The 142,153-nt window shown below is 53.2% G+C and overlaps 1 protein-coding gene across 3 annotated transcripts; it reads left to right on the plus strand.

Annotated features, from left to right (window-relative positions):
* The first annotated feature begins 4,005 nt into the window (after positions 1–4,005).
* On the plus strand, positions 4,006–108,909 carry AJAP1 (adherens junctions associated protein 1). 3 transcript variants are annotated; one of them, XR_008377034.1, is made up of 6 exons: positions 4,006–4,177; positions 54,633–55,426; positions 96,478–96,565; positions 98,932–99,174; positions 100,939–101,070; positions 108,338–108,909. XR_008377034.1 is itself a non-coding variant. In XM_053577341.1 (5 exons), exons 1-5 carry the CDS (start codon positions 6,291–6,293, stop codon positions 101,009–101,011), a joined length of 1,227 nt encoding a protein of 408 aa, XP_053433316.1. In that variant the 5' UTR covers positions 5,484–6,290; the 3' UTR covers positions 101,012–101,071. The 3 variants fall into 3 exon arrangements, 1 of the variants encoding a protein (XP_053433316.1); XR_008377035.1 differs by lacking the exon at positions 4,006–4,177 and adding an exon at positions 6,126–6,319; XM_053577341.1 differs by lacking the exons at positions 4,006–4,177; positions 108,338–108,909 and adding an exon at positions 5,484–6,319 and having other exon boundaries at positions 100,939–101,071.
* The last annotated feature ends 33,244 nt before the right edge of the window (positions 108,910–142,153 follow it).

Here is a 142,153-nt window from a genome sequence, read left to right on the forward strand (position 1 = left end):
AAGTCACTGTCAGAGGAGGTGGTTTTCCACTTAATTACCCTCTAGATCGGCAGTGATCAGCCCACACTCCACCAGAGCCGCTAATTAGGACAGACAGGCCTCATGATCTTTGGCCCAGAAGGGACCACAAAGTGGGTGGGTGCTTTTTGGTGTGTTAGGAACAGCTCCCTCAGCAGATCCTGAACTCCAAGAGAATTTTAAAAGAGGATGACGGTGACGATGGTGATGGTCTTTAATTGATGGATAATATAACAGCTGTACACATTTTGGGGGTGCACGTGGTATTCTGATACATGTTCACAAAGTGTAATGCTAAGGTGATCGGGACATCCTCACACATGTACTTTTCTTCTGTGTTAGAGACATTCTGATCCTTCTCTTCTGGCTATTTTGAAAAATACAATAAACTATTCCCCTACCAGAGCTTATTCCTTCCAACCCGTCTCCAGCTGTATTTTTTTTTTTTTTTTGCCTGTCAGCCAACTTCTTGGTGATTCTTACGGAGTGATCCTCCCTGGACAGAAGCACAGCTCCCAGAGCTGCTCCCTGGGCATCTGGAAGTGAGAGGGGAGCTGATCGCCCCACAGATCGATTGTTCGAGACAGGCGTCACCTCTGCGCTGTCAGCCTCCATCAGGTGCCTGCCCTGCATGGGTGTGGAGGTCACCTCACCATCCTCCAGCTTTGAGGTTGGAGGATCTGTGTTGGGGTTTGGAAGTCGAGGAAGGTTTGCAAACTCAACCCGCTTAACAGACACAAGCATCTTCCTCCTCACAAATTCTGGCATCATGGAGTAGGGCTCAGTGAAAACAAGACAGACATTACCTTTCCAAGTGGTTGGTACTGGTGAGTACAGGAGATGAGCAACTGTTTACAGTGTCCCCCAAGAGTGCCTTCCTCAACCACTGGCACCAGTGTGGCCATGTGACTTGCTCCACTAATGAAATGTGACATCTGCTCCTTCCCATGGAAGCTGCCAGGACTCCTTGTCCTGTCCTATGTGACAGTGATGTTCCAGGTAGGAGTGGTACCTTCAGGTTGGGTGGCAGGACAAAGATCAGCAGGGCTGATCCCGGCTATTCATGTTCCCACCAGGGGATAAGAGATCCTCCTGGGCCGAGTTAAGCCCCTGGGCCCTGGGGTTGTGTGTTGGTGAAACTTAAGCCTGTCTGAGACAGCTGATGCAGTTTAGGAGTGGATTTGGAAGAGACATCAATAGCCTGGGCTCCACGCTGGTGTCCAGTCAGCCCTGCCTTCCCGGCCTAGAGCTGATGGTCTCCACCCCCTGGAGGACCTCCTACCCTGTGCACCCTGTGCCCCACTGGGGAAGCTTCACGATGAACCCCACTGGCTGGTGCCTTCTCCACAGCCTCAGGGCTCAATCAACAAGATGAGCACCTGCTCATCCCCCTGAGCCAAGTCAACCCTTCCTTTGAGTGCCAGTGACAGACTCATCCACCTGTTTCCTTCCTGTCTCCAATTGCCCCCTCCCTTTTTAATGTCCTGATAATGTTTCCCAGCCCCATAAGAACCCTACAAAGGTAGGCATCCTCTCTTGCCCACTTCCCAGGGCCCAGAGCCTTCTGGAAAATGAGGAATGAGGGGGATTTTCCTTAAGTCTCTTCCCTAGTTAGTTGTCATGTCCCAGTCCCTCTTCCCAGCTTGTCTAGCCACAGCCATCCTCCCTAGGCTGCTGACAGTGGAGACGGGCCTTCCACCACTCCCCAACATTCCTGCAGCCAGAGCCAGGCACAATGGAGGTTTGGTGGAAGTGGAACAGGACTGCAACCCAAGACAGAAACCTGGGATGTTGGTCCAGCTCACAGGGATTTTGTGATTTTAAATGGAAGGGAAAATGCTGATTAAAATTATGATTTAGAGAAGGCCAAAGGACTCAACTGGGCACCGTGGGCCTCTCCCCTCAGAGCTCCAGCCTAGGTATGACTTCCCAAATGCATGTGCCCACTCTGGTACCCTCCCCTCTTCTCCCTAACTTCATGTCCCAAACCTCCCAATTCAACCCCAGCAGTGCCAAGAAACTATTTTCAAATTGTGCAATGCAATCTCTCTTTCTCTCTGTTCTTCCACATCTAAGTAGAAGAGGCAAATCTATCAACAGAGGATTGCTGAGGCAAGTTCTTCTCCCACCTGGGCCAGGTCAGATCCTCAGGTGTAGCCTTCCATCTGCATAGGGAGTTTGTCACCCGCTCAGGGCAAGCCAAGGGGCCACCATTCCTCTCTGGGGTACACTGTCCATTTTAACAGGCAGCTGAGACCCAGCGTCTTCTCTTGCAGACTGGCCCTGGGCTGCAGTATGATTGCCCTGTGAGTCATGCCGTGGGTGGCAGGCACAGCTTCTCCCACCTGACTCTGCAGCAGACCTCTGTCCCTGCATTTGGCTGGGTGCACAGCTGTGTGTGGCCTCTCCCAGGGAGCCACTCCACAGCCTCCAGCCAGACCCTCCCCTGAGAAGGGGAAGTGACTTTGAATCAGAGTACCCCACCCCCATCGTGTGCCATGTAAAAGTTTTACTGGGTGGGGGGAGATGCCAGGGCAGGGGAGTGTGAGTGCTTTCAAGAAACTTATCATAATTTTAATCAGCATTTTCCCTTCCATTTAAAATCACAAACTTGGCTACTTAATCAAATGTCATGGTTAAGACACATTTACCTCCTTGGGAGAGAAATGAACAATGGCAGCTCAATTTGGCTTTGGATGGATTTTAAAAATAGTGGAGTCTGTGAAGGCCATTAGATAAATGGCCTAGGAGAGCTTCAAAGAGGGCCTCCTGCAGAGCGCTGCCCAGCCTTTGTTGGGAAACTAGAGAGAGGGACCAGGTGAGGACGCTGCAAGGCCAGGTGCCTCTGGTGGTTCCAGGGGGCTGGGGTTTTCCTAGTGGGGACAGGGGCCAGAATTGGCAAGAGGACCAGCCTGTACCACGGTAGGTGTATCTGAAAAGTTCCTTTTATATACACTGAACCTGCTGTGTGTGTCTTGGGGGTGACACATGCCTGCCCTCCCAGTCCCCAAGGGGAAACAATGACAGACCAGAAGTATGAGCACCATCAAAGTATAGAAACCAGTTACCCAAATGGCAAAAGATGAAGTTGTGAGTTTATTGTTTCATGGTCCGTAAAAAATGACAATGATGTCTTTCTTCAAGAGATAAAATGAAAACAAATGAAATAAGAATGGATGGTCTCCTTGGAGAGAGTTGGGCTTGAGTCACCCCAGAAAGAAAAGAAATCAGAGTACTATAATTCCCAGCCTGGGTGGGGACAGAGGGGTCCTCTCCTTTCAAAGACTGAGGGGCATGGAGGGGAGGGGTCTTCAGGCTCTGATGTCCCCTGCAGACTTCGCCTCTTGTTCCCACCACAGTTTTCAGAAAACACTTCCACCTACTGTCTTCTTAGCATAGGGACCCCTAGGACAGGTGAATAAAATCCAAGGGCTCTTTAAACTTGGATGGGGAAACATTGGCACCTTCCTTTTTGCTAACCCTAAGAGGAACTCAGCATTTCCCTTCATTACAAATGCAGGTTAAGAGGACACAGCGGAAGGAGGGCACAGGCCTGGGTTCCAGGTATCTCAAAATATTCTTGCTGCGCATCTGGACGTGAAAAGTGTGGCAGTCTGGGACCTGCGATGGCTTGCTTAGCACATGACTACAGTGCGCGTACAGGACTCTTCGATAATGCATTTGCTAATAATCCCGGTAGTCTATGCACTTGAAAACGTCCTGAGAGGGGTCAGCCGGTTTCCACAAGGCTGCGGAAGGGGTTCCTGGAGGAGAAGGCGTCAGAGCTGGCCAGGTCACCTGCGCCGCCTCCCGCGGGCAGAGCAGGCCCTCCCCGGCAGCGCTCCCACCTCGGCCCGCTAGGTGGCAGCAGCGCGGACCTTCCCCGCCGGCGGCCCTGGGCCCGGCTGCGGTTCCCGGAACCAGACCTCGCGGTCGGCTCTTGGCGGGCTTAGCCCCTCGCACCCCCAGGGGGAGGGCTCTGGCCAGGCGGGCAAAGTGCTGACTCACCCTGCTGCCCCTCTGGAGCCCTGACCGGCCGTGACAGGTCCACTGTGATCACTCCTCGAAAACCACTCCGCGTGGGAGGAACTATGAGACCCATCTCTCAGATGAAAAGACCGAGGGTCAGAGCGGTTAGCACGGCCAGGACCTCGCCTGGGTAGGCAGCGGCCCGTGGTCGGCCCACATCATGGCAGCCATCTCTGCCTCTGGCGGAGCAGGTGTCTCCGCGCTCCCGTCTGGGCACGGTGGGACTCCACGGCCGGCTCTTCCGGGACGTCCACACACCACCTGGGAGGACAGGCCAGCCGGGGGGCCACCTGGCTGTGCCCCGCCCCCAAGGTGCCGCTCACTGGGACCCCTCACTGCGCTCCCCTGGGCTGGGGTGACTCCAGCTGACCTGGGGAAGCACCAGTGCAGGGCAGAGCCTGGGAGTGGCTTCTCCCTCTGCCCCTCCTGTTTTTACCCCCGAGGGCGGCCACAGCCTGATTCCCAAGGCCCCGAGTTTGCGTTCCCTCAGCCACGTGGAGGCTGAGAGCGGGGCTTTGTCTGGGTTTCTGCGGAGTCCTGCTGTCCTGAGGTTCTGACTGTGCCCTGTTCCCAGTGAAAGGGGTCCCCAGGCTAGGAACCCTTTACTAGGCTCCTTTACTCACTGTCTGGCAAATGTAGCCTAAGCGGGGTCGCAGAGAGGCAGGCCGCGCGCGGGGAGGGGGCGGGGAGAGTCTGGGAGGCCCAGGTTCCCTGGAACTTTCTAGTGACTCCTCCGGAGCAAGGGCCTGTCCAAGCAGCAGCTGGGGCTGGGCGAGGAGGGCCGCTGGACGCGCAGCCCTGCATTGTCGGGTAACTCGGACACGGGGTGGGCCGTGTTGGGGGGCAGAAGCGCCGAAGCTCAGGCTGAGAACGCAGCCACCTCTCTTCTCCCTGCCACGGCCCGGGGCAGGTGCCCACGCAGCGCGCAGAGCAGGCGTCCCCACAGACGACCTCGGAGAGACGCGCCGCTCCGCCGGGCGGAAACTTTCTGCGTGGCCTCTGCTTCACGCGGCCCGCCCCAGACCTTTCTCGGGAACGTCACCTCCCCAAACCCTCTGGCCCGGCGCACCCGTAACCGGGTCTAAACCTCGGCCTGCTTCGCAAGCCAGCCGGTTTCCCTGGCAACACCATCCGGCGGCTCTCCGCGGTCCAATCGGAGCTTGCGGCCTCTCTAGTGCCTTTCGCAAGGTGGGGACCGGGATGAGGCCAGGGATGAGGAAGGGGCCGACAGAGTCCCACCAGCGGTGTCGCCCAGGCCACGCACAGTCTCCCGCGGCGAGCCGGGCCGCGGAGAGGTGGGGCAGCCAGCGGGAGCCAGGGCTGGGCTAGGGGCTCGGGCTCCCGTTCGAGGGGCGGGGAAGGCGGGTGACGTGAGCCGGGCCAGGCGGGCGGAGTTGGGACCGGTTGGGGAGGCGGGGGCGAGCGCGCGGAGAGGCAGACGCGAGGAGGGAGGCGGCTGAGCAGCGCGGGCGGCTTTGCGGCGGGCGCGGTGGGCGCGGGCGGCGGGGCCCCGGGATCCCCGCGCGCCTCCTCGGCGCGGCGCCGTCGCCGCGCGTCCCCACGCCCCGCGCTCCACGGTGCCCTCGCCCCACGCGCCTCCCGTGCCCGCCTCCCGCCAGCCTCCTGGTCGCAGCCGTCTGCGGAGCGAGCGCTCAGACGGAGCCCCCGGGCAACTTGAGCGGCGCAGATCGGCGGTAGAGTCCACTGACCCGGAGCGCAACGAAGGGACTAGTATCAGCTCGCGTCGCGGTCGCCCAGAGCCCCGGGCAGCGCCGCCCCCTCGGCGCGGAGCTTCGGCTGGGGGCAAGAACCGCGCGCCGCTAGACGCGCACCGTGAGCGGCGGCGCTGCCGGCCTCTCTCCTCGCTGCCCCGGAGGGCGAAGCCCCGGCTCCTCAGACCCTCACTGCGCGGCGACAGCGCCGGAATACGCCCCGCCTCGCCGCCGCGTTCGCTGTGTCGCCTCCGGAGGAGGCCGCGAGCCCCGCGCCCCGGCCGGAGGATGTGCGCCCCCGCGGGCCGCCCCGCCTGAGCCATGCTCCCCAACGGCGGCGGCGCGCCGGCCGGCATGGAGCCCCGCGCGGCCGCGCTCTGACTCGCTGTGCGCCCCGCGGCCGGCGGGCGGCGGGCGGCGGCGGACCGAGAGCCGGAGACCGGCGCCGCGGGACGGAAGCGAGCGGGCGCGGGCGCCGCGCAGATGGCCGGGGCCAGCCAGGTCTGAGGCCCCGCTCCCCGAAACGTGACCATGCGGATTCAACAGCTTTTAGGACTCAGGTGAGCAACCCGGCCGGTGCCGTTGCGTGTGGGTGAGTGGGCGCCAGGCTGCGCTGAAGTGGCGCTTTCCTCCGTGTGGCAAATAAAGGGACCCCGCCTCACTTCCCGCGGGCGGCCAGTCGGGTGCTCCGGGAGCCCGGAGCGCAGAGCTCTGCAGCCCCTCAGGGAACGGCCGGTTCTTCCCGGCTCGGCGCGTCTGAGGTCCGAGCAGCGGCGCCCGCCCCAGAAACCGAGGCAATGGGGCAGCTCCGGGCGCCAGCAGCGCAGTGTCCTGGCAGGTCGCCCCGGCGCGCCTCCTCCCCGGGGCCCGGAGCGAGGCATGGGCGGCTGGGCGCGGCGGGCGCGGGGGCCGGGGCTGCAGGGGAAAGCTAAAGCTCCCGGCTCCCAGCTAGAGCCGTGCAGACGGAGTTAGAGGAAACCAGAGCCAAACAGTCACTCCGCCTGCCCTTCCTCTTTCTCGGGGACCCCAGGCTCCCAGCTGCCGATCCAGCTGTTTGCGGGTGACCTCCGGGTCGGCGGGCCAACACAGCTGGCGGACAGCTGGGGCTGGAGAGCTGGGGCTCTGGGGGAGCGCCGCCAGGCACCCCCAGCAGGCACACGCGCACACACACACATGCACGCGCGCGCGCACACACGCGGGCGCGCCCTGGGGCTTGTCTGTGTCGCGAACTTCAGGGCCAGCGGGAACAGGGATTCGAGCCCGGAACCCGTGGTGGGGGTTTCCAGAAAGACCCTCTGGGCAAAATTCGCGTGGGCTTCTCCAGCCCCTTCCTCGGGTAGCCCAGGGCCAACCAGAGCAGAGTTCTTTTTTGAGGGATAGGTTGCCTTAGAGCCGTCGCCCTCCTGCCAGGGGTCTCCGCGGAGCTGATACGTTTGGGTCCCGGGTTAGAACCGAGGGCCGAGAGGACGTAGGTGGGAGGTAGAGAAAGCGGCGTGCGGTTCTCGAGTTTGACCACTGGGATGCACTGCGCGCCCGCGCTGGGGAGCCAGAGGCGCTGGTAGTTGCTGGAGCAAGCTGCCTTCGCCGCCTCCTCCCCGGGATACAGCGTGGGGTGGGGGGGAGGCGAAAGGAGGATGAAGTACGCGTGTCCTGATTTTGAGAAATCAGGCAGGGACAGGGAACGCTAAGTGTTTTCTGGCTACCTTTGAGTTATGAGCTGATACCGCACCCAGGGGCGAATACCGCTTAGCACATCCAGGGGAAATTTTCAAAGGTTGTTCTTGGCAGTTCTTCCCCACTGGTCTGTCTGGTTTGCGCTGGGAAGAGGTTAATCATGGAGCTGGCTGTGTGGGGCGTGGGTATTGGCTGGGCTTGCCTCGATGTGCTGGCTTGGGCTAGATCAGGTTTGGGCTTCGGCCCTTCTGGGATGTAGGCAGCCTGGAGTGCAGACAGCCTTGCTGGGATGACAGGAATCCAGGTTCCCTGGCCACCGCTTTGCCTTGGACTGTCCCATCTCACAAGACCTTCATGGCCTGTGAATGACCACATGGGTCCCCACCCCGGGCAGCCTCTCGCCTTGTCCTCCCAGATGCCTCCTGAGCTGCCATCTGCCCCTTGATTCCTGATGGCAACTTATTTAAACAGACTTTTTTTTTAATTGCTAAGTTGCTAGATTAAAAGATTAGAGCATTTTGATAAAGGGAAAGGAGAGCAAATGTCATGGAAAGAAACCTCTCTTTTGGTTCAAAATTCACTAAAATAGTTCCTCTAAAATATCCTTCAGTAAAATCTTGGCATTCTTCTTTAAGAGATGGTTCTGTTGGTGATTTTGAAGATTGACCTTTTGTTTTCTCCCCTGGATGTTAGCAGAGGAGATTTTTCTGTGTGTGTTTAAGGACCAGCTGTCATCCATTTAGGAAGAGCTCTGTCTGTCAGGGCTGTCTCCCAGGAGAAAGAGGACTGTGCCCAGAGGGTCTGAGCGGTTTTGATTCACAAGGGGCAGGTGGGGACTGAAAGCCTGGGTTTGCTTGCTCAAGATCTGGAAATGCACCTTTCCCTTCAAGAGGGTCCTCACCTGTGCTTGTAGGCACTCCCGGATGAGCACAAGGCATCTTGCTGCCAGGCTCATAGCCTGGTCTGGACAGGTAGACACTCAGCCTCCAGCCCAGGTAGCAGAAGGCTGCCAGCCCCTGCTCAGCTAGGGAAGAGGCTCAGTGTCGCAGGAGGGAGGGGCTGCTTAGCTCTGGATCTGGAGACAAAGTCTTGGCTTGGTTATTTGCTGTTATATTGCAATCGAGTCGTCATTTTAAGAAGGAGAAACAGATTGAGTTTTATTAGCTGCTTTTATGTCTTTTCTGGTGGTAGTTCTATCAAAGCTCCAAAGAGACTTTCCATCAGCTCTGAGAAAGGTGGCCCTTGAAGGAGACCCAGGACCTTGCCGGGCTGTGTCCAAGCTCACCCTCCGCTTGCCAAGCCTCTGCCTGAGTTGAGTTTGGCCGTTTCGTATGAGTTGCCTCTGAGGCTGGGGGCCGTAGCTGGCTCCCAGTCTGAGAGCCTCCATCCAAGGCGTTTGCTAGGCAGCCCTCAGGACTGCTACGCCATCCCTTGCGTTCCGCCATAGGCCCTGTACCTTGGGTCATTCCATCTGCTTCCCACTCTAAGGTTCCTCTCTCCCTCTGTTAGGGAGGCCCTGGCTGTGCGTGAGAACATAATTCATAGCTTCCCAAGCTCTCTTGTGTGCGTTGAGCCGTGTCTGGGCCTCATGGCAGGGCTCTATGGGGTTGGCTGCCACCGTCCCCACTGCGAATTCCCCTAGCAGCTGGGGCTGTGAAGCTGAGCTGAGTGGCTGAAGTCAAAGGCTCTATCCATAGACACTGCTCTCCCCTGAATCCCAGCTCCTGCCGGTTTCCAGCTGCTGCTGCTAAATTGATTGCAACTGGAGCCCATCTAGTGTCAGCGGCCCTGGTACTCATCAGGGAAATAATGTGGAATAAATCACGAATTTAAGAGGCAGCTCAAATCTTTGGACAACACTGGTCCATCCTGCTGAGTTCCTGCTCACCCCACCTTGGGGATCTGTGTCTGAGCAGAGGAGGGGGTAGCAGGCTCCTCCCAGTCTGGTCCTGCTGTTAGTTCATTTTAAACACCTGCTGCCTCCTCTTCTGTGCATTGGAGTGGGGAGCAGGGCACAGCAGCCCAGGGACTGGGAGAGCTCCACGCCTCCCTGAGCATCTGTCTCTGGGTCTCTGGAGATAGAATAGCTTGCTGCCCCCAGCACACGCACTTCATCTTCCCAGCAGGGTGGCTGGAGGGAGGGCTGTCCTCCATCCCAGCCTCATCCTCCCCAGCGCCTCTGACCCAGCGCAAAAAGGCGTCTGGCAAGTGTGGTTCCGTGTGCACCCTGGCCCTGCATTTCCCTGGGCTTTTTGTGGGAGAACCATGGAGTATGGGTAGTGTGACCCTGGGTCATGACAAAGTGGGTAAACACAAAACTTGACACGACCCACAAAGAGCTGAGTCTGCCAGAGCCCAGGAGCCCCTCTCTGGGGTTATGTAAGAGTCATCTGTCTCAAATATGTACTTGCCAAGTTTTCTTCAAAGGGTTACAAGTCAGTAGAGACCAAACTGATGTAAAGATTAGCTGGGAAAGCCAAATATATCCTTGATCTAGATTTTATGTTTGAAGTGTGGCTTGAGAGGGTTTCTCCTGCCTGATGCTATCCAGGCCCAAGGAGGAGGCTGGGCCAGGGGCTTTCTGGAGCTAGAGCAAACAATAGGTGTGTGGGGTCACCACTCTTCCTTCCTCCACGACCCCCTTCCAGGAATTCAAAGGGGCTGGTGAGTCACGAGGCCGCGGAGTGGGGAGTGGTGGTTACATAACTCAGATTAACTCTCAGTTAATCTGCCTTGAAGAGCGAGTCAGGCAGGAGTGTGTCCATGCCAGAGCTCTGGGGGCCTTTGGGGCTGCCCCTGGGTTCCCCTAGCCTATCAGCCTCAGGGCTGGGATGCAAGCTGGTGCCAGGAGGGCTCACTGCCCCGGGGCCCTCACTGGGGCTCCTCTCTGTCCCCAGCAGTTAGCAACTGAGAGTGGCATCTTCCGTGCTGGGTCCCTGAGGCCCTTTCCGGAGGTGGTGAGGACTGTCTCCTGCTGCTGTCTGTGGCAGCGCAGCAGCTGTCCGATCATGTCCCAGCAGACTCCAGACCAGGCCGGGTGCAGGGAGGCTGTGCTGAGCTCCTGCCAAGGGACCTGGGGTGGGGGTGGGGATGGTGAGAGGCCAGAGACCCACTGTGTGTCTGTGAAGTCTTCAGAGTGGATAAATATCTCTACCGTGACCACAAGAGACCCAGGGTGAAGGCCGGTGTGTCTGAAGTCACCAGCTCTCGTTCTAGCTCTGAGGTTCTATTTGCAAGGGACAATTTCTTAGTGCTGGGCCATGGGGGACCATGTGGGTGGACCTTGGGCCTGCACCTGCGTTTGCACCCATGTGCATTCAGGAAGCAGGTGCTACTTATTTCTTTATCCACCTCCCTTGCCCCAAACAACAAAGGTGGTGGCAGCAATGCTGGGTTCACCGGGGCTGCAGGCCACATGCCTCAGCCTTCCTGGATCTCCCTGACTATTCTTGCTGTGTCTGCTCACCTGACTTCTTCTGGGCATTGCCCTTTCTCCCAGGTGCCTACCCAAGGGAAGCTGGCATGGCTGGGCCTGGCCCTCTCTGCCTTCCCGCCTCTGCCAGCCCCCCAGTGGGCAGTTAGCTGGGAAGCGCCAGCCCTGCCCACCCCGGGAGTGGTATTACACTGCTCCTTAGCCCTGTGTGCCTGCAACTTCAGGGTTGCTGGGAAGGGGGAGCAGCTGCAACATGTATCTGGTCTGGCAACTCAGGGGTGTGCTGGTCAGGAGGGTTCTGGGATGTGTCTACAGGTCCTGTCTCACACTGGAGAAGAGCCTTTGGTCATAGAGTCCCTACGGGCAGGGATCATCTCCCGTTCTTCACCCCTTCTTGAAAGTGTCTGGTACATAGCAGCTGTTCAGGAAACATCGGTAGATGAATAAACCCATCTGTAAGGCACAGTGTCCCCTTTTTTTTATGGAGTCTCACCTTTGTGCCTGCTCCTCTGTAATTCCACCCTGAGTTCCTGGAAATGATTTCTGGCCTTAGGCTTAGGCCTGGTCCTTCCTCAAGCTTGCTTCCTGGTGCATACAGTTCCACTATTAGAGATGCATTCCTTTGACTAGGAGATTTTTTTTTTTTCTTTTTTTGCAGTTTTTGGCCGGGGCTAAGTTTGAACCCACCACCTCTGGTATATGGGGCCAGCACCCTACTCCTTTGAGCCACAGGTGCCACCCTGACTAGAGGATTTTTTTCACAATTAGAATGCAGAAGAGCATAGGAAAGACTATCTCAGTGATCTCTTTTAGTCATTATCAGTTCCCTGTGAGAAAGAGTCCGAGACCTTTTTACTGGCAGGAAGGGGGGGTGCAGCTGGAAGGAGAATGAAGGTGGCCTGGGTCTGGCAGTGGGATGGCATGGGAAAGTGCCACCAGCAGCTCGAGGGCAGGGGAGGCTCCGGGGCTCAGGTCTCCTCTTGTTCTCAGCTTTCTCAGGACCTAGAACAGTTTATTTACCTACTAGGGAATAGTTAATTGGAAATAGGTTCGGTTCATCTGAAAGAGAAATTTCTGGTCAGTATACAAGTCCCAGGTGGGAGAGGATCCTCATGAGAGTTGACAGTTACTCTAACAAGCTGTGACAAGCATATTCCTCTGCTCCCACCCAGATGTGAGCTCCGGAACTGGTACTGCGCTTGGATGGCAGCTTTCAATGTCCTTTATGACGTGTGAACAAGCCTGGATCTCTGTTTTCATTCATCTCTCAGTTCCTGGGCACCCAAGCAGGGGACAGACCTGTGAGCAGATGCTGTGGCGGACCCAGAAATGAGGAGGCTTCTGGCCTCAAAGTCTTCACAGTCTAAGAATTGGGGGCAGGGGAGGTATGCTCAGAGATAAAAATGCTCTTCTTAGGGTGGTGACCAGCACTGTCCATCAGAAAGAGAAGAAACAAGCCACGTTTGTTTTTTTAAAATTTCAGTAGCCACATATTTAAAAAAAGATAAAATTAATTTTAATTATATATTTAGTTTAACTCAATGTGTCCAAAATATTATCATTTCTATAACCAATATAAAATGGTCTTCAATGAATATTGCTTTTACATTATTTCTATACTAAGTCTTTGAAATCAGATGTGTAATTTATTCTAAGAGCACATCTCAGTTGGGACTAGTCCGATTTCTGAGTGCTCAGTTGCCCTTTGGAACTAGTGGCTGTATGTGGGACATTTGCTTGGTTTGAACATTTCCTATTAGAAAGTTGGAGGTGAGAAAAGTAATTTCCTGAGAGCTGGTCATGCTCTTGACCAGCATCTACCTTTAGAACCTCACTGCTGCTTTCTTGGTATATACAGGCTCTGAGCAGAGCTGGCCTGCCCAGCAGCCCTCCTTATTCAACAAGTGACATTTGCTAGGCACCAGCTCTGTGCTTGGGTGGTGCCACTGTCAGAGGTAGGATAGAGATGGGTTAGTAGCTGCTGCCTTCTGACACCTGTGGTCTGGAGAGGGGGGCGCCTATGCAAACTAGGCATTTGCACCCACGGGGCACCTCTCCCACCAGTTCGTAATGGAATGCATTGGGCAGGATAGAAGTCTGGTCACTTGTAACAGAGGACAGAGAGGTGGGGTCAGCTGATGAAGTGGTAAGACCAGCGAGTTAAACAGTACTTTTGATTGCTAAACTGGAAAATCAAAGCAGGGGGCGGGGGAGGGAATCATGCAATCCCATCACTTGATGCAAAAAATTCATTTGATAAAATTTAACATCTATTTGAGACAGAAACTCAGTAAAATAGCAACAGAGGGGCACTTTCTCAATTGGATGAAAAACATCAATACAACCAATATTAATATTAATGGTGAGAAACTGGTTGCTTTTCTCTTGAGATCAGGAACAAGAAAAAGAAGTTCACTGTTACCATAGTGGTGACACTTCCAGCCAGTACAATATGAGTAGAAAAGGAGAAAGTGTACAAAAAGAAAGAAAGATAACTGTCCCTATTTGCAGATGATACGATTATCTACATGGAATATACCACGGAATCTACAAAAGAAACCCCAAAACTCCTAGAACTTACAAGCAACTTCACAAGGTCACGGAAGATGATAAAGAAGTACGAATATCACTTGTATTTCTATCTGCTAGCAACAGCCATGCAGACACAGATGTTAAAAATGTAATACTACGTAACAGTTGCTAAAGAAAAAAAAAATTAGCTGTGAAAAATGCTATTTTGATGACCACTTTGCTGAGAATTATATAATATTGATGAACTACATCAAAGATGATACGAATAAATGGGGAGACATGCCATGTTCATGGATTGGGAGGTTCATCTCCCTTTTTGAGAAGATTGGGAGTTCTTCTCAAATTGATGTAGAAGTTTAATACAACGCACATGAAACCAGCAAGCGTTTAGTGCATATTCTAAAATTTATATGTGCTGGGAAAGGCTTATATGTACTAGAACAGCTAACTGTGAGATTTGCTTTGTAGCTACAGTAACCAAGATTGTATAGTATGAGTAGAGGACTAGAAAAATGAATGAAACAGAATAGATAATTCAGAAACAAATCTCCACAAATATGCCCAACTGATTTTTGACAACTGCAAAATCCAGTGGAAGAAAGATAGATTTCTCCTCAAACGGTGTTAGGGGAACAAGACATCCAGAGCCAAAGATAAAAAGAAAAAAGTAAAAAAAAAAACAAAAACGAAAGCTCTCAACTTAAGCCCCACACATTATTAAAAAATTAACTCAGAATGGGCAAAGAGATTTTAGACTTTACACCAAAAGCACGATCCACATTAGGAAAAGTTAATAAATTGAACCTCGTCAAAATTTAAAAATATTCTCCCTGAAAACCTCTCTTAAGAAGTTGAGAAAGCAAGTTACAGAGCGGGAGATAATATTTACAAACCACACATCTGATCAAAGATTGATATTTACAATAAATAAAGAACTCTCATCAATCAACAGTAAAAAAAATAGACAATTCAATAAGAAATAGGTAGAAGGCGTGAAAGGACATTTCACCAAAGAGGCTATTTAGATGGCAAAAAGCACAGGGAAGGATAGTCAATATCATTGCCCATTAGAGAAATGCAAATTACAACTTCAATGAGGTGTTACTAGCCCATCAGAGTGGCTAAATTAAAAAAAAAAAAAGCTGACAGCCCCAAACGCTGGCACAGAGCTGGAGAAACTGGATCAGTCCTGCCCTGCTGGTGGGAAGGTGCTCCAAAAAGCAGTTTAGCTCTTAAACATACATGCAACTCGTGTACAGTTGAACATTTCACTTCTTAGCGTTTATGCCTGAGAAATTAAGACCTTCTTTCACACAAAACCTTATTTGCCCACGTAAATGTTGATAGCAGCTTTGTTTACGATAGCCCCAAAGTGGAAACAATGTGGGCATCCTTTGGTAGGTGACTGTGGCACATCTGTACCAGGGGATAGTCCTCAGCAGTAAAAAAGTATCAATGCTCCCAAGAACCTGTGTGAATCTCCAGGGAATTATGTGAAGTGACAAAAAGCCAGTTGCAAAAATTTACATACTATATGATGGTTGCACAGCGTTGAAACGACAAGATTACAGAAATGGGAAACAGGTAGCCAGGGAAACAGAGAGGTTGGGAGACAGCAGGGAAAAAGAGGGTGTGACCAGAGAGAGGCCATGTGTGGGGTCTCTGTGGGGACAGGGTGTTTTCTGTCTTGACAGTATCTGTGGCTGTGTCCTGGTTACGTCCTTGTACTGTATTTTTACAAGATGTTACCTCTGGGGGAGCTGGGTAAGGGTAAACAGGGTCTCTCTGTATTACAGCTTAAAATGCACATGAGTTACAGTTAAAAAAGCGCTATTAAGAAAACTAATATCCTCCACTCATCTGTCGGAGACGCACACCTGCTTATTTGGGGTGTGTGCGTATTTAGCTTCTTTGGGGGATGTGTTTGTATTTAATGGTAGTCACAGGTGAGTTGGGCGTGGTAAAAGGGGTAAAACACTACTTTATGAAACTTGCTGCGTTGTTTCTCTGCCACAATTTTTAGAATGCAAAATTCAACAGCCCACAAACATGCCTGTTGCTAAAGCCAAGAGACCCATCCTCAGTGACAGTAGTAAGTGACCCGGTGCATAATTACTGGATAAGAAGATCTGTCCAGATCCTCCCACGTAAATTAGGTCACCTCTGAAAATAGAGCAACCTTTTTGGGGTCAGCCCCACTTTCCTACCCTGGCTCGTAAGGTGGCTTCAGGACCCCGCTCTGAGGAGTGTCAATCTAACACAGACACAGTTGGTTTCTTGTTTCTAGGTCAGGGAAGCAGGAGCCTCAGGTTGGTGAAGGCAGACGTGAGTTTGTGGCTTTGCTGTTACCACTTGATTTCCGTCTTTATGATAGACCTGTGTATGGGGCGCTCTGTCACTGGTCCTCGGATGACATTGGGTGGCACAGTGGGAAGCTCCTGAGATCTCACAACCTACATCTGTTATTACTTTTCTGTCCTTCCACATCCGGTCAGCACACGTGGGAACTAACACCCCTTCTAGGCCTTTCTCTAGCCCGGGCGTTGTACTAGGTGATCCAGCCAGACTAAACAATCCACCCAGTCTACATTGTCTTGGGGATTTCTGCTCCTGTTTTCCACAAGAGGAAGGAAGCTCAGAGAGATTAAGTAATTTGCCCAAGGTCACACAGGCAGCCCATGAAAGAGCTGGGATTTGAACCTGGGATCCCAGGGCTCCAGGATCCACACTGCCCTTTCCAGCATCCCCTGTAGCTTTTGTGTTTTATGTAAAATCTACTTCCCTCTCCTCCATTAGATTATATGTTGCTCTTTGGGGAAAAACAAAACAAAATAAAAAAATATATGTATTTATAAAACCAAGAAGGGCCCAGCTGCTGTGATGTCAAGTCAGCATTATTGATTTAAGTCCTGTGTTCAGCTGACTCTGAAATCACACGTCTCTCTGGCACCCACGATTTTAAGTAAAAGGTTTGTGGTCAAAACAAGAGAGCATTTTGTAGCAAAGAATTAATGAAATGTTATGGGGAGATGGAAACCTATCTGTGACACAGATACCGCTATTCAATCTGTTTAATAATTAAAAATAAATATGTCACCTTCTCCAAGGAGGCCTCGTTTGAGAGCTCTTATGGAAATTAAACTGTGGAAATCAATGAATGATCACATTGGGAACAGTGAGTTTAGCATAAGAAAATCTGGGTAAAAAGGGATCGCCCTCCACGTCTCTATTCGAGTGTGTATTTTTTTTTTGAGTACAGTTTGCGTACTGTAACATCCACCGTTTTACATTTACAATTCAGTGAATTTCAGTCGATCGACCACATTGGGCAGCCATCGCCACGGTCCAGGTTTAGCCAGTTTCCCTACCCTGGACTTCCCTGTTTACTGTTAGCCCCATTCTTCTCCCCAGCCCTGAAGGTTTCATGTCCGGGCGGTCTCTCTAGTCTGGTTCCCTTCTCCTGTTGTCATGTTTCTGGATGTCATCTGCCCTGTGCATGCCGCTCCCCCTGTTTTCATTCCGGAGTAGCACCCTGAGTTTGGGGCACTTTGCCCATCCACTCACTTGTTGATGTGCCAGTGCTACCGAGCACATCTGTAAGCAAGGCTCTGTGTGGACGTGGGTGTCCTGTCTCTGCTTTAGGGTCCCGGGGGCCCATCGTGTGGTGTTAGGTGGATGGGAAGCACACAGAGCCCCGTGCCCCATGCTCCTGCTCCGACTCTGGGCTTACTCCTTCCCCTTGTTCTGAAGGGAAGAGCCCCCTGCACCTGTGTTTATCTGTCCATTTCTTGTGCAGTCATCTTGGAGAGAGAAAGAGAACATTCCATCCCGTCTTGGTGCAGAGTTGCTGCAAGGAGGACGTTTGACTTTTAAGCAGGACTCTTGTCTAGTCAGATGCTGGAAGGGGAGGGGATTGGCAGGTGTTTTCTCAAAGGACCCAAACTTCTCCCCCCGCATGTGGGTAGCATGGGCCTCGAGGTCCACAGGGCCTTGTGGGTGTCTCCCATTTGGAGCACCTCCTAGTAGGGCTGTAGGGCACACTTTTAGATGACAGAGGCTGTGCTGGGGTCGCAGCTTGGACAGAGCTCGTGGACAGCATCCTGGGGAGTACAGGCTGGAACGATCACTTCCTGAATGAACGTCACACATCCTGGGCCTGCTGGGGAGGACAGTGGGGGTGGACGACCCTTGATGACACAGGCCCGCCCATGCTGTTAGGCCTGTGAGTCAGGCCTGCCTGGGACCGGCCCGCTGATTCCTTCTGTATAGACTAGAGGACTGAGTGTGTCCACCAGCTTTGCCTCCAGGTGCCAGGGACCTCTGGACATACCCTGACCTCCTGCTGGGTCAGGAACAGCCTTAGGGGAGAGCATTAATTCTGGAGATGGGGCTGGTCTGGTCCAACCTGCTCCTGAGTCCTGGGCCCGATCTTTGGGCGACACACTCCACTTGGCTCCAGTTTGCTTCTGTTGGAGCATCTGAGTAATGAAGTTCACCTTTGACGGCAAGTTCCTGAACCGCGCCCCAGACGGACTGCAGCCCTGACGGAGAGTGACATCCCTCCGTGGATCTAATTTCCCAAACAGTCACAAAGAGCCATCCTAAGTAGGGAGGAAAAAATTACCCCTGGGCAGCAGGCTGTGCCCTTCCTAGGCATACAATGACATTTTTAAAAAATGATATATATATTTTTTTATTTAAAAAAGAGCTGGCCACCAGGCTAGGTCATTCCACTGTGTATATTTACAAGGAGGCTTCGCAAACCACGAGGCCAGCCTCTGCCTGACGGCCTGTTCCAGTGCCGAGGAAGGAGGGTGTCGAAATGAAAGAAAATGCCATGAAGGCTATGTTAACCGGTTCGGTGAAAATATTTCAGGCTGTATATGGAACCAGCACATTGTACCTCATGATTGCATTATCGTACACAGCTATGATTTAATACAAAAAAATTAAAAAAAAAAAAAACCCACAGGGAGCCAGCTTTCCATCACTGCCTCAACCCCCCTCTCCTTTTTCAAGAGAAAATTCAAGACTGCACCCAGATGCTGAGAAGAGCCCTGCTTCCTGCCAGGGACATGGTGGCTTTCAGATGCAAGGATTCTTTAGGGAGCCAATTATGCAAGACAAGAGTAAGCATGTTTATTTTTATGACACTGCATTTCAAAATCCAAGAAAATGTTGATGGAATGGCCCCGTTAGGCACCCGTGTCCCCCCTGGATGCCATGGCCTTACACCTCACAGGTGTCCGGGGAGCATTCTGTGGACTTTTGATTAAGCCCTGACGCTGGGCTAATTCACTGCCCGTTACTACCCCGGAGGGTCTCTGCACTCGTGGCTCCAGCTTCCTCCTCTCCTCAGCATTTTTCAGGCTAATTTGATTTCTCTTCTCAGCAGCCTGGTGCTCCTGGAGAACCTGAGAGCTGTTGAGCTCGCTGGACTGGTGTCTGTTCCTCAGGTTCTCAGCCTCAGTGTCCCAAGGGAGGTCAGGGCTGTGGTTTTGTAGCACTGGCCACCTGGGTGATCCCCTGAGGGTTGGTTGTCCCTGGGCAACAGCCAGGCTGCCTGGAAGGCAAGGCAGCAGCCCGGTCTGTCTCCAGATAGGCTGGTGTATGCCTGACATCCTGAGGCGTTCGTCCAGTAGACACGGGTGAGTGCCCACTGTGCACTGGGCGCTGTGCCGGGCATGGGCATGAAGGGATTCCTCTCCTCGTCTTTCTGGGGCTCCTCATGGAGGGCAGCAGAGGTGTAAACAGAAGGGCAAGAACCAAGAGGAAGCGGCAGGGAATGCTACCTGAAGAAACGGCGGTGGCTTCCTGGAGCCGGCAGCACCTGTCCCCAGCCTCAGAGGACCAGTGGAAGGAAGCCGGTGGGCCCCAGAAGGAGGGGACATCCAGGGAGTGGAGCAGGGTGGCTGGGACTCCTCCAGCCCAACCACTGGAGCAGTGCAGGTGTGACAAAGGGCAGAGGGGGATTTGGGGGTCAGCCCCCAGGAGGCAGCCCTGCACAGCTGGACAGGGAGAGACAGGACAGGCCAGCAGGGGACCAGGACTCCGGCTTCTACCCTGGAAGTGGGGGCCACAGGAGGACCAGGGGAGGTTCTACTCCCTCTGTCTGTGTGTGCAGGTGGGGAGAAGAAGACAGACCCTGGGGAGTTGGAGGGGTGGGCAGGGGCCAGTGAGAGTTGAGAGCAGTAGACCCGAGGAGCCTGTGGGGCCAGCCTGGGCATCCTGGCTGGGTGAGTGGTCGAGTGTAAGCAGGACCTGGGGGAGGGGGGTGGGCGAGGGAGGAAGAATAGCACTGTGGGGCTGTGGCCTTAGGAAGGGCCCAGAGGACATCCTGGGGGAAGATAGCCGGCCGAAGACCCTTCCTCTGCCTTGAAAGCCCTTTCCCCACTCCAGGACTTCACCATCTTAGAGAATCAGACCCTACTCAGGTGTGCCCCGCCCAAGCTGTGTGTCTGGATTTTGTTAAGAGTCCCCACTGCCAAGATGCAAAGTGATAAGGCAGCAGTGACCAGTCAACATGGGAATTCCAGGTAGGAAAGGGACGACATTTAGGGTAACGGAGTCCTCCCCCAAATTGTCATCAGGATGGTGGCTTTCTTTGTCCCTGTGTGGGGCCAAACCTTGTGTAGTTGCAGGGCTGAGAGTCCTCTTCTTAGAGGGTGTAGAAAGAGAAATGCCGTGTGTATGTGTAAAAGTGCACACACCTGTTGAGGGGGGTGTGGCTGTGGGTGGCTCTCGGTGGGGATGAGGATGTGAGGCATCAGTAGACTTGAACATGACCAATTAATACACCTGCCCTTTTCATCCATCAGCTGCCAACCAGTCCAAAAACTTTAATTATCACAATCTCTCAGCAGTCCTTCAAGGTCAGGAAGTACCATTAGCCTTATTTCACAGATGGGCAAACTGAGGCAGAGCAGGGTTAAGCGATTTCTTTAACACCCTACAAAGTCAGCGGAGTGGCTCCCGAGGCCTCCAAAAGGATCTCATCCCATCTCAGGTGCTGCCAGCCACTGTCCAGCTCATTTCTGGGAGGGACGAAAGCTGGGGACAATAAGGACTGACTCAGCTCTGGCTCTGCACTGCTGGGGAGGTTAGACATGTGCAGGACTGGCCAGGCTTTCTTGTGGGGCCTGCCTGCCTTTTATCACCCCTCACTTACTGGTGTTTACAGTGAGAGACTGAAGTACATGGCATCTTGGCAGTAATGCAAAGGGTGGGCTTCACTCTACCCTGCATAATCTCCCCACTCCTTCCCTTGTTTTAATACCCCTCTTATGTAAGAATTCTGGTGCTCTTAAAGAGTCACAAGTAGGTAGAATTTATATCAGTAGCCAGAGGGCATGTTTGAATTTCACAGGAGGGACACAGACTCAGCCAACAGGAGGGACCCAGATTTAGACAATAAGAGGACTCAGACTCAGCCAACAGGAGGGACCCAGACTCAGCCAACAGGAGTGACCCAGACTCAGCCAACAAGAGGGACTCAGACTCAACCAACAGGAGTGACCCAGACTCAGCCAACAAGAGGGACTCAGACTCAACCAACAGGAGTGACCCAGACTCAGCCAACAAGAGGGACTCAGACTCAACCAACAGGAGGGACCCACACTCAGCCAACAGGAGGGATCCAGATTCAGACAACAGCAGGGAGCCAGATTTAGACAATAGGAGGGACCCAGACTCAACCAACAGGAGGGACTCAGACTCAGCCAACAGCAGGGAGCCAGACTCAGCCAACAAGAGGGACTCAGACTCAACTAACAGGAGTGACCCAGACTTAGCCAACAGGAGGGACCCACACTCAGCCAACAGGAGGGATCCAGATTCAGACAACAGCAGGGAACCAGCTTTAGACAATAGGAGGGACCCAGACTCAGCCAACAAGAGGGACTCAGACTCAACCAACAGGAGTGACCCAGACTCAGCCAACAAGAGGGACTTAGACTCAACCAACAGGAGTGACCCAGACTCAGCCAACAAGAGGGACTCAGACTCAACCAACAGGAGTGACCCAGACTTAGCCAACAGGAGGGACCCAGACTCAACCAACAGGAGGGACTCAGACTCAGCCAACAGGAGGGAGCCAGACTCAGCTAACAAGAGGGACTCAGACTTATTGAACATTTATTTTTTTATTTTTCAAATTGAAGTGAAATTCAGTGGCATTTAGTATATTCACATGTTGTGTAACCATCACCACTCTTTCATTCTAGGACCTTCCTGTCACCCTGACAGGAAACTCCGTATCTTTTTAGCAGTCACTCCCAGCCCCCGGCATCCACTTATCCACTTTCTGTCTCTGTGGTTTGACCTGTTTGCCCATTTCATATAAATGGGATCATACACTACATGACCTTCTGTGTCTGAAGTTGCGATGTTTCCCACGGCGTGATGTTCTCTGAGGTTCATCTCCACTGTAGGGTGGATCAGTACATCGTGTGTAGCTGAACAGTGTTGTTTCTACCTGTGTTTGGTGTGAATGTGTGGGTGAGAATGTGCATCTTTTCCTGTTCCTGTGTTAGATTCTCTGGGGTCCATGCTGGGGCTCCAGGGTACTGTGGCCCTGGGTGTTCTCCCAGTCTCTGGGTGGGGCACTACAACACTTCTGTGATCAGCGATCACCTTTCAATAAAGGGATTCTTCTGAGAAGTTTAGCTTCAGTTGAAGGGCTGCCCTTGGGTATCGGGAGGGACCCAGACTAGGCTACCTATAGAGACCTATGTGCACATGAACTTGTGGCTGCAGCTTCCTCATCTGAAAGATGGGGATGTCACTCAAGCCCGCACAGGATGGCGAGTGCCTGGTGTCCGTCCGCAGACACCTGCTCCATGACAGAGCTGACAGGGGCCCCTGTCCAGTCATAGGGAGGGCCGAGCCTCACCACGCCCTGTGCCTATGCCGTGTCAGTTTCAGGCTGGAAGCAGCTGTTCTGTCCGAGCTCCTCACACATTCCCAGGGAGGAGGCTCGGTGGGAAGCAGCACTTTTTAGCAGCTCTGCACCAAAGAGGAATTATGAGCCATTCTGAGAGTGGAGTAAAGCAATTGCCCCTGGGAGGAATCTTATTCTCCGTGACTTTTCCTTTCCTCCTTCCTGGACCTCAGAGCTGAGCCATGCAGTCTATTGAAAACACCTAAGCTGACATTGATCCTTTCAGCATGACACCAGCTGGGACCCACAGTAACAAGGAACTCATGACCCAACTGTGTACTATGGACTCAGAGCTCCCCTGGTGACGACCTTGCTTGTGAGCCCGTCACTTTCCATTTGAGAGCAGCATACTTGTTGGCATGGACGTGCACTGCCCATTCTGCGGCTTGCTCCCTGGAAACCACCAGTCCTGCCCAGCACCCAGGCTGTCGGCAGGGATGGGGGACAGCTCTCCCTGCCAGCCTCACTGAGCTGCAGCTCGCCACTCCAAGAACCCACTAGATAACATGTTCATGAAATGTATGAAAGCAAGAGCAAACTCAAACTGACTAGAACACCGGTTTTATTTGGTGGTTGTTGAATGTTCCAGAATGTTGCAGAATGTTCTGGAGCTTTCCACAATGTTCTGGAGCGTTCCAGAATGTTCTTCATGCTCCCTTCTGGAGAAGAGGAAAAACAAATGATGACAAACTAAATATTGGGGATTTCAGTTTTGGGAAAGTACCTTCTAAGGGACGTCCTGGCATGCAAATCATGTGTTCAGTATCCTGTCCTTTGTCATTGCTACATAAAGACGGTGGTAATAGGAAGGAAGGCAACTGTCCCTTTAGTGTTTGCTTTACACTTTCCCGTACGTTTGTTTCCATCATCCAACTCTTTGGGTGATTTTGTTTGTATTATAAAAGAAACTGTGGCCTAAAGTACAATGAAATTGTAGCACTGATGATAATGTTGACCTTATGATGACATGTTCACACTCATGGGTGCTAATCGTCATGAGGCTGTTATGATGTAATGCCCACAGCGGGTAAGTTACCTTCCTGGGTCCTCATGCCCACCCAGAGCCGTGGGAGCTGTGGTCGGTCCCTTCACGGGTGTGGGAGCCACAGGCCCACCACCAGGATGTGGAGAAATGGCCCCACCGGGTCTGGCACACCCCTCCAGTTCTGTGAGCCCGGCACATCCCCATTCATCAAAAAATTTTGGCATGATGATATGGAAACCTCGTTAGCCTTGCTTCTAATCTAAAAGATATTGGCCCATTATTTTCTCTTCTTTTTTAAATCCAGAGACTGCGCAAAATTGAATCCCTGGGTAACCAGAAAATGTAATAATGGGAACAAGGCATTTCACAAGGAAGCTGGTCAGAGCCGGCTCTTATTGTGGTCTAAGCGGGGACTTGAGACACAGACCTCCCCACCTGCGCTTAGGTGCCCAGGTGAGAATGGACTTTGGAAAGGGTGTGCTGTGATGCAGCTATTCCTCCGCCTTCAGCTGGGCCCTGCAAACCCTCACCCCCCATCCCTGAGCTCCTGTAGACCTTCATCCCTGTCCCTGGGCTCCTGTCAGCCTGGTCACTCCTGAGACTTGGGGAGCTGCTGGGGGATCATGTTGTGACTTGTGTGCTTAATTTGAGCAGCTGAGTGTCTCCCTGGGGTGTGAATTATTGGGGGGAATTACTGTGCTATGCCCAGGGTTGTGCTGGATGGAAGGTGTGGTCAGGGGTCACTCAGGCTGCCCACAGGGGACTTCACTGCCATCAAGTGTCCCTGAGGTCACTGGACCCCAGATCCCTGCAGCATAAAGGAGCTGTAGTCACGTCAGACAAAATGAAATGACCCTGCGTCCAGGAGCCTGGAAGGGCCACAGATGGGTTATGGGCCCAGCCTGACCACACACCTACATCTTGGCAGCAGGACACTGCTGGGACGTTTGCACACATTTCTGCACAGGCTTTGCCAACGTGCCATTGGGTAGTTTCTATTTATGTTCAAGACCCTGTATTTTGCCTCAAGATAGATGGGAAAGTTCTTGGCCTGGGGACCCCAGGTCACACTGTCCAACGTGTACTCCTCTGGAGGCCCAGGGCAGCCGTTGAGTGAGGACTGGGATCCATGGTGGAGGCGTGTCCACTGCAAATGCCCGCTCTGTCCAAACTCTCTCCAGGGAATGGGCCGGTGTGAAGTGCACCTCTGGCGTCCCCCTGTGGGTGTGTCCCTGTTTTGTGCAAGATGTGGTGACAGCCGAGCAAACAGGCAGCTGAGTCACCATCCCATTCTGGCTTCTGGTCTCGGGAGCTGACAGACTGGGCCCAGTCCCAGCCTGCCTCGAATTTGGCCAATGAATAAGAGAGTTCAACAACAGTGTTTGGGACATGTGACTCTTCCTGTCCAGCCTGGCCTGGGCTTCATTGGAGTTCTGGGTTCCCGGAAGGCGCCGCTCCTGAGCCGGGATCTCTGTGGAATGAATGGAACCATGTCACTCCCAGACCGACTGCCAGGTAAAGACACAGGTTGCTCAGTTGTGTTTCAGCTTCAGATAAACTATTTTTTAGTATTGGTGCGTTCCAAGTTTTGTGTGGAATGCTACTTTAAAAAAAGGAAAAACCTGTTGTCTGAAATGCAAATGTAACGGAGCATCCTGTATTTTTATATGCTAAATCTGGCCAAGAGGGCAGGACAGTGGGCAGGCACGGCTTCAGCTAAGACTTGTACCTGGTCTCCAGGTCAGGGGCTGGCACAGCACAGCCTGTGGCTGCCTGACTTTGTGAGTGAAGCTTAACGGGCACAAACGTGCCTTCGTCCCCATGTCACACGCAAGGCTGCTGTTGCCGGGCCGTGGCGCAGACTGCCTGGCCTGCAAAACCTCAAACGTTTGCTATCTGGGCCTTTTCAGAAACAGGTTGCTGACCCTGCTGTGGGTTCGGAGGTCAACACAAAAGCAGATGTGCAGGGAGTTTGGGGCTAAAGTCAGATACGAGGGGACTTTATGATTGGAAGCCAGCTGGGTACCAGGAGGGCTTGGCCAGGCCCTCAGCCATGGCTAGGTGAGGCTCTGGGCTGCTGGTCCCCTGGACCTCCTGTCCTGGGCTGAGCATTGCACGGGGTCCCAGGCACCCTCCCCGCCCATGTTTTGGGATCCCTCATAGAAAGTTCCAGGGGACGGCAGCCTCGTTTCGTCTGTGCGCCCTTTCTGTCTTGCTACTTCCCTCTGCTCTCCCTTTTTGACATTCAGCGTTTTCAAACAGACTCTCACAGGGTGTGAGTCACGTGGCTGTGTGGGTGAGGAGGAGTCAGTTATTTCAGGCGCTAGCTCCTCCGGCTTCCCGCAGGCTTGAGAGCACTGTCCCTGTGCCGTGACACTCGGGGGTCGGGGTCCAGAGCGGCACCTGTGCCTCCCCGGCTCCCCAGGCCAGTGATGGGAGTGTTCACGTGCTCAAGTAGAGGGAGCCGTCCTTAGGGCCACTCTCAGTCTGCTGCCAGCCGGAGCCTTTGGGGATCCTGGGACCACTCCCACTTCTAACACCAGCTACAGTGTCTGGGGGTCCCAGGACACTCTCAGTCTCAATAATTCCCTACAGGGACTTGCAGAGCTCACTGAAAACTGTTACACTAACGGCCGTAATGGTTTGTCCAGAGACGGGCATAGGTTCAAGTCAGCCGAGGGAAGAGACTTGGGAGCTTTAGTCGCCCCGTCCCTGTGCAGTCAGGACTCCTTACCTTCCTGGACACAGGGTGGCAGTGCACAGGGAAGCCCCCTGGCCTCGGTGTGTTTATTAGGGCCTTTCTGATAGACCTGGTTGAGGGTCCACGTGGCCAGACTCAGTATCCAGCCTCTTGGGAGGGGGAGCAGAAGCTGTGTGACCCTTAGCCTCCATGCTAAATCATGTTGCCCCATTGCCCTGTGCCAAGGCCCCCGTGCAGACAGGTGTTCTTATCAAGCAGGACATGCCAAGGGCCTAGAGATGCCCTGCAGTGGCTGAAGACAGAGGCCTGGCTTCTCTGGGGGCAAAGTTAGATTTCTTACAACACGACACAGCTTACACCAGGGAACAGGTGCCTTGCATAACCTTATAGCTGATAGCAGTGTCGCCCAAGCCCCGAAGGCCTTGTGGGCAGGAGAGAAGACAGTATGTGTTTTCTCTGTCCACCAGCAAGATGTTGTGGAGCAAACTGTGGAGTGCTGCACAGAGTCAGCGTGTGGCCTGCTGTCATTTCCCACAGGGCTGACACCTGCCTGCATCCCAGAGGAAGCGTGTCCCGTGGGCTCCCAGCTCCTGCAGGGACAGCCTCTCCCGTGGGTTGCCTGCTGCTCGCTCCCTAATTCCTCCTCCTCCTCCTCAGCTCCTGAATGCTGCCTGTGCTTCAGGAGAGGTCCCTGGTCTAACTCAGTGCCGCCGAGGCTGGTAGGCCTTGCCCCCTGGGGTGTTGGGGGGCCTGGGTATTAGTCACGCGCCTCTGCTCTCCCCATCTTCCATGCACTTGCTCTGTCTTTATTTTTTTTTTAAACCATTTCCCAAAAAAGATGATTTGTGTGAAGGGAGTGAAAATTGAGTTTATTTACGACAAATCAGTAGAATCCAAACTTTGGCAAAGAAATCCAGAAGAGGCCGCTGGCATCTGAAACACGTCTAGTGCGTCATCACTGGGCGTGAAGCTTCCTGTCCAGCTGGCTCGAGGACACTCTGGCCCTCGCTCCTGGCCTCCTGGGGGCCCGGATGCCAACGTCGCTGCCGTCCCTCCTCAGAAACAGTAAAACCAGTGCTGGCTGAGGGACTCTGGGAGTCAGCTTTCAAATCACATGAGATAAAGTAGAAAGCCGGTTCCTTGGGAAATCTGGTCCCCAAAGTAATGCCACAATGAGTCATGGGCAGGCGTGTGGCAGACGGAGGATTGTCAGGTGCCCAACTCGTCTGTTTCCCAGGCTTTGGGGACGGCACATCCTTCACACACGTCTTCCATACCGGCATCTGCACCAGCACAAAATAGCAACTGGAGGTTTGCAGCTGCTGGATGCCAGGATCAGTGGTGTGTTGCTGAATTTCCCAAGAGTAGGATGGATAAGTGCAATTCTGTTGGCTCCAGAAGTTCAAGGGTGTACGGCTCACCTCTTGGGGGTAGGACACAATTATAAGAGGAACCTAACAAATGCAGACTTTGAAACTATTTCTTTGTACTCTCAAATTAATGTGAAAATAAAAAATATAATAAGAAAAACAATTCAGGAGCTGGACAGTGGCTTTTCTCTCCTCTTCCCAGAGAGCATTCCACCCCTCTCTCGGCCCACTCTGTAATAGCAAGCAGAGGACAGAGAAGGGATTAAGACGAGAAGGAGGGATTAAAAAAAAAAACCTCTCACATCTGAAACCAAGGCCTGGGGGAGAAACTCTCTTAAAAGTCAGCCGTGGATATTAATACGGGGTATAAGATAGACCAGCTAATGCTCAACATAAAAAATGACAGGGCATTCCAGAAAAACAAAACATGGTGTGTGTTCAGGTCACTAGGGGTCCACAGCTAAATATACCCCATAAGTGATGAAAGTGATACACTTCTCTGCCCATTATGGTCCTGGAACCAATTACTGGTTCCATTCAGAATGCCAATCTGTTACTTTTTGTAGGACATGGATGTGCTAGGGGCAGTAGAGGTCGCATTCTTTGCATAAGTTGCACATTTTCTTGGTGGCTTGGTGAGCATGCATCAGCTCTGGTGCAGGTGGGGGGTGGTTTAATACACCTCCCCTCACAGTAGGGACAGTCCTGCCAGCAAGTCTGTAATGGGCCATCCTTTTCTCCAGTACTAGGGTCCATGTTGAATTACTAGGTCCCTTAAGAATCTTTCATGTACCCCGAAATTCTTTTTGGTACCGTGGAGGAAGAATGAATGTGTGTGAGCACTTAGCATGGTGCTGGTTAGAAGTGAGCAGGTGAAACTGTGTCACACACATCAGCGAGTCTGGCCCAGGATTGTGCAAGATGTGTTTGTTACCTATTGCTACCTAACCTACGATCACAACACATATTAGTTACCTCCCACATCTCTGGGTCAGGAGTCTGGCCATGCTTCATTGGGCCCTGTGCCAAGTTGCAAACAAGATGTTGGCCGGGGCTGTGGTCTCCTCAGAAGCTCGACTGTGGAAGAGTGTGCTGTGGTTTCTTGAAGGCTGCCTGGCAGGAGGCCTCCGTTAGCCCTTCATTTCTTGTTGACCATTTGCTTCTCACCCTGTGGCCCTCTCCAGATGGTAGCATAGCAAGGCAGCTTGATTCTTCAAAGCCCGCAAGGGAGAGAGAGAGTCCCCTAGCAAGATGGGTGTGACAGTCTTATGTACCACGGAAGTGATGTCATCCCTGTGCTGTTTCTTATTGGTTAGAAGTGAGTTGGAGGTCCTACTCCACTCAAGGATATAGACCATGTAAAGCTGAAAGGCAAGTGGCGGGGATCCCAGGGACCTCGTGAGAGTTCTTCCACAGCTGTGGTCATTTGCTTCATCTGGAAGATTCCAAATGGTCACTCACACTTACTGATTCAGGACCTGGGCCAGGTAGGCCTTACTTGAAACACCTCAGGTAATCCTCATACCTTCTCATACGTATATAATCAATGGGTTTCCTCCTGTCCTAACCCACATTTTATAGCTCAGAAAACCAGAGAGGTTCAGTAACTTGTCCTAGGTCACAGAGCTTGTACTATAGAAGCTCTGTAAGTGACCAGCCAAGGGACTGTCACAAACTGGTCAACACACAGAGTTGGTCAACCTCAGGATCTAGGCCCGCTGTACTGGTACACACATGTGGTACCTGTCCAGTCTATAAAAATGAGGTTAGCTTAAGGCGGTGGTCAGTGTAGGGAGCTGGTCAGCTGTGGGGCTCTACTGTATTGACAGCATGGCACTCCCTTAGCTGTTTCTTCTAGGCAAGCTGCTGACTGAGACCTGGCCCCTGGGAGACAGCTCCCTGGCATGCACCTTCAGCTCCCTCAAACCATGAAGAAAACCACTACATTGAAGGCAGCAGTCCCACGCTTAGCGCCCTGCTGCCCAGCATCACACTTGCTTCCAGTGGCTGCACCTCCACCTGACCCGCTGTGTGGTCTTCCTGTTGGCTTGCGTCCTGTCTGTCTCCTTTTCCCAGAGCCTGGGCCCTAGCAGGGCAGTGTGCTGTGTCCCCAGTTTCTAGAGCAAATAACCACAGATAGCAGGCATTCAGCAAATATCTGACCGATGAGGGCCCCAGGCCATGAGTGACTCAGGACCACGGGCTTTCTTTATTATCCCTGCTGCTGCCCTATAAACCATGGAGTTTAAAACAGCAGAAATCTATTGTCTCCTAGTTCTGGAAGTCTCAAACCCACATGCCCGCGGGGCTGTGTTCCCTTCGCAGTCTGCAGGGGAGAACCCTTCCTCTCCCTGTCCAGCTTCTGGTGGCTGCCGGCGCTCCTTGATGACCCTGGGCTTGCAGCCACATCACCCTAATCTCTGCCTCCGTCTTCCCATGCCCATCTCCCGTCTGCGAGTATCTGTGTGTCCTCTCCTCTTAGAAAGACACCAGCTACGTTAGGCTTCTGCAGAGAAACAGAGCCAGCAAGATGTGTGCACATAAAGGGACTGACCAAGAATGAGCTCACCACGTGATCACAGAGGCTGTGAAGCCAGCAACCCAGAAACCCAGGAGAGCTGACAGTGGAAGTTCGAGCCTGTAGGCTCGAGAGTCAGGAGAGCAAACAGTCTAGTTCTAGTCCAAAAGCCTCTGGCAAGCTCAAGATTCAGGAAGAGCCAACATTCCCATTTGTGTCCGAAGCAGGAAAAGTACCAGTGTCCCTGCTGCGTGCAGAGAGCGTGCCCTCTTCCTGGGTCTCGCTCCTCGGGCCTTCAGCTGATTGGACGAGGCCCCCCCATTGATGAGGGCCCCCCTCACTGGGGAGGGCTGCCTACTGATCTGAATATTGACCTCAGCCAGGCACATCCTCATAGACATACTGTTAGAGTAAGTTTTAGAGTAAGTTTGGCTAAGGGTCTGGGCACCCCTACCCAAGTTCATGTTCATGTAAAATTAGCTCTCACACTGGTCGTTGGATTCAGGGTCCACCACCCCTCAGCATGGTCTCACCATAAGCATGTTTCAAAGACCTTTTTTCCCTTAAGTTCATAGTCTGAGGTTCCAGGTGGACAGGAGTTGTGGGGGTCACTGTTCCACCCAGTTCACCCTCCTGTGGTAGACAGGCTGGGAAGACAAGAGGTCATGAGTCAGCTGGGCCCTCCACCCTGGTTGTGATCAGTGCCTGCCTCAGTGGAGGTGAGCGAGTGACCATCACGGAGGTCCTGGCACCTCTCTCTGGCCTCCATCTGGACCACCATTGTCCCTTTCTCTCCCTTATGAAGCCAACCTTGAGTCTGCTGCAAATGTTGGGTGTAGATGACGACTTGTATGAAGTGAATGAATGGTTATATTTTCATGTGCACTGGAGATTTTATATATAAACTTACAAAGTTTGTTTCCATCCTAGTAAGAACAGTGAAGTTCAATGTCATGGTGCTGGTCAGGAGTTGTGACCCCATCACCAGCATCTTTCTGGCTGTGGTTTTATATGGACTTTGGGCTGACATAGAGGAGAAATGAAACTTTTCTTCCAGGATTACATTTTAGTGTCTTATAACCTGTACGAAATATGAGCTAAATAATAGGTTTTTGGCATCTGAATTCAGGCGGATTTGGAAATATAGCAAAGATAAACTTCTGAGCAAGTTCTGTTTGAAATGGAGTGTTCTCTAGCACCCGTTATTGGTTTAAAATCCTGGGGGGAAGAGTTAAATAAATCAAAGAGACAGGTGCAGTTTTTAGATTAAACAGCCAAACTCATACAAAATCCCTTTGTCTAGACTGGACAAATAGCAAGTGTTATTTCAGACAGTTGATGAAATGCCTCACTGTTAACCCACAGCCTGCTAAATGCCCGCAGTGTTTGGTAAAGCCCGTGTTTTCAGCAGCACGGACAGCGAGCAAAATTGCCACAGACTGCAAGGGAAAGGAATGTCAACTGGGCCACACTGCTGGCGTCCCCCTCCGCCAGCCCCAGGCGAAGAGAAGGAGGCTGGCTGGCTGCCTGCCAGAGTGAGGCGGGGCCCTGGCCACACCCGCCCCAGGACAGGCCTCTGGGAAGACCAGAGGCAGCCAGGCGCTCTGGGGGATGGCCCAGGGCGGCCCCGTGAGTCTGGCCTGCAGACAGGTGAATTCTGCTCACCACCCCGACAGGTCTGGCTGAGGCAGAGTGTGCAGGCCTACCGGGCAGAGTAGTTTCCTTTTCAGGCACTGGACAACATGAGGCCTCTCTAGAAATGGGGCATCCTGGATGTGCACATTCCGTTCTCTGTCTGTCTGCTGTAAGGGACAAGCAGGCTGCATGCAGGAAGCCACACGTCTGACCCGAGCGGGGCACAGTGGCTGGCTCTGTGATCTCTGCAGTGTGCTGGTGTTCTCTGCCTCAGTCCCTCCACCTCAGATTGAGGGAATGACAGTGGCCTCTGCCTTTCTCAGGCTTGCTCGTTCCAGGCGCTGCTTTGAGTACTAGTCAATCCTCACGGCAACCCTGTGACGGTCCTCATTTTGTAGATGGGGAAACTGAGGCAAAGAGATGGTAAGGAATTGGTGAGGCCACAAAGCTTGGCAGTGCAAGGGCTGGGATCAATTAGGGAGTCACCTCAGAGCCCACTGATGATACCGTAGTCTCTCCGAGCTGAGATGCCGTGGACTGGCTACACGTCCCAGTTTCCCAGCTCCAGAGGTGGTAAACGTGCTTGTGGCGTGCATGTTAGAGTCTGTGACACACAGGTGCTCGCTATGATTGTAGGTCTGTGTGCTCCCGGAGGAGCTTGTCCATCAGTGGTGCATGCTTGTTGCTACTGCGGTTGCTGAGATAGTATCTCCCTGCTCAGAAACCTGAGATGCCTTGTCCACACCCCAGCTGTGCTTGCCACCATCTGGCTTTCACCTTCCTCCATGTGTGTCCCTTCCCACAGCCCATCCTAGGCCCCACTCTTCCTGTGACTCACTCCTCCAGGCAGCCAGAGTCTCCACCATCCCTTGGTTTTCCGGACCCTGTCTGAGCTCTGTGGACTTGCATAGAGTTTTCACAACTGGTAGCCTCCAACCCAAGACTACATTGTATGTTTCCTGTATCCTCCCCCAACTCCCAAAGGTACCCAGAGCCATGCTGAGCCCTTCATGGGGTTTTAGACATGAGGAAGATGGTGGTGATGGTGGTGATGATGGTGATGATGATAGTGATAGTAACGACAATGGGGGTGGTAGATGGTGATGGTGACAGTAGTGGTGATGGTGATAACGGTGAGGGTGGTGATGGTGATGATGGTAATAATGGTGATGGTGTGGATGATGATGATGACAATGATGGTGACATCATGGTAGATGGTGATGTGATAATGGTGATGATGATGGTGATAGTAATGATGATGATGATGGTGGTAGATGGTAATGGTGACAGTAGTGGTAATAACAGTGAGGGTGGTGATGGTGATGATGGTAATAATGGTGATGGTGGTAATGATAGTGATGATGTAGATAATGATGATGGTAGATGGTGATATGATGATGGAGATGGTGGCAGATGGTGGCAGTGATAATGGTGATGGTAATGATGGTGCTGATGTGGTGGACATGGTGATAGTGATGATGGTGATGATGATGGACATGGTGATAGTGCTGTGATGATGGTGATGATGGTGATGATGATGGACATGGTGATAGTGCTGTGATGATGGTGATGCTGATAATGATGAACATGGTGGTAGTGATAATGGTGATGATGATGGTGGACATGGTTATAGTAATGATGGTGATGATGATGGACATGGTGATAGTGATGTGATGATGGTGATGATGGTGACAATGGTGGCAGTGATAATGGTGATGGTAATGATGGTGATGATGATGGTGGACATAGTGATAGTGATGATTGTGATGATGATGGACATGGTGATAGTGCTGTGATGATGGTGATAATGATGGACATGGTGATAGTGATGATGGTGATGATGGTGATAGCATTGATGATAGTGGTAGATCAGTGGTTCTCAACATTGGGTCACGACCCCTTTGGGGGTTGAATGACCCTTTCACAGGGGTCTCCTAAGACCATTGGAAAACAACACATATTTTTGAAAAATACATGTTTTTGCACACATGAAGTAGTAAAGAAAATAATTTTACGGTTGGGGGTTACCACAACATGAGGAACTATATTAAAGGGTCGTGGCATTAGGAAGGTTGAAAACCACTGGTGATAGATGATGATAGAGATGATAGTGATGATGGTGATGATAGTGATGATGGTGATGGTGGAGATGATGGTGATGGTAGTGATGATAGTGATGATGGTGATGGTGGTGATGGTGGAGATGATGGTGATGGTGGTGATAGTGGTGATGATAGTGATGATGGTGATGGTGGTGATGATAGTGATGATGGAGATGGTGGTGTAGTGATGATGGAGATGATGATGATGGTGACAGTGATGATGATGGCAGATGATGATGGTGATGATGGTGGAGATGATGGTGATGGTGATGGTGGTGATGATGGTGATGGTGGTGATGATAGTGATGATGGAGATGATGGTGATGGTGGTGATGATGGTGATAGTGATGATGGAGATGATGGAGATGATGGTGATGGTGGTGATGATAGTGATGATGGAGATGGTGGTGTAGTGATGACGGAGATGATGATGATGGTGACAGTGATGATGATGGCAGATGATGGTGGTGATGATGGCAGATGGTGGTAGTGATAATGGTGATGGTAATGATGGTGATGATGGAAATAATGGTGATGGGGATGACGATGACGGTGGTGGGGTGATGGTGATGATGATGGACATGGTGATAGTGCTGTGATGATGGTGATAATGATGGACATGGTGATAGTGATGATGGTGATGATGGTGATGATGGTGATGGTGGTGATGATAGTGATGATGGAGATGATGGTGATGATGGAAATAATGGGGATGGGGATGACGATGACGGTGGTGGGGTGATGGTGATGATGATGGTAGATGGTGACGTGATAATGGTGGTGATGGTGATGATGGAGATGATGATGGTGACAGTGATGATGATGATGGCAGATGGTGATGTGAAAATGGTTTTGGTGGTGATGATGGCGGATAGTGGTAGTGATAATGGTAAATGGTGATGATGGCGGTGGTACATGGTGATGGTGATGATGATGGTGATGATTTCATAAGGAGTAAGGCTGCATTGTTTCCATCTCTCTTGTGCCTGCCTAGGTCCTTGGTGCTTCCTCTGCCCCCAGGACTCCAGTTACACCATGTGTAGGCTCCAGCTATGCCATTTGCCAGAGACCTAGTGGTAAGAGTCAGGTGGTAGGGTTCAAATTTGGACTGGTACCTGCTATGTGATCTTGGGTGCATTACTCACCCTCTCTGTGCCTCACTCCCTCACTTGTAGATTGGGGTTAATATTCTGGGGCATCTGTCATTTTGTGGTACAGGAGGATGAAGTTAATTCACATCACAGTGTCCCTTACTTGCATAGAGTGTGGCATCACCATGCCCCGAAGTCCTGTTAAAATGCAGCTTCCTGGGCCTGCCCAACTGTTCCTGACCCAGTGGTCTGGCTGGAGCCTGATCACATGTGTTTCTTAGCAATTTCCAGATGATGCTGGTGCTGCAGGCTGGGGGACCCCACTCTGGCGAGGAGGCCATTGAGGTCCATTTTAGAAAGTGCTGCTTCCCATGCCAGCCATCTGAAGCCCTGCTTTCCCTGGCCTCTCTTGCAAATATCCTGTACTCAGAGCTTGGAGTATCTCTGTGGGACTCCCTTGTGTGCCAGCTTCAGAGTGGGGCGAGGCGCAGGGGCAAGGGGTGGCCACCACTGTCCTCACGGAGGCCGGGGCTGCACACCCGGCAGGTGCAGTGTGAGAAGGTCTAGAGGGCTAGATGAGCAGGGGCTGGGGGCACCAGGAGGGGCGGGCATGAGGAGGAGGCTTCCCAGGCAGGATCCAGTGAGTGGGTGTCTGTCAGAGATAGACAGGGCAGGGGCGAGAGGGAGAAATGAAGAATGGAGAGGGAGGGGAAGAGGAAGGCCCAGGGAGAAGCCTGTGAGAGGCCTGGAGAGCAAGGCCTGTGGGTCCCAGAGGGCTAAGTGCATCCAGGTCCCCCGTGGGTTCCAGTGCATTTAGCTCTGTGCCTGTCTACAAGGACAGAGGTTGAGAAAGTGGTGCCGCCGTCTGCACACACAGGTCTGGGGTTGCATCTCCAGCTATTTGGGTGGGGAGGCAACTGTTAACGAGCTACCCTGTTTCCCCGAAAATAAGACAGTGTCTTATTTTAAGGTGTGCTCCCAAAGATGCGCTAGGTCTTATTTTCAGGGGACGCCTTATCTTTCCTGTAAGTAGGTCTTATTTTCGGAGGATGTCTTATTTTCGGGGAAATGGGGTAGTAATTCTTCTCAGTGGAAACCATTCTCCTCCCATTTGCTCTTGGCTCAGGTTTACGAGTTCTCAGGGCTGCTGGAGGAGTGGGCAGTGAGGGTCCCCTGTGCCCAGGTCTGGGGGCCGCACATCCACCTTGATGAGCATCTGCCTTCCGAGTTGTCAGTGTGATAAGCTGCAGCAGGCAAGAGACCCAACCTGGGGCCTTTGGCTCCACAGCCAGCCTGGCTGCCTTGTGGGGTGGGGGCTAAGGGAAGGGAGCACCCTGTGCGCATTCCTGGGTAGAATCCTGGGAGGAGATTTTTGCAAACACCTCTGGATCCTCACCTTCCTCCAAATACAGCTATATCTTAACAATTCAAAACATCCAAGAATCTCCCCATTTCACACGTGGGAATGCTGAGGCACAGAGGTACCCACTGGTCCAAGGGATGCTTGTAAATGCCCACCAGATACTATCGGATCTCCATTCAGTGGGATCATGCAATCTGTTAAACTCCCTCCCCTCCCTCTGCACTCAGCCCTTCTCTACCAGAGTTGTCCAAGAGGCCCGTGGATATCTTCCTTGGACAGCCGGGCCCATAGGCAGCCTTACAGAGTGGATCCCAAGCCACTGTCTTCTGCCCTTTGTGCTTGTAAGACATCATGGTAAGAGGAAAAGACAGAGCAGCAAAGCCCCGCCTGCAGCTGGCGTCCCCCTCTTGGCAGGGCTTCTCCCAGGATCCGACGGCAGCCCCTCTGATCCAACCAGCGTCGGGTGTCAGTATGACAGCAGCCTTCCTGGGCACCAAAGGCACAGTGTCGTTAGCATGATTGCGTCCAGAAGCAGGAGCTGTGAAATGCTCCAAGTCCATAAATCATGGAAAACAAGGACGTAACCTTGATTCTTTCTGCACCATCAATACATTACCTAATTCAATCATAAAATGGAAGAGCGATTCCATTTGTATAATTCTGTATGAGAAATCAGCAGATCTTTGCATTTTAAATGCTGCCTGCATAGCTTCCCTACGGGGATGAGCACAGCCTCCCTTTGATGGAACAAGTGCCGAGCGGAAAGGATATAAACAAGCTCCCCGTGTCACTACCTTCCCTAGGACGCTTATTTAGGGGGTCCTTTAATGCCTCGCTGCAATGGTTTATTTGCAAATGGTCTGCAAGCTGCTAACAATTTGTATTTCACAATTTGTTGGAGCCTGGTGGCAGCCTCAGCCCCACAAAATGACACTGACAGATCACCCAGCTCCATGTCTCGGCTTCTAGCTGCAGGAGCTCCTTCCTGGGACTGGGGACCAAGAGCCACTCCAGGATCGCTGCCCCAGGCCCAGGCAGCAGATTGACAAGCTTCGTGGAGCCAGCTCCCTGCAGCATCCTAGTGTGTACCGTGGGGTTCTCCTGTCACCTCCCTGGTATACACCCCACCATGGAGGCAGGTGTATCTGTGGCCCAAGATCAGATGAGCCATCTGGTTATCCTGAGACTGCAGGGCTGAAGGTCTGTTTGCTAGGTCATCGCAGCCCTTTGCCAGGGTTGGGGATGGCAGGAAGTGTCAGGTGACAGGCAGAGGGGCATGGGCAGCCACTGAATGCACATCAGACTTGAACGGACTCCCTTTCTTGGGAGATCACCTCCTATCTTCTCTGGCAGCCTCGATGGAGGGCTTGTTCTTCCCCTCCGGGGTCATCACATGTCTTTCACCTGCCCCAGGCAGGAGGCCATTGACAGTAGGGAGTTGCTGAATGGATAGAGTGACTTGGCCTCATCCTGACCCCATCCTTGATTCCTGTAGGGTGTCCCCTAGTCAGGGACTCAATGCTCAGTGATCACTACTGTGTTAGGTTCCAGGGGTGCCCAAACAGGTTGCCGCCGATGGGGAGGCTTAAAACAACAGAAGCTGCCGGGCTCAGTGGCTCACGCCTGTAATCCTAGCACTCAAGGAGGATGAGGGGGGTGTATTGTTTGAGCTCAGGAGTTCAAGACCAGCTTGAGCCAGAGCAAGACCCCATCTCTAAAAAATTAGCTGGGCGTTTTGGTGGGCACCTGTAGTCTCAGCTACTTGGGAGGTCGAGGCAAGAGGATTGTTTGATCCCAAGAGTTTGAGGTTGCTGTGATGCCACGGCACTCTACCAAGGGCGACAGAGTGAGACTCTGTATCAAAAAACAAACAAACAAAACAAAACAAGAAAACCACAGAAGCTCATTCTCTCCTGGCCTGGGTGCTGGAGTCCAAAATGAAGGTGGGCAGAGCTGGACCTCATCCTAGGCCCTTCCACTGATTACCTGGCCTTCCTTCGCTCCAGCTGGAGCTGGGTTCAAGTTCTCTTTCTTGCCTAAAGCTCGGCAGCTGAGCCCTCTAATTTCTTTGTGCTCCCAGAATAACACCTCACACTCCCAGGTCTTTGCCTCAATCAGCAAATCAAATGATAAACCTCAGTCTTTGTGGATAAGTCACCAGTGCTGAGGAGCAGATAAGCCCACGCCAGGCCTCCCTGGAGCCTTTCTTAGCTCGAGGCCTGAGTTGGGAATTTATTTTCTCACTGCTATTGTGCTGATCTCAACGTGCTGGAATAAAAAAGGAGAGCGGCTTCCATGCTCCTGTGCGGGTCTGTTTGCTAGGTCATTGCAGCCCTTTGCCTGGGGGTCCTTTCTGGCTTTCTGCAATATTTGAGCTGCTCTTCCTGGCTGCTGAGACGCCCACTGTTGGCTCTGGGGCAAGGGTGAGGTGGGCCCACCGTCCTCCTGTCCCTTCCAGTCTGCAGAAATCACAGTCCTCCATGATACGGCCTTGGTCCTCCAACTGTCTGCCTTGTATTAGCCCTGCTTTTAGGGTGTCAGCCTGTGAGGAAAAGGGAGGTCCCCACTTCTGCAGAGGGGTCAGAGCAGACGGAATGTGCCAGCTGTGGCCAGCAGCCTTTCTACCCACTCTCTACCCCAACTGACTGGGGCTGCCACGGTCCGCTGCTGAGCACAGCCAATCCCCTGTGAGGACAAGCCTCCCCAGAATGATGGAGATGGAACCAGGAGCATTTTGGGGAGCCTTGGACCATCTCTCATGACTATCTGCTGCCTCATTGGAGACTCTGAGACACTTTCCATCAGCTGAATCTGCCACTGGCCCAGCATGAGATCAACCCTGGATGGGGGAGCCTGGGGGGCCTGGGGGGTCATCTTGGGCCTCAAACACCTGGGATCTGATAGAGAAGGCAAAGGTCAAATGCCACAGAGGAGGCAGAGGGTGTTCAGAGTTCTAGGGGATACCAGTGGAAGTCTCTGCCCTCTGGGAGCTGTGGCTTCTTCAGGGAAACATAACATCTGGAACACGATGGCGCTGGCCACCTCTGTGACCTGCTGAACTGAGTTACGGGGCACAGGATGTGGGGAGCAGGGCTTGTGCTCCATCCTGGGTCATCCCCCAGAGTGCAGGGGCTCATTCATTCCCTCATTCATTTGTTCATTCATTTGTTCGCTCTTTCGTCCATTGGGCGTCTGTATGTGGGGTGCTGCAGATGCTGAGACCTGAGCCTTGGTGGGGACCACAGCACACCCCACATGGTTCAGGGAGAAGCTGCAGTGCCAAATGGCAGCTGATGAGTGTCTGTGTCCCGCGAGAACCTTTCTCTGGGTCCCAACTTGTCCTGGGGTAATAGGATGGCCCCCCGAGGATGTGTGCCTGGGTATAAGGGTTGAGGAGAAATTGGGCTGGGCTGGACAAGGTTCTACAGGTGGCCAGGCGAGGCAGGGGCCTTGGGAGCTCCCCATAGTCTCAGGAGTGGGGACGCCAGGTTAGGAGGTGGGTGGCATGCGGCCAGCACTTTCCCGAGGCATGGAGTGTGGCTGTGTACTCACAAAGGCCACACATGTGCAGCGGAGGGCTCTGCCCTCTGACCTTGTATTCCACTGGCTGGTGACACTTGGGCTGTGCCAGCCCCCCCAGGGCCTCACCTGGACATTCTGGGCACTTATGGTCACAGACTAATCTGTCTGCCCACCTGAGGGCAGTTCTGTGCCTTCTGGAATAAGGATCCAGCACAGAGCAGCCTGTGAATATGTGTCAGCACATGGCCAGTGCCGTCGTGTTCCAGATGTTATGTTTCCCTGAAGAAGCCATAGCTCCCAGAGGGCAGAGACTTCCACTGTGATCCCCTGGAACTCTGAACACCCTCTGCCTTCTCTGGTGGCATTTGACCTTTGCCTTCTGTATCAGATCCCAGGGGTTTGAGGCCCAAGATAACTCCCTGGAACCCTCATGCTGCCCTAACCAGGGTTGACCTCACACTGGGCCAGTGGCGGGGGAGGGTGGAGGGGGAGAGAGAGAGAGAAGAGAGATCTTTGGTGAAATGCGTCCCATGAGAAACTTACTAAACATTCCTGATGGACATTCCACGTGGTCTTATTTAGTGGAAATGCACAGGTGCAGCTTCTCACTTAAAAACAAACAAGTGATTAACTTGAAAACAATTCTGGAAAAGAAAGGACCCTTACTGTTTTCCTTGCTATGGAGATTACCTGCACACTAGAATCATCGTTACCAACTCACGAAGGTTCCTCAGTACATCATTCCCCTTCTACAGATGGGGAAACTGAGGCCCAGAGGCACCTGGTGAGCTGTGCAGCCCTGGCCCCTCAGAGAGGCACCCTGTCAGTGCCACTGATGGGAACAAAGGTTCTCATGCAGGTGCCCAGGCCCCGGAGCCTGAGTGTCACATCTGTGGGTGGGAGGGGCCCTGGCAGGACAGCTGCACTCTCCACTGACTGTTCCCGAGCTCTTGTGGAGGGAGCGGGCCGTCCAGAACAGTCTCTAACAGTAAAGACTGGGAGGGAGAAACACACTGACATCCTTGCCCCAAAAGAGGTTTCAGACACAATTACCGATAAATCAGAGTGACGCGCCTGGTATGAATTCAGCTGATTAAGGCGGTTAAATTGTTTCTCCCTTGCCAAAGGGTTGCCCGATTAACAACTGAACAAGCAATTTGTTGCACCTAAAATACCTATTTTCTGATTTATTGGCGAGGAGAGTGGAGCCTCGCACAGCCCACCTGCGAGCAGCAGAGGGCTAGAACACAGGGCCCTGGAAAGTAGGAGGTGGGTGGTGTCCCTGGCAGGACTGCCGCCCACCAGAGGGGTATAAGGCCTCTGTGCCAGTGGCCTGGGGGATGGGCACCTGGCACTCCCTCCTCCACTCTGGGCTGGCAGTGGTGGCAGGTGAAGCTGGGATGGGGTGGAGAATGGGAATGAGACCTGGAAGACTCAGGCTTGGTTCAGCTCCTCAGGTAAGGTTGTCTGGGCCGGTCACTGGGTTTGAACAAGGTTCCCTCAACCCAAAACATGGATTGAGGGCTGACAGCTGCATGCAGCAGGAGCAGGAAGTGAGTGTGCTTCCCCAGCTGCAGAGTGCTCAGCAGCAGGACAGCCGTGCTCACGTGAGCTCCTGAAAAGACCCTAGAGAGGCCGTGAAAGCCCGGCTGGTGCAGAGCAGCCCTGTTGCCTGGTGCGCACCTGCTGTGGGCAAGTGAGCTGGAGGAGACAGGTTGGGAGGAGGTGTGCCCTCCTGCTTTCCTTCCAACGAGGAAAGGGGTCCCTATCCCTCAGTCAGGCTGCCTGTCCTGGGGCAGTGTCCAGATTTCTCTGTTGCACCAAGTTGTGACCTACAACCTCCCTTGGTCCTGGCATGTGTCAGAGCTTGGTAGGCACCCGACTGACTGATGGACGCATTTCCCCACCCTGACAGAGAGAGATAAGGCGGAGCCCTTCCTGCAGGAGCAGAGTTAAGGGTGTGACCGCACCACTGCCCAGGGCTGGGAGAGGCTCCCCACGTCCCTTACAAGGTCAAAGGGGTGCACCCAGTGTGACGGAGGGTTCTGAGGCACAGGGTCCCTATAGCCACTTCATTGTCCCAGGGACCCCTCCCTCAGCAGGGCCATGCATACCTCCCATCACCCAGTGCTCTTGGGTGCTGAGGTGGGTCTGCAGTGCCGACCTCTGAGGTGTCAGGAACCTTCCGAGCTTCAGTAACTTGTGTGACCTCTTGTTTAAGGTTGAGAGTCCTGGGGACAGCCACTGGTAGACCCCAGAGGGACATCTTCTCTTCCTCACGGAACCACAACCAGGAGCTATCCCTGGTGGAGCTGGCAGTGGCACAGGGGAGGGTGACACCAGGGCCACTTTCTCTCTCCCCTCTGAGCCTGGCGGCTATGGACCACCATGCTCATCCAGGAGAAACTCAGCGCCACCCTCTCAGTGGACATCTGCTGGTCCTGGTCCTGGATATAGGTGGGCATTATTTCATTGAATCCTCATTAGAATTCCAGGAAACAGGCACATTAGTGCCCATTTTATAGATGGGGACACTGCGAGCTTGAACAGCCACCCCAGGCTTCAGGGTCTGGCCACAGGAAGCTATGAAACTTTCCTGTTTTCTCAGCACACAAAGTCCTAGTGTTAGCTCGACATGGTGACTCAAGGTAGTCACCAAAGTATTTGGAAAGAGCAAGTAAGTTTTAGCAAGAAAAGAAAGTTTATTGACGGCCTGCATGGCAAGCTGGGCCCCGTCCTAATGACTTCAGGTGCCCTGGAAAACACGGTTTGGGGTTTTGTACATGACTTTGAGGAGTATCACCTGCTTCTTGGAAGTCTCCCAGGGTTTTAGTTCACTCTGTTCTCAAAACAATCCACCTGCAAGGTCTTCAGTAGCCCCATTCCTATAACAGCCCAGGTCGGCCTTACCCAGACCAATCTAAAGTAGCCCAGCTGTGTCATCATCCATCCTGCTCGTAGCCAGATAACTGTCCAGCCCTGGGACCAGCTCTGGTGGAAGAAAAGCCTCCACTGGGCCACTGATTCTTGAGAAGGGCGTGTCTTGCTTATGTCCACATGAGCAGGGACCTGTGGGCTATAGTCTGTTCTCCCACAGCCCAGACTGTTGGTCTGCACTGGGCCCTTGGCCAGGGTCTGGCTCCTGCATCTCCTGTGCTGGACTTTGCTTCGCAGAGGGCCAGGCATATCTGTCACGACACTAGCCTGAAGCTGGGCCTTGAGGCCTGATGCCTGGGATTGGGAGAGCCTGAAGGCAAGGGTCACCTCAGTAGAGGTCGTGGTGTGACTCACAGTGAGGAGTGGCTGTGCTCCTGGACATGTGCTACACCCCAGGCCAGACCCCACTCCTGTGTGGGAATGTACACCCGGGGCCTCGAGCGTCCGGCTGCCTTAGCCCAGTCCTCCCTATCCTGGTCTCTAGGACCAGGCTGGCTGCAGCTGGGCTGGGGTCAGGTGGGGCCTGCTGACCATGTCCTCTGAGTCACCTCTGGGCAGCACAGTCCTCGCCAGCTGTGGACAAGCCTCCCTGCACTGCCGGCAAACAGCAGGGCAGTGCTTGTAGGGGGATAGGCCCTTCTGGCCACTTGCCACTGCTGGCCCTGGGAGGGCTGGGTCCACAGCACGTGGCAGGGGACTGATGGGCCTGGAGGAAGCTCTGGACAGGTACAGGGGGTCTGGTTCGATGTTGTATAAACCCAGACGCCAGCGGAGGAGCCCAGTTAACTGCAGCCCAGGAGACCAGGCACTAAGGTGGATGTGTCCTCGGGTGTCATGGGCTGAAACAGAACCTCGGGGAGACAGGAGGCTGACTCTGAGGTCTGATGTCGCTTATGGAAAGACAGTGAGCAACAGTTCTCCATTCTTTAGTTCTGGGGGGCTCACCGGTGACCTCACTGCCATTTGTGCCTGGGGGGAGAACTTTCTAAATGATCATCACCTTAAACCCTCTCTTGAGCTCCCCTTAGACCAGCAGGTGACCCGTAGCAGCTCCTGGCGACAACCAGCTGCACCCTACATGTGTATTCTGGGTGCGGGTGGGACGGGCCAACCCTGCTGGGAAGGAGCTCAGGCTGCCCCGGGAGCAGCACTTCTCTGAGTCGCAGCTGCTGCCTGGATGCTCCAGAGCTTCCTGGAAATGCGATTAGCATCCCAGACACTCCAGCAAGAATTCTTGTGACACCTCCTTCCCAGGAGCAGCTCAGGAGCTGATGATCTCATCAGGAGAGTGAGAAATTCCAGCCCCAGGGAGCTCCCGCCCCTGGGCCACAGCTCTGCCCATGCTCCCCTGGGAAGAAACTCCCCAGCCCACAGCATCTTGTCCCCATGCCAGCCACCAGCCGGCTTCATGCCAAGCTGTGTGTGCCCTGGACACTCCAGTCGGACACCCAGGAGACAGCACGTGCCTGAGGGAGGTGGCCAGGGTGGGGGGCCTGCACAGCTGGGCCCTGGAGGGGACTTCAGGAGGACTGGGAAGGGTGCAGCTGGGGACCAGTGTGTGCACATGTGTACATCCGTGTCTCCACGTGTGATGTGTGCACATCCATGTGTTTGTCTCCACGTGTGACGTGTTCCTATAGCTGGAGACGAGATGGACCCACCACCCATGTGCCATGTGGGGCCGTCCAGCTGGTCCCCCCTCATGGTTGCCTTTGTTCTCTGTCCCCCATTGTGGACTTGGGGGGCCCAGGGACATGCTGCCCTGAGAGGCCCTGGGCACTGTGCTCATCCCGAGGAGCCCTGGGCTCCCTGCAGAGGCCTTGTCTGCACTCAGGCGTAAAGGACAGGTGTGGAGAAGGCTGGCTGAGGACTTCGGGGCTCATGGTTGGGTGAGGACAGGCCCACCATCTCCCTCCAGCCCTGCCAGAAATCTGATGCTGCCAGACTCAGAGGGACCTTCCAGGTCACCAGCCCTGTCCCCACTCACAGAGGGCTGCGGGGCCCCACCCTCGTCACCTGTTCTCTGTGTGATGGTCAGACCCACCAGCCCCTCTGGTTCCTTCAGCGTCTTAGACGCTCATGCCTGGCCATGGCGTGGCCCATACACTCCAGATTCCATCCCTCTCACCCCTGTGTGCCCCTGAGAAGTGCAGTGTTTTAGCCTCATTGAGCTTCTCTGGGCAGTTATCCCAGGAAGGAAGCTCTCCACACCCATTTGTCCTTAGGGCTGGTCTGAGGGCATCTCTGGAGGTCAGAGGAGCTGCCTGGGCAGCTTTGCAGAGAGCTCAGGCATCTCAATCCCTGGATGCTGCCCTGTACCCATCCCTGGCATTGTGGGGGTGGGCACAGCTGTTGTGGGCAGAGTCCGGAACCTTCTTCTCCTTCCTAAGGAACGTGGCTGGGTGTCCCGTCACCCTCACATGCACCCAGCACCAGTGACAGGTCTGGGCCAGGCCTGTGGTCACTGGGTGCCGTGTGGTGCTGGGCCCCAGGCAGGACCCCCTACCCGAGCCCTGACATTTTCCTGCCCGTCTCCACTGCTGGCCCCAGGGCTCCCGCACCCCTGCCCCCGTCAGTTCTGTTTTTGCCTCTGCAAATCCCGGAAACCCACGGAACAGCCACGGAGGTGTTCCGAGAGGCCTCTCCATCCTCCTTGGTTGGCTTAAAAAGGGCCTGGCGTGCGCACAGCGTTTCGTAAATACCAACACAACAATCACAGCAAAACCAAAATAGATGTTTCCTGTGAAGACAGAGGGACCGCGCTGAGTGCTTGGGAAGCCGGCCGTAACCTGACATTTGTTTCTCTCCGTCCCCTATCTGGGACAATGAGCTCTATCGCTGCCACCCGGAAGCCATCATGGTGAGACAGGGACGCGCTCGTGGAGGGACGCGTATTGGCCAATGTGTGAGGGGCCGTGCTGGGACGCGGCCTTCTAGGACGAGCTTCTCCCTCCAGTTGAATATCCACCTCTCTAAGCGTCAGCCTCTCGCCTGTGTTTCTAAGAGACTTCCTTCCAGAGAAAGGCACAGCTACTATTTTTGTGTTTTTCCCTCTTCTGTAAGGAGAGTAAATGCCAGCTCTTCTCAGGGTTGCCGTGAGAACGGCCTGCTACAGTAGCTGCGGCATGCTCAGCGCCGTCCACGCGGGGGTTATTTTAGCTTCCTGCTGCCTTTGCTCTCCACGCGCTGTCCCCTCCAGCGTGGCGGCCCAGCCTTAAATGCGCATCGTGCGATGGCTCTCGAGCCTTTGTGTGATGGTGGGGAGCTTTCCCCTGGTGCCTTCCTGGACTGGCCGCCCTGGCCGAGGGCCTTCGAGCTCCCGAAGGGGCCATGTCACGTGGCATCAGGGCTGCTGCGATAGCACTTGAGTGTCCGTTACTGTCAAAGGGTGGCCTGTCCCTGGGCCTCCCTGTGTGCTCTCCCGTCCCTCCACCCTGATCTGTGTCTACTGCTAGCAACACACAAAAAGCGGGATTAAACCAGTCTGAGCGAGGAGCCTGCTGCTGCCCAGCCTCGCGCCCAGAGGCCCTGCGGGGGGTCTGTGTGGGGCCCGGGCCGCCTTCTTGCCACCCACCCGCTTCTCAGGTGACGCCTGGATGCACAGGGTCCACCTGGCTCTTCCAGGCCCTCTGTGTTTTCTTGATCCCACCAACAGGCAGGGCCTGAGGGTCCAGTCAGTCCCCCTTTGCCACATCTGTTCTTCTGCTTAGAGGGACAGACTCTGAGTGTGGGCCAGAGCTGGGGGCCTGTCTGGGACCTCTGTCCCTACCTCCAGGCGAAGTGTCCGAGGCAGCCCCTGTACCAGAATGGCAGGCCGGCTGTTGCTCCGGGTGCCACCCTGAGAGAGCACAGACATCCTGTGGGCTGTGGGAGGGATGGCACTGGACCTTAGGGACTGGAGAGCGCTGGTGGGCAGCTGCTTCAGGAGAGCCTGCGCCCTACCCAGTCCTGTGGGATGGCACCGGGAGCCCAGCTGGAGACAGAGCTCTGGGCGTCCCTGTCCTGCCCACCCACTGCTTGTCACCACTTCACTCCTCCGGAATGCTTGCGGGCATGTTGCCTGGGCAACCAGAACGCCAGCGCTGTTGCTACCCTTCAGTCTCCTCCAAGTACCTGTGAAGGCTGCGAAGCGCCAGCCCCAGCCGGAGTTGCCACAGACTCCTGCGTCAGGGCTCTGGAAAGGGTGGGCCCGTGGGCTTGCCTGACAGTGGGAGTGGAGAGGAAGGTCCTGGGTGACCCTGGGAGTGCTCACAAGGAGCCAGGCGTAAGGCATGCCCCTTGCAGTCCCCAGAACGCCACTACCCTGTGGGTGCCTGTGCTCATGCAGTTTTACAGGCAGGGAAACTGAGGCACAGAGCAGCAAGAGGAGTGTCTGCACCATAGGGTCCAACTGAGGCCCAGAGCAGTGAGGGGAGGGGAGTGTCTGCACTATAGGGTTCACCAAAATCCCTGCCCTCTGGCACCAACCTAGGATGGTGACAAATCAAATTTATCTCCAGACTTTGCTAAATATCCTGGGGGTTGACAAAATGATCCCCACAGGAGAACCTGAGGGCCCTGAATGGCCCGCAGCACCCCAGGAGGCCCATGTGAGGACCTTCTGTAAGAAGGTGTGAAGTGACTCTCTGGGGCTGCTGTGCCTCCGAGTGCCACATGGTTGGGGGCAGCACTGGGGGTACAGTGCCCGCCCCAGCCAACGCACCCCAGCTCCAGAAATTTTTGTTTTGAGCTAGTGTTTCTAATATATCCCTGGTCCCAGAGGTATAAGACTGTTAGGGCCTTATTCTTGAGCATGAAGGTCTTAGCTTTTCCTGGTCCCAGGCTCAGGATCCAGATCTGTGGCCAGCTTGCTATGACCCGGGCCGGGCCGCTCTGCACGTGGGTCTCGCTTGCATTTGGGGTGTTTGGGGGTGTTATCCCTGCTTACTAATCTGTAGCCTGCAGGATTCTGACCTGCAAATCACCAGGACGCTCTTGGAAAGGGGTGGCCCATTGCTTTTCCAGCAGGGTTGACCAGGGAACCCATCTGTGAGACTTCTTAAGCTGAGGGTCCCAAGCACTGTGGGGTTAAGGGATACATTTTGGAATGGCTGGACCAGACTGAGGTGACTCCAGCAGGGGCATACTGTGACTCCCAGGGACACCGGCTGAGGGAAGTGAGATGTCACAGCAAGTGCTCCCTCCCTGCAGGGGTCATGGAGCAGGGACAAGGTGCTTTGGCTGGTGAAAGGAGCTTCTGCTTGTCCTGGGATCATCCTAGGACTACCCCAGACTCCCAGCCACCTGCTGGAGCTGGGGGAAGCTTCCTGGGCAGTGATCTCAGAGCAGAGATCAGCCCTGCCATTCTGGGGAGGGGACAGGAAGCAACCTGGGCTTCTGGGCAGATGCCCTGCTCTGGGAGAGGAGTAGCCAGACTCTGAGGAGGTGGGACTCTGAACATCATCCTACGGTTCTGGAGGGTTCTGTCCAGCCCACCTGAGTCATCCTGGTCCTGCTACCTCCCTGTGAGTCAGATGTCACATGCGTGTCTGCCGTGCATGGCCTTGTAGGCAACCTGGAACTCCTGTCCTGAAAGGGAGGGACGTTTTCGATCATACTAAATCAAGAGGTAGAGCTCAGAGTGGCCCTGACGTGACGTCACCAGGACATCAGGCTGGGAATGCCGTTAAAGCGAGTCTCAGTGCAAGGTGTTGTGATTAGGGAAATCGCGCAGCGAGGGTTTTCCCAGAGGCAGGTGGGTGTTCCTTCCTGAGTCAAGGCTGGGGGCCGAGCCTGGGTGACGGCCGTGTCCCCTGGGTAGGCGAGGGTGGGTCTCTGCCCTGACACCTGCAGGACACCTTCTTGGTGGTGATCCCAGGTGACGGGTGAGCCGGCTCCTGCCTGGGGAGCAGGGTCTTGTGGGGAGAGAAAAGGTCACAGTGGGTCTTCTCTGGGCTGTGTGTTCTCTCTCAAGGGCAGAAGTGCCCGGGAACTTGGAGCAAAGTGGGATCAGAGGAGAATTGGGGGGGTTATTAGCTCATTTCCACACCAGGCACCGAGATTGTCCTTCCTAATTAAGGTTACGCTTGTCATCTTGGTGGTATGCAACATTTTATCAGGTGGAGGTCAGGATGGTGAGGAAGGGGCCTGATGTGTTTGATTCACCCCAAGTCAGTGTCGGGTGGCTGCCAGCATGCACATGGAAGGCGGGGTACCAGCTCTGTCGGACTCCAAGTCTGTGCCCTTTGGTCTCTTGTCTTTGCAAAGAGCGGAGTGTGCTGCCTCGTTTCAGGGGGAGCTGGGCTGAACGGGCTGGGCACAGATCTCCAGGGAGCCCAGGCCTCTGCCTGTGAGGATGAGCCTGCAGCCTCGGGCCCTTCTAGGTGGGCAGGGGACTCAGGCCTCCCCCCACCCCCACCCCAGCTCCCTGTGTGTTTCCCAAAGCCCAGGAGTATTTGGAAATCGAAGGTAGGTTTTGAAGGAAGGAAAAATAGTGCCCTTATTCCCATCGGCCTCCTGACACTAGCCCATTCATCTCGCCCTCCTTCTCTCGCTGTCAAACGGGGTGTTTTGAAGATTTAGAAATGGGGTGCCCCCTCCCATGAATGTACTTTGTGCTGAGTGATCTGCTCCTGAAGATGAATGCCTGGAAAAGGGCAAGGACACCCTTTCCCATGAAGACACCCAGCCAGCAGCCTCCCCCAGCTGACCAACGTCACATCGACAGCCATGAGTCGTGTTGAGTACAGGTGCCCTGGGCACAGGATGCCGAGAAGGGTATGTCTCCTCTGGGGTTTTCCTCCCAAACACACAAGCCCAGTCTCATCATGAGAAAAAGATCAGATGTATCCCCAAAGTGGAGTGTCCCCTGCCCAGTCAGAACCATCAAGGACAGTCTGGGAAACGGTCACAGCTAGAGGAGACTCAGGAGACATAAGGGCCAGGTGTCTTGTGTCCAGGACGGTGTCCTGGCCCTGAAGAAGGGTGTTAGGTGAACGCAAAGGGAATCCCAGTGAGTTGTGTAGTGTCATGAGGCGTGACAGGGATGCCCTGTCTGTGTCAGGCATACCCAGGTGAGGTGAGGTTTGGGGAAACTGGGGAAAGTGTACCCAGAGCTCTCTAAGCTCTCTGGCAGTTGGGGGGTAAATCTTAAGCTATTCTATAGCACAGTTGATTGATGCACACCAGCAGAAGTGGGGCAGGAGTCAGGAGGCATCTGGACACAAGGTCAGGTAGGGCTAGGGGTGGCAGACTCAGCAGAGGCTTCTCTGGGGAACCCTGAGACCCCAGTGAGGTGACATCCACCTCGGGGCCAGGGAACTTCCACAAAAAAAGATGGACTCACAAAAAGCCAACTGCACAGCTGTGTCCTAGAACAAGCCTGCTTCCTTGGAATGATTTCTAGCTGTGCTGTGTGAATTATTGATCACAGAAGCACAGGTTTCCTTAGACAGGGAGGAGGGGACCTCAGGGCCCACCTGCTCTCACTGGCTCATACAGATGATGGGAAGCTGAGTTTGAAGAGAGGGCACTGCAGAGCCTGTGCACAGCTCACACCTCCGTGGCAGCATCATTCCCCAGGTCCCCGGAGCCGAGGACTGATGGGATCAGGAGCAGGAGTGGGGAGTGGGGTGGGTCTGTGGCAGGACTGGGGTGCACTGGCCACCTGTTGCACAGCACTGAGGTCCGTCCCACCCTGAAGACTCTGGGGTGGTCCCTGAGTTGCACCATCTGGGGCTCGGGCCCTCCTGCTTCTCACTGTCCCCGTGTCCCAGCAAGGCAGACGTCACCGCACACTCCCAGCTCAGGGAAGGTGCAACTTTGGGTAGAAGAGACGTCTTTGTTCCCTTAATTGACAGTGATTTTCTTCTGTGAAGAAAATATACAGAAGGTAGCGAATTGAATCTCAATTCACTGAATCTTATTAAATTGTTCTTGGGGAAAAAAAAAGATTTCAATAAAAATTTAAACGGAAGAGAAGCAAGAAAGCTGCAAACTGAAAACTAAAGTGAGAAGGAGCCGGGGACCCTGTTTGGAAGCTGTTGGTTTGGGGGTGGCTGAGGGAGCTTCTTCCTCTCACGGTTCCAGGCTGGAGGCCACTCCAAAGGAGCCGTCTCTGGCCTGTCCTCACAGGCCATGGACAAGAGTCACCAGGTGCTCAGACGAGGCCTGGGCGTTGTTCCCACTGAGACCCGGTGAGGATGGAGTGGACGCACCTGCAGCTCGGAGGGGGTGGCTCTGGCTTCCTGTGTCTGCCAGGACCAGGGTGCAGGATCAGGGCATCATGCCGTGCACCCCACGCACCCTTGCCCCTATCCCTTTCCCCAGCATGTTCCTTTTTTTAAAATCGAGATACATTTTACATTCCTTAAAATGCACCTCTGCAATGTGTGGATTGGTGGGGTTGAGTGTGCTCACTGGGTTGTACAGATAGTGCAACTCTGTGAAGAGACTCCATGGCCTGCAAGCAGCTCCCTGTGACCCTAGAACCCTCCCGCAGCCCCTGGAAGCCACTCATCCTCCTACTCTGGGTATTTCATGGAAATGAGCTCAGACAGTACCCAGCCTGAAGCACCAGCTGCTGCTGCTCCACGATGTTCTCGAGGCGCCCCACAGCATGGAGCAGCCCTTCTTTTCTTTTTGAGGATAAATGGTCTTTCCTTGTATGTTGCACACATCTCCTCGGTCCCTTCATCAGCTGAGAAGCACTTGGGCTGTTTCCTCTTTGGGCAAGTCACACACAGGTTTTGTGCAGACAGATGTTTACACCTAAGAGCAGGATGACCCTGTGTTCAAGCTTCTGAGGAACTGTCAAACGTCTTCCGTTCTGCCTCCCCACCCAAAGTGCTCCAGAGTCCCATCTCCTGCGTCTTCGCCAACACGTGGCATTGTCTGCGTTTTTGTTCATAGCTCTCCTTTTGTGATGCAGGCAGTATGTTTGGGGGCCTGAAGATAGAGTTTGGGGGGATCTAGTGCCCTCTGCCCTCCCCATGGCCTAGCCTGCTGGTGTGTGTTACACAACAAGTCCTGATGGCACATGTTGTCCTGTGGGGGGATGGGGGTCACCTGCCATCTGGGAACAGCTCACGGTGCCACAGATGCCTCCCTGGGGTGACCTCTTACTCCTGAGATGAGGGCAGGCCTAGGGACCCTAGCCTTGTGCTGAACAGAGCCAGCAAGGAGAATGTCCCTGAATTCAGAGCTGGCCCCAGGGGTGAGGTGAGAGGTCCTTAGTTGCTACTCATGGGGCCCTCGGAGAAGTAGCCAAATCCTTCCTGTGCCAAGAAGTAGCCTCTCACCAAGAAGTCCCCAAGCGCGTCTCAGGACCACGGAGGTCAGGTGGCTCGCACAGGCTGGCTGAGGCCCTGTGGCAGGCCACAGAATCCTTCCCAGCCTCCCCATGCGAGGGGCTCTCTCTGCCCCCACCCGGGCTGTGCTGGCTGGCGGGGGCGCCGATCTCCTTTCTGCCCTATTTTCTTCTCTGAACAAATTAATCACTTTAAAAAGAAGAAAGTGGACTTGAAGAGGAAACAAAGCAACTTCTCCTGCTCTCTTGCAATTGGTCGGGTTTTCTGCATAACAGCTGGGTGTCTCAGAAATGAGGGGGTTTCCATAGTAACCAATTACAGCCATGATTGGTGAAAAATCACAGGAATATCCTGTGTGTGAAGTTATGCTGGGGAGGCAGGCGCAGGCTTAGGTGCTGTGATTTTAATTTCCTGGGGCAATATTTCTCCAAGTGCTAAGCGCAGGAGGTTGGCTTGTCATGGCTTTTGATTCACTCTGCCTGGTGGGGTGGGGTGGGAGCCTGGTGGGACCTGGTGGGGCCTGGAGGGGCCTAGTGGGGACTGCTGGGGCCTGGTGGCACCAGGTTGTACCTCGTGGGACTTGCTGGGGCCTGGTGAGACGTGGTGTGACCTGGCAGGGCCTAGTGGGGACTGCTGGGGCCTGGTGGTACCTGCTGAGGCTTGCTGGGGTCTGGAGAGGCCCTGCACCTTGTCTGGGAAGCATCTCTTCCCCTGGGGCCAGCCTTCTGCCCAGGTGTGCAGGAAGAGGGAGAAGCAGAGTCTCTCACTGGGTCCCCACCTTCCCTGGGCCACCTGCAGCACACCTTGGTGTGTGGGGAGCTTCACACTGACCTAACTTCCTCCACGTGGGGACCATGGCCCTGCTGCTTACCCGAGCTCGGCTGCTCGTGTGGAGAAATCGCGCACCGGCAGAGGCACTGCGGAAGCACCAGCGTGATGAGCAGTTCCTTATTTCTGCAGCAAAGCACTTTCATTCTGATTAAAGAACTGGGCCTTTTTATTTGCAGATTGGTCCTTTTTGGTAAAAAGTGCTCATTAACAAGAGTTTCTCTCTCAGTGTCCTGAGACCAAGGGACCATCTTGTTCCCAAGCATCCATGAGAGTTGGCCCCAGCCACGTGCATTTCTGGCTAAAGGCAGAGGGGTGTGCACGTGGGATGCGCACACTGACACACTTACATAGAGACTTTCACACGGGGACCCACATGCCCACAGATACCCTGATACACATGGACACACAGCTGCATTCACTGACTGGTGCTGGACACACTCCCACCTGCCCCGTGTATACCAGACACACACAGGCACAGCGGGGCTGTTCACAGACTGCCTCTCACAGTCACATGTACACACCGGTATACCCTGGCACACACACCTGCACACGTTAGCTCACACATACACTGACACGCACATGCAGGCTTGTGCACATTCCCATTCACACATGATGACGCACACCCACTGGTTCACTCCTTTTTACAGTCGCATGATGCATTATAGAGAAAAACCACCCAACTTGCTTTCCGGGCCAGGTTTGAGCAGCTTTGCAGGCTGGCGGCTCTGCACACTCAGCACCCTCCTCACCCATCATAGTCATTAAAGTTTTTGGATTCATTTTAACTTTCAGACGTGAGGTTGGTGGTGCAAACTGACTTTGAGTGACACCGATAATCAGGCCTCAATTATCTGAGCTTGGGGGAATGGGAACGTGGGCCGCGTCTTCCCAGCCCTCCCATGTGGCTCCCGTTGTGCTCCGGGTTCTCACGTGACAGAGCAGTGCCCACTGGTCTGGAGATGACGCCAGGCCCAGGGACAGCACAGCCCCGTGGGACTGGGGTAGCTTTGTGCCCCCTCAGCCCCGCTGTGCGTGCCACCCTGCTGTGTGTACTGCCCCACCTCCCTCCCCAGTCCTGCAGGCTTGCTCCTTCTCCAGCCTTCCCAGGAGGTGGCAGAGGAGGCTTCAGAGAGAACCTGCCCAGAGGGTACACTGGGAAAACACAGTCATCACCAGAACAAACACTTGGGCAACTTTGGCATCTGTAAACTTCTAGCTTACCCAGAGCAGAGCTCATTTCCCCAGAGGAGGCTAGAAATAAGTCGTTTCCCCACATACAGCATTTAAAGCCACACGTCTGCTTTGGCACCCATGCACTCAGCCGGTGGCCAGGGGGAGGAACGCTGGCAGTGTTTGTGCCATGAATCTGTGTAGGACAGGAGTAGGTGCCCAGAAGGTGCTCCCAGCTGGTGCCCCAGGTGTCATCTCACAAAGAGGGTCTGAGGCCTCTGTCCCAGACCTCAGGAGAGTGGACATGGAGGAAAGTGGGCTTGGCACCGAAGGCCAGGTCTGAGCCTGCCATCATCTCCACTAGAGAGCTCCTGGGGTCTGCACTGTATTAGGATGGGGCACAGGCAGGTCTCCTAAAGTCATGTTGTCAAAGCTAGCCCTCGGGGTTTGTGAGACTCAGTGTCCATCCCATGGTATGGGCCGCTGGGTCACCAACCAGCTCTGTGTGGGGCCTGTTCCCTAGCACTGGATGCCAGCCCCCCACCCCCTACACACACACACACACACACACACACACACACACACACGGCCTCCAGATGCTGATGGGAAAGCTGCACGTGAGTCAGCCCACAGGAGCAGCGGGGGTGGGTGTGCGGTTCCCCTTTTGCAGCCAGCTGGAGCTCTTTCTGCCAGTGTCCTTGGGCCTGGTGTTGGGCGGGGGTGGGAGGAGGATGTCCTGGGCCTAGCCCCGCCTCCCTCTGACCATCTTCTCTCCTCCCTGCAGCTCCATGTCCACCCCCTGGCCGGGCTGCGCCCTCAGAAGCCACGCTTGGATACTTATAGCCATGTTTCAGCTCGCAGTGGATCTGCCCACCTGCGAGTCCCTGGGCCCCGGCCCCGAGTTCCGGCTCCTGCCACGCCCATCGCCTCGGCCGCCCCGGTTGTGGAGTTTTAAAAGTGGACAGCCAGCACGGGCCCCAGTCCCCGTGTGGAGCCCCCGGCCGCCCCGCGTGGAGCGGGTGCATGGACAGATGCAGACGGCCAGAGCCAAGTGGGCCCACAGGCCCAGGGACCAGGCAGCTGCGCTCGCTCCTAAAGGGGGGCTCTCCAGGTCCCCAGCTGCAGCCAAATCCAGCCCTTCCCTTGCCTCCCCCTCCTCATCCTCGCCCTCCATGGTGACTGGCGGGGCCACGGAACAGCAGGCCTTCCTGAGGAGGGGGAGGAGGCACCTGCAGGGGGACAGCCTCAACGGCTTTGAGTTCAGAGGCGGCCGGCCCACCACAGAGGCTGAGTTCATCGCCTGGGGACCCACGGGGGATGAGGAGGGCCTGGAGTCCAACACATTTCCGGGCATTTATGGCCCCACCACGGTCTCCATCTTACAAACACGGAAGACAACATTGGCCGCCACCACCACCACCACGGCCACCCCCACAACACTGCAGACTAAGGGGTTCACCGAGTCCCTGGACCCCCGGAAAAGGATCCCAGTCGGGGTTAGCACAACGGAGCCCTCCACCAGTCCCGGCAGCAATGGGAAAGACACCAGACCCCCACGGATCCTGGGAGAGACCTCAGGTACGGCCTACTCTCATCTGGTTGGAGTTTGCTTGTGGCCGGGCTGGGGCCCTGGCTCAGGGGCAGTGTGAGCAGGTCCAGGGGAGATGCTGCATATGGAAACTTGGGGAGGAATGGGGGTGCCGTGTGTGCAAGAACTCGCACACGCACGTGCTGGGTGCCGGAAAATACAGGTTGTACACAGGGGGAGGGCGGATATGAGGAGGGAGGCCTTTCCTTGGTGTCCGCCTAGATTAGGATGCCGTATCCACCATGACTCTGTTGAAGGCCAGGCGAACCCCACCAGTCACAGAGCCACATATTCCAGAGCTGTAGAATTTCACCGCCAGGGTGGCCCAACGTGATGGCAATAAGGGGCCATGAGGCGTCTTCAGAGGGGAGAGGAGGGCCCTGCCAGCTTGACCTTGGCTCAGGATTAGCAATGGCCCTAAATATCAGGAAAGACCGAGGCCCAGTGAAGAAAGGAACTTCCCATGGTGTTAACTAAAGCTTCGAAAATGACGACTCAGGAGCGGAGGTCCCTTCCCTGGGGCCGGGTGAGGAGGGTGTTTGAAGGACACAGTCTTCCGCTGCTGTTACAGCTCCTTGGCTTTGACATATCTCCTTGTGTGTGGATTTGTTTAGCTTTTTTCTCCTGTACCTTGTCCTCCAACTGTTTCAAATGGAGTATCCCCTGGGGACCTCCCAATCCCTGCTCTGGTCACCTGCACTGGTGTGGGCCAGGCTTCATGGTGGGGGAGGTGGTGAGCTCAGAGCCCCAGACCCCAGCCGTTCTCACCCACCCCACCCTCCTCTGCCTCTACCAGACCACGGCCTGATGCCCCAGGGTGACCCAGAAGTTCACAACTCAGATCTGTCTGTGCATATGCACCTCCGAGACAAACAGCAACATCTGCTAACTTTGTAAAACAGGATGCAAATTCCAGGGCATCAGCACAAAAGGGGCAGCATGCTATTGCCTCCTCACGGCCAGCCTGCTTTTCCCTCCCTCAAGGGTATGGACCCCAGGGACCCCACACATGCCTCTTTGGGCTGGAGGGGAAGGAATGGAACTGCCCTTCAGAGGTCGTCTGCAGCCCAGTTGGCGCGGCTTCCCTGTCCTTGTGTCCTGACTGGTGCTGTGTCCTGGCCATGGTTCCCTCTCACCTTGGACAGGCAGGTGGTGCTGAGTAGCTGGACAGGTATTTGTGGGCTAGGTGGCTTTTGTCCTTCACAGAGTAGCTGGTGACCTACTTTCTTCCTTCACCTGGACAGGAGGACCTGCAGTTTTTATTCTGAGCTCCTCTTCCCTGGAGAGCAGCAGCATGTCTATGAAAGCACAACCGAGCTTCACGCCAAGGCTGGCGGGGGGCTAGGAGCCTGGGCGTGCCTGCGCAGCCTCCCTGTAGCCTCCTTTGGGGATCTGCAGACCCTCAGGCCGCAGTTCACCCTTCCCTGTCCTGAGAGCAGCATTCATTTTTATCTCAATAAATCTGCAAGCCTTCATCCTGTGCACTCACTTAACTGTCACCTTCTCAGCGTACGTCACTTACTATATAGACATGGATGAGGACACAAGTTCCCATTTATTCCAAATTACATTTGTTATTACTAAAGCAGAACGCCTGGACGGCATTATCAGGCTTAGCAAATTAATTCACAGTACATTGAATGTCGCTAATCCAACTCGACAGATGCTTATCTTGGAAAAGATTTATGGTTCTTCCTAATATAATCTGGTGCTAGATTAATCTGTTTAGCAAAACAAATTTAAAAGGAAGAATATGTGTATGTATTTCTTCGGATGCAAAGAAGTGTTCGTTCTAGAAAGGGATGCTGGACTGCAGGCCGGGAAGAAAGACAGCTCCCGGCTGCCCTCATCAGGGCTGCCCGCTGTCCTCCGGCTCCAGGCCAAGGTGGAGGGAAGAGAGGAAATTATGAGAGGACCCCCTCTCACAGGCTTCATCAGCGCCTCGCTGGTACCAGTGATGGATGTTAATTACCCAAGCAGAAGGAGTTCAAGTTAGACTCTGGGAAGAACTTGTTAGTGCTATAGGAGGGCCGTCGTTCGCTTAGGCTCCAGAGGCACCCCGTATATCTCCTTCTCCGGTGCTCCTAGATGGAGGAGTCAATGGATAGGAAAACTGAGCTGGGTGGAAAAGGTGGTGGGGCAGAGCTCTGGACTCCCCTGAAACCCCTTGCCTCAGCAATCATCAGATGGAACCTGGGCCCCCAACTCTTTGTGGCGTGTGACTGCTACTCACATTTTGCAGACACTTAAAGCAGCAAGAGTAGTCTTGGGGATCCCAGAGCTGCAGTTGGGGGAGCCATGCACGGCTGCAGTGCATAGCACCTGCCTCAAGGCTGAAGCCCCCGCTGAGAATCTGGGCTCTGCTGCAGGTTGCTGTGTGACCGCAGGGGAGGCAGCTCTCCTCTCCTGCTTTCCTTTTCTTCACCAGAAAAATTAAAGCTTAGAACTATTTTCCTGGAACAGTTGCTGTGAGGATTCAGTGGATCAACACTGAGCATAAAACAATGTGCCCTATGGAGGACCTAAGAGTCCTCCATACACAGCAGCTGTTTTATACCCAGCACAAGTGGCTCTGAAGAAAGGGCTGCCAGTCTCAAAGGCAGAACTGGCCACCAAGGGCCTGGGAGTCACTTCTGCTCAGACACACCCAGCTTCGCTCACTCACGGCTGGGGCCACCCCAGAATTTGGAACTGGAGCTTTAGGAAGTGATACAAAGCATTCATTAAGTCAGTTCTGCTGTCCAAAAAGAGATCCTTGGAATTGTATTTTGGGATGTGTGGGTTTTATTTTGGGTGCTGTAGAGAAATGTTTAGAAGGGACATGTTACATTTTGCTGCTTGTCTGTAGCACAGACATTGATGGGCATGGAAAGGGCAGATGTCCGGTGATTGGGGGCACTTTGAGATTTCACTGGAACTAGTGTTACATGGAATAGCTGCTAGAGCGGTCACAGGGCCCTCCGCCAGGAATCATCCTCCAGGTGAAGTAATTGGAAAATCTCTCCAAGTTGTTGGGGAATGGTTCAGAGTCCCACTACTTGCCTGCACATTCCTGGCTTCAGCTCGTAAGAGCTGTGTAAACTTAGCCAACTTGCTTGTCATCTCCGTGCTCAGAAGGAATGGTAGAGTTGACTATATCACAGTGTTGTAAAGATGGAAAGGAGACTTGATACCTGGCGTGTGGTGGTCTCTCGGTATGTGCGTGATGGTGATGGTGGTGTTGGTGAAGATGATGGTGACAGTGGTTATGATGTGATGAGGTTGATGGAGATGATGATGATGATGATACGATGGTGATGGTGATAATGATGGTGGATTTGGTGATGATGGTATGTTGGTGATTGTGATGGTGGTTATGATGGTGATGGCGCTGAGGATGTGCCATCACACATCCTCAGCGCCATGATGATGATGTGATGGTGATGGTGATGGTGTGGGTGATGCTGGTGAAGATGATGGTGACAGTGGTTATGATGTGATGAGGTTGATGGAGATGATGACGACGATGATGATACGATGGTGATGGTGATGGTGGTGATGGTGGTGGTGATAATGATGGTGGATTTGGTGATGATGGTATGTTGGTGATTATGGTGGTGGTTATGATGGTGATGGCACTGAGGGTGATCCAGATGATATGATATGATGGTGGCAATGGTGGATTTGGTGATGATGGTATGTTGGTGACTGTGATGGGGTTATGATGGTGGTTATGATAGTGATGAAGTGATGATGAAGATAGTGTGGTGATGGAATTAGAGTGACGGAGGTGATGAGGATGTCAGTGATGATGGTGAATTTGGTGGTGAGGGAGACTATGATTATGGTGCAGACAACGACAATAATGATGGCTAACATTGTGCTAGTTTGCTGTCACCAGCTTTATTGCTCCAGTGAGGGGTCATTTGATGAGGTCCTGTGCCTTATGCTTGACCTCAGTGCTCTGCAGAGGTGTGGATGGTACTAGCCAAGAACCTCTTGGGATGGAAAATCACCTGGCACAGGTTCACGGAGGAGTTGAGATTTAGCCTCAGAGGGGAGCAGGCAGAAGGTGATGGTCAGAAGTTTTCTTGAGGTTGGGAGTAGAGGGCTCCCTACTGTGAGGCTCTGAGATCCTCCCTACTGCAAGACTGACAGCCTTCTTGTCGGTCAGATTCTGAATCTGCAATCAAAGAGTCTCCTGGGAGCGAAACAAAAAGTCATTGCTTGAGCTTTTATCTTAAAACTTATAAAGCAAATGTGGGTTCGAGCTAACTGAGTTAGGTTACTGAATATGCCCACTGCGGGAACGCCTAGGGTGTGGGTGTATAGCACACAGAGCTTGGTAAGTGGCTCCCGAGCCTCATGTCTATAGACCCTGCCAGCTGGCACCTGGCCCTGAGACGCCCCAGCAATCTCCCTAGCTGTGTGTTCCCATCACTCAGAAGGTGCAACACCCAGGAGGGGCCCTAACACCCAGCAGGTCTCCACCACCATTCAAGGCTTCTTCCCGTTCAGTCAGTCACGTATTTGACCATTCAGCAGCTCAAAGATGAGATGGCTCAGATGTCATCCAAGTCCTGCCTGGAAATTTTTACATCAGAATTCACTCATGCATTTCCAAGGCTGATTTCCAGGTTGCTCCGTCCTTGTCACCATGGGGGGAGGCCTTCGGTATCCTTTAGGTATTTCCCTCTGTGAGCACAAGGGACAAGCTGGCGTCATTTTCTCTGCACTATGATGGTCAGCTGACCTAAGCCGTAGCGCCGGCCAGCCAACCTCAGTGGCATGTCTCACAATGATGAAATATTTTCTACATACCAGAATCAGAGTGGAAGGAAATTAGAAGCAGACGTAACCAGGAGAGACACGTTCCTTTCCCTTCTGCTTAAAGCCGAGATGGTGGTTTAAATGCTGAGCCCCTTTTAATTAAGTTGCTGGGTGTTTGCTACCAGGGAAGTGAATGTGTCTTTAATTTAAAGATATCTGAAGCAAATGACTCACGAACTTCAAAAGTTTTGAGTGGCTTAATTGGGATAAAAGCATCAAAGCACAAATGAGAATCTGAGGCTCTGTGAAACATCCTAAGCTTTGTAGATGGTGAGGCTGGCCTGTAGGGTCTTCACTGAGACTTTCTGAGCAGAGATGCAGGCAATCCTGCCTGCTGTGGTTTTCAGTGGTGACCTGGGCCTCGCCTTTCCACAGCTCTCTGGACCCGTGCACCCTTTCAGATATCTCCCTTTATTTCTGCTGAGCAAAGTTGTGTTCACACCAAATGCATAAAATGAGTCTGACTCATTAACGTCTAGCCTCCAATTCTGGTGATGCCTCCATTGCAGGCTTCCTTGTGTTTGCCTTTCCTGGGCGTCTTGCTTCCCACACTGTGCTAGGTGTCTCTAGCTTCCTTGTTCCCCCGGGCCCCATTCTTCTTCTAAGAGCACTTTAGGGCTGGGGAAGGTTCTTCGCTCCTATAGAACCTTGTATCTATCCTAAGGCACTTTCGACCTGGGATCTGCTGAGCTCAGCTTCCCAGGCCCAGGAGAGCTGCCGCTGCTGTCCTGGGGGAGTTTGCACAGGAGGAGGCTACAGTGGACCCCCCCCACACACACACACAAAAAAAAAACCCATCTTCTTTAAGGAGACGGTGAGGTCATAGACTATTCATGTATCAAGGAGTTTCATGAAACATGCCCCATCAAATGTATCTTCCCCAGCATCACACATTTCACAACACCAGACTGATCACAGACTTGTTTGATACGTGATGGATTGAATTTATCGTTTTCATCCACTCACAGGGGAATGATTCTGGTGTTGAGATTAAATATTAGAACACCATTTTTAGAATTTTTATTTGACTGTATTAAGAGGACCAGTTTTAGAATTTCTGGTCCTCTTCTTGGTCAATTCTTCAATGCACCATCAACTCTGTACTTAATTTACATAAAACAAACATCACATCGGGGTGGGGGAAAAGCAGCTGGAGGTGGTGGCCCCTCCCGTCTTTTCAAAGAGTTTAAAATCCTGTATGGGAAAGGGAGACAGATAAGAACACACAACATCCTTGTGCAGGAGAGAAATGACAGGTAAGGAGGAAATGTCATCATAGCCTGGTCAGTCACCTGATTATTACTGTTGCAGCAAGGATTCGAGAGAGGAGGGGGCTGGCACAGGTGAAAAAAGCGAGGTGGGTTTCTTGAAGCCGAGTCCTGACAGATCCAAGGGCATGGGAGAAATGGCAGAGGGGATGGCCTGGGTGGGCAGGATCCCCCAGACTCCATGTCCACTGATGGAGCAGACGTTGGATAAGACCACAGCTGAGGCACCTCCTCCAGCTCCGAATTGCCCTGAGAACAGGCGAGCCCTGGGGTCCTTCTGCCGGTAGCTGTAACAATGGCTGTGGGAGGTTTGTCCCTTTCAGGAGGACAGGGCAGTGAACCCTGAGATGTGTATACAGACAGGTGTGTATGGGGCAGGTGGCCGCAGGCTGGACTTTAGAGTCCCCACTTTGGGCTGACGTGTCACCTTTCCTCCTGGTTGAACCCTCTTCCCACCCCCTGCCCAGGAGTGGTCTGCATTATGATGTTTGGCTTAAAAGGGTCCCAGGTGAGCAAACCTGGCAGAAACAGCTTCTTCCTCACCTTTGGAGCAGCTGACATCCAGGCAATGCTTGAGGGCTTCTCAGCTGGTCACTTGTGTCCAGTTCTGGAGACTCAGCTGATTTCGGGGCAGATAGACATGCGACACCTTGGCCCTGTTCAGTGACTATTAGTCAGTGTGACAACCAATTGTGTCCCCCACGGTGCTGGATGCCCCCAGCCTCCTGCACATTTCTGGTCCAGTCCTAGACATCCCCAGGGGACCTTCCAACCATAAGCCCTGCCCTGTGCCCTGACAGGCATCCTGGGTACCCACAGCCTTCATGTGTGTGTCAGTGCCCTGGGGCTGTTGTTAACAAATCACTACAATCTAGGTGGCTGGAAACAAGGTAAATTTATTCTTTTACTGTACTGGAGACCAGAAGTCTGGACTTGTGGTATGAGCAGGGCCACACCCCTCTGCAGGGCATATCTCCTGCCTCTTCTGCAGCTGCAGGCCTGCTGTGACTTGTGGCCACATCTCTCCCATCCAGTCTTCTATCATCATGTGGCCTCCTCCCCACTTCTCTGCGTTTGTCTCATAAGGACACCTGACATTGGGTTTGGGACACACCTGAGAAGCTCAGGATGACCTCATACAGAGGCCCTCTATCCTATCCACAGGTTCTGGGGCTAAAATGTAGACATTCATTTTGAGGGCCCCACTCAGCCACTGCAGTCAGAAGGGCCATCGTTGTTCTGGCTGGACAACCCTTGCTGGCGTTGGGAGGCCCAGGGTTTTCTCTTCTAAAAGATGGGATCCTCCTCCACCCTACCCAGACCCTAGGTGAGCAGAAGGAAGGCCTGGGGTCCCAACTTCCCAACTTCCCAGGCCCCCAAGGATAGAGCTGATTGAGGCTCAGGGAGGGCCTGGGGCTTTGGAAAATGGATCTTCCCTTTATGCTCACTGCAGAGCAGGTCAAGTGTCACCAACAGATCAAGATGCTTGACCTCTCAGCAGCTTTTGTCCCCACAAACACTGTCACTCATTTCCTAATTCATTCACTGAGTACCTGCTGTGTTCTGCACACAGCAGAGAACGTCGGGACACACAGGCCCCCGCCCCGGGCACCTCCCTCCAGGGCCAGTCAGGTCCTGACAGTGGGAGGAGCACCGGCAGGGTGAGGTTTGTGGAGCGTGTGGTCAACATGATGGTGTCCCCGCATGCTCAGGGGACGGACTTGGTATAATAGCTCCCTGGGAAATCCCTGGCTGCTTTGGGAAGATGTTGCAGGAGAGTCAGCAGGCGGTGGGCCGGATGGGAGGTGGCAGCTCCTGCAGACACCAGCGCATGTGGATCGTCTCTCTTTTGAAGGGAGCGCTGATAGGACTTACAGAGGAACCAGATGTGGGAATGAGGGAGACAGAACCGTCTAGAAGGCCTCCTGAGGTTTTGGTCTGAGCACCTCTTGCCTCTGATTGAGTTGGGAAAGCTTGGTGGCTGCAGACTGGCAAGGACAGGCAGTGGTGGCCTTTTGTATGACACTGAAGCTGCCGCATCAGCTATGCAAGGGGGGATGTATACTGGGGCTCCTTCGGCTTCTGAATCTGCAACTTGAGGGCTGGTCCAGCTGCCCGGCATAGGGTCCTGAAGGTCATGGAGTCAGTGGAGACAAGCTGGACAGTGTGGACAGGGTGAGAGTTGGACTAAGGGACAGATGAGGGCAGCAGGGAGAGGTGCCAGGAGGGGACAGGAGGGCGGCATGGGAGCCTGAAGGAGAAAGCCCGTTGGGGTTGTGTCCCCACCTCAGAGCTCTTGGGGGCAGGGAGAGGAGATCACTTTGGTCAGGTTACAGGGGACCAGAGCCTTGGTAAGACAGCATGCTGCAGGGTGGATGGAAGGAGGTGGGAGGTGGGGGTGGGCTGGGGATGTGGTGTGTGACCCCAATACTTTGAGGGCCTTCGCTCTGTAGGGTCTGGGGAGGAGGAACCTGCAGGCAGAGAGCGCTGGGGAGGGTGAGCATTTGGACTGCTGTGTCTCATTTGGCCATGTTTGTTAGCGAGTGAGCACTGGGGCATGTCTGCCTGCCAGTGAGAGTGACCCAGCAGAGCATGGGAGGGCGGAGGGTGGGGATGTTGTGGAAGCCGAGTCCTTGAGAAGAGGAGACGTGGCCCTGGCACCTGCACGGCCAGCATGGCAAGTGGAGCTTGTCGTAGAGCGGGCAGGAGTCCTCCCTGGGTGGCCTGGCTGCGGGGGTCCGTCTCACCCCAGGGGAGTGCCTGCCCTCTTCACTGGGAGGCTCCGCAGTGGCTGGAGAGACAGTCCTTGTGAGTGGCACAGACGAGGCCCCACCTGGCTGAGCAGCCTTCCTGGACAGGGTGGGCAAGGAGCTCACAGCCATGGGTACCCACTGGGAATTGTCTGAGCGCTGGGCTGATGGGTCTGGCTCTGGGGTTTGGAGGTGTAGTTGGGCAAGGGTGAAGTGGGGGCGGTGAGGGCAAGGGGTGATGCACCTGAGCAAGGTCTGGCTGGAGAGGGCGGGGTGGCCAGGGGAGGCCAGAGCCTTTTATGGGTGCTAGCAAGTGTGGAGGTCTTCTGGGGGAGGGATGCTGGTGTGGGAAGAGCAGAGGAGCAGGTGGGCCGGGGCTGGCAGGGAGTCAGCTGCCCCCTTGGTGGGCGGGGGCTGGCAGGGAGTCAGCGGCCCCCTTACGTTCCAGAGGTGCTGTCAGAGGATGACTGAGCGTCCCCGACGTGCAAGCTTCTGCCCCCTTGTGTCCTCTCCAGTCTTGGCAACATCCGCAGCCCCACCTGTGGTCCCTTACCTGGTCACGAGCTCAGGCTTCTCACCTGGTCATGGAAGGGGTCAGTGGAACTGTTACATGCACCTGGGATCCTGTCCCCTCACCTGCCTTGGTCAAAGCCAGTCATGGGAAAACCAGCTGGTGTCCAGGTGCTGTTTGCTGCCTTGGGTCCAGCACAATAGGCCTTCCTCCTCTTTTTCCTGCGGCTCTAGTCCTTGCCAGGACTTCCTCACTTTCATGGTCTCTTGTGCCCCATGCCTAGGACTGACCCTGCCCCTGGCAGACAGGTAGGCCTGAGTAGGAAATGGAGGGGACAGTTGCTCAGTCTTGGAGGCCCAGACATTATGAGGAATGCACCATATGTTGGCCTGCATGGGGTACGGGTGACGTGGGGTGGGCCTGGGGGTTGGGGGACATTCAGGGCATGTGGACTCCAGATCCAGCAGGGAACATAAGCCTTCAAACAGCAGCCAGTGCCTATCCTCAGTAAGATGGCAAGAACCCCCTGGCCAGTGAGACTTGCACATGGACAGAGATTACACAGGGCTATGTCCTCGAGGACTTGGGAGATGCTGAGCCTCACACAGTTAACAAGACACCAGGCCAGTGACAGTCTCAGCTTCCTGTAACAGCTCAGCAGGTGTTGAGGTCCTGTTAGTGCCTCCAGGCCATTGTAAGGAAATGGCCCCAGCCAGGCTCAGCCACATAGGCTGCCACTTAATGGGGACTGAACTTCCATTGGGTTAACGTCCCTAGCCGGGAGCAAGGGGAAGTGGGGAGGGCTCACGTTCCCAAGATCTCGTGATGATCCCTGCCCCACCGTCCTCCTGCCTGTGACTCCAGTAATCAGTTCTTCCCATGAGCAGTTTAGCCCGAGGGCCTCTCCTGGCCTTTCGCCATCTTTAGGGACATTTTAAATCCCCTTCTGTCCCCTGGGCAGAGAGGCAGCTGACAGGCTCCAGAGCCTGGCAGCTGGGAAGGAAGGAGGGAGAGGAGTCCGTCCCCCTGGGTCCCTCGGGAGTATCCCATGCTCCTTCCTCACTTCCACTCTCTGCCCTTGGAAGCCCCCACGGCTGGCCCCCAGGTGGCTGGTCTCCAACACCTGTCAGTTATGACGCCTGGCCTCATATTGTAAGAAATGCTTAGATGTCTGGGCTGCCAGCCCACTCCCTCGCCAGTACCAATAATAGCAATTGTCACCTGTGTGCTTGGCACTTTCCAGGGGTATCACTCAGCCTGGAAATTCTTGAGGGGCATCAACAAAACTCCCACTCCCAGATCCTACACCTGCTCTGCCCTTGCTCCGAGCACCATGCCTGGCCCACAGCCAGCTCCGCACCCATTTTCCGAACGGTTTTAAAAAGGCAATTTCTGAGCTTAGAGAGAACTACAGGGAATGGGTTCCTAGGCACTGAAATGTCATGCGAATCTCTAGATCTTTAGGTGAAAGAAAAAGGAAATGAAAAGGATCCAGGGCGATAACAGTCTGGTCTGTCACAAGTGCTGACACCCAGGCTGTGCAAGCTGTTCTCCCATGAGCCTCCTCCACTCTGGACACAAAGCAGGGTGGTCCGCCCAGAGCCCATGCTCCACTCTGGACTTCCCGTAGTTGCTTCCAGAGCGAGCTGGCGCAGCTCCCAGTGCCCCATAGGCCCAAGGGAGTGGGAGTGCTGGGGCCAGCCCTCCAGCCAGGCTCAGGAGGCAGTGCAGACCGCGCCCTGCAGTAGGGACCTTGACCCGGACAGGAAGAAGTCTTCTGTCTGCGGTGTCCTGGGACCTCCTGCCCAGAAGGCAAGAAAGAGTCACAGTGAAGCTGAGCCTGCACCAACTTCTCTAAGAGAAGGGAGGGACAGCCAGCTGGGTGTGCTGAGGGGAGACGGGTGGAGCTGGGGACCTCTCAGGTCCTTGGTGAGGAAGCCCCATGGCTTCTTTCACGCCTTCAGGGATGCCCTGTGCTGCTCCCTGACCTGTGCAACGTGGACACAGGTCCCTAGTGCCTGACAGTGGCCTGGGTGCTGGGCAGATGCTGAGGTGGCCCCGAGATGCCCACCTGGGAGCTCACGCCTCTGTGAAATCTCCCACCTAGAGTACGGGTGGGGCCTTGCCCTGCCCCCAGCCTGAAGGGCAGGGCAGAGGTGATAAACTGTCCTCTCTCTCTGAGTTATTTAAGACTTCGTCCTGCTGCCCTGAGGATCTGTGTGGCAGGAGCTGCAGCCTGGAGGAACTAGGACAGCCCCTACAATGAGCCAAGCATGCAGCCCTCCAGCCAGAGGGAAGTCCATTCACCCATCTTCTGGGATATGCTTGGAAGCAGGCCCTGCCCCCAGAGAGCTTCCAAATGACTGCACAGCAGTTCAAAACAGGGGTCCTTGTCCCCTGCACACCTCATGGGACCCTGAACAGAGGACCCAGCTAGGCTGGACTGCTGACCTGCAGAGACTGAGACCCCACACGGGCAGTGAGGGGAACACTGCGCCTGTGGGGGTTTGTTCCTCAGTATAGAAACATGACCTGAAACGTGAGGGTTTGCATAAACACACATAAATGGGGGCCCAGGTGAAGGGTTCAGGCGTGGCCACCCTTAGCTGACTGGTGATGCTGCCTTTGCCAGCTCACAGAGGAGCCCCGGGCCCCTCATGGACCCTGGCTGGGCACCAGGCCCCTCTCAGGGCACTCGAGGTGGTTTCCTCTGACCTCCTGCTCCTCAGCCCCATCCTAGGGGGTCAGAGTGATGCTCACACACGATGGAGCACCCCCACGTGTTCTCCACGGCCACACGGCCACAGAGTGGGGGTGTTGCAGGAAAAATGGTGAATTAAAACAGACATTTACACCAACAATATAGAGAAAGGAACTTCTAATTGCCAGTCCCAGCAACACCCCTTCCCAGCACCTGCCCTAACCCTGAGCAGGACTGTGAGCGGCTGTTACATCCTGCGTTTGCATCACCCTGGGACCTGGCCTGTCTGTGGGGTGAGCTGTGGGTTGGGGTCAGTCTCTCAGTAATCCCGCAGTGCTCTCAGAGGAGAGGCAGGATGCTGGACTCCTGGGCACAGCTGCGGAGCCTCCCTCTGCATGGAAAGGACATTTTGCATGTTGCTAGAAACTTCTATCTTGGGCTGCAGATAGCGGGGCCTCACCTCCTCAGACAGTAGCCGTGTTGGCTTGTCTGGTGGCCAAGTGTCCGTTCCACCTTGGGCCTGGGACCCCTCTGGCTCCGACTGGCCACACTGCCCGTGGCTCTCTGTCACCGAGCCCCCACTGGAGCCATTGTCCTGTTGCCCCAGACAGGTGAGCTCTCGCGGTGTCCACCAGTCCTCACCCCTCCCAAAGACCCCACGTCCGTCCATCTCCCAGTTAGCCCCTGGGGCGCTGTGGGGCCTACAGATCCCGAGGACGCTGCTCCTTCCCACCCTGGCTGGCTCAGAGCCAATTCTTCTGTTACATCCTGGGGAAAAAAATCATTGAAATGAATTATACATCAACACCAAGAGACGGATCATTAATTAATAAACTCAGCCATCGCCACTTCCCACACCATAAACGGCAGCTACAGTGAATGAATAAGCAGGCCGGCCTCGTGGCCCCTTCTTGTGGTCAGCACAGGTCAGAGTGAGGGAGACATAGGCCTGAGTGACTGCGGGCGGCCCTCCTCACCCCCTCGTGCTGACTGGGGCTGCAACCAGCCTTGGGGCCAAGAGCCACTGTCCTGGAGGCTCCCATGCTTGGCCCCTTCCTGACAAGCTGCGTTTTTCTGTCCCTGGGCTCACAGCTGAACCCACAGGATGACCTGCTTGAGCCCCCCCAGCGTCCAACTTAGTACCAGTTAATCATCAAAGCACGTGGGCTGAGGTGTGGGCAGGGCTGGCTTCTTCTGCGGCTTGAGGGAGGGTCTTCCCAGTGTCTCTAGCCTCCAGGACTGCAGGTCTTCCTGGGCTTTTAGATGCTGTCTCTTTCCTGTGTCGCCACATCTGTGGGTGTCTGTGCCCAAAGGACACTCACTATATTGGGTTAGGGCCCCACCCTTATGATTTCATTTATCCTGATTGCCTCTGTAAAGACCCTATTTCCAAATAAGGTGCCATTCACAAGTGCTGGTTCAGACTTCAACGTCTTTGGGGGGGACAGAGTTCAGCGCATAAAACTACCCTCCTGGCTTGGCATGGTGGCTGATACCTGTAATCCCAGTTCTTGGGGAGGCCAAGATATGAGGATTGCTTGAGCCCAGGAGTTTAAGACTAGTCTGGGTAATAGTGAGACCCTGTCTATGCTAAAAATAGAAAAAACTAGCCAGACATGGGGCATGTACCTGTATTCCCAGCTACTCAGGAGGCTGAGGCAGGGCGGATTGCTTGAGCCCAGGAGTTTGAGATTTCTGTGAGCTGTGATGATGCTGCTGTGTTCTAGTGCAGGTGACTGAGCAAGGCCTTGTCTCAAAAAAATAAATAAATAAATCTTCCCCTTTTCACTCCATTGCTAAGCAAAATATAGTTCCTCTCAGAGCTATGATCCCCCCACACCAAATAGCTGCAGGAAAGCAAAGCTTGGAGGAGCGGGTGAGAGGTTTGCAGAGGGCAGGGGGCTCCACAGTGGAGATGGGCAGTGCCTGTGATCCTGGCAGATTCTACACTTACAAACGAGGAACTTTCCAGAGTAGTCCTTGACTGCGAGTGGATTATTTAGCATCCTGTTGGAGGAGGCGATGGGAGCAGACACGCTTGCTGCTGCCTTTGCAGCAGAGGTGTCTCATAAACGTACACTAGATTGTTAACTTTGGCTTCTGGGGAAAAAATAGCGCAGGAGACACCGGGATGGAATTCCAGGCAGAGTGGCTCAGCGCAGCTGTTCCAGAAGCCAGGATTCATCCGCAGCTTACCCAGCCCGGGGCCTGGAGAAGCTGGTGCTGGAAAATCGCCCACCTTCCTCTCGATCTCTCTCAGTTTTACAAATTTTCAAGAAAAGCAGAAACACGCACCACTGCTTCTGCCGAACTTCTCATCGGTGCCGACTGGTTCTTGGAAGACGTGCAGTGTCTTCTGTTAACTTGGGTATTGGGGCCCACGGTGGGGCTGCCCCCTGTACACCTGGCAAAGCCTCTGAGGCTGCGTTTCAGGCCAGAGGCCCAAGGAAAGGACATATGGGCCCTAGGAGGAAAACACCGTGTCTGTCCTTCAGTGCTGAGCCATACCTGCTTGACCAAGGTAGCCACACGTCCCTCCCCAACACAGGGACGCAGGAAGAGCAGACCCTGTCCTCCTCACACCTGGTGTTCACACATTCTCATCCCCTACTGGGCTGGATCAAACTCTGCCTGCAGCCTTCCTTTCTTCCTAATCTTGAAATAAGTTGCTGCTCCCTGGGGTACCTCCTCTTTAGCCACTCACACGCTCAACTCTCAAGCTGAGAAGGAGACGGCAGATGCTTTCACCACAAGAACATTCAGTGTTCTCTGTTTTGTTTTTGTTCTTTGAAACTGACATTTGCTCAGACTCCTACAAGATGTTGTTGTCACCGGGCAGAGCCACAGCCCCTCTCTCTTTGTGTATAAGTGCCCCCAAAGAAAGGCCTGAGATGTCACACCTGACACGTGGGTAGGTAAAGGGGCCTGGGGGAAGAATGCCAATCCCATCCTGTCAGGGCTCCTAAAACATCTAGAGGAGGTGGGAGAAGCAGGTAGTTTTAGGGTCTGTGGCCCCAGAGCTTAGCTGGTAATGTGCAGAGGCACCCACAGAGCCAGCTAGTCCTAAAGCAGGGTGCTTTCTGAGGGAGCTCTGGGAGAGCCCCAGGCTCCCAGCCGGCTTCAGACAAGGACTGGAGATGCCCACAGCAATTTCTGGAGAATAGTCAGAACCATGCTTGGCTCCTCCCCGCCCCTTCCCCTGGTTTCTGAGGTGCTCAGGTGGGCCTGAGAGGCTGGGGGCACCACCAGCACTCATCAGAGAGGGGTCTGTGGGTGCCAGCAGCTCTCCTCCCACACAGCCATTCCCTAAGTCCCTCCTCCCAACCCATGACAGCCTGAGGGACAGAGGGGGAAGGGCGTGAACCTGCCCCTCCCACATGGCGGCTGCGAGCCTCCTATAGGAGAGGCTGTGGGATGTGCTCTCAGGAGGGGCGAACCTGAGAAGGGAGCGGCCAGTGGCTCTGACATGGTGGTTCTGGGGACCCTGACCCCATTATCCACATGACACCTTTCACTGCTGGGCTGTTGTTTGGGACCCCCTGGGCAAAGTTGCACCTGTGCGGGGTCACTGCAGAGGGGCACTGCAGAGGGGCACTGCAGAGCTCTCTTCCTAGATTACCTGCCCTGCCATTCCAGCCCTCAGTCCTCCTCCCCGGCACAGCCCCAGGCTGCTCCCTGAGCCCCAGGACCCAGGAAACAATTTATGACTTCGCTGAGGCCCTCAGAGTAGGTGTCCTGCTTGGTCACTGCCAATAAGAGTGTTCCCGGTCTTGGGGCCACGTTGCACACCCAAGGCCACTGGGGGACAGCTTAGCAGGAGCACAGGAGTGAGGGGATGGGGGGAGCCTCCAGCCCTCCTGTGAAACCCACTGCTGCATGCCGGTGGCCCCTGTGTTATGGGGCGGCCCTGCCCTCCAGGCCAGGCTAGAACTCCTGGTGGGTTACAGTCAGCTCTGAGGTCTGAAGCTTTCCCCAGGCGTGCCCAGGACATCCTTGCAGAACCTGGACTCCAAGCTGTGGGCTCTTCTGGTCCAAATTCCCCACAGATGGATGAGAATAGGATTTCTGGACTCTTCTCTGCCCAGTGGGGAATTTCACAATCTGTTTGCATTGAGAAAAATTAAGAGGCTGTTAAACACTTATTTTCACCTCAAGAATCTTTGTGGGATTTCCGGCCCCCACCCCTGTGGCAGCCCCCACCCCAGTTTCCCTTCAAGTCTTAGGTTTGTGGCCGGGGAGGCAGCAGAGCCCCACCGGGTTTGGCTAAGGGATGTCACTGGTCTCTTTCAATCAATGCTCCCGCAGTCCTCCTGCATTGTCAGAGGTGACTTAGGGGAGCTTGGGTCTGTGTATGTCCAAGGCCTTAGCTGCCACCATTTCCAAATCCCGGGTCTGGAACCCAATGGAGAAAGGAGGTTACCCAGGAGGAGGAGTGAGAAAATCCCATCTGCTGTTCATTTCCTCATTCATTTCTTCCACCGGCCAAACTATGCCGCGTGCCCAGCACTGAGCTGGGAGCTGTGGCCTCGGCAAGCAGCAGGGCAGGCTCCGGCCTGTCCTCAGGAAGCACGCCGTCTGGGGGCCAACATCCAGACCCACCACTGTCTTCCTGCGCCTGAGCCCCCTCGTCCAGGTTCCGGAAGAGTACGGATGGAAACTGGATCCATGGGAGCCCCAGCTGGCCTGTGCCGCGAGGATTCGGTCCATCCTGACCCATCCCTGACATGGTCCGGAAGGATCCGCCCCACTCTCCAGTCCCTTGTGGGGCAGGGGCAGGGGAAGGCCACTGTAACTTGTGCTATTTCCCAGAGACCAGAGAGAGAAATCTGGTGTTGTGATCGGCCCACACGCCGTCGTCTGTGTCAGCGCCAGAAATAGAATGAGAAGATTCTTGTTCTGATTTCTGTGCTCATAATTCTAGGGCAAGATGCCCTTATGAGATGTGGATCAAAGGAGAAGGGGGCGGGGGAGCTGAAAGGAGCGGTTCACGCAAGGTGTGCACGTCGGGAGCAGGGCCCTTGCCGAGGTGCCAATTAGCGGCTTTTATAAGCAATCACGTCCGAGTATTGACTTGGCTCAGCCCAGGAAAAGTGAGAGCAATTTGCAAAAGGCCCCTTTCAATCATGACAATTAAAATCCAAATCCAGACCTGCAAATGCCCTGAGCCCGTGCTCTTAATCTAGTGGGGGAAGAAAGACACCTGCTCCAGGCGGCAACTTCTCAGATGAGAGCAACACATCCGCGGAGCCCAGGAATGCGAAGGGCTGGTCCTGTCCTGACCCCTGCCTAGTAGTGACAATTAGCGCTGTGTCCTTGCCGTGAGCCTGGATCTAAGAGCTGACATGAATTAAATCTCGGAGGACACGCAGGAGACTCATCTGGGAAGTAGGCACTCCTTGGATTCTAAATCGGTGGAGACAGAAGGCCCAGAGAGGTTGAGTGATTTGCCGAGGCCACATAGCCAGACTGGCTGGAGTCAGGATTCAAACCTGGACTCCAGGGATGCCCCGTGATGCCATTGGACTCACTGGCCTTCAATTCTCTCAACAACCTTTTAGGGGATATAGTTATTTTAAAAGTTGTTTTACAAATGAGGAGAGGAAAGCATCTTCTGCTTCTGAGGCCCCAGACGTGGCTTTTCCTCTTCTCCAAGTCCTCTGGCACCATCTGGCCTCTGTCCAGATTCCAATATTTTTTCTCGACTCGCTGGTCTGCCGTCTGCTAGCTTGCTGTCTGAGCTGCCTGGGAACCCAGCTAGCCCGCAGCTCATCTTCACCTGCCTTCGCCTGCGTGGTCTGCAAGGGTGGAGCTCTGTGTGTTTGGCGACCCCGGAGATGTTCCTGGGGGGTCTCCCCTTGACCTAGGCAACTACCACAGGGCAGCAGTAGCAGGAACATAGCCTTACAACAGTGGTTCTCAACCTTCCTAATGCCGCGGCCCTTTAATACAGTTGGGTCGTGACCCACAGGTTGAGAACCCCTGCCTTACACGGTTCTCCAGCGAAGAGGCAAGAAAGCATTTTGGGTTCAAATCGCTTCAGACCTGGCATCAGCGTGCCCTTCCTCCATGGAGGGGCCATGGGAGTGAAGCCTTTTGGCATTCCAGCCACGGCTGTGTGGGAGGAAGGGGGGTCATGCCGGGAGACTGCCTGTTGGGAGGTGACAACAACCTAGAGGCCTGGAGTTTGGACTCTGCAGGCTGAATGTGGCACCTACCAAACCTTGCAGGTAGCTCCCACAGCACTGAGCAGGCAGGTTTATTCCGTTAAAGGCATTGGCCGAGGAGCTTAGGGAAACCTGGAAAGATCACAGAGACCATAGAGCAGCAGGCACATCTGGGTCTCTGGCACAGAGGGCTCCCCTCCCAAAGTTCCCACTGCCCTGTGGGCACCTCTGCCTGGTATGATGCTCCAGCCCCTCCCTGTCCCTGTGCCCTGAAGCCCCAGTCTTGCCCCAGTGCTCATCCAAGACTTAGGCCCTCAGGCTGGCACCGTGTCTGCGGTTCCCTCTTCTGAGGACAGGAGGTGGCGTGCTGTGGGTCTGGTGTCTGGTTGGAGCTCGAGCTCCTTTGCTTTGTCATCGTGGCTGCCTGGCTCAGCGCCAGGGCTGGCTCCTTGGGGCCCCGACGGTCACAGGGAGAGGTGCAGAGCTCAGAAGACCAGGTTTGGCTCCACGTTCCTTAAGTCCGCAGACCAGCTCCACTGCTGGCCATAGGGCCAAGTCTCTTTGCCTCTGAGCTCCCACATTCCTCATCTGTTAAATGGGGGTAATAAAAAAGCCTACCTTCCAGAGTTGTTAGAACAAAAGGGTTAATGCTTGTAGAGTGCTCAGACATGCCTGGCACGTGGTAAGAGCCATAAAGATATCTGTGGGTACATTTACAAACATAGTTTTCACATAACCATCACATCAGTTTTTCAACAATTCTGACATTGCCTCTCCCCTGCTCAAGAAACATCAGTGTGACTCCCCACTGCCCACCCATAAAAGCTCAAGCTCCCTAGCTGGGTTTCTGTGTGCTCACCTTTGTACATGGACTCCCAGGGGCCCCTCACCTGCTCTGGGGTCAGCCCTCCCCATTCCCAGGTCCTCAGCCCTGCCCCCCACGCCTCCCTTCACCCCATACCCACCCACCCTGCTCCAAGGCACAGGCCTCAAATTCTTCCCCTCCCACAAATCTTCCTTGAACTCTATGTGCCCAGAAAGTGGTCTCTTTCCTGAAATGCTCCTAATGCCTTCCTGACTGTACCGTGAAATATGACACAAAGTGAGGCCCTGACTCCCCGATGACCTGCCAGCTCCCCCAGGCCAGAGCCTTGATTGCTCTTTTGCTCCCATCTCCCCATGTGGTGTTCAGCAGAGTGACCTGCACACCTGGGGAATTCAGTGAAGGTTTAGCAGATAAGTAAATGAAAATAAAAACATGAAGAAGCCTTGTAGCTCAGGCCCCGTTAGCTGGGAGCATTGCAGAGCCCCCTGTATGTTTATTGCACAGTGTGGGTGGAGAGAGAGCTTCCTACCTGGATATGCGGCCCTGGTGCCAGGACGCTGCAGCGGAAGGAGGCCTGTGGGATCTTCCAAGCCAGGGCCTTACTGAACCTGGGAGGAAGGCTGAGATGACCCAGAGCAATTCCCCAACATATCAGAGTTGGCAGGTGTGCACGGGGTAAAGGGGAATATTATTCATGTTTGCAGCATTCAGAGCAAAGGGGATGGTCTGAGTTGGGCCCATCCTGTAGCTTATAATTGCAGTGGTTGGGTAGACGCCCCTGGGCTGTGAAGGCTGTCACCAGAGCTCTGCTAGGGACATCGTGTGTGGGGGAGACTGGGATGCCCTGCAGGCTGGCTGGCTCTGCCAAGGACCCTGGCTGGCCCTGCTCACCAGCTGCCTCCAAGCCTCACTGTCTTCATGGAACTGGTGCAGTACTGACCACCTGACCAGTGGGAGGAGGGGGTGGGCACGTTATTTTCTCTTTATGGGGCTCTTGTGAGCAAGAAGGCTGTCAGTTTTGGTATTTCCTGGAAGAGGATCTGGATGCGTGCAAATGTGAGCAGCAGGGAGGACCTCTAAAGTCAGTGGTGTCACTTCCTCAGGGCCATGTGCAGTGAGGACCAGGGTGCCAGGGTCCTGGCACCTAAGGCCTATTTTCATGGGTTTCAGCGTAACTAGAGAAATGCCAGCTGCCTGAGTGTGTCCAGGGGCCACAACAGGCCGGTCACGCCCCTGAGGAATGATGAACTTGGGTGGTGGTGCCCTGTAGCCCCTGGAGGTACCTGGAACTTGGTTGTATAAGGACTGGATCAACTTCAACCACATGCAAGGGGCCTGTCTGGGGGAAACAAACTCACAGCTTTGATTTTTCCTGGTACTGACTACAGATTTCACTCATTTTAAATGTTCTTTCCTTGGTAATGTATCAGAAGACAGAGCCTGGGGCCCTCCCTCGGCCACTCAACTGCCAGCCATGTCCTAGGCCCCTGCTCTTTTGGGGCTGGCAGGCCAACAAGGGTGATTATCTGGAAATTCGCTCAAATAAACACTAATTGCCAACTGTGGTGAGCAAACCTAGTTCAGGAGACTGTTCCCAAGAGGAATGGTGATTGGGAAGTTTCTATGTTCGAGGGCACTCTCTGGAAAAGGGTGATTAGGAGTTGGCTGGCCAGCAGTTGAAGGGGCAACAGACCAGGCAGCAGGAAGGCCAGTCAGGAAGGGCTGTAGGTGCAAGGTCTGAGCACACTGGCAGGTGGGCGTGGTGGCAGTTAGCGCAGAGCAGTGGGTGAGAGAGAAGGGAGGCAGGTGGAGGCTTAGGCAGGCCTGGCAAGTTTGCAGACATGAGGGGCACCCCCTGGAGGGTTCCAGCAGCAAGCTCTGAGCTCTGTTCTCCAAGCTTCTCGCTGCCTGCTGGATTTAGGGAGAGGAAGGGGGAGGGCAGTAGGGAGACCTGGAGGGGTCCTGGTCTCCAGAGACAGGAAGGAGGGAAGAGTGTGGGCAGGGCACTCGGGACAGGAAGGTGAGGGAGCGTGGATCTGTCCTGAAGGGAGGCCCCCAGGGAAGGAGAGGAAGACAGAGTGACAAGCAGATTTGGGGCCCCGGCTTAGGGCGCATGATGCTTGTTACTTACCTAGGTGGAGAGGGGTGTGTGTGTGGGGGACACATCTCGGGCTGGGATGACAAGTTCCTGAGGAGAACTCAAAAGTGGGGGAGGGAGGGCTGTCTCTTCTCCTCTCTCCCAGCGAATGTCCATGGGCCCTGGCTGGGACTCTCAGTCCCTGGAGTGAATGGAGCAGAGAACTGGCCGAGGTGCTGGACAAAATGCCTTTTCCGTGTCCTTGGGTCCTTACTTCTGTTGAGGTTTGCAGAGCTGTCTTCACACAGGCAGCTCCCTTCTGCGGACAGCAAGGGCCCAACGACAGGCCTGGAAACCCCCTGCCGAAGCCCAGGGTTGGAAACACAGGTGGGATGCAACCTCCACGCACACCCCCCATGTTAACCGCCAGGCTCCGTGTGGCCTTCTGAGCTTTCTGGGGAAGTAAGTCAAAAAGTTAATTTGATTTGGAACAGATTCTTAAATCAGTTCCCAGGAGGCAGGGATCAATTTGCATTTCATCTTTTCTTACTTAGTCATCTTGGCTGGTATTTCACATGAGTTGTTGGTGTTTTTCATGTTCTTGCTGCACAGAAATGCCCCTCGGAGCACATTTTTAAAAGAAGCGGGGAGGAGGCGGCAGGTTCTGCTTTAGGTTGTTTTTTTTTTGTTTGTTTTTCTTTTTCTGCTTTCTGTATTTGAGATTTCTGCTGCTTGGCATGGTTGTGGTCAAGGAGCCGTCACCTCAGATGCTGGGTCGTGTGCTCCACTCTCTCTGCTTCTCCACCAAATAGAGTCCAGGGTCCTTCTTGTACCCTTGGTATCAGTGTCTGCTGAGGGGTAGGGACCCCCAGGCCCACTGGCTGTCTCCTGGGAGGGCCTCCAATGTAGCTCCCAGCTCCTGCCTCTTCTCCTCTCAAAGTCAGAAGGATCACACAGGAGTCTGCCCCAAAGAATGAAAATCAGGCTCTCCAGGAGAAGTCTGCACACCCGTGTTCACGGCAGCACCATTCGCGGTAACCAGAGCTCCCTGCAGCCTGGGTGCTCACCTGTGCCTGAATGGACAAACAAAACATAGTGTGTGCACACAGCCTTCCTGAAGGCAGCTCGGACAAATGCCACAGCCTACATGAACCTCCGGGACGTAATGCTCAGTGAAATCGGCCAATTTCACAAAGACGGATGCTGTCTGATTCCACTTGTATGAAGTCCCCAGGGTCGTCCAACTCAGAGCCTGCCAGGGGCTTGAGCGGGGGAGGGGAAGTTAGTGCCTTGGGGAGACAGAGCTTGGGGATGATGGAGATGGCGGGGGCTGCCTTACACCATGAGTGTACGTACTGGGTCTGGATTGTTCACTCCAAGGGGGTCAAAATGGCAAATTGGATCATACGTGTATCACTGGAGAGAGCCGCTGGCAGGGTGGGGTCCAGGCCTTCAACTTCAGGAGGCACAAACCAGAGAAACTCCCTGGAGGTCCCGACAGAAAGGGGCTGTCAGACGGCATGACTGCAAAGTCTCTGGCCAAAGGCGTGGTCACCAGTGGCCATTCGAGGAGGACATGAGGGCAGGGCAGGGCCGGCGGGGACTGTGCAGATAGGAAGCAGAGTGGAGGGCAGGTCTCTCACAGACACAGAAGGCCAGCTGGCAGGGGCCCAGAGGTGACGTAGAACAGCAGAAGTGTGTTCTCTCCGGTTCTGCAGGCTGAAAGTCCTATGGGGGGTCAGGAGGGCTGCTCCCTCTGCAGGTCTGGGGAGGCTCCTTCTTGCCTCTTACAGCTTCTGGCAGCTGCTGGAGCTTCTTGGCTTGTGGCCATGTTCCCCCCCACCCCCCATAGTGGCCTCTGTCTTCACACGACATCTATTTGTCTTATAAAGATGCGGCCATTGGATTTAGGGCCTGTCATATCCCAGTGTGACATAATTGCCATACATCTCTCAAGACTCTCTTCCAAAGAAAGTCATATTCTGAGGTTCTGGGCAGACATGAATTTAGGGGGAGGACACTTTTCAACCCAATGAGACGTCAATGCAAATCTGTGGTTTTAAAAGTGAGTCCCCATAAATACATTTCCTTGCTCCCTAATTAAGAGCCCCTGGGCTCAGCAACTTTCCAGCACTGATGATTGCACACAACACTCAGGCCTTGGTTTCCAGAATTTTCTATTAAAGGAATCAGGACTGTTTGGATAAGTGGGTGATTCCAGGACTGAGTGGGGCAGGGAAGACTCCAGGAATGTCTTGTTGCTTCAGAAGATAAGGAAGAGCTGGAGGAGTGATGGACAGCTGTCAAAAGACCCAGAGGCCAGCTGGAAGGGCTCCCGCAGGCTGGATCTCAGACAATTGATGGTAGAAAATAAAAAATGATGGTATAACCCATGGAATAAAGGAGTGATCCTGAGTGAATAAGGAAATTCTCCTTTACAGTAGAATGCCAACTAATTAATACGTGTTGAACGAGTGATGGAATTAGAGCAGCTGAAACCATCATAGTAGTAATTAATTCAGGGAAGAAACATCAATGAATTGTAAAGGGTGGGGCATCTGGGGTGGGGCATGGGACTTTTCATCTTCAATTATCTCCCACAAAATACTGGTTACCACAAAATGGAGAAGTGGCTTTTCAGAGGAGGCCCTTGGTGGACACATCTGTGCCTAGGGGTCCAAGCCAGGGTCACACAGACCTCCTGCAGCACCTGACGTGAGTCCCTGGGTACATGGCTCTGCTTCCTGACTTCCCTCCTCAAGTTCATGACCTGATCTATCCATGAGGAGGCGTCGGTCAAATCAAAGTTGAGGGACAGTCTATAAAATGACTGGTTTGTTGCTTTCAGAAGTGCCAAGGTCATGAGGTTCTGGGAAGGACTGGGAGATCACCCCCCATGGAGTGGCTCCTGTATGCCTGGTGGTACCTGGAGCTGATGATTTTGCCACAAAAAGCAAGCTCGGGGCTACTGAGGAGAGTGGGGAGGGGTTCTGGGGAAGGATCCTTGGGCCTCCTTGTCCTGTCCCTGCCCCTTTTCTCAAAGCTTAAACTCATTTGAAACTGCAGAGTAAACAAATTAAACAAGTCCACATAACAATCATGGGCTTTCTCACTTCCTCCCTTAGGTTGCTCCCTACAGGTGCACACACACACACATGCACACCCACATGCACACTCACATACATGCACACCCAGATACACACACTCACGCTCATACACGAACACATGCACACCCTCACACACATGTACACACACACACATGCATACCCCCCACATGCTCACTCACGCCCACACACACATGCACACCCACGCACACATACACACTCATGCCCATACACGCACACATGCACACACACCCCCACACACACCCACAGGCACACCCACCCACATATGTATACACATGCACACCCACGCCCCCACACACACATGCTCACTCATGCCCACACACACATACACCACACCAACGCACACACATACACACGTGCACATCCACAGCCACCCTCGTGCACAGCAGAAAATGCCTTGGCTCCAAGCAGAGAATAGGACTCAGTAAGGACTCCCACCCCCCAGTCAGTAAACGCAGAGTAGAACTTCCCTTCCTCAGAAGCCCTGGTATTCAGAGGTCGTGCTCACCAAGGAATAGGTGTCACGGGGATGTCTTTTGAGGACCATGTCCTGTGGGAAGATGTGTGGCAAAGGTGGGAGAGTGACAAGGACACCTGAGCCCCCACTGGGCCTGATGTCCGTGTCCAGTGTCCTGAGAAGGAAGACGCAGGTGCGCGCTGGCACGTTCAGGAAGCGCCTCTCGGGTCCCCTGTCCCCTTCAGACCCTGCATGGGTCCATAGCTGCTCGCAGGTGTGACCCGGATCCTGGAACTTGCCCTGTGGTGGCTGCAGTGACATCCACGTCCCACCAGCAGCTTCTGTGCAAGGCTCTTGTTAAAGCTGGAACGTGTTCCCTGCGGGGGCCCCACATGCCATCTTGGCTTCTTACTGTCAAGTTGTGGGAACTTGGTTGGGTCCCGAGGTCGCAAAAGTCAAGATCTGAGTGCCAGGCTCTGCACGGATGGGGACCTTTGAGGGAAGACCATGAAAGGGACAGAGAAGAGGCCATGGGGAGCATCTTGGGGGTGCAGATGACCAGACAGAAGGGGCTGGAGATGCAGAGAAGCCCTGAACATGAGCTTCATAGGGAAGGCAGGTATCACCTGTGCCTGCAGCCTGGCGTGACTGTCGTCCAGGTGTGTGTGGGTGTGCACATGTGTAAGCGTATGTGTGTGGGCATTTGTGCTCATTCACTCACCCAGCAGCCTGCCAGCAAGGACATGCTGGGACTGTACCAGGTGCTGACAGTCCCATGGGTGGATGGTTTCCTAATTTCTGCCCCCCACCTCCCCTGAGTGTATCTTTTACGTTTTGACCTAAACCTGTAAGTGCTCTGTGCAGCTAGGACAGCTCTGCAAAGTGAAGGTCAGGTCTGCTCAACCCTGTCAATGATAGACTTTGCCCAGAGCCGTTCCTGACTTATCTCCCAAACCCACTGGGAAGTACCTGGCCTCCCAGCTTCAGCGATGCTCGTGTGCCAGCTCCATTTCAATGACAATTATAGGCCAGGGTGTGCCTAGACTGCAGGATTGGGGGGGTAAAGCCATGGGTGTTTGTGTTTGGGGATAGTGGTAATGGGTATGAACAGGGCTGGGGGGAGTTGTTAAAGGGGTCTCAGAAGACAGTGGGACAACACACACTGGCCTCAAGCACCACGGCCTCCAGGGACTTGAGTGTGGAGATCACACTGGGCTTGGAAGGTCTGAGTGACTTTGTCCAGCGCAGCAGAGCCAGGTCTGAGTGGAGGGACCCCCTGGCCCCCTAGTGCTGACACCCCACTTCTTGTTTGGTGTGTGCTAGCCCCTGCTGCTCTGGAGCCCTGCTTGGAAGCCTTCCACTTGCACAATGCTCCATGATTTTTAAAGGACTCTCATGGAGTTTTCATTCTGGCAGATGAGTGGCCTGAGAACGTAAGTGATTTGTCCAAGGTCAATGAATCCATCAGCGGAGCATTTATTGAACTCTATTAGAGAGTGTGTTGCTGAGCACTGTGGGGAGAGGCCCTGGAGAGGAGGGCGCGGCGTGGCTGCAGACACACACATGTGCACACACACCTCACACCAAGCCGTGCTCACACAGCACACGGCACATGTGCTCATCATGAACGCCACTGTGCACACACATGTGCCCACACGCAGTGCCACTGTGCACACACATGCGTGCCCACACGCAGTGCCACTGTGCACACACACGTGTGCCCATACGCAGGCATGAACTCCAGCATGCACACACACCATGGACACACAGAGACAAAGGCCAGAAGTAGGCCAAGCCCAATGGTGACGGCTGCCCTGGGTGGTGTCACCATCAGGTGAGCCAGGAAAGGGCACAAAGGAGACCCCCATGTGGGTTGTGGGGCCTTGGACGAGAGGCAGACCTGCTGGGGCCTGGGTGCTGGGCGGGATGGCTCTGGAGGGGGCCGAGAGCCCAGACCCCACCTGCTCCTCCCCACTCCGGGGCCTGTGGTGGTGGCCCCTCATGGAGGAAAGGAGCCCTGGACCAGTTCCTCTGGAGGAAAGACGAGCCACAGACACAGGGGGAGGTGCCCCTGCGGAAGGCCAAGAGCTAATGAGAACAGGGAGGGAGGACCAGGGGAACACGAAGCCCAGGTGTCTGGAGTGTCCCCTCCACCACCAGTGTAGCCAAAAATGCAGAGGGATGCAGGGGCCCGGACGCCTGGTGTGCCGGGGGCTGTGGGTTTGGAGGGTTTGGAGGGTGTTCTGGGAAGGGTGTGTGTTTGTGTCCTGAAGTGCGTGTTCTTGAGTGTGTTCACTTGGTGTGTAGGTCTGTGTGCATGCCCACGTGTGAGTGAGGGTGCATGTGTGTAGGTGTGTGTGTGTGCGTGTGTAGGTCTGTGTGTGTGCCTGTGTGTGCATATTTGTGTGTCTGTGTGGTGTGTGTGTTTGTGTGTATTTGGTTTTGTGTTCACACATGCTAGTGTTCGTGTGCCTGTGTGTCTCTGTGTGTGTATGTTAATGAGCGTGTGTCCGTCCGCATCCATGTGTCCATGTGTGCATGTGCGTGTGTATGTGTGAGTTTGTGTCCTTGTGTGTCAGCAGGGAGTGCACATGTTCCCAGGGGGTTGATGGAGGTGTGAACACACTTCTTACCATCCAGGCAGGAAGTGCCTGGCTGCCTCACTGCCCTGGAGACCTATGTGCTAAAAAAGGAACACATCAAGAGGTGACTGTGGGGCCCTGCAGCCCTCCTTGTCACTCGCATAGCTCCTTTGAAAATGGTGTCCCAGCAAGAAATGAAAGGCACACAGGCGGCCACGGCCTTTGCAGACAGAACTATCCTCCCTGCCAGGCCAGGAAGAGCGGTTTCCCCAGAGGAGGGCTGGAGCTGGGAGTGCTGGGGCAGACAGCAGCAAGGCTCAGAACTCCCCAGTGAAAGCCCTTCGTCCTATATCACTGTTAGAGGACGTGGCTGTCACCTCTGGAAGAATACCAGGTGGCCGGACTTGGTCTGATTGGAGTAGAGAGAAAGGGATTTGACCTTGAGAGGGAGGGAGGAGGGATGGGGGAGGGAGCAGGGGAAGGGGGAAGGAGAAAGAAGGAGGGAGGGGAGGGAGGGGAGGAGGGCGGAAGGTAGGTGCTCCCGCCTCCTGCAGCACTGCTAACTGACCCAGGCAGGAATGAGGTCAGCCTCTGCTGACCACCAGGGTAGGACCCGAGACTCTAATCTGTTGGGTGACCTCTTTGGAAGGTCACACAGCTGGTAGTGACCAGGCCGCAACCTGAGCCATCCGGGCGGCTCCACAGCCCGTGCCTCCTGACCCTCGGTGCCTCCTGTGCCAGTGGTCACCTATAGAGCCACCTGGACAGGTGCTTCTTCTCCAGACCACCCAAGCCCACCCCATACCACCATCTTCCTAGACCTGGCAAGCCTTTTGTGACTGGAGAAGGACCCAGCATTGGCCGCTGGACAGGCTCGTTCAGCATAGACTCTGCTGACCGCATCCATTTCTGCTCAGTTCCAGGAATAGATGGTGACAATGCTGCCATCAGTGCTACTTGGTGGTCCTGATGCCGCAGGCACTGTGGGACTGTGGGACCTTCAGCAGAGGGACGGCAGGAAGGGCAGGGAGGTGCCCAGGACCAGGGGAGAGGCCCTCACCCCCTCATCCAGGGCTCACGCCAGGTCGCGTTCCCCTGCCTCCAGCCAGGGCCCACAGTGTGGGCACGGCCCGCCCTCAGCGCTGTGTGCATCTGTGTGCGTCCTGACTGGGTGACCCAGCCGATGTCTCTAAACAGCAGAGAGGCCTGGTGGCTAGACTGGATGACGGTATTTTGTCTAGGAGGACAGAACGCACAAGCTTGAAAACACAAGCTGAGGGAGAAAGCATTTCTGCTCCCTGTAGTGCGTTTCTACTTGGGATATGGTAAGAATGGGCCACATCCTCCTGCCCACCCCACAGCCTCTTGTGGTGGGCACCCCCTGTCTGGCTGGCTGGTGTTGGTGGTGCCCACAGAGAGACAGGGGTGAGTAAGTGGGACAAGGGGCTGCAGGGTGTGGGGCTCAGGTGGATGGAGGGAGCTGCATCACAGACACAGGGAAGCTGTCAAGTCACCGCCAGCCGTGATGGGACAGAAGGGAGAGAGGGAGATGGAGGAAAGAAAAGGTGAAGCAGAGGAGAAGAGGCCGGGAGAGGGAGGAAAAAGAGCATGGGAAGGAGGGGAGATGCTGGTGGCTTCCACAGAGATGGAGAGACAGGAAGGAACAGGTTTGTTTTTGCAATTTGGAGCTGAGAATCACGGCAGAGGGGATGCCCAGCAGACGAGAGTGTATGGGGGGTGAGGACTATGACAGCGTACCTGAGTGAGGGGTCTTGGCTGTTGCAGCACCAGGAGCTGATGAGGTTGCCCAGGTAGACTGAGCCCCATATTCCCCATGTCATGGAGCTGTGTGGATGGAGGGCTCTTCTGGGCACAGGGCGGGTGCCGAATGAAGGGCATTCCGTGCGTGTGTTGTGGAGTATACACTAGGTCAGCAGGAGGAGGCCAAGCCCAGCTGCCCGCCCGCATGCAGCTCTGGCCTCCTTCCTTCTCTGGCTTCTCAGCACCACCATCTGCCACACCCGGGCCTGGGACCTTCTTGCTTCTTCTCAGCGTCTCTTCTGCTACTAAGAAACAACCCCAACCTCCCACACCCGTCTCTACTCCCAAGTCCTGTTGCCTGAATAATTTATTCTTCCAGGGAGACTTTGCTTCTTGAAAGGCAACTAACTATAAAACCAGGACTCAAACGGTGGTGCTACATAGGATTCAAGGCATGAGGCAAAGGCAGGGTCCTCTGGGGAAAGGGATGCCTTCCTTGTAGAGCCCCCAAAACGTATCCCCTTCTGCTCAGGCCTCATCACACTCCAGACTTCCTGCCACCCCTGACCTGGGGGCTCCTTGGTTGCAGGCCTTTGCTCCCTTACCACGTTCCTCTCCCTGTCAATGCTGTCCCTGCCTCCAAAGATGCCAGCCAGAGCTTGTCACAGAATCTTACACATCACTGCTGCTGGAAGGGCCCTTGTGCACTAACCAGCCTGATTTTTTCGAGTTTCTTTGTAGATAAATCTTGCATCCCCGATATGTAAAACAGCACTGAATGGCGAGAGAGCAGGTCCCCTAGGTTCCTAGGTCCCCTTGGATTCTGCTCCAGCTTTTGGAAGTTACAACCTTAAAGCTCAAGAGAACCCTGTGAGGGCTACTAACAGAGAGGCCTGGTCCCGGGTACGCAGATGAGGAAACCAGCACCTACAAAGAAAGTGAGAGTTGCCCAAGGCTGATTGCACAGGGATTAGCAGGAATAGACTCCATTTTCTTCAAATGTATTTATATGTATTATTCACATATAAATATTTTAAATATTTTTAAAATTTAAAAAATTTTCATATACGTTATTTACATATAAAATGTTAGTATTTATGTATGTCCCAGTTCTATCTTGAAATTCTCCATCTTATAATCCATTTTCTTTAATATATTAATCCCTATTATTTTAAAGTTGGCATCTGATCATTCCAGTATTTGTGATTCTGTGAGACTCTTTCTTTTGTCTTTCATTTTTTTCCTTTTGGTTTTTGTTCATCTGGTCCTGACCCTGGGTGTGCCTGGTAATCTCTTGTTGCATGCTGGGTGTGTGTATGAAAAGCTATAGAGATCACCCCAGGCCCTAAATCAGAGTTTGCTAAACTCCCCATGGACCAAATCCTGGCCTGTTTTCTGTGTTTGTAAAACCCAGGAGCTAAGACTAGTTTCTTACTTGTTTAAATGGTTGGAAAAAAATCAAAAGGGTAATGCTTCATAAGTCATGAAAACGGTTTGAAATTCCGATTCCAGCGTCTGTGAGCAAAGTCTTATTGGCACAGGCAAAGGCAGGGCTGAACAGCTGTCACAGAAACCTGGCGTTCTGCCTGACCTAAGCCACCACCTGTCTGGCCCTTTGCAGAAGTTTGCCGGCTCCTGCTAGAGGTTGCTACTTCCCACAGAGAGGAATCTCTTTGCTCTGACAAGTGGCTCGGTTGCCGTCACAGGGCTGCGAAGGCAGGTTTCTACCTTTCTGGGTGGCCTATCCTCTCCTGAAGGTTTCAGAATCTATTCAACCCCCTAGTCCATGAGTGTCTCTGGAGCTCCAAGTAGGTGACACTTTGGGGAGGAGAAGACGTGTTTTCTGTATTCTAAACTCACAGGGAACCCTCAGCTTCTCGTCTCCCAGACTGAATTTAAACGTAGATTGTTTCTGCCTGTTTTCCATGATAGAGGCAATTGCATGCTCTGAAAGGCCTTCTAGGAAATTGGGGTAGGATGCTCCTGGGCCCTGAGAGCAGAGCAAAGCGCTTTCCTGTCTGCTTTCTTTTTGCAACGCAAGCTGCCCTTGGGCCTCCCACCCTCAGCCCTCCCCCCTGCACTCCCCTCACTGCGGGCTGGGGCCTGCAGTCCTGTAGGCAGTCCACAGCCACCACTGGCTGGGCCTTTCTCCTCCCGACTGGCTGGAAGATCGTGGGGAGGACGCAGGCAGCCCAGCCTTGTCTGGACATGGCCTTGTCCATGGCTGGCCCACCAACCAGGTGTCTGTCTGGGGGGATGTGGGGACATAGTGACTCTCATCAGGCCTCTCACTGCAGGCCACCAAGCCACGAAAGGACAGCTGGCACCTCCACTCCTGTCTGGTGGGAGTGGAGGTGCCAGCTGTCCTTCTGTGACACTGGGAATGGGTGGCGTTTCTGGGGTCTTCTGAATGCAACTGTTCACCTGCTCGTTTCCCATGGGGTGGTTGTTGATGTCATAAGGACAGCAGCTGTTATTGAATTTAATGATCTCTCCCCACCAGGCAGCTTTAAAAAGTCCTCAGGGCACCCCTGTGGGAAGCATAGGGGCTGTCTTGTTTCCCCTTCTCTCACCCAGGATGTGTTGCTGCTGCCCTGAGCTCAGAGATCTTAAGGAAATACCAGCTAACCCGTCCCTCCTAGGCTCCATCAGCAGTGTCTGATGGAAGGCTGTGTGGTCACGTGTCTCTTTGGCTTTGTTGGTGAGCTCCAGGCCTTGTTCCAGCGAGGTGAGACTGGACACTACCCCCTCACTGGGCCTGAACCTACAGGTGTGACTCTGGGGATGACATTCCTTAAAGTGTGGCAAGGAAGACTTTGTTCAAGGCCATCCTGGCAGGTGTAACGACCACCATGCTAAGGTTGGGGAGAGATGGGGCTAAGCTCTGAGCACAGCACGGCAAGGAGAGATTTATAGCCTGGGAGCAGGGTCGGGGATGGTGGGTGGAAAATGATTTAGAGGGAATGTCTGGAGTGAGGAGGGTCCTGGCTGAAGCTACCTAGCAGGACTCTTGCTGGGGAGAGACCAGACACCACCTGTAGAAGGATGGAGGAGGAGGAACCCAATGAGACGGTACCAAAGGTGATCAGACGTCGGGGGCAGTGTTCTCACTCAACTGACTGAGCAGGTTCTTTGCTAAAAGTGAACTTTATCAAGATGTGCACAGATGGACCTCTGGGAAGGTTCAGGGACTGGCTCAGGTTTGGCCAAACAGAATCTTTGTCACTAATGGAGTCCAGTGCACATCAGTTAGCAAGTGTCTTTCAGCTTGGAAATAGAAGTGGGGCTCTATTTCTCGCCCTGGGGCCATAAGCCAGAAGAGGCCAGCTGCGGTTAGGGGCTCGGCTCTGCTGAAAGCAGCTTGGGTAGGGCAGGAGGGGTGACTGTCATGAACGTCTCCACAGAGTCACTGTCTGGAGCCAGGACCAGCTCTCAGGGCCATGTTTGTGATGGGCACATGGCACAGCCAGACCCAGACCACCGCTGACTTAAACATGAATGTGGAGCCTGTCCATGCCAAGACTCAGCCACAAGTCCCCCAGTCCGGCCTTGTTTCCAAGTTGAGCTGTCTCTCCACCTCGCATGCCCATAGGACAGCCATGAGCAGACCCTGAGACAGGGAGGGTGCCAGGGGCTCAAGCACTTAGACCCCGTGGGATCAGAGTGCGGGTGTCCACTTGCTGGGGATATGCCCCATGAAATATACCCTCTGAAGGAGGTTTGTCCCTGCCGGCTTCTGAGACCTGTGCTGCCCAGTCCCCAGGAGGGAACTGAGCTTCGTGCACAGAAGGCCCCAATCTGATGTGAGCACAGACCTTGTGCTCGTCTGATTCCCAGAGCACCGGGAAGGTTCTTTGGTGAGGAGCTTTGGGCTGCCACAGCCTTCCCTGCCCCGTCTCTCTGTCACAAGGCCAACCCCCGTGCCCTGGAGCCTAACTTCCCTGTAGCAAGGGCCAGACAAAGTGGCTGCTACATGAGTCATAGTCTGGAGAGGTGATGATGGAGTCCAGCTGAGGCCAGAGGGCTTCATGATACCTGGAGGCCAGTCCACCTGCCATCTGTCTTTCTGGACATCCTTTCTTCCTCACCTAGTGCATCAGTTAGCTTCAGCCCCCCAAATGCCACAAACAAGGCCATATGACAATGTGAGATTATTGTGGGGGGTTTGCTCATACATCCGGGACTGCCATCTGCCTGCTGATCTGGGCTGGCTTCAATTGGGATGTGCAGCTGTCCACGCCAGCCCTCCTGGCGTGTTTAGCACAACCAGCCCCAGTGCTGCTATGCTCCCACCATTGGCCTAGTCCTGAGACAACTGCACGGTGTCAGGACGCAAGTGCAGCTGGGGGGCACCAGTTGAGACTCGGGGCCACCATGATGGCGCATCATGCTGGGAGTCCCTCTTGTCATCAGAGCTCTGCCCAGATGCGCTCACATGTGTATCTCTGTGACTATCTGTGTCCACCTGCTCAGCCCCAGTCCTGCAGCCTCAGGTCTAGCCCAGTGCTTGCACTTAGTAGGTCCTCAGTAAACAGCCCTCGAATGAGTACAAAGCACTTTTCCATCTAGCAGGGACCTTCTGGAGACAGGACATGCCACTACTGTATCATGTCTCCTCAAGGAACGGTGTGGAGAAGACGGAAAAGTATCGGGGTGGCATCTGACACAGCGTGGGGACACTGCAGGACATATCCTCACCCACCTCACAGGCTCAGTGGAAGGCTCTGAGCCTGTGCCACACTGCTTCTTGTGACAGTGCAGCCCCTAGGGTGGTCTGGGAGCAGAGGAGGCACTCCCACGAACACCCGTTGTGACTACGGGAGCAAGGGGCAGCTTACACACCAGGGCAGGTTCCCAGCCAGGCTTTCGTGCATTGCCTGCTAACTCTAGAGCAATCCTAGGGTGGGTAGCTCAGAGCTCAGGCCAGGACGTACAAACCAGCTCTAATCTTGGTTGGGTTCGTTACTATATTGATCAGCCTGCCTGTGACAGTTTCCGTGACCACTGACAGGTGCAGGACCTGTCTGCTGGCACCGTGTCGCCTTCCCCTCTGCTGCTGGGAGGCGCCTGAGAATCCTTGCTCCTTCCTTCTGTGCTGACTGTGAAGGGCATGCTTGGACCTGCTCCTCAGATGGGGCCGCTGGGTTGGCGTCCGTCCCAGAACAGGCCTATTTCCTGAGTTCTGTGGGTCCCCTACGGAATTACTAGACCTGAGGGGTGGTCTTGGGGACCCCTGAATTGCACTGTGCAACTCCGAGAAAATCCCTTAACCTCCCTCTGGACTTGGGGAGCCTCTTTGCACCCACCTCGTGGGGTTGTAGTGAGCTGTGCATGGACTTATCCACTTAGATCAAGACCTGGTAGGTCTTTGTGGGAAAGAGATGGCTTCTTTGTGATGGAGTTGGCATCTGAGGCCGGTGTTACCATCACCTGTTAGACTCACCCCTGCAAGACAGACATCCCTGTGTCCAGGGATCACGGGCCTTTGCTTGCATAAGGCAGGCACCTGGAACCTCAGCCTTGGGAAATGAGCTCCTATAAGTACAGAAATGTCAAATTTATGCCTTGGCAAATTTCAGGACCATTGTTCCTGCTTTTATTCAAGTGTACCAGCAAAATGCACCCCATGTTCCCCTTGTATACTGGAAAAGAAGGCCCTTGATGAGTTTGTTTCTGCCATGGACAATGGCCTGTGTTTGATTCGGCTTCATCTAATAAGACCTCGTTCAGACCCAGAGATGGATTACCAACTTCCACATCAATCTTCAGGGCCTGATCTTATTACAAACCACCACAAATATAACCATAAAAACCTTATTGATTGATGCAGAGCTTGGTAATCCATCTGTCCCCATCCATTATTCTGGGGATAATTTTTCATTATCTGGATGGCGGCTGATTCCTAGCACATTAGTATACAGTGGCAATTACCAGGAGCAGAAAGAGCCCCTAAATTAGAGGAACAATAACACCTGTCGGGAAAAGGAAGCAAGAATTCCCACACAGCACGCTTCTGAGCTCTGGGACCATGTCTGAATTGTAAAGATTCTGAAGATGGGATTCAGTATTGACCTTGGAAGTGGAGAGGAGAAAGTTGTTTTTTTTTCTTTCTTGGGGGCATAGAGTATGTGTTCCCTCTAGGTGACATGATTGTCAAGCCAGTCACAGCCCACCTGCCAGCTGGCCTGGAGACTGTTGAAGGATCGCCTTGCCCAGGGTCAGAAGAGTGTATGGGACAGATGTTCCTGCTTACGTTATTCAGCAGCCACCAGAGGCTTGACCAGAGGGACTGTTATCTAGGGTGTGGGGAAGGAGAGAAGTTGGGGGGATGTACTCCTGATAACAGTGTCATTTGCATGGTTTGGGGGGAGTCCTATCCAGAGACAGACAGGGTCTGGTCCCTCTCCTCCCAGTGATTCCATGACCATAACAGTCCCGTCCTCACAGACACAGCTTCTTTTCAACATGGAGAGAACTGAGATAGATACGTGGCTGAAATATTTCTAAGGGAGTCAGTTGGCAAATTTCTCCTTGAGCTTTTATTTCCGCAAGCCAGGAATTCCTATTTAATTGGCTTCCTGAGGGGAGCCCTCAAGAAGGATTGGGTGTATGAGGGGAGGCTCACGCAAAGTGGTCCATTCTCAAGATGTGGAAAAACCCTGCAGGGCGAGGCCACCTGTGGCTGGTGGTGTGGCCAGAGATAATCAAGGATCTGCTGGTCTCCTTGAAATTACCTGGACAGGGGCAGGAGCATCCCAGCTGCTGGTGAGCCTTTGATGACGGAGAGGGAAGCTTCTCATCTGTCAGAATAAAGGTAGCAGTTTGCGTCCCAGCTTTTAACTAGTCATTCAAAATAGATACCTACACTTACTCATTTATAAGCTGAGCTACCTTTGACAACTCTCCTAAGTCAGGAGTCTGCAAACTGCTCCATGGGCCAAACGTGGTTGCTGTTTTTGTAAATAAAATGCTGTTAGAACCCAACCCGTGCCCACGTGTCTGCATATGGCCTGTGGTTGCCTCTGTGCTGCAGTGACAGAGGCTGTGACAGTAACTGTGCTGCCTGTAAAGCCTGAATTATTCACTCTCTGGTCCTTTAAAAAACGTGGCCTACCTGGAATCCACATGCATATTTAAGGGACTCACACAGGTGAGGAAACTACTTCTTGGCATTTGGGGAGAAAGGGATGACAGGACAGAGGCAGAACTTTGTACACATTGTCCTATTCTTCTAAGAAAGGGACCTTCCAAAGAGAGGAATTGATGACACATCTTTATGGATTTTCCATATGTCAACTAGCTTCTTACAAATCCTATTTGGACCTCATGTCAAAAAGTCCAGTATTTGTTCAACCATCAGGACTGTGTGGTCTGTAGGTTTCTGCCTCATGACACAGTGAGGCCAGCGGGCCAGGCTTTGAAGCACAAGACTATTTGCTTTGCAAGAAAAGTATATAAAGGTAGTGAAATGTTCATCTCTACCCAATGTAATACCAGAATATGGCTACAGATGTGCTGGAATCGGGTTTCATCACTTGATTTTTTTCAGAAACTCCAGAGCAGAGAACCGCTTTCTGTCCTGGCTCTCCCAGGTGACCAGGAAAATGTCATTTCACTTCTCTAGCACTGGGCCCCTGGCCAGTCAGGCAAGTGCAAAAACTGTGGGGTGGGGACAGATTTAATTGATCTAGGTGCATAGACTTAGCAAGGTGTCTGTGTACAGGCATCCTTCAAGAAAGCATAGAGCTGCATTATGGTTGCATATCTGCCCAGGTCTTAGCTGATGATTAACTACATACAAAATGCTTCAAATTTTAATTTGGAAAGTCTGATGAAGAAAATTCACAGCGACGTCAGAAGGGCCTCCGGAACGAGGCAGACATAGGAAAGACAATACGACCTTGGCTCCTGTTCCCCTGGTTTCTTGTTTTTAATTTCTCAGCTGTAAGTCTAATAACATGTCACACACAGCAATGTAGGGGGCGGTGTAAAGATGCTGCTGTGGCCTCCTCCTCGGGGTGCTCAGAGACTCGCAAGGACCTCAGATAAAGGGTTGTTCCTCAGCTCTTGGCATCATTAGTAAGGGTGTCCCTGGAGACAGCAGTTCTCCCCTCGGGGCCTCAGTTTCTTTGATCCATCAGAAAAGGAGAGATAATGTTTCCCATCCCCCCTGTGAGTGTGGATGGATGAGAATTGACCACATAAGACATAACTGGTCATAGAACTCCTCCTCTTTAAGGACTTCGGCTGCCCTGAAGATTCATACTAGTAGGAAAATTATGTTAGTAATTATGTTAGTTATGAGCTGCCTCTGGCCCTGTAGAGTCTTGAGGCAGATGATCTACTCTTATAAGGGCACTGCCCCCCTAGTAGGGCTTGGCCTCTTGGGTTGAACCCTTTCTCACCATTCCCTGCTGTCTCTCTCCTGCTCTCTCTGCTCTTTATGTTACCCGTCTCATAGGTATTGAGTTCTCCAGCCTTGGCCTGGAAGATGGCAGGTGCAGTCCAAGAAACAAATATCTAGTCCTCACCATGGGGGTTGGCATGTGACTGGCCAAGAGTGAGCTGAGAAGGTTCTGGTGTAGGTCTGGAACACGGCCCAAGGGCCCTGACCTGGAAGAGTGGTGGGGTGTAAGCACTTGCCTCTGTGATTGGAGAAGCTGTCCCCTCCCAAGAATGTAGAAGGGGGAGGATCCAGTGTCTGCACAGAAGGAGGAAGGAAGGGATACCATTAGGTCAAAGCCAAGATAGCAGTTAATCGAGTCTGAGCTCACAATAATATGACTGCTTAGTATGGGCTACAGGGCCAGCAGATTCCTTGTAATCCAAGGAATTTACACAAACTCAACCAGATAGTTTCCCCTTTATAATTGGTAATGGCAGTATCTCTCTCTGAGAGTTTTTGCCAGGAATAAATTGGATAATAATACACATGACAATTGCTGCCACTTGTTGAATGTATCTGTGATAATCACCACCATAATTACCATCATCATTAACACCACCACCATCATCACCACCACCATTAACATCACCACCCTCATCATCATCATCACTATCATCACCATCACCACCACCGTCAGCATCACCATCACTCTTATCACCATCATCATTACCATCACCACCAACACTATCACTGCCATCACCACTGTCACCACCACCATTATCATCATCACCACTATCACCATCTTCATCACCGTCACCACCATTGTCACCATCACCATCACTCCTATCACCATCATCATTACCATCACTATCACTACCATCACCACCATCATCACTATCATCACCACTATTATCACCATCATCACCATCACCACCATTGTCACCATTACCATCTTCATCACCGTCACCACCATTGTCACCATCACCATCACTCCTATCACCATCATCATTACCATCACTATCACTACCATCACCACCATCACCACTATCATCACCACTATTATCACCATCATCACCATCACCACCATTGTCACCATTACCATCATCATCACCATCATCACCATCACCACCATCACTATCACTACCATCATCACCATCACCACCATCGTCAGCATCACCATCACTCTTATCACCATCATCATTACCATCACCACCAACACTATCACTACCATCACCACCATCACCACTATCATCACCATCACCATCATCACCATCACCACCATTGTCACCATTACCATCATCATCACCATCACCACTATCACTATCACTACCATCATCACCACTATCACCATCATCATCACCATCACCATCATCACCACCATCACCATCACCACTATCATTATCATCACCATCACTACTAGCTCATACCTATCACCACCATCACTATCACTACCATTACCATCATCACCATCATCCTTGCCACCATTATCACTACCACTATCTGCCATCATCATCATCACCACCACCAATCACCATCACCACCATCACCTTCATCCTCACCACAACCATCATCACCATCAGCAGCAGGAGCCTCCTTATTCCTGGAAGCAGACACAGGATGAGCACATCCTCTTGACTGGGCTGGGGGGAGGAGTGTGTCAGTGGAGAACAAGAGGAGACTGAATTGGTAAACAACCTCCATGGCTGTCTATCCTTTTCAGCCCTTCCTCTGGCCGCCCAACCTGAGTTGGTCCCAGGGAACTTGGTACATAGACAGAGATTACTGCGGCCAGTGGGCACTCCGCCGTTGGTGGGATTGATTGTGGGCCTGTGGCTACCTTAGCTTTGAACCCCACTGGCAGACCAACGTAGCAGTCCTGGAGAAGGGAAACTCGCCCCAACGTTTGTGGCAGATGCCACCACGTGCATGTGTGAGGTCATTTACCAGAACTAGCAGCGAAGGCGGCAATTTTATAAAACAGCCCCCAGAGCAGTTGTTCCCTGTAGGCAGGCACCACAGCTGATCTGGTCACCACTGGCACTGTGGGCACACAGTAGGTGACAACAAATATTCTCAAATCAGTAGACCAAGGAGGGATGAACAGGGTCCCACTGTTGCCCTGGTCATTCTTACCTTGTGGGTTCATGAGGGGACCTTCTCATGATGAACAACAGTTGCCCCCGAAGAGGGGGACATTGGGAGACAAAGCTGGTCTTCTGGTGGCACCAACTGTTACTCATTTATTAACAATTTCCCCATGAGGATCATATTCAGCAGAGAGGTAACATCTGTTTGTGAGACTGTGTCCTTGGGAGACAGCCAGAAAAATCTTAACAGTCTGAAACCTGCCATGCTGAAAAAGGCACATTTGGTGTTCTCAACCCAGCAGCCTGCCAGGTTGGTCAGGTGTGATGGGTGGGCCTCTGTGGAGTAGACACTAAGATCTGAGACCCAGGAAGACGGGACAGTTGCTTAGACCACATCCAGTAAAAAACCTGGGGAGATGGGATTTCAGTAGCATGAGCCACTGCCACCTGCAGGCCCAGCTCCCTCACTCCCCTTATCCCCTGGCACCCCAAGGGCTCTCCCTGACAGGCCCCCCGGACCTTCTGGGGGGCCCTGATTGGCCAGTGCAGTCACCCAGGGACTGTCCTTACTATCCCTGCCCAGGGAAGGATGAGACAGATGTGTAGTCAGGAGGAACCTCAGCCTGTGGGGAGCCTGCCTTCCCCCTCCTGCCCCACATCTGCAGTTGGTGGCAGATATGGCAGGAGGGATGGGGACAGAGGGAGGGGATGTGAGAGGATTCCGTGCAGAGGGGCTTGCAGGCAGCATGTGGCCTGGGCTCCGGCTGTCCCTCTTTGACTCGGCCAGTCCTCCAGTCCCCGCTGTGCTGATTCCAGTGCCCCAGCCCCACTTAGAGAGTGGGTGGGGCAGCAAGGCCAGGTGCACTCTCCTTGGGGAGCACCTGCCTGTGGTCCTAAATCTTTCATTCCTGGAATCATCTCAGGCAGTGAGCTGCTTAGAGAGGACCCTGGCAAGAGGGCAGAGCCCCAGCGATTGAGTGCCCAGAGCCTACGAGGGTGTCCCTATGTGTGTCCCCTCCCCACCTTCTGCAGTACGTCCATCCTGGCTCACCCCAGGGCAGGCCAGACTCACAGGCCAGCACCATTGGCAGTGCTCACAGCTCCAGAATCAAGGAGCAGAACTCGCCCAGGGTAAAAGAGAGAAAGGGCAGATGACATGTCCTCAGGAAATGTCTCAGCCAAAGCTTACCTGTCACCAGGTAAAGGCTGTGCGTGAAGGGCTCAGTAGGTGCAAGAAAGGACACAGAGGCCCATGGGCCACTTCACGCCTCGAGGATGGGGAGGACAGTGGGAAGCAGAGAGGGAGGCCAGAGCTAGAGCCTCCTTCCTGGCCCCCAGGTGAGAACAGCTCTGTACCACGGCACCCACCATCCCACTGGCCCTGCGTCGGGAAGGAGAGACCTGAGTACCCACTGTGCTGTCCTGAGGATGGGCCCTGGGCCCTGGTTTCCACAGCCCGGCCAGGGGGCTTCCCTTTCCTGGTGCCCTTGTCCCCCGAGCCTGGTCTCACCCGTGCCCTCCCCACTCTCTCCTCCAGGTCTGGCTGTCCATCAGATCATCACCATCACCGTCTCGCTCATCATGGTCATAGCTGCTCTCATCACAACTCTTGTCTTAAAAAATTGGTAAGGCTCCGACCCTTCTGGCCTGGAAATGGGGGTCTTCTATGGGAGTATCTGGGGAGGTGCATGTGGAAAGGCCCCCACTTTCCAAACCCAGCTTGCTCTGCTGGCTCCCACCCTGGCGGTGTGACCACCGCAGGCTTCTTCTGGCTTTCCACACTGGCCCCTGAGCACTGGCCTGTCACTGCGTGGCTGGACTATGGCTGCGTGTGGTCCGTTTCCGAATCCTTCTCAGGGCCTGAGTATGCCTGTGGACATTGGCTGCCGAGGGACCAATCCCCACTTCTCATTTCCTCAGGACCTTTCTGGGAGAGGTAGGGCATCACCCCCTGGCCAGCAGCCTGGCTGGCTGGAATCCCGCACCCACCCCTCCCTGTCTGGATGACGGGTTTCTGGGCTGGCTCCGTTTGTTCCCTCCCTTCCTCCTCTCCGAGCTGCTCTGTTTGCTGAACTAGGTTACTGCTTTGCTGCGGGCAGCCTTTGCCTGTTTCCTCCTGGAAGTTGGCCTACTTTGAGGCTGGCCTTGCTGGGTGTGCACACCTGATGCCCCCCTGAGACAATCAGGGACTGCCGGGTGACCCTGCTGCTCAAAAGCACCTCAGAGACCTCACCTGCCTGCAGCCTCTCTGCCAGCAACTGTGTCTCCTTTTAGCATCAAAGCTCAAACTCCCTGGTAGAGTAAAAGACCCCAAAATCTCCTTGCCAGCTGCAGACAGTAACGGGAAATCAGACAGGGCTGATGGTGGAAATGGCATTAGAGCCTCAGGATAACCAGGAGCCACATGAAGACAGACGAGATGGCAGGGCTCTGGGGACAGTGGCGGCAGGACCTGGTGGCAGGCCGTGGGCAGGTGGGGGCAGCAAACACACATACCACCCACCCCTCCTGACCTGCAAAGCAAGGCCTTCAGCCCCCCTCTGATGGCCAGCAGACTGGACCTGAGGGGTCTCTGGGGAACGGTCATGAGTAGAACAGGGAGCTTATGGCAGGGGTTCTTAAGCAGGGACTGGCAAAAGGGGCTCCAGACCCCTGGACCCTGGCACAGATCCCACCACCCTTCTCCCAGAGCAGACAGCAGACTCCACACCCATTCTGTAACAGATGGCACAAACATCATCTTGCTTTTTTCATACTTCTGAGTTTGTGCAAACCTTCAAAGAGCCCCTGAGGAGAGCTGCCCTGGGGGATGGGCACCTGGGTTCCAGGAATCTGACCCTCCCCTGCAGAAGCCTTTTCCGCAGGGCTGGCCCTCCTGTTGTTGTTTTTTTTTTTTTTTTTTTTTTGTAGAGACAGAGTCTCACTGTACCGCCCTCAGATAGAGTGCCCTGGCATTGCACGGCTCACAGCAACCTCTAACTCTTGGGCTTACGCGATTTTCTTGCCTCAGCCTCCCGAGCAGCTGGGACCACAGGCGCCCGCCACAACGCCCGGCTATTTTTTTGTTGCAGTTTGGCCGGGGCTGGGTTTGAACCCACCACCCTCGGCATATGGGGCCGGTGCCCTCCCCACTGAACCACAGGCGCCTCCTGTTGCTTTGTCCACTTCTTCATCTCCGCTTCTGGGTTGAGGCTCACTTTCCCTGGAAAGCCAAGGCAGGGGTATCCTGGGTACACAAGAAACCCCTCCTCCACATTGCCTCTGAGGTCAAAGGAAATGGGTGGGCATAGGTGGGTGTGGGGAAAATGGTACCCTGTCTAGGGGACATGCCACCCTTCAGAAGTGGCTTTGGGGCTCCTTGACTTTGTCCTTCATCAAATCCTTGAACTGGCGAGGGTGGTAGCTCTATGGTCAGCCTGCGTGGCCTCTGGAAGCCCCCGTGGTCCAGAGGATCTGGAGAATAGAGCAGGGACTGGGGAGCAGGCAGGCTGAACCCCAGGAAGACCTTAAAGGTCTCATTTCCAGCTCAGCTCATTCACCCACATGGTGTAGAGGACAAAGGCTTCCCAACTCTTCACCTCACCCCCAAAATCATTGCCTACGTGCTCTATTCTAGAAGAAAAGGGACAGGTCACCCCAACTGCACCGAAAGGCTTCCACACCCTCTAGGTCCCTCCAGCCTCACGTGCCTGGAGCGGTTCTCAAGCCATTGGGGTGTTCATGGGGAAACCGAGTCAGCACCACTGTCAGTCAAACCAGGCCCCAGCTCTGACTTCAGGGATCTCCACCCTCCCCTCCTGGAGGGTTCTCCCTCCTGTAATGGCCACTTTTGAAATTTAAATTTTATTTTTTTTAAGAGTTGATTGCTTGAGTGTGGTTGATCTTTCTAAAGAGACCGGGAATTACCATTTGATATTAGGCGATGCAGCCAGGGCTTTGCGCGTGGGTCCTGGTCCCCGCCCGCCCCCAGGCCAGCCCTTCTCTCTTCCAGCTGTGCCCAGAGCGGGAACACACGTCGGAATAGCCACCAGCGGAAGACCAACCAGCAGGAAGAGAGCTGCCAGAACCTAACGGACTTCACCTCGGCCCGCGTGGCCAGCAGCCTGGACATCTTCACGGCCTACAACGAGACCCTCCAGTGCTCACACGAGTGTGTCAGGGCATCTGTCCCTGTGTACACCGATGAGACACTGCACCCAGCAGGGGAGTACAAATCCACGTTCAATGGAAACCGGTAAGCTCTGGCTCCGGGAGACCCTGCAGCCAGGAAGCTCCTGGCTGTCCAATGTCCAAACCCCGGGCCCGGGTGTGGCTGAGCACTGGCTGGTGGTCAGTTTAAGTCATTCCTCAGATTTTTTTTGAGGGGCTGCAGATGCAGGCATCTGGTTCAGCACAGCAAGAGGGATGAGCTGGACAGCAGACACTTCTTTGTGAGAGGCTGCGGCGTCCAGGGCCCACACCTGGGCAGCGGATGGATACATGTTCCCCAGCCCTTGCTACCTCACCCTGTGCACCATGCCCAGTCCAAAGCCTTCTGAATATTGCCAGGTTGTAACTGTCAGGATCTATGAGCACCAAATCTTGCAAAAATAGCAAACACTCCCTAAACCTCTGGACCAGACTTTCTGGTGAAATATTTTCTAATTATTCATGTGTAATCCTCAAAAAAGACGCACCCTCTACAATCATCCCAAGGATGTTTAAGGAACTTTGACTCAGCTTTGGAGCTTTGTCTGGAATTAAATTAAAATATCAGTAAGATTTATTTTTTTTCTTTTTATGCGAGCATACATACATTCTGGCATCATTTTGTAAATTAAAAAATAAAAAATCCAACAACTTGAAAATCTTAGGAAGAAATGAGTGGGTTGGTAGCAGCAGGATTAGCAGCCAGGGGACAAAGTCTCCCAACCAGGGTTGCTCTCAAAAGGGGTGGGTGGTTGCTTCTGCTTGGTTTGCTGATTTGTTCAGGGACAGGGAAGTCTGTGACCCTGGCAGGGAACGGCTGCCAGGCCGGGGCTGGCTGTAGTGTTCCTAACTGCCCTATCCCTGTCCTTGTCCTGTGGGCTGCCCACTAGGGACCTCCTCACCGCTGTTTGCGCCTCCACGTCACATGCTGCTGTATTCAGCCTCAGAAGCTGTCTTCTTCCCTTCCAGGGGGCACGTCAGAGCATGCAAGGCTCAGAGCTGCCCCTCTAAACAGCTTTGGTTCAATACTCAGACATTTGGGGAGATCACTGTTGGCACCCCAAGGCCAAGTTCATGAAGAATTGGTGGAAGGGTTTTGAAACCCTGGCGTTGAGTGTGTGCTATGTGTTGGGATGTGTTTGGCCCTGGGGGGACGGAGGGGGCCGTGGGCCAGCCCTTGGTGTCGTGTTTTTTTTTTTGTTTCGTTCCACTCTCCATGTCTGTGTTGAGAGGAGGGTCCTGTCCCAGCCCAGAGTGGGCACAGTGATGTTCTCACGCCCTGGCAGGGAAGCCTCTCTGGACTGAGTTCTCGCCTCTTAGGACTGTTTGTCCTAAAGTAACACATTGTTGGATTTCCCTGGCCCTGAGAAGCAGTATTATTGTCTTCAGGGTGACAAACTATGGGGGAGACACTTTAGGAGCCGGGTCCCATCCTTTCTGCCACATGCAATAAAGCACATCACACCTCTGCTGTCAGAGGCAGGGACCCCAGGCTCTGTGTGCATCCTGCAAATTTAAAAACTAAAATCTGGAGACAGCACAACCTTGGGGCTTTCTGTCTCCACTCCTGAGTCCCTCCCACCATGCCGGGGGCCCCTCAGGTCTACGTCCTTCAAAGCCCTCCAGGGTAAGAGGGAGCATTAATGTAGGAAGCCCTCTCCTCAGACACAGAGAATGGAATCCCTTCCTGCCAAAGCCCAGTGGGCCCGTGTCTGGTACGGCCTCTCTGGGGGTCCTGTCCGCAGTGGGCCCGCCTAGCCCACCCGTGTGTCAGTGTCTGCCCACAGAAGCCCATTCTCTCCCGCTGTAGGCCGTCCTCCTCCGATCGGCATCTCATTCCCGTGGCCTTTGTGTCTGAGAAATGGTTTGAAATCTCCTGCTGACTGGCCGAAGCCTTTTTTACCTCCTGGGGGCAGGGCAGACGCCGCGTGTCTGTTTCACGGTGCGTATGTCAGTTTCCCGCTTCCCTCCGCGCCTTCCCTCCACTCTACCTTGGGATCACTGGTGGGTGGCAGCCAGAGGGCCAGCTCTGGATTTCCCAATGTCATTTGTTACAAATGCTCCCCACATCCCCACAGAGAAGAGCAGCAAACAGCGGGAGCCTGAGCCCCGATTCACATCATGACTGTCATCCTCAGCACCTTCCGTCCCTCAGGAAAGCCCAGGCAGGCGTGGCCTGAGTGGCAGGGAACACCTTTCTGCAGTGCTGGCTCTTATCTCCCAGGGCAGGAAGGGGAGGGGGCAGTTCAGTAGGCAGGAATCACACCTCCAACGAGTGTCTGTACATCGGGCGAGGGTGCAAAGCAGAATTAAAACACAACTTTGAAATATACAAATAAGAGATAAGGGAAAAAATGATGAAGAAAGAAAGTGAGGAGTTGAGACATCTACTAATTTGAAGCCAGGAACTGGTACCAAAACAGGATGAATTTTCCACACTCTGCTGGGTAGGAACATTCGGTTTGCTTTCGGTGATATTAACTTGAATGCAGACGTGAAATTGCTTTCTCTGTGCTAAGACGCCTTCACACTCAGGCTGCTGGGTGTCCTCCCCCCTTCGCTTGCTCCACACCTTCCATACACACAGTCCGTACGTGCAGCCCGAGGCTTCCTGTCCACGCACATAGTCCATACGTGCAGCCCGAGGCTTCCTGTCCACGCACACAGTCCGTACGTGCAGCCCGAGGCTTCCTCTCCACACACACAGTCCACACGTGCAGCCCGAGGCTTCCTCTCCATGCACACAGTCCACACGTGCAGCCCGAGGCTTCCTGTCCACGCACACAGTCCATACGTGCACCCTGAGGCTTCCTCTCCACACACACAGTCCACACGGGCAGCCCGAGGCTTCCTCTCCATGCACACAGTCCACACGTATAGCCCGAGGCTTCCTCTCCATGCACACAGTCCACACGTGCAGCCCGAGGCTTCCTCTCCACGCACACAGTCCACACGTGGAGCCCCAGGCTTCCTGTCCACGCACACAGTCCACACGTGCAGCCCGAGGCTTCCTGTCCACGCACACAGTCCATACGTGCACCCTGAGGCTTCCTCTCCGCACACACAGTCCACACGTGCAGCCCGAGGCTTCCTCTCCACGCACACAGTCCACACGTGCAGCCCGAGGCTTCCTGTCCACGCACACAATCCACACGTGGAGCCCGAGGCTTCCTGTCCACGCACACAGTCCATACGTGCACCCTGAGGCTTCCTCTCCACACACACAGTCCACACGTGCAGCCCGAGGCTTCCTGTCCACGCACACAGTCCATACGTGCACCCTGAGGCTTCCTCTCCGCACACACAGTCCACACGTGCAGCCCGAGGCTTCCTCTCCACGCACACAGTCTGTATGTGCAGCCCGAGGCTTCCTGTCCACGCACACAGTCCACACGTGGAGCCCGAGGCTTCCTGTCCACGCACACAGTCCATACGTGCACCCTGAGGCTTCCTCTCCACACACACAGTCCACACGTGCAGCCCGAGGCTTCCTCTCCACACACACAGTCCACACGTGCAGCCCAAGACTCTCTTTCTGTTTTCCTTTTCTAGTTGATGGGCTTTCTAAGGATCCTCATGGACAGAGTGAGGCTTTCATGTCCCCAGATATTCCTTCTAAAAATGACATCAGATCCCTTCTGTTAGTGGGGAACTCTATTTCTAGGATGGGATATTGATACTTTAAAATATTTTTTTCTCTTTGCTCACCTGCCACTGTGGGGCACTGAGTGGGGTCAAGGGCCTGGCAGTGGACGCTCTGGGGGACTCCAGCTGCTGCACTTAGCTGGTGGCCCGACAGCCGCTGCAGTCAGGAGGGATGGATCCGTCAGTTCCTAGTCCTAGCACTAATGAATCGCATGTTTGCTCCAAATCAAATCTCTAGCCCTTACTCCCTGTCCCAAGCCAACATGTTCCGCCAACTGGCAAGAAAATGTAATTAGATCAGAAGGGGGAAGCAGCAGCCCTGAGAAGGCCTGTGCTGAGACTGTGTGGGCAAGGCAGGTAGGATACCCGCCGTCCCCTGCCATTCAAGGGGGGTGTGCCAGGAATAGCGCATCCCTCAGAAGCAGTTGCCTTTGTCTGCCTTCAAAGGGGCTTACCTCACTGAGACTCAGACGGACCCCTAATTGGAGTCCAACCAAGCTAGCAGGACCCTGGTGGTAGCCAGCCTCTCTGTTACCATTTAAAAATTCACTAAAGCCTAATTTATTGGCACTTGAGGTGCTGGGTCTGCACGCCGAATATTCCCTATTCTCTGCCTCCAATAGTCATGGGCCCACAGGGGCAGAGGGGTCACCTAGAGGGGACAGTTCCCTATGAGAATGTTCACTGGAACTCTGCCCTGGTTCAGTCCTTCTGGCAATCCAGTTTATAAGTAGGGAAACTGAGGCACTAACCCAGCCGTCTAGAGGTCTAAGCCCAGGGAGACCTCTCTTTCTCATTGAAGGAGGGAGCCACAGTATTAACTTTAAAAAAAATAAAATAAAATTGGGAACAAAAGTATGTTTACTTACTCCTCTGCTCTAGAAAACCTTGCTAGCTCATCAGCCTGGGTCTGGCCTTCCTGAAGCCCCCCCCCCCCAAAACATCCCCACAGTCACTCCCAGGTAAGGGAGAGAGATGTGGGTGCTCCAGGAGGCCCTAGGTGGACCCCAGGAGCTCTTTCACCTGTGTTTGGAATGTTTCTGTGTCTCGAGGACTGATCCCTCACTGTGAATCTCAGGTAGGTAATTTGGGGAGTCCAGAAGAGCCTTCCAGACGTGCTGTGAGTCAGCCACACCCAGCCACGGAGTCTGTTGACCACTCCTGGCTGTATCCTCAGTACACTCGGACCAGGAGGGCTATGCAGACAGCCTTGTTAGTCCTTGGATAAATGCTTAAAGATTCTGTGGCTGTGTGGACAGACCATTTATCACTAACTGGGGTGAAAGCGTTCGGATTCTAAGTATCCCTCAATTCTTGCAATTAACGCCTGGACATAAGCATGGAGCAGAGAATAGCCAGAAAGCTCTCTCAGATTTACTAGGGCACTTATTGTCCCTTAAATAAATACCAATTAATACTAAAACATTTAATTAAGGTTTAAGAGCCAGTGGAGATATTTATCTCTCGCATAGCTGTTAAGCCTCTCCAAATGCATTTTTAATGGTGATATAGCAGTTTGGTATCACACCCCTGTCTTCTCACTCTAACCTATGTGCACGCTTGGGACCCGCTGTGGCCGAGCCTGCTTTCCACCAGTAGGTTGCCCGCGATGCCCGCTGCGGCTCCCAGGCAGACATGTATCCGGCTTCCTCGGATCCAGCCTCTATGAGCAATGCCAGCCCATTCCTGCCTGATACAGCCTCTGAGGTGGAGCTGGATTGCTCTGGACAGAGACAAAATGAATCCAGCCTTCCTCTGCCCCCAAGGAAGGGGAGCTGGTGGACAGGCCAGCCTGGGTCCCTGGGCTAACTCCCTGCCATTTTTCATGTACCAGGTAAACTTCAGAGAAAGCTCATTAATGTTCAGCTCTTTCCATTTGACAAGGCCACTTCATTCCGAACAGAGCTCGAGCAGTCACAAAAGCTCTTGAATCCAAAGAAAGTGAGAAATCAATCACCAGGTATTATTTTCAAAAACACACTGGAGACATAACTTATAAAAAAAAAAATAAGAAATGCACCGGAGTCCTCCCACTTTTTCTCTTAAAAAAATACATGAATAGAATATCAAACTTTCGTTACTGGAAGGAACACATTTTTCAAAGCAACATCCAGACCATTCTGGAAACTGCTTTCTAAGCTGAGAACCGGCCCCAGGGAAATTGGGGGTGGGAGGAAATGGCCATTTCAGGTTGTGGAGAAAGTAGCCCCCAGGGAGGCCTGGCAATGGTCTGTTTGTTCTCTTTGTTTAGCAAAAGCAGACACTGACCCTTAAACCCAGTGACCTGGGGAATGTTTGCAACCTGGTGGGGCCGGACCAGGCTGAGAATCCCTTTCCAGGCAGCAGAGGGCGGAATTTATCCCGGATCTGGATCTGGAAGCAACTTAGGCACACAGCCTGAGTGGACACTGCCTTCAGCTGTGTGGTTCTCCAGACAGGGTCCCTGGGCCGGCCTGGGGTCCTTCCCAGCTGGCTTGGGCCCCTCAGTCTCTCTCCGGGCTGAGCGGCTCATGTGCTGAGTCTCTGGAACTGAGAAACCCAAGGACTCCCTACGTACTTAAGTTGGAGCAGCAGAATTTCAGCTGGAACTCAGGAACACGCCTGGAAGGTGAGTGTAGTCAGCCTTTGAGCCCTGCCCTGGGCCTGGTATTAAGACACCATCCCACCCTTTGCAGTGGCTCGGAGCTGTTCTACAAATGCCTATCAGGTGCAAGGTTGGAAGCATTTCTCTCTCCCTTCCTCTTCTGCTCATCCTGGGACCCTGAGTCAAAATGGAAGTCTGAAGACCTGGAGAGGATCCTCCCCTCGTGGCGCGGGCTGCCTGGTGCTGGGGGCTCTGGCTGCAGCCCCCATATATCCTTCTCCAAGTTGCCTTCCTCTCCACATCACCTGCAGGCAGTGCCCAGGGCCATCTCAGGCTGTGGAGGGTCAGTCTCGGGAACGGAAATGAGCTGATTCCTGCCCACACTGCTTCTCTGAGCTTCACACAACATCGATTTCCCACTGAGCAGGAAGCTGAGCAAACAGAAAGGAACCTGGCAGGGGACCCGCTCCCAGGGAGATGTCCTACCAGCCAGTGATGCGTCTCACACACATTCAGATAAAGCTCCTTGCAGACTGCCCTGCACCCAAAGAGGACCAGGCAGCGCACTCTCAAGGATAGAGGTGACAGAGCACCATCGTCCAGTCAAGGTGCCATCTGAGGAGGCCTCCCAGGGATGAGACCTTTCTAGCTGAAACCAGAAGGATGTGCGGTTGGAGATTTGCAGTCTGAGGTCGGAGAGCCACCTGGAAAACAGAGAGGGAGAGGGAAGAGTGAGAAGGGCAGAGGCAGAACACAACTGCGGGTGGATCCACTGAGCCAGTGCGGGAAACTCGGAAGCCTTTCCAATGGGAAGGTGGCAGGAAAAGTCCACCTGGGGACATCTGCGGGACAGTGGCCGGCCAAGGAAAGGGGCCTTGCTTCCCATATTAAGGTCAAGACCAAGGATGGGGAAGCAGTTCACACAGGAAACCTTTCTCATCTGGGCAGGTGTCTGACATGTGGCCCAGCCCTGGATGATTGGCATGAAAGATGGCTCTGTTGATAACCAGTAACCAAGAAAATAGAACAGCAGCTTATAGCAGGGACTGTCCCAGGCCACCAAGCCCAGCCTTTAGTGACCCCACATCTTTAATCTCTTTAAATTTTTTTAAAATGGGAAAAATATATATCGCATAAAATTTACATTTTAATACCTTTTAAGTGCACAGTTCAGCGGCATGAAGGGCAGTCTCACTGCTGTGTGGTCCGTCACCACCACCATCTTCACATCACTTATATCTTTCCAGAGGGAAGCTCTGTCCCCATCAACACTAATCCCCCTCCCCCACAAGCCCTGCTGACCCCCATTCTACTTCCTGTCCCTGTGAATTTGATGACTCTGGAGACCTTGTATAAGTGGAATCATAGTATGTCTCTCCACATTTTTTAACTTTCAAAAACTTAAAGTGAAGATGGATAAGCTGTATCTCCCTGCTAAATTGCTTCACTTTTAAAGCCTCCCCCAAATCCTGGAAATGTGGAGGAGGCCGGTGGAGCGGACACAGCTGGAGTAGGGCTACCAAGAGTGCTCCCACCCCAGTCTGGGAGCGTGTCCTGTTTGATTACGCGGGATGACACCTGTGCCCACCACAGGGGAGTGCACGCACCACTGTAGGCTCCATGGAGCTGCCCACACAGGTGTCATTTGGAGAGAGTCAGCAAGGTGAGGTCATGCTCTGTCATGCAGACTTGGGGGGACCAGCACCCTCACCTCCAGTCCTGGTTGGACAGGCTGTGACAGGCCGAGGCTCTGGGAGGGGACACGAAGCCCAGTGTTGTACAGGAGACACCATCCCAGGGCTGTAGCCTCATTGTCCCCGCCCAGGACACATCCTGCACCAGGGTCTTCCATCCCTCTGTCTCAGCCACAGTCAACACAGCCACTGTGGTGGCTTAGTTGATTCTGGAGGGGGAATGCAGTACCTGGACAGTGGCCCTGGGCCTAGGGAGCCACTGGACAGCCTTGCGTATGTCTTAGCTGCTGACACTCACAGGCTCCATGCAGAGGACCTGATCCCAGGTCTCCAGAGGTGGGCACAGGAATCTGACTTTGAGAAACGCCCTGACAGTGGGGCTGTGGAGCCGTTCTGGCCTCCTGCTGTGCCCGAGCTGGTGAGGATTACAGACCTGTCCGGTGCTGTTCCCAGCTTCATCCTGGGATCATGGGGCTGCCCTCACCCTCTGCTTTGTACGGTCTGTCTGGACAGGATGCAGTGGTGATGCTCTTTCTATTTGTTGAGAGTTCTGACTGCCTGTAGTCATGGGCCGCAGCTGGGAGCTGGGAGTGACAGCAGCCCTCCCTGCCCCTGACTCACCCACCTGGCTGAATTGTGCTGAGTTCAAGTTTACCTTGGTATACCTGAGCCCAAGAGGACTGTTGCTGTCTGACTCTCCGGTGAGCACACACCTGCTGGGTGGTCTCTTGAGCCTTCTATTTCAGGCCTGCTGAGGGTGGAGCTGTAGCCAGCTAACCTGACCTCCTGGAAGGTCACCTTTCTTCTCTGTTCAGCAAGGTCACCTGTTGGGACGACCCAGGAGGTGTTTTTCCTGATATAGCTGAGGCCTGTCTGCAGGGAGCCGCTAGCTGAGCGGGGGACAGAAACAGTTCAGGAGCGGAGCAGGCCCAGCTGCCCTCCGTGGGTGGGAGGCTGGACAGGGAGTGAGCAGTGGGTGGCCACACTCAGGCCAGCTGACCAGCATCTGTGTTGATGGAGCAGGTGGTCCCAGCTGCCCCTTGGGAAACACAGACCACGGCAGACCACGCTGATTCACACCAGGTTCACATCACTGGGATCCCCAGCATCGGTCCAGTTCCTCCCCAGTGAGGCCTTCCTTGGGTGTGAGTTACTGGAGCAGCAGAGCTGGGGGCCTGGGGAGCTCTGTGCAGGGGCTCGGCTAGACCGTGAGCCCCCACAGACTCACCCTGTGCTGAGCCTGCACCATTTAATCTTTAATCTCTTCCTGTTTTCTTTCCACACAGGATTCCGTGGGTGAACCTGTAAAAACAAACAAAACACAACAATACAAAACCTAAAACTAAGATATCTAAGGGGGAGGGTCCCCGACCTGCCACTTCTGTTTGCCGGCGGGAAACTCACAGAGCAGGACGCTCGAGGCCAAATATATTTTTGTAAAAATGCTCACGCCTATGGGTGACTGCCTTCTCCCGGAGTTTTCTTTGGAGAACAAAAAGAAGACATGCAAGAAAGAAACTGGGGTCAGAGAGAAAAGGCCGCCAAGCTACAAGGACAGGAGGAAGCACCCGAAACCGAGGATTTGTCCTATGATTCTGAACCTGTGCCAATAATACCATTATGTGCCACGTACTGACCCGAAGGCTCGGCGGCCACGCCGAAGCCCAGAGAGTCACTCGTAGAAAATCTTACAGAAAACCGGGGTGGGAACCTCTTCCGATAGAGTCGCTATTTCTGGTTACTATACATATATAAATATATAAATACACACAGACACACACACACACACTTTTTTTGTACTGTAGCAATTTTTGAAGATCTTAAACGTTCCTTTTTAAAAAAGAATTGTGTTATAGGTCACAAACTCTGATTTATTTACCATGCTTAGTACAAACAGAATAACCGGAGGTTTTCTACTTTGGCAAGTCACCTCACACACGCTCCGCTCACGCGCACACACACCCTCTCGCATATATATACACGCATATATTGGAAACACAGTTCCACAGGCGAGCATACTCTTTCTGGTGACCTGGTATTCCATCACCATCCGTCCGGGGCGGCAGCCTCGACCCAGACAACCAGGCCTTTAAGTGACACGTCCTGCATTTGCTAGATGTTTGGTGAGTGGCACCAAATGTGTGATTTGTTACCTTGGGCCAGAATTAAGAATGTCATGGTTTTTATATATGTATGTGTATATATATATATATATTTGTATGTGTGTGCTATATACACACATATGCATAAATATGATTTTCTTTTGCATTTAATTGTTTGAAGATGCTACCTAACAGCCACGTGCACATTTACCTTGCTGGCTGCTTATGAGCGGGGGCCCGCGCACCAGGCCGGGTGGGTGGTGGATTCTCAGACAAGTGTGTCACATGAGCATAGACTGAATTAAAGAAATTTTCCAGTTCCAAAAATTAAAGGAATACATCCTTACCGTGTGTGTGTATGTCCGGGCAGTACTCGGAAATGCGTGAGGACTCTGGTTTGTCTAAAAGTGAAAAATAATCCTCCACGCCACCGACCAAGCTGCCCCCTCGGGCAGTTCCCCTGCGAGTGCGTTCCGGGTCCCTGGCGAATGTATACCGTGTCCCCGCAAGTACGTGCCGTGTCCCCAGTGAGTGGGTGCGTGTCCCCGGTGAGTGGGTACCATGTCCCCAGTGAGTGGGTGCCGTGGCCCCGGTGAGTGGATGCCGTGTCCCCGCCGAGTAGGTGCCGGGTCCCCGGGGAGTGGGTGCCGTGTCCCCGCCGAGTGGGTGCCGTGTCCCCAGGGAGTGGGTGCTGTGTCCCCAGGGAGTGGGTGCTGTGTCCCCGCCAAGTGGGTGCCGTGTCCCCGGTGAGTGGATGCTGTGTCCCCGCCGAGTGGGTGCCGTGTCCCCACCGAGTGGGTGCCGTGTCCCCGGTGAGTGGGTGCCGTGTCCCCAGGGAGTGGGTGCTGTGTCCCCGCCGAGTGGGAGCCGTGTCCCCGGTGAGTGAGTGCCGTGTCCCCGGTGAGTGGATGCTGTGTCCCCGCCGAGTGGGTGCCGTGTCCCCGGTGAGTGGGTGCCGTGTCCCCGGTGAGTGGATGCCGTGTCCCCGGTGAGTGGGTGCCGTGTCCCCAGTGAGTGGGTGCTGTGTCCCCGCCAAGTAGGTGCTGTGACCCCAGTGAGTGGGTTCCGTGTCCCCGGTGAGTGGATGCCGTGTCCACAGTGAGTGGGTGCCGTGTCCCCAGTGAGTGGATGCCGTGTCCCCGCCGAGTGGGTGCCGTGTCCCCAGTGAGTGGGTGCCGTGTCCCCAGTGAGTGGGTGCTGTGTCCCCGCCGAGTGGGTGCTGTGTCCCCAGTGAGTGGGTGCTGTGTCTCCGACGAGTGGGTGCTGTGTCCCCAGTGAGTGGGTGCTGTGTCCCCGCCAAGTGGGTGCCGTGTCCCCAGTGAGTGGGTTCCGTGTCCCCGGTGAGTGGATGCCCTGTCCCCAGTGAGTGGGTGCCGTGTCCCCAGTGAGTGGATGCCGTGTCCCCACCGAGTGGGTGCCGTGTCCCCAGTGAGTGGGTGCCGTGTCCCCGGTGAGTGGATGCTGTGTCCCCGCCAAGTGGGTGCCGTGTCCCCGCCGAGTGGGTGCCATGTCCCGGGTGAGTGGGTGCCGTGTCCCTGGTGAGTGGGTGCCGTGTCCCCAGTGAGTGGGTGCTGTGTCCCCGCCAAGTGGGTGCCGTGTCCCCAGTGAGTGGGTTCCGTGTCCCCGGTGAGTGGATGCCGTGTCCCCAGTGAGTGGGTGCTGTGTCCCCAGTGAGTGGATGCCGTGTCCCCGCCGAGTGGGTGCCGTGTCCCCGGTGAGTGGGTGCCGTGTCCCCGCCGAGTGGGTGCCGTGTCCCCAGTGAGTGGGTGCTGTGTCCCCGCCGAGTGCGTGCTGTGTCCCCAGTGAGTGGGTGCTGTGTCCCCGCCGAGTGGGTGCCGTGTCCCCAGTGAGTGGGTTCCGTGTCCCCGGTGAGTGGATGCTGTGTCCCCAGTGAGTGGGTGCTGTGTCCCCGTCGAGTGGGTGCCGTGTCCCCAGTGAGTGGGTGCTGTGTCCCCGCCGAGTGCGTGCTGTGTCCCCAGTGAGTGGGTGCTGTGTCCCCGCCGAGTGCGTGCTGTGTCCCCAGTGAGTGGGTGCTGTGTCCCCGCCGAGTGGGTGCCCTGTCCCCAGTGAGTGGGTGCTGTGTCCCCAGTGAGTGGGTGCTGTGTCCCCGGCGAGTGGGTGCCGTGTCCCCAGTGAGTGGGTGCCGTGTCCCCAGTGAGTGGGTGCTGTGTCCCCGCCGAGTGGGTGCTGTGTCCCCAGTGAGTGGGTGCTGTGTCCCCGCCAAGTGGGTGCCGTGTCCCCAGTGAGTGGGTTCCGTGTCCCCGGTGAGTGGATGCCCTGTCCCCAGTGAGTGGGTGCCGTGTCCCCAGTGAGTGGATGCCGTGTCCCCACCGAGTGGGTGCCGTGTCCCCAGTGAGTGGGTGCCGTGTCCCCGGTGAGTGGATGCTGTGTCCCCGCCAAGTGGGTGCCGTGTCCCCGCCGAGTGGGTGCCATGTCCCGGGTGAGTGGGTGCCGTGTCCCTGGTGAGTGGGTGCCGTGTCCCCAGTGAGTGGGTGCTGTGTCCCCGCCAAGTGGGTGCCGTGTCCCCAGTGAGTGGGTTCCGTGTCCCCGGTGAGTGGATGCCGTGTCCCCAGTGAGTGGGTGCTGTGTCCCCAGTGAGTGGATGCCGTGTCCCCGCCGAGTGGGTGCCGTGTCCCCGGTGAGTGGGTGCCGTGTCCCCGCCGAGTGGGTGCCGTGTCCCCAGTGAGTGGGTGCTGTGTCCCCGCCGAGTGCGTGCTGTGTCCCCAGTGAGTGGGTGCTGTGTCCCCGCCGAGTGGGTGCCGTGTCCCCAGTGAGTGGGTTCCGTGTCCCCGGTGAGTGGATGCTGTGTCCCCAGTGAGTGGGTGCTGTGTCCCCGTCGAGTGGGTGCCGTGTCCCCAGTGAGTGGGTGCTGTGTCCCCGCCGAGTGCGTGCTGTGTCCCCAGTGAGTGGGTGCTGTGTCCCCGCCGAGTGCGTGCTGTGTCCCCAGTGAGTGGGTGCTGTGTCCCCGCCGAGTGGGTGCCGTGTCCCCAGTGAGTGGGTGCTGTGTCCCCGCCGAGTGGGTGCCGTGTCCCCAGTGAGTGGGTGCCGTGTCCCCAGTGAGTGGGTGCTGTGTCCCCGCCGAGTGCGTGCTGTGTCCCCAGTGAGTGGGTGCTGTGTCCCCGCCGAGTGGGTGCCGTGTCCCCAGTGAGTGGGTGCTGTGTCCCCGCCGAGTGGGTGCCGTGTCCCCAGTGAGTGGGTGCTGTGTCCCCGCCGAGTGCGTGCTGTGTCCCCAGTGAGTGGGTGCTGTGTCCCCGATGAGTGGGTGCTGTGTCCCCAGTGAGTGGGTTCCGTGTCCCCGGTGAGTGGATGCCCTGTCCCCAGTGAGTGGGTGCCGTGTCCCCGCCGAGTGGGTGCCGTGTCCCCAGTGAGTGGGTGCCGTGTCCCCGCAGAGTGGGTGCTGTGTCCCCAGTGAGTGGGTGCTGTGTCCCCGCCGAGTGGGTGCCGTGTCCCCGGTGAGTGGGTGCCGTGTCCCCAGTGAGTGGGTGCCGTGTCCCCGCCGAGTGGGTGCCGTGTCCCCAGTGAGTGGGTGCCGTGTCCCCAGTGAGTGGTTGCTGTGTCCCCACCGAGTGGGTGCCGTGTCCCCGGTGAGTGGGTGCTGTGTCCCCAGTGCGTGGGTGCCGTGTCCCCGGCGAGTGGGTGCCGTGTCCCCAGTGAGTGGGTGCTGTGTCCCCGGCGAGTGCGTGCTGTGCCATTTTCTTTTCCATGTCCTGGTGGCCAGGTGTCCACTTTTTCTTGGGCCTGAGGGTAACTGAATCTTGGTGGAAACCATAGTGAAGATGCCACTCCCTTGTCAGCTCCCAGGGGCTGACATTTCTGTTTTGTCATCAAGGATCCTACATGGGTCATTACGAAAGTTTTGAGATACGCGAAAATCAAGAACCGTAAAATCCATGTGGATGGAAACAAACGAAGCCCTCTCTGCAGCACCGGTAAGCCGGGCAAGTTGAAACTGGCACAGGTGGGTCAGAAAGGACACTGTCCACTGTGTGTCTTAGAAGAGAAATAATGGACCATAACGTCTATTCCAAAACTTTTGTAGTGACCCATGTTCTGTACAGCCTCCCGGTGCGGACAGAGCCTCCAGACAGAGAGAATCCCAGCCAACACTCCTGACTGAAAATACTGTCACACAGGTGGGCAGCCACCTGGCAAGCCCCGTATCCTCAGGTGCCCCGGTGCCCAGACGTGCTGTGCCAAGGGGGCACTGTCAGGGACCTAGGGATCCATCCCACTCCCCGCACCTCCCCTATTAGAAGATATTGGGACACCAGATCAGGTGTGGGTGGCCTGTCTCCAAACAATATGTTTCCTGTGCGACTTGGATTCTAGCAGTAGGGGCCTGAGCAGAGACAGTGAAATGATGCAGGACAGGTTAAAAGGTTCAAGGTCAGAGTTGGACAGCTGAGCTCGTCCCCACCTACTGGCTGGCAGGGCTGGTGATTTTCCGATTCTTACTGTGGGCTCAGTCTCCTTCTAAAACATCTTGAACTGTTCTTGAAAAGTTCCTTATGTGAAGGCAGAGAGGAGGGGAAACCACTGCTTCTGTGGCACCGTAGCACTGAGACCTGTGTCCACCCTTGTTGCCTGAGAATTAGGAAGGTCGTTCTTTTGGTTTTTGTTGTCATTTTCTCCCCAAGCTTTAGCACACACCAAGGTGCTACAAACATCGCCACTGGCATTTGGCCACCTCCAGCACTTCAAAGGTCTCTGGGTGGGCCGAGGCTGGGGGCCAGGACTGCAAGGTCCTGGCAGTCACTGCACAGTTCTCCAGCTCCAGCCAGCACCTCCCTTTGAGTCATCAGCCTCGTCCATCTCATCAACCTCACATTGCCCTGGCTGGAGGGACTGCCCTGACTCCAGGTGAGCACAGCTCGGTGTGATGCCAGGTGAAGGCTGCCAGCATCGGCAGGGCTGTGGAGGCTGCTGCCCTGGTGTCTGGCATTCCAAGCTCCTGAGTCAGCCCAGCTGGGAAGGAGCTGATGGTGGTGTGGGGCTGAGGCCGGTCTGTCCACTGCTCATGGGAGACCAGGGGCCCCCCATGGACTCTTGGAATCCACCCTGTCATCTCAGACTGCAGCTCAGGCCTCCTCCCCAACCACAGGCTGCACCTTGGATGCCCTGAACTCTTCACTTGAGTCCATAGACATTAAGGAAGAAAGATTAAAGTAAGGGAGCCCCGGGCCCACCCCTCAGTACAGCCATGTGCTCAAGGCCGGGCTGGGAGATGTCCTGGGTGCCACCCCCTAACAAGCACACGTGTATATGTCCAAATCTGAAAATCTAGTTCTGTGCTGACATCTGTCAAAATAAATCCATGTGGGCAAGGGCTACCATTTCCTGATGACTGAGGGAGTGTGTGTAAAAGTTTTATTTTTTAAATGGTTACCTTATCTCCCAGAACCCTCTACTGGGAACCTCGGGAAGATAAGAGGAGTTGACGAGTGGACAGGCCTGCAGAGTCCAGCCCGCCCGCAGTGAAGCCTGTGCAACTGGAGCATGGGATTTGGGGGTTCAGGCCACATGGGTGTGTGTCTGGGCCCGGCCAGCCCTGCTGCAGCCTCAGTGATGCTCTCGGTCGGTCAGTGTGCCCTCCTCTCTGCTTGATCTCTGGAATTCAGAGGCCCTTCGCACACCCCTGATGCCCTGACCCAAGAGGTCCCTCTAGTTTTTTCCACTTCCATTTTATCCTTTCAGGAACTCTCTGAAATCTCACGATTGCAAGCCCCTAAGCAGCACCCTGGTCCCCAGCCTCGGCCCACACAGAGACCTGTAAAGTGCTGGAAACAGTCTGGGTTGGCTGGAGGGGGGGTGACAGTCTGGTGGTTTCTGTGATGCCACTTTTCTGATTGACTTTGCTTTTGTTTCCAAGTTCTGTGTGGGAAAGGCAGGGTTTCCTGACCCTGTCCCCTCTGGGCCCAGACTCTAGACAAAGCTGAGCCATGTGCCCCCGTCTTCCTTCCAGCTCCGGCCTCCTCCTCCACCGTGGGGCACTGGCGTGCCACCTGGACTGTGAGGAGGTGGCTGTAAACATTCCCATTTAGCGTCCTCCTGTGCGCAGAAAGGACGGGCTGCCTGGGAGGACTTGTTTTCTCCCAAGTATTTCTGCTCTTTCCAGTCTTGGTGTGAGTGGATTCTCACGCTGCGTGTAACTCTCACACGGTCACTTCGTCCTCCATGGATGTTGTAGACTTAGAGGCCAGGGCTCATCCAAGACCCACCCTGGAGCCAGGCAGTGCTGCCCAACCCTCCCATCTTAAGTCAATCTCTCCTCCCCCAGATGTCTCTCTCGCCGCCACAGTGCCATGTCAGAAAGAGCTGTCCTCACAGGACTTGGTCTTCAGGAATTGTGCGCCTGGATGTCCTAATCTGTTGTTATTAAAAGGTGAACACATAGAAGATTGGCCCTTTCACCTTGTCTCAGCCCAGATGGTCTAGTGTCACCTGGACTGACCCCAGCCTCCGGAAGGACAAGATGAGGAGCCAGGAACGAGGCCGGGACCAGTGCCCTCTCCTGGCTTGGCTGGACCTGCCGTGCCCACCACCCTTGGTGTGTCTGTTGACATCCTCGGCCTTTATCATCAGGACAGCAGATGTGGCTGGGTCTCGATGCTTCATGGGGCTGCCGTTCCTGTCCCTTGCACAGAGTCATCCCTCAAGTCTCCCTGGGTAAAGACAACGAGACTTCTGATTTCCTGAGCCATTCTTGTTCCACATGTGAGTTTCTTAAGATACGATTCACGCCTGTGCATGGAAGAAAATGGCTCCTCCAGGCTCCCCACAGTTAGCTGATAGATCGTTCGTTCATCCCCTCCATTCAGCTTCTACCACATTGGCAATACAGTGGGAAGGCGGATGGGCACTGTCCTGCCCTCCAGGGCCAGGGGGAAGGGGCAGATGATTAATGGAGAAGCAAACGGAAAATATTTCCAGAGGGAGCAGCAGAGTAGGAGGACCTCAGGGGGGGCGGTGGGGAGCAGCAGGGGGCAGCTGACCGTGTTTCTCCTGCCAGCCACCGCCCACTGCAAAGCCACCACTTGCTGCCTGAGGTTGGAGTGAGCAAGAAAGCCTTGTCCTTACTTCTTGGATACAAATGCAATGCAGTGCCACCGTGAGACACCCCGGTTGTCACAGACTGCTCTTCCTGGCTCTCCACTGAACTTCTTAGCCATGCGGAAAGAGTGGCAGTGCAAGGGGTGGGGATGAGGGTATGACCTGGTGACCCGAGCACGGTCTCTGCCCAGACGCTGTCCCATTGTCAGTCCTTACCTGTCAAGGAGCCATCAAGTCAGCCAGGTGTCAAGAAGGACAAAGGGACCCAGGGCAGCGATCCAGTCCGCAGGGCCTGGGGCCGCAGGCACCGTCCCTCTCCGCACCAGCCCGCAGCTGTCTTTGCGAAAGTTTCCCCAACACTGTGCCCACTTAGCAGCCTCCTTCTTAAACAACATCTGCTTTTAAGTGAGCAGTTATTCCAAGCCACGCCGTGACTCGTGTAATTTTAGAATGGTTACTTTGGTGCAGTTTGTCAATTTGCTCTGCCATACTGTTTTTTGATTGTTTGTTTGTTTTGCAGTGTAAATAGCACAGCCCACATAAATGAGCCAAACTGTCATCATCTGAGAATCTTTGATTATTCTTCCCCACTGATTTTACATTGATGAGCTGCCTGCTCTGAGGATAAATCCTTCGCTCTCTCTGAGTCAAGATCTGTGCTTTACTTAGTCTCAGCATTGCTTGTGGGCTTTCCTACAAGGTCTTCAGTGATGGTTCAACATTCTGAAACCTGTTACTGGCCCTTCCTTCCAAAAAGTAGGAAGCACAGTCCTGTGAGATTTCACATGTCTGGGCTGTGAGCTTGTGTTGGGATGTAAAGAGTAGGTAAACAGAGGTCTACACAGAGAATGACTACCTTGTAAGTCCCTTGGATCATCCAACAAGCAGAAATCATCAGCTGCTTCTAGCCTCACATGGTTCCGGAAAAATCTCAGCTAATAGGCACATGGTAATTGGCCAACCTCCAGAGTTCACATTGGTCACCACCTGACCAGGCAGTAACTCTTTGTTCAACCTCTTTTATCCTGAAGGGACTACAGTAGCACCTGCAACTTTGTCAGAACAGTGGTCTCCCCCTCCCCTCCACAAACACAAAGCAGACCCCCACAACAGCCAACCAGGAGCCAAGTGCTTGTACACACCCCCCCCCCGGTTGTATTTTGTTTTTATTTCAGGGTGGTACACATAGGCCACAGTTGAGTGAGAAAACGGTGTGCATATAATGGTACCCAGAATACATAATGACCCAGGAGCAGGAGGGCAGCGGCTCATGGATGTCGGGGAGGAGGAGCCCGGACAGGCCGGCAGGGCTGTGCACTCCACACCTGCAATGCTCAGCCTGGGCTGGGTTGTAAAGGCCGCAGGAGGGAATGGTCAGCTCAGTGGTGGCAATGCCTGAGCTGAGAGTCTGAAGTCACCCCTTGCAGTGGCTCCATGGCCCTTTCTCCTACTGTATGTTCTTAGAGTTCCCCTGCACGGAATCCCGAGAGTGGTTTCCAGTGAGCTCATCAATCTAAGTCATAAATCAGAGGCATGATGTCACCCAGCGCCAACCTTGCCCATCTGGGACACGTAAGTTTATAAAGTTTAAACCACTTGAGCAGAGTGCGAGGGGGAAGAGCCGGTCTGTAAATGAGCATGCTGGGTCTTCTCCTGGAGGCCGCGATGAGAACACACGCGTGCAGTCGATAAATGTCGATTAAATGGGGAACACGCTGAACCCGGGGAGCTGTTAAGACCCCCACGGGCTAGGGTGAACGCTGGCTGGGATCCTGAATTCCACAGGAGAACGTCTCTGTTAAGTAATGTCCCACAGGAAAGGCTGCGGGCATCAGGCGTAGGAAGTTCTTCTTTAGAAAAGTTAATTAGTTTTGTCTCAACTGGTCTCTCTCTTAAGATGGGATCCCCCAGTTCTTGTGTGGAATTCAACACCCAAATACTTACAGCACTAAACTACGGCTCCCTAGAAGCTTCGTTCACATGGACATTACCCAGGCGATCACACCGCTCAGCTCTGCCAGATTCCTGAACTCTGCAATGCCGGTTCTTAGATATTCACAGCTTGGGGGTTTGGCCAACTGTCAGTTAGCTCTGGTCTTGAAGACTTTGGCTTGTCATGGCCTTGGGGGCAGTGCACTGAGCAATCCTGAGTTGTATTTTTTTGGCACCATTATATACCATGAAGACCTGTAACCACTAAAAATCTGAGATAGGGAACGCTTAGAGGACCCGGAGTATTACTTTCAAATTGCGATGCACAGAACTGTAGGTGCAAACACCACTGTGCTGATGCCCGGGGCACTGAACCACGTGCTAATAAATAGGACCAGACCATCCGTCCCCACTCCTGCATCACCCCAAGCCAAAGAGACCATTTCAAAACCACCGTGACAGCCCAGCACCAACTGCCAACCTTTGGAGGACCAACACGAGGTGGGAGAGAGGGGGACTTTGCTAAAGTCTCAGATTGCTGAGACATGAGGGAAAGTGGCAAGCCAAAAGCCATACTGCCAAGGTTTTCTGTCCCATGGCAGCTGCTGCCACCAAAGTAACCCTGTCCCTCTGCCTCTGAAGTCCGCTCTGGGCTAGGAAGGCTAACCTGGAGCTATGTGACTGTCCACAACTTAGGTTCCACAAAACAGCCTGGGTGTTTTCTCTTGAGCATACAGAAAATCAGTGTGAAGGTGACCCTAGAAAGTTGTGGGGCAGAGGAGTCCTCTCAGACACACCTGTCACTTCCACACACAAGCACAATTCTCCCCATTCAGCGCCTTGAGGACAGGCAGGGCAGCTGGCTCCAAAAAGTCCCCAAGCCGCCAGAGGAGGCCTTTGGCCCCACCTAGCCTCTTTGCCCTCCTTGAACGTAACCGTCACTGTGGACAGACGTGCTTGGTTCTATTTTGTTGTGTTTCCCCTGTGTTTTGGGTTATTCTGGAGCCAGAGCATGACAGGCCCTGACAGAGCTAGTTCTCGGCCAACTGGTGATGGCCATGATGATTTCCCAGCCCATGGCCCTGCCGACGTCTCGGAAGCTTTGCTGTCTCACAGCTTGGTGTGAAGACAGGACACTATCCACGGCGGTTTCCACCCGGCAGTCAGCGTGGGAGGGGGAGGGGGCGAACGTGCAGCCTGCGGGTATGAAACATCAAGAGCTGGGGGAAACGTGACCACTTTAGGGCACCAAATGATTGTCTTCTTCAAAATCCAGGGGATAGTTTTTGCTTCTGTTTCTAATTTCCCTTTTCTCTGGTGGCCCCACGTGGGTGCGGGCAGCTCCACGCGTATGGTCCTGAGCGGGCCCCGGGGACCTGCGTTACACCAGAAAGAGTAAAAATGGATGTTGAGGGAAGCTTAAAGCCATGTGTTATTTATATTTTTAAAGTCTTTTACATTTTTTAAAAAAGGAATAGATGTTTGCTGCAAAGCATTTTGAAAATACCTCTACCTAAACACAGGGGAAACAGCTGAAACCCTAGGTCATTTTTAATTCAGTGGAAACGGGTCCCCGAGTCTGCAGCAGATGGCGAGGTGCAGGGCCCTCTCCATGGTTAGGACTGTCGTGGGTCTAGCTCCAGTGTGTGCTTTATAAAAAGGAAGCCCCATTAGCTTTCCAACACATCTTTGCCAGGTTAACTTGTCACTGCCCATTAGAGCGTCCCTGTGAGTAAATGGAAGAGGCAGTCAATCGTGTGGAGGTTTGGCTGTCACGTCCACAGGCGTTGGCCGTGGGGCACATCTGCACCTTGGTCTGGAATAAACAGAATACCGGAGAAACATCCGATTGTTGATGGGGTTTCTCACACGGGGCCTCTGTGAAACGGAAGGATCCACTCCCTGTCCATACTCTGCGGGGCTTCCTGGGTCAATTACAGGATTTTAAAGATGCCCTGGGGGTCCCCTCTGCCTCCTCCGTTCACCCACAGAACTAGAAGCTCACAAACCCCGAGCCTGAACCACAGGACAAGAAATTCAATAACGCTGAACACAATGGCCTGTTTTTCCTAGGTTTTGCACTGCATGTTTTAGAACTTTATCCTTCCTGACTCATGTATACCAAAACTGGTTGCATTTTGATTTTCCTAATTGATTTTCTGGTACAATAAATTGTTAACTGTGTGTTTCTACTTGTACATGGAGCAGTTGTTATTTTTCCAAAGGAAAACAAAAGCCTGTCTCTGTTTTTGTGTCCTCCGGGTATCTACACCACAGCCATGTCTGCAGAGGAATTTGTATATCATCTTCTCCCAGGGGCTAAACCACTGTTGTTTAACCCCCTGTTTCTCTTTAAACACACGTCATAATTATGTTAATAAACAGAAATGACACAATAGATTCGGGTCAGGGGGGAAGGGCAGGTGACTGGGTGTGATTTCCGTACAGGTAAACTTTTATTCTATTTTTTTTTTTAAGTTTCTGTATTTCAAAGCTATGTATTTGGAAAACGTTGTACATGAAAGAGCTATATTATCTTTCCTGTGTATATTTAGTGCTCTGATGTTCCTATTAAAAAAATAATCGTATGAAAAAAAAGAAAAAGAATTACCATGAGCTCAGGCCATAACCTCACAAAGATTTTTTTTTTTAAAGTTATTTGTTTATTTATTTAATTATTAATGTTACAGAGACTTCTTCTAAGAACACAGCCATGTTTCTAGGCCATGGCTCACACAGTCTCAATCTTCATTATTTCCAAGCCAATGCCTTGACCAGTTAAACAACTAAGAAAACATTTTCAGGTCTTGGTGTCTGGGCCCGGGGCTTGGTTGTAATTGAGTCTGGGTTAACGGAGCAGGTTCCATAATGTTGTGCTTGGGAGCATGGATGCCCAGAAGCTCAGGGCTGGGGCGTCCCCGTGGTTCTCTTCTGGGCCGTCCTAGGCCAGTAAACATCTTGCAAAGATTCCTGTAGGGGAAACCATGCCCTGGGGAAAAGATTGTCCCCAAGCTTAGGACTGTGTGCCTGTGCCAAGCCACAGCAGTCCAGGGGGCCCCTCACCGTGGCCGCACATGCACTGCATGGGTGCCGTGTCTGCAGAGGATGCCTGTGCCAAGCCACAGCAGTCTAGGGGGCTCCTCACCGTGGCCACACATGCACTGCACGGGTGCCGTGTCTGCAGAGGATGCCTGTGCCAAGCCACAGCAGTCCAGGGGGCCACACCACTGTGGCAACAGGCTCACTGCATGGGCACCATGTCTGCAGAGGACAGAGCTGCAGCCATGTCCAGAGGGGTTCCGGTCAAGCAGAGTGGCTGAGAGCGAGGGCCCCACCTTCTAGCCCAGCAGTTCTCAGTGTGGGGTGGTGGTGCCCCCATCCTCCGGAGCACCTGCCAATGTTTAGAGACATTTCTGGTTGTCATGCTGGGGAGGGGTGAGAAGTCTAACAGGCATCCAGTGGGCAGAGGCTAGGGCTGCGTCTAACCATCCTACATAGGACAGCTCCCCGGAAAGTTTTATTCAAGCCAGAAGGCCCGAGGCTGAGAACCTGCTCTCAGAACTTGAAGTCACTGCCCTGCCTCTGCTTCCTGTGGGAGGGAGGTGCTTTTTCACCCTGATGAGGATTTAAGGTGAAAGTGCTGCGTTTTTCTTGCCCCAGGCCAACTGGAGCTAAGCCTTAGTCCGAGAAGACAAGCACAGCCTTCTGTTTCAGCGAAGCTGCACTGCTCAACCCCAGGGCAATTCCACACCTGCCTAGCACATCTTAACCTCTCTGAGGCCTTTTCATATATTTGGAACTACTTGACTGCACCACCAAAGTCATATGGATTGTCAGTGGCCCTGTTTCCCAAATGCAACAAAGATGCAAGGATATGGCCTGTAAAGGGCCCCTAGGCTGTGATGCGGGAGCCAGGCTGGATCCAGCATTTTGTCTAACCCACCCCGACTCCAACCACAGCCTCATAGGCCCTGAGAAACGTCTCCAAACCACAATCTTCCTGCTGCTAAGTTTCCTGGCATTTCTCACTCAAGCCAAGCCATAGCTAAGGCTGAGGACCAGCTGCAGAAAGACAAGGGCAGTGCTCCAAGGTCATGGTATCAGCCAACACCAAACAGCAAAGCTACACACAAGGAGAGGACCCAGACCATAGGCAGCCCAGCTGGGGACGTGTGCTCTCAGCCACCTTTCCTTAAAAGGAAAACGCGTCCAACAGTGCAAAAGTGCCAAGGACTGACAGGAGAGTGCAGGGCTGGAAGGTATTTTCTCTAATTACCTCTGGAGAGCAGGTGGTGCCCCCACCCCCACCCCGCGCCCCTGGCAGAGTCAATGGGCAATTTACCCAGAGTCTATCCAGCTCCTGAACACAGGAGCCCAGTGACAAAAGAGCTTCCAGCTGACCCTCTCAGCATCCAGCAGTGCCTTTGTCTGCCTTCTTATGCCCACCCCAGGGGCTTCCATTTGTTTGGAGGTCAGGGCTGCCAAATGGCTGAAGTGTCCACAGGCTCCCCAGGAGAGCCTCTCCTGACTCAGTGAGGGGCTTAATACCCTCGGACACTTTGATGAATGGGATTCATAACCGCCTTTAACAAGCAGAACAAAACAGTACCACTTTGGTCATTTAACTGATTTAAACAAATCAACAGCCCGGATTCCATTAAAATAAACTCAATTTGCTCAGCAATGGGGGTAGGGGTGGAGGGACTGGGAGTCTCTAAAAATTTGCTGGTACAGAGAGCTCTTGCCTTTGAGCTGAGGCCAGGACAATTAATACGGGGTCCCAGTGTGGGTGGATAAATTTGGCGGAGTTGCCTGTAATGGGTTTCCAAATATGCAAGCACAACAGGATCCTCATGGCACTGGACGTGGCGGTGGAGCTATCCCCCTAGTGCAGGGGAGGATGGGAGTGATGACAGCGTCTCTTAGCGAGTGTCCCCACCCACTCTAGGGAGGGCAAAGAAGGCAGGGAAATACGTTTCTGAGGAACAAGGGACTCCCCACGTCTCTTCCCCCAAGAAAAAACTAATTTAAGGGGCCAGAAGTCAAAAGTACACATTGAGATTTCTACAAAAAGGAACTAAAGCCGACAGCCTGGGCTGGTGCCAAGCTGAGGGCCCATGGGATTTCAGGCCCTATCTGTGCGCAGATGCTGTCCCTACGGCCACCACCGTCTGCCCTTTCACATTCATGCATCCCCCGTGCTTTATCCTGGAGCACTAACTTCAGTGCTGAGAACTTGGGTACAAGAAGATGTGATTGTAGGTCCCTTTAGGACAGTGGTTCTCAGGGGATGATTTTGTACCCCCAGTTCCACTCTACCTAGAAATATTTAGCACTGTCCAGAGACCTTTTTGGTTGTCACAACTAAACGCGGGGAGATACTGACAGATGGAGGTAGAGGCCAGGGAGGCTGCCAAATGCCCTACTACGTACAGGACGCCCCCACAACAAAAGTGATCCAGCCCCAAGTGGCCATAGTGTGGACATCTAGAAACACAGCTCCAGGGCAAGTTCAGTTTCACCTTCTCTGTGTAGAGGGGAATTACAAGTAGACTGGGTGTTTATGATCAGAAATGTCGGGTCTGACACTGGTCGGCTCCAGGACCGCCACCGAGTCTCCCCTAAGGTGACAACTTTGTTGGGAGACAGATGGGGCATCCTAGGCAGCAAAGCAGGAGCTCCCCTTTGCCATGTCTTTTGAAACCGGGTACTTTGCTCAGCCTGTTGTAACAAAGTGCCACAGACTGGATGGCTTAGAACAATAGAAACTTCTCACTGCTCTGGAGGCCAGAAGTCTGAGATCAAGGTGGCTACAGGGCTGTGCTCCCTCTGAGGGCCCTAGATCTGCTCCAGGCCCCACTCTTATCATCCAGCAGTCTCTCGGCTCATGGAAGTGTCCCTCTGATCTCCACGTGGCACTTTTCCTATGTGTATCTGTGTCCAAATTTCCCCTTTTATGAGGACACCTGTCATGTGGGATTGGTGTCCCCCTTATTCTAGCAAGCCCTCATCTTAACTAATTATATCTGCAATGACCTTATTTTCAAGTAAGGTCATATTGTGAGTTACTGGGGGTTTGGTTGGGCAGAGACAACTCAACCCAAAACACCAGGGAGTTGAAGTGAGATGCCACCATTAGTATTTCAAGCTTTCCCAATTTTCTTTGTTCTCTGTCTATCCTAAGAAAAAGTGAGGAACCTTTCGGGGGTGGAGGGTTGTCCAGAAAGGACATTTGGGTTCCTGAGCTGTAGGGAGGGGGCTGGTCCAGGAAGTGATGGGGAACCAGTGACCTTGCCTTTCCCAACCAAGGCAGCTGGTTTCTAGTTGAGGGGAGAAGCAGCTCCCTTTTAAGGTGAGTGTCCCCAGAATAGTGTTTTTGTTTTGGTTTCAGGTTGCCAGATAAAGGTGAAGCAGCTGCCATAGTTATGTGCTGGAATAACACTCAGGAAAAAAGGCAGGGGAGGGAAGCCAAATGCATATGTCCCTGCATAGAGAGCAGCTGCAAGTGCGGAGATTTGCCTCTTTTTATTCCCCCTGTATTTGCGTCTGTGGTTTCTTATTTCTGTTTGAGTTCTTCCCTGCATTTCTGAGCTTCCTATCTGGTTCTCGCACATTTTACCCTGCCTCACAGAGATTGCCCCCAAGTCGGGATCTGCTGTGTTACCGCAGGAAAAAGGCCGCAGCTGCTGGCAGGAGACCCTGGGCAACAAGCCGTGTGACCCGGGGTCTCTTCCCAGCGATTCTCCACCCACTCACCTTTGGCAAGAAGGTGTGGACTTGAAAGTGATCCCTCTTATCTGTCTGGACCCAGTTATTGACATTCCCTCTTTTCCAGAGCTCTCCCTGCATTTCCTAACTCTTCAGCCTTAAACTTGGCAGAAATGCTGCCACGAAATCTCATAATAGCATCATTCCTGGGAGTGAGGCTACAGGCACTAAGGCAGGAGGCAAGGGGGAGACGGGGAGAGGAGTCAGGCTTAGCAGCCAGCAGAGTCTGTGGTCGTCCCACACTGAGGCCCACTGCAATTCCACTGCAGAGAGTGGAGACCAGAGGCTGCAGACTGGAGCTGTCCTTGGTGCTGACAACAGCAGGCTCCACTTCACTCCCTCTCCTTGGAACCAATGTGCAGACACCCTGCTGATAGTTTTATAGATAATCACACAGAATGCGGCCTTGAGAACCATTCTGTGCAAGCAATAGCTTCTGGCAAGCTACTGGATAATGAGGTTTTGATACTGACATGGGCTGAGCCATGGACACAGGCTGGACCTTCCCAGGACCACAGAGTGCTCCCGATGGACACATACTGTTGATACCAGCTGGCTTCCTAGGATTCAATGTCACCAAAGGCAGCAGAGTCAGGACATCCCCCCAGGGGCTATGATGACATGTTGCTTTTATTCCATTTAAGCTGTACATGGAGGTGGTTCTGTCTACGACTTGGGTCATCAAATACCCTCTTCAAGTCAGCAGAAGGCTCCTTAATGTTCTTCAGGTTGTGGAAGAGAAGCAATCATGAAGTTTTAGTGAAGCTGAGCTTCGTGCTTCCCTTGAGAAGAGAAACCAAACCATGATTGCTCCTACAACGAGGCAGGCACTTGTTCTCCAAAGCAGACCCTCCCTGGCCTGGAGTCTGCATACCGTGGGTGAGTAACGGCTGGGGCGTGAACGTCCCTTAGCCCCAATCCTTATATATGATAACATTATGCAGGAAAATAATGAGAACCATTGAAAGATGTTGCTCACTTTGGTATTGAATTACCACGTAAATCAAACTGACAGTGGGCAGGGGGCTTGTGGAATGAAATTAAGGAGGAAGCCGTATTTCAACTGGGAAGCCCTGGGTGCTTTCCAGAAGACTGAGGCTCCTCTAAATGAAATACAGCCCTGAGCTCCCATTCCATCCCCTGTGATTTATCTGAGCCGAAGAGGCTTGTTTGAGTGGTTCTGAATGTTATTTTCAAAAGCAAATGAACATCTCACTCTAGAATCAACGGCCCAGGGAGCCGACCTGGAAGACCTTGGTACTACAGAGAGATGGGAAGCCAGGCTGGATTTGCTGCCTTCTACATGGAAAGCTCAGTTCAGGGCAGGCTAGAGGGACATGTAGAGGGGGAGACCCCGCTGCCCAGTCTCAGTGGGTGGGAGTGACTCCTAGGGCTTTTTCTTTGAACCTTAATAGGCGTCAGACTGGCCGGCTGGGGTCAGTGTGCATGGCCAGGGTCATGTGAGAGTCCCCAGCCCAGCTCCGTGCTGGACCCTTCCCAGGTGGGTCCTAGACGTGCTCAGTGCTGGGCACCACCCTCCCCTCCTCTTCCTGCCTGTCAGATGCTTCCTTCTATGAATCAGGACCTTTCACTCACTCCACTGCAGAGGAGGTCGGGGCCGCCATGGCTTCAGTCCTGCGTATGGGGGCTCCTTCTGATGGGTGAGGCCAAGCTTCCACCAGTGCCCCTAGAGCATTGAGAGCACCATTCAGAGGTTCTCATCAGCCCTGTGCGTGCTGCTGTCACACGTGCAGGGCGCGACAGAGGGAAGCCCTCACCCCAGCCCTTGCCTGCCTGCCTTGAGCACTCTCTAAGCCCATCACGATGGCTTTAGGGCAGAGCTCTTTGCTGAGATGGTTGAGAGAGTTTTCTCCTAACCCAGATCCCATGGCTATTTAACTTTCCTGGCTGTAAATACTTACAAGTCACATAACCAAGTTGATCTCCAACATCCTGGGAGCTAATAGTTCAGTTCCTCTCCTGCAGCCAGGGCAGGTGGGCGGGAGCTGGGGCTGGAGACCAGGACCTGGGGGAAGCACAGGGCTGTTCTCAACCTTGGCCACCCACAACCCAGGGCAGGAATTCCTCCTCCTTCCTCTTCCTATATCCCTGCCTTCTCTCTCTCTCCCACCCACCAGAACGCTGCCTTCTCTGGTTTGTGTGAAGCCTGCCTTTTTGAGCTTAAGAAGGTAGAGCCTTAATTCTTCCATGAATTGAACTTTTCTCCTTTCCTTCTGGGCTTTACTAGAAAAGCAAAAAGTACTCCGAGGGGTGAAATGCTTGCTGGAGGTGAAGAGGAAAGAAGAAAGAACTCTTTGAAGTCAAAGACCCCACAACCCTGGGGGAGCCATGAGCCTCCTCTGCTCCTTCTCTGGACCACATCAAGCACTCAGCATGCTGCTGCCATGGCCTCCTCGGTCCCCAATCCCCACACCATGAAGCAGGCATTAGTGACATCCCAGCTTTAGGGACCAGGAGCCTGAGGCAGAGGGAGGCTGAGTGATATCCCCAAGGTCATGTAGCCTGGTCTGCACCGAGATGGGAGGTGGTCCCGGCAGCCACCAGCTAACACACCCCAGAAAACCACGCTCCAAAGGGCATGCTGAGATGCCAAAAGCTTTTGGTGGCTCAGTGAGTGGATTTTGGAGTAGCCCACAGTAGGGGGGGGTGTAGAGTTTCTTCAACCAACATTCCTTGAGGACTTCTAAGTTCTAGCAGGAAAACTCATCAGGAGAGGGAGGGAAACTGAGTCACACACATACAAAAATGCAAGTCCAAGACAGCATGTTCTTCAAGGGGGAAGGGGGGGACGGGAGCCCTCAGAGGGTGGGGGCCCTGGGAGCCTGTGAGAGGGAGGATGCCACACCCTGTTTCTCCCCAGGAGACTTGGCCCAGGTTCTTCTTGTGCAGCTGAGGCCCCTGGCACTAGGCCTGTCCCTGCAGTTCTCCGTGAGCTCCATTGCAGGCTCCATGGTCACCGAACAAGCTGGTCTGTCCACCTCTGGTGTCCAGACAAGGCTTCATTTTATGTATACCTCCCACCTCCACCTGCCGCCTGCCTTGTCCCCATGGCAGTGTGGAAGGCCCTGAGACCTACTTGGCCCTCACACACCTGCCTGGCTGCTGAGGTCTGGCCTATAGGATGCAGCCACAACTGTAGGCGGACAGCCCACAGCTCATGTTCACTCCTGACTCACCTACACACCATGCCTGGAAGTTCCCTCCAAAAACACAGGGCTCAGCATTCCAGGAGGCTACTGCCCTGGGCCAGGCAATTTAAACCACTGGGGCAAACTTTAAGAGAAGGAAGAAAAGAAGGAGCTGATGGGTAAATTCTTTCCTTTCCTTTCCCCGATGGATTGCTCTAAAGGGGGGTTTCTCTGTGGCACCTCTGGAGAATCCCTACAAGACCAAGCAGACTTGACACGTGTCCGGGGAGGCCATGGCCAACGCAGAAATTCTCCTCCACCTGGAACTTGGTTCCTGCCCTCAGTAATCACTGCCTTTCCTCCTGACTCTTGCATTGCCAGAATTACACCCTCTCCAATAAAGTTTAGCATACAAGTCCTGCCTTGGGCTCTGGCTTCTAGGGGACCCAAGCTAAGACAGAGCTGGTCTTGGCAGGAAAGCAGGGCTCCGTGGGAGGAGGAGGGTGGGAAGGGATCCAGGGAGACACAGATGGTGGTGATTCAGGAGGACCTGGCGGAGGCCAGTCTGCTGCAGAAGTTTGGTCCAGAGCACAAGCCAGTGAGGCTGTCACACAGGTCAAGCCTGTGTCAAGGCCTGATGACAGGTTCAGACATGTCCGATACAGCTGTAGACCTGTGGGGAGTGCCTGGTGTCATCTGGACGAGAGGCTCTCATCCAGCCTAAGTGGCTCCAGCATTACAGGGCCTCCCAGGTGGCCCCGAAGGACCCCCACGAGGGCAGAATCACAACCTCAGGGGCCGAGGGACCATGTGTGATTTTGAGCAAAGGGGCGTCATGAACGTGGCAGGATCTAAGAAAAAGGATGCGGCTCCGGGATCTGGAGGCTGATCCAGAACCAGCAGCCTGGAGAGGAGACTTGAGAGCAGGCAGCCGGGAAGACAGGCCACTTGCAGGAGAGCCGCAGCCGAGCAGGAGGAGGAGGAGACCAGCATGGGGCTGTTTCTGCAAGCATCTGGGGCGCCTGCCAGGGGGCCAGATGTCTGTGCTGGAAAATATCCACACACACAGCTCCTCTGAGCCCAAGCCAGGGTCTGGCAGTGACATGCACACACATGTCCCAAAAATGGTGTGGCCGGGCGGGGGTGGAGTGTCTCGCAGGGTGATCTGGGGAGAAAGCAGATGCCAGCAGCCCTCAGGTCCCAAGAGTCCCGTCCACCCAGACTGTCTCCCGGGGGACTCACCTCTCACCCATCACCCCCTGGACTTGATCCAACAGTCCCTGCTGTCTCAAGCTGGCAGGAAGGTGGCACAGAGAGGGAGAGCTATGGGGTTGGGGGTTCTTGTAAATGAAGACAGAGGAGGTTGAGTGTGCAGGACGCCCTGCCTAGAGGTGAGCAAGGGGCGCCAGGCATCAAGAGGTGGCCCTGGGGAGGCCGGTTCTCCCCATGGTCAGGGATCCTGCCTCAGAAACAGCTCTGACCTTCACCTCACTCCATCTCATCCATGTTCCTGCAGCTAGAATATTTTTGTCTCTTCCAAAAATTCGCATTGACGCTTAATTCCCAGTGCAACAGTAGTATGAGGTGTAGCTTCTGGGAGGTGCTTAGGTCATGAGGGTGGAGGCTCCACCTGCAGGAAGGGACTGATGTCGCTGTGGAAAGCACTTGCAGGAGTGGGTTGGCCCTTCTCGCTCTTCTGCTAGGGGGTCATGATCATCCCGGCTTGGCTTGCCGTCCCACCTTCCACCCTGCAAGAACACCACAAGAAGACCCCGGGCAGTTACCAGGTGCCGGCATCTTGACCTCGGACTTCCCAGTCTCCAGAACTGGGAGAAATAAACTTTCGATTCTTTGTAACCTCCAGCCTCTGGTATTTTGTTACAGAAGCACGCTGGACTGAGATCCATGTGGTTCTGATCCAGCCTGCTGACCCAGACCCAGTGCTGGGTAGCCTGCCCTCTCCCCTCTCCCTCCCGCCGTCTACCATAGATATGACCTTCAGTGTTTTCTGCACAAAACTTCCAGTGGCTCCATATTGGCTCAAATGCCTTCACGGAGCTCTCAACCTGTTCATTTCCATCTTGACTTAGAGTCCTAGGGAAGGGCTGAATCCTCATTTCATCTGCTCAGCCAGGACGTGGGCACCTGTGAATCCCGTTTGTGACCAAGAAAACAGTGGTTCCCTGGATGCTAAAAACCAGGAGGAAGTTTACTTCTTTCAATACAAGATAAAAGCAAATTCTTTCAGGGGTATTTCTGTCTCCCCCTTGATGGTGGGCTCTCTCTTCTCAGCATCACCCAGGCAGGGTTTGCTCCCACAGCTGTGCTCCAACTGTCCATAGTTTCAGGCCTGCCTCCAGTTCCTTCCTTCCTTCCTTGTTAACGTTTGGGCTCTGGTCATGATGGATGTAAGAATATCGACCTTCACAGAAAGTCTACAAGGTGCCCCCCAGGGGCCCAGAGAGGCGCTTTGATGGGCACCCGGGAGAGGTAGCCTGTCTGCTGCCCTACACCCCCAGCCACGTTCCCGGTCACAGGTGTGCTTTCCTCAGCATCCTGCCTGCAGTCGGGGTGCCCGGCTGAGAGCAGAAGGAGCCGGAAGGAGCACCTGCCTGAGCGAGACTGTATGATCTCAACTTCTAGAAATACAATGGAGCAATGGCCAAACTGGAACCATAGCTTCTGTGGCTGCAGCACTTCTGTTAGCATCTAATACATCCACCGTCTGTTCCTGAGATGAAATGAGAGAGCCATCACTCTTGATTTCGCCATCTGGGTGAGATAACCCACAGGTGGGACGGCAGAGCAGACCCCAGAAAGGAACCTGTCAGAGGCTGGATACACTCTGCCAGCGAGAAGCTACCTTTGTTTCTCAAAAGTCATCAGCTAGGATGAGCTCCTCCCCACCTTCCCAGGCTTTTTAGCCCCCTGCTGACTCCTCTTATGCTTTGATGCAGGAACCAAAGTGTCTGTCCTCCAGTATGACTTATTTTGGGGTTCCCACATTTGAGATATTTGCTCAGTCTAAATGGTCCTTCTCTAAGGAGAAATACTTTTGATTCTCTAAGGTACAACTCAACCCTCATTTCTCCTCCTTCCAGAACACTTCTGTCTCTAACTCCTGATACACCCTGACCTTTGGGGTAACTAACCTTCTGCCCTACACTCCTGCTATGTTTGGTTATGTCTATAATGAAGCATCCGTCACTGTGATAGCAGAACTGGTAAGATTGGTGGCACCAGCAGCAGGTGCCCACACCTAGATGGGGCAGTGTGCAGTGAGGTCAGTGTCCTGGTCTAGATGGGGCAGTGTGCTGTGAGGTCAGCATCCTGGTCTGGATGGGGGAGTGTGCAGTGAGGTCAGTGTCCTGCTCTAGATGGGGCAGTGTGCAGTGAGGTCAGCATCCTGGTCTAGAAGGGGCGGTGTGCAGTGAGGTCGGCATCCTGGTCTGGATGGGGGAGTGTGCAGTGAGGTCAGTGTCCTGGTCTAGATGGGGGAGTGTGCAGTGAGGTCAGTGTCCTGCTCTAGATGGGGCAGTGTGCAGTGAGGTCAGTGTCCTGGTCTAGATGGGGGAGTGTGCAGTGAGGTTGGCATCCTGGTCTGGATGGGGGAGTGTGCAGTGAGGTCAGCGTCCTGGTCTAGATGGGGCAGTGTGCAGTGAGGTCGGCATCCTGGTCTGGATGGGGGAGTGTGCAGTGAGGTCAGCGTCCTGGTCTAGATGGGGCAGTGTGCAGTGAGGTCAGCGTCCTGGTCTAGATGGGGGAGTGTGCAGTGAGGTCGGCATCCTGGTCTAGATGGGGCAGTGTGCAGTGAGGTCAGTGTCCTGGTCTAGATGGGGCAGTGTGCAGTGAGGTCAGCGTCCTGGTCTAGAAGGGGTGATTTGCAGTGAGGTCAGCGTCCTGCTCTAGATGGGGGAGTGTGCAGTGAGGTCGGCATCCTGGTCTAGATGGGGGAGTGTGCAGTGAGGTCAGTGTCCTGCTCTAGATGGGGCAGTATGCAGTGAGGTCAGTGTCCTGCTCTAGATGGGGTGGTGTGCAGTGAGGTCGGCATCCTGGTCTAGATGGGGGAGTGTGCAGTGAGGTCAGTGTCCTGGTCTAGAAGGGGTGGTGTGCAGTGAGGTCAGTGTCCTGCTCTAGATGGGGTAGTGTGCAGTGAGGTCAGTGTCTGGGTCTAGATGGGGCAGTGTGCAACAAGGTCGGCATCCTGGTCTAGATGGGGCGGTGTGCACTGAGATTAGTGGCCTAGTTATCCATTACTGTGTAGCAAGTCACTCCAAACTTAGTAGCTTAAAACAAAAACAAGCATTTTATGTTTCATTTCCAACTCTTCTGGGAGCAGACTCTGGGGCAGAGCTGGGTGGTTCTGCCTCAAGATCTGTCCTGTGGGTGCAGTAGAGGAGGCTGGTGTTGGAATCCTCTGAAGACTTCCTCACTCATGTGTTTGGCACCTGGGCTGGGGAGATTCCATCAGCTGGGGCACCGTGGGCATTTCTTTCTCTGTGTGGGGTCCCCTTCAAGCCCAAGCTTCTTCATCTCCAAAGTAGTGCTGCTAATATGAACTACCTTAAAGGAGTGTTGTATAATCAAGTGAGCGGGTAAACACTTGACAAATATTAGCTGATACGGTAACAATTGTGATCATTATGGAGAAGACTTGGGTGCTGCAGAAAGTCTTCAGATACATAAAAGTTTTAATGGGAATAAAGGACACTCACCTGCACAGACTCAGAAAAAATACTGAGACCAGTTGTTGGAAGTTATACACAAGAAGTTTCTGGTACAATTTCTAACAAAATGGTTCATAAATGAAATGGGCTGCCCTGACCAGGAATAAGTTCTCGGTTACTGAGTAGATTCAACACAGTCTAGCTGACCATTGATGGGCCCACCAGAGGGTGTGCCTGCTCCGAGGGGGAGGTTAGCCTCAGTTACCCCCAGGGCTCTCCTAACTCTGCCTTCTTGTGAGTCTCTGCTTCTGATTTGAACGCTTCAGTGGAAACAAGGATGTATGATGGATGCGCGATCCTTCTCACTTATCTAGGCATTTATGTAGTCAACAAATATTTCTTGGACATCTCGCACGGGGCAGGTTCTGTGTTAGGCACTGGTGATGGGGCTGAAATGGTGGCAACACCATGAACACAGGGGCTGCAGAAGCCTCATCCTAGAATCTATTGAAGACACAATTTCAGAACTGTGCGATAAAAGAAAAAAATAGTCCATTGGGAAACAAAGCCAGTGGCCATCCTACCCCAACTATGGAAAAGGAGGGAAGAGAAGTATTTACAGAAGAAACTACAGTTGATCTGCATGGGTCCATTTATTCACTGATTTTCTCACTGCTGAGTCTGTGAGCCCAGCCCCTCCTCTTCCTCCACCTGCTCAGTGTGATGATGATGAGGATGAAGGCTTTATGATGATCTACTTCCACTCAATGAACAGCCAATGTACTTATCTTCCTTGTGATTTTATTACTAACATTTTCTTCCCTCTATTTCTTGATGGTAAGAACACAGTGTCATATGTGATACCTATAACATACAAAGTTGTGTAGTCGACTGTGTTATCGGTGAGTCTATTAGGTCAGCAGTAAGCCACTAGTTGTTGAGTCTTGGGGAAGTGAAAAGTTATACATGAAATTTTGACTTCATGGGAGGTTGGCACCTCTAAGGCCCCTACAGTTCAAAGGTCAACTGCATTTAATTTGAGAACTGAAGGATGAGCAGAACTTGGGAAACCAAGTGCGGTTGAGGGCGGAGAGGAGGGATTAGAAAGAAGAGTGAACCAAGGCTAGATCATGATATATGGGGAGGTTCAGAGATGAGAGCCAGCACGGTGGGGGGTAGGTGGGGGATTGGCGTAGTCCCTTAAGTGCCCATAGGATATGAAGTGAGCAGACACAAGGAGCCCCACTGGCCATCCAGCAGAGTCCTTCTGCCCCTGGTATACAGGCTGTCACCCATCCTCCCCCCACGGCTTCCACTTACCAAGAAAGCTATTGCTGCCTTGATGAGGACTTGTCCCAGTGAGGCTGCAGTAGAAATAGAGAGAAGGGGTGGATTTAAAAGATCTCCAAGGAAAACTTGGCCTGCCTTGCAACTGGAATTGGTTAAAAATAGGAGATGGACAATTAAGTTAATGTTCAAAGATGACCAAGATTTTTGAGCTTGACAGACTCAGGGAAACTGGGAGGAAGTGCTGATGGGAAGGGGAAGATAAGAAATTCACTTTAGAACATAGTGACTCAGAGATAATGGCAGGGCAGGAAATGTCCTCTAGGTAATTACAGATGCGAGGTCAGACATGGAGTGAAATGCGGGGCTGTATTTACTGACTCGGGAGATAGAGCTCTGCTTCCATCATGCCCAGTAAATGGCATCAGACTTGTACTTCCCTCGTAAACAACTAGAAAACTGCATAAAATATATGAAATAGCGGACATCTGGCAAGAGATGATGGTCTTCTCCCTGGAGGTATTTTGTGGAGTAGAGAAGGAGAAACCCAAGTCAATAACAATCTCACGGAGGTGACAAGACAGAACCTGGAGTTTGGAAAAACTGAGACTGGACTTTCTGGGGTCCAATACTGGAGAGGGAAGGGTCATGTTGAAATAATGGGCTCCCAAAATCTGCACAGACATTCTCAGGAGCCTGCTGCTGAGTGCTGAGTAACAGGTGCATGGGGTGCAATGGCATTGACCTGGTAAACAAATCCAAGATGCTGGCAGATGAGCAATTCCTGGAATCCTGAGTCCTGACCCACCCGAGTGTAGCCGCGTTAACACCTGCAATGCTCAGGGGAGACCACAGACTTACACCTTACTAGCAGAGCTAGACTGCCATAGATCAAAGGCTACTCTAGACTTGTTCTCAAAGATGTTAAAAATAGATCCCAAAGGATCAAGCTGACCCGCAAGTAACCTAACTTCAGCCAGAACAAAACTCAATGCTTTTCCTTCTCTATCTCCCGTTTTTGTTAGTGTCTAACAAAACGTAGACACTCAAAAATGTAGTATTTAAAGAACCAGCATAAAATAAAAATAAGCAAGCAGGCAGAAGGAGATGATGAAGAGTAACATGAGCGTCACACGGAGAGCGTTTAATAGACACAGAGAGGACAGAACTGGCAAAAAGAGTCTTTAAAACCATAAATACAAATACACTCAAGAATTTGAAGGGAAATAGGAAACTATGAGAAAACTAGAAGATATTACGAAGTGCCCAATGGATGTCTAGGTCTAACGAAGAGTAAAGTATCTGAAATGAAAAATTCCCTGGATTAGCTTAATAGCAGGTGAAATGAGAAAGTAGGGACAAACAGTGAATGTGAAGATATGAAAGTTGAAATTATCCAGTTGAAACTAGAAAGAAAAAAGACTGGAAGGGAAGGGCAAAGGCTCAGTGATCCCCAAGGCAAAAATCAAGAGTGTAACGTCTGTATAACTGGAGGCCCTGAATGAGGATGAAATGGGGTCGGAAAAATATTTCAGTAAATAACAGCTGAAAATTCTTTAATTTGATAGAATAATAGCCACAGACCCAGGAACCCTGACAGATCCTTCAGGATCAACATAAAGAAATCACACAAAGCCATGTCATGACCAAATTGCTAAATACCAGCAATAAAGAGAAAATCTTTAAAATATTAGAGTAAGAAGTCACTTTCCACATAAAGCAACAATGATAGGACTTCTCACCAAAAACAATGCAAGACAGAAAAAAAAAAAAAAAGAAGAAATGGCATCTTTAAAAAGCCAGTAAGATCAATAATTGAGATACAAGTCTAACACATTCCTTGGTAGATACAAATTACCAAAACTGATATAAGAAGAAAAAATATTTTAGATTGCTCTATACCTACAAAGCAGTTGAATTCCCAACTAAAATCCTTCCATAGTGAAAATGCCAGATTCTGGGAGGTGCCTGTGGCTCCAAGGAGTAGGGTGCCAGCCCCATATTGCAGAGGTGGCGAAAACAGCAGCCCTGGCCAAAAACTGCAATAATAATAAATAAATAAATAAATAAAAGAAAATGCCAGATCCAGATGGCTTCACACTGCTGAATAATAATACCAGTTATGAAGAAATAATACCAGATCCAAACAGCCTTTTTTTCAAAACATAAAGGAACAGAGACCTCCCAGGTCATTTTTATTTATGAAGTTGGGAGCCAAAGATCCTGCCGAGGAAAACACACACACACACGCACACACACACATACACGCACACACACATACATGCACACACACACATACACGCACACACACATACACACGCACACACTCACATACACGCACACACTCTAAAACCAATGTCATTCATTAGCATAGACACAAAAATCTTTAACACAACTTCACCACATCAGAGCCAGGTACACATTAAAAAAAGGGTGCACATGCCAACTGGGGCTTTTACAGGAATGTAGTAGGTTTAATATTCAAACAACTAATTAATATATTTCATTATATTAACATGGAAAAAAACCCATAAGTTCATTTCAATGGATTAAGAAAAAGTAGTTGGCAAAATTTAATATCTATGATGTTAAAAATTCTTACTAGTAGAAATAAAAGGAAAACTCTCATTAGTAGAAATAAAAGGAAACTTTCTCAACTGATAAAGGGCATTCAAAACAAAAACGAGAATTTATTTCTGAAATTGCACTGAATGGTGAAAACCTGAACATTTAGAGGAACAAAGCAAGGACATCCATTCTTATGATTTCTATTCACTAGTTTCTTGGAGGTCCCAGCCAGTGCAATATTACAAGGAAAATAAATAAAAGAAATTCAAATTGGACAAGAAGCAGAGAAACTGTCTTTATTTATAGACGACAGTATGTACCTATGGACATCTCCTAAAAAATTTCTAAAAACATTACTAGAATAAACAAATTTACAAGTTCTCTGTAAACAAAGTCAATATCCTGAAATAAATCTAATGTCTATGTAATAACAACAAAAAAATAGAAAATGAAACCATAAAACAGTGTCATTTACAATAGCACAAAAAGCGAAATATTTAAGGATATATATATTCAGCATAGGTGTATAGCTGTATTTATATAATATTTAAAATATGTAAATATTTGGGGATTATGGTGTACATACATACACACAAGAACTTTCCACTGGAAAATTACTAAATATTCCTAAGAGAAATTAAAAGACCTACATAGTGGAGAGAAATATCATGTTCAAAAACTGACTCAATATAAACATGTTAATTCTTTCCAAATTGATCTGTAGATTCAATGTAATCCCATTCAAACGCCCAGCATATATTTTTTAAAAATAACCAACTGATTCTAAAATCTACCTGGAAATACGAAAAAACCTAAAATAGATAAAAATTAATGAGAAAAATAAAAAAATAATAGCCATGTGGGAGACTCACTGCCTTTTTATTTCAGCACTCATGATGTAACTGCAGGATGGTACAGACAGAAGGACAGGCGTGTGAGTCGTGGGACAGGATAGAGATCTCAGACATAAGTTCACACTTACGTGGTCAATTAATGTGCAATAAAGGTGTCAAGGTAATTTAATGGGGAAATGATAGTCTTTTCCAAAATTTTCCAAGAGCACTGAATACTCATGTTTAAAAAAAAATTATGAACCTTGATTTTTATCTTATACCATATATAAAATTAACTTGAAACAGATTATAGATTGAAGTCTAAAAGCTCAAACTATAAACTTTTAAAATAAAATATTGGAGAAATCTTCACGACCTTGAGGTAAGCAAAGATTTCATAGGACATAAAAAAAGTTCAAAGCATAAAAGAAAGGCTGGTTTTGCCTTCTTTAGGATTTCATTCGACATTAAAAACGTCTTTCTTTCAAATAAAAATATATTAATAAGAAAATAAAGTCAAGTCACTGAAGCATCCTCCGTCGTCAGGAAATACAAATTAAAAGCTGTGAAAAGACATACTCCCTTATGTCTCCGAAAAGGCTAACATCAAAGTAAAAACACCCAGTGTTCCACGTATGTGGATTGACCGCAACGCTCATACCTTGCAGGTCATAAGCAACTACTTTGGAAAAGAGTGTTGACAGTTTTGTGTGAAGTGAAAACATACGTGTACCAAGAAGGCCAGCAGTCCACTGCTGGACATTCACCCAGGAGAAAAGAGAAAGCACGCCCACAGAGATGTGTTCCAGGTATTCACAGCCCTTTATCATGGTGCTCAGACCGAGAAGGAGCCAGATGTCTATCACAGGCGAAAGGGTAAAAAGATGCTTTCACACAAGGGAAGACTGTTCAACCACGGGGAAGATACAGGCACTACAGCGTGGACCAGCCGAATAGGGCAGAAAAAATGAAGCGTGAAATCCTAAAGAAGGTGAAACTAGCCTTGACTGACTTGGACGTATCAGAGCTTGCTTGGGGCCGGGTTCAGGGTGGGGAGGTTGGCTGCAGAGTGGCACAGGTAATTTGGGGGGGGGGGCAGTACTATATTTTGTAGTGATGGCTACGCAGGTCTGCCCATTTGTTAAAATATCAAATGTCTACACTTCAAATGGATAAAATGATTTCTCAGTAAAGTTGACTCTTTGGAGTGTGAAGGTTACTCCAGGGACAGTTATCACAACCCAGGCGGAACAGCAGGAAGCCTGCAGGGGCACCTACAACCTGGCTGGGGTTGTGGTTATACGAGGTGAAAGGAAAAGATCCGGAGGAACCTGAGGACAGGGGAGCAGGGCCAGGACACACAGGCCCTCAGGCTTGGCTAAGACCCAGATCATATGGTGTGTGCCTTCACTAATGAAGGGCTTTAACAGGGCACTAACCCATTGCAATTTGCTTTTCATACTCACATCTGGAACTTAGGTGCATAATAAATTGTGAGGAGGCCAGACAGGAGACCTGGGGATGACGTTCGACAAGTAGAGAGAAAGCACAGGAAAGTGAGAATCGCTGAGAGGAAAAAGCCACAGGGTCTGGAAATGGATTTACACAAGGGATTTGAGGAGAGGCAAATCATAAAACAAAAGAATGTGCAGGTAAAAATGTTTTCGAAGGTGAGCTGGCCCTCTACAAGGGGGCCAAATATCTTGAGCAGAAAACTTGCAAAGGAGCATGGCTAGAGAAAAAAATGACTCAGGGGCTCTTGCTGAAGCAAAGAGAGACCCTTGTGATAGGTACAGGGCCACTGCGACAGGGTCCCTGTGTCAGCAGGAGAGAGACTGGGCTCACCTGTAAACACAGCACGGGCAAGTGGGAATTTATAACCCAGGAGCAGAGTGAGGGTCAGTGGGTAGAAAACTGCTAAAGGAAACATCAGGGGTGAGGAGGATTTGGGCCAAACCAACCTAACAGGAATCTCGCTGGGGACAGGCCAGGGTGGCTGGATACCACCTGGCAGAGGGGGATGAGGGACCACATCAGGCATCAGGGCTGGACAGATGCCGAGGGTGGAGGTTCTGGCTGAACTGACTTAGCAGGTTCTTTGCTACAAGAGGATTGTACAAGGAAGCACACAGATGGGCCAAGGAGAAGGGTCCAATGCTGGACTACAGGATGGCCAAGCAAAGCATTTTTGTCAGTATCAAGAAATGACCATTAAACACATGAAAAATGCCCAATATCACTAACCATCAGAGGAATACAAATGCAGTCCAGTGGAATATCCCACGTCACACGCGTGTGATTGACAATGTACACAAGTCTGCCATCACCTGCAGCTGGTTGAAGGCACAGCCAACAGAAACGTGCACCAGTCCTTACAGCTGCTGTGTGGGGCAGCTGAGCAGTCTGCTGAAGTTGCACGTGAGCCTTGCTGGGAAACATCAGTGTCACTGCCAAGTATGAGCCCCTGTGCATAAAAGCACCAGGACACATGTATAAGGCTGTCCACAGCAACTCTGGTCACAGAAGCCCCATGCTGGATACGAGGCAGCCCTCCCCCCAGGGCAGATACAGGAAGCAGAGTATATTCTGCTGATGAGATACTCAGGCAGCAACAGAAAATAGTGAAGTATTTCTGCATACGTGGAGGAGCCCCACTGACATCAAAGAAAGAAGCCAGTGGCAAAGTAAGACCCCAAATGTGATGCGACTTACATTTACACACTTGGGTGGTGCAACTCTGTCAACAGCAACACCAAGACAACAGTCACCGAAGTCAAGATAGCAGAGACAACCTAAAATAATCAAAAGGGTCAGAGTCTAGTTTACAGAGCGTTTTGTTAAGTGCATAGTTGGGGGAGGAGCCAACAAAGATGAGGGAAGCTTAACAGAATTGCAACATCTTCCATGGAAGGCTTAATTTATAGTCACAGGGATCTGATTATGGTTACTGATCTGATTAGTGGAGGTGACCTTTCCTTTTGGGAAAGGCCTATCTACCATTCCTCACTGAAGACATAATACTCATGGGGTCTGTAGCACAGTCTGGTCTGAGTTAAGCACAGAATAATCCAGGAGGTAGTTAATCTACAACAGAGATCAGTGGCCAGAGGCGGGGAGGTCTTTCCAACCACTCTCGTCTCCTCGTCTCCGTCACTAACAGAACAAGAGCAATGAGAAGCACAGTTAATTTATAATCTAAGAGACAGAGTTGCAAACATGCTCTGTGACCCAGTCTCTAGGGATGAACTTCCCTGTTGGCATAATAAATTTAGAGGGTCCTGAAATTTTCTTTTCCTTTTGCATTCACCACTTATTCTTTCAAAGGGTCCCCTGGGGTGCTGGCAATATTCCGTTTTGTGTTAGATGATGGTTACATGGGTGTATGTTTCAGAGCTATTTATTAATCAGAGTAGTTATAGTTCATGGACCTTTCTTTATGCATATGGAGCAGTTCAGGAAATGCCATCCTAAAAAATGCCACATTGATGTGCTGATTACTTTGTTAAAAGCCAACCAGGGTCTATTGCTGCACAGAAGGAAGCTGGCACCCTGAGATGGCAGGTGTTGAAGGGGAGAAAGGGTTTAACATCGCGAGGTGGCTGAGCAAGGAGATGGGAGAAGTTTCTCAAGTCCATCTCCTGGGGAAGTTGGGAGCCAGGGATTTTGAAGACAGTTTGGCAGCCAATAGTCTAGGGAATTAGGCTGGCTGATTGGCTAGACATGAATTCATAGGTTGGGAAGGAGAAGTTGTCTTTTTGCACTGAGTTAGTATCTAAGTAGAGGATCACAGGACCTGTTGATTCAGTTCCTAAGTGTGGCTGAGGGTCTGGTTGGCGTCAGTCACTCTAATGTAGGGATAAGGTGGAGATGGAAGGTTAGGGCAGCCGTGTGGACCATCCGAGGTCCTAACCACCATGAACACAGAAATCACCAATAAGCTGCTTGCCCTGGACCACCCACGGACGGGTGAATCACTAAACTAATGCCTCACAAACCGTCTATACTCACCTTTCTGTGACAGCAGCTTGTGATTAACTTTCATGGCCTGACCACAGGTCAATGCTGGTCTTGGGTGCAGTTTTTTGAACATTAAAAAAAGTTACGTTTGCCCCATAATGGTTCCCCTTCCTGCTCTGGAAAGGTCTCCTACTTAATGGAGCAGGACCTGGTTGCTGTCTCAATAAAAACCTCCTCTAGCTAGTTGGCTGCTGTCAAATCCATCCTACACGAAGCCAGGAACCCACTTGGTGGGTTCAGGGGCCTTTCTTTCTTCATAGGACATCCCCTAGGTCAGGTCCACCCACCTGTATTATAGAATCTGGATAAAAACTCAAAAACCAGTTTTAGATTTTGCAATGGTGATGTTACCTACGGAAGTGATGAGGGAAGTTACCCATCTCATGACAGCCAGAGACGCACAATTCCTGGCAGTGAACACGGATAGGAAGCTGTGAAACGGTGATTAGCTCCTGGCGTGCCCACCCCTCACCTCCTAGGGTCAGGCTTCTCACCGTGGCTCCCAACCTGTGGCCTGTCATCAGTTTCATAAAGTGGGGCTTCAACTTCAAACCGAGGGCACTTGGGGAACAGCAAATACAAGAAGGGGCCTTTTCTGAGCTTCCTTTTCTGCCTGAAGACTGTGTCCTCCAAAGGAATTCAGTTGTCCTGAAATGCCTCCCCAGAATCTCATCAGTCAGGAAAGATTAACTCTGATCACAGGAGATCAACTGGAGTTTGACACCACTC

The sequence above is a fragment of the Nycticebus coucang genome, chromosome 22, assembly GCF_027406575.1.
Source record: "Nycticebus coucang isolate mNycCou1 chromosome 22, mNycCou1.pri, whole genome shotgun sequence".
In the NCBI taxonomy this organism is placed as follows: domain Eukaryota; kingdom Metazoa; phylum Chordata; class Mammalia; order Primates; family Lorisidae; genus Nycticebus; species Nycticebus coucang.

What these genes read in the sequence shown, in the direction of transcription:
- AJAP1 (XM_053577341.1), top strand. Translation starts at nt 6,291, where the DNA reads ATGCGGATTCAACAGCTTTTAGGACTCAG. An exon ending in ACTCTTGTCTTAAAAAATTG is followed by an intron (nt 96,566 to 98,931) that starts GTAAGGCTCCGA and finishes TCTCTCTTCCAG; the next exon opens with CTGTGCCCAGAGCGGGAACA. An exon ending in TCCACGTTCAATGGAAACCG is followed by an intron (nt 99,175 to 100,938) that starts GTAAGCTCTGGC and finishes CTCCCGCTGTAG; the next exon opens with GCCGTCCTCCTCCGATCGGC.